Source organism: Plecotus auritus (assembly GCF_963455305.1).
Source record: "Plecotus auritus genome assembly, chromosome: 4".
NCBI classification, from domain to species: Eukaryota; Metazoa; Chordata; class Mammalia; order Chiroptera; family Vespertilionidae; genus Plecotus; species Plecotus auritus.
Window position 1 is genome coordinate 63158712 of NC_137775.1, and position 134562 is coordinate 63293273.

At 39.7% G+C, this 134562-nt stretch overlaps 1 protein-coding gene across 1 annotated transcript; it reads right to left on the reverse strand.

Annotated features, from left to right (window-relative positions):
• Positions 1–47899: 47899 nt before the first annotated feature.
• On the reverse strand, positions 47900–119445 carry SH3BGRL2 (SH3 domain binding glutamate rich protein like 2). The gene is made up of 4 exons (XM_080664069.1): positions 119199–119445; positions 72067–72252; positions 54644–54724; positions 47900–50928 (listed from the first exon to the last, which is right to left on the reverse strand). Exons 1-4 carry the CDS (start codon positions 119241–119243, stop codon positions 50917–50919), a joined length of 324 nt encoding a protein of 107 aa, XP_080520195.1. The 5' UTR covers positions 119244–119445; the 3' UTR covers positions 47900–50916.
• Between the last annotated feature and the right edge of the window lie 15117 nt (positions 119446–134562).

Sequence of the window (134562 nt, forward strand, 5' to 3'; positions counted from 1 at the left end):
ACGAGCTTGCCTGTACAGAGCCTGCTGCTGCCTGAGGACCAAGATAAGAACAAGTTAGGATTTATTATTATTTTTTTTTGAAGTTAGGAGGTCTATTTTTTTATTTATTTTGCAGTTAGTAGGGCCTTTTTTTTTTGTGGTTAAGGGGGGCCTTTTTTTTCTGAAGTTAGGAGGTCTTTTTTTTGCAGATAGGGGGCGCCTTTTTTGAAGTTAGGAGAGCCTTTTTTTTTAAAGTTGGTTAGTTGGTTGGGGGTGGTTTCTAGGGGGGCTGCATCACAGTGATAAAGCAAATAGCGCTCAGTGCTAATGCAAATTGTCAGTGCTCAGAGGTAATGCAAATGGTCAGCTCTCAGAGGTAATGCAAATAGTCAGTGCTCAGTGGTAATGATAATTGTAAGTGCTCAGTGTTAATGCAAATGGTCAGCGCTCAGTATTAATGCAAATTGTCAGCAGTCAGTGTTATCACAAATGGTCAGCGGTCAGTGTTAATGCAAGTGGTCAGTGCTCAGTGTTATCGCATGGGGACCCCAAACTGGTAATCTGCCTAGGGCCCCATGGGAACTTAATCCGGCTCTGCAGACAGCCGAGGAGTAGGAAACCCAATTTAATTGACAGTAAGTGCATTTATATTTTGATTGCTATTCAGTTGTGTATGATGTTGTATGTTGTGTGCTGTGTAAGCCCCGGTTCACACTGTTACGATCTCTGAGCAGTGCGAGTTCATCCATATGCTTGTATGGCTGAACTCGCATTAGATTCGGAAGAAAAAAGGCATACGTGCCTTCTTTTTTCCTGTAGTGAAATCTGATTGCATGGGTCTTCTCACCCATGCGATCAGATTCCTGTGTGAATTCACAGATTGCAGTGCGGTTCGCACAGGGTAGTGTGAACTGGAAAGGTGGTGGAGGAACCGGCTCTGTAATCGTGCTGGTTCCCGCACCACACCAGTGTGAGCCTGAGGTAAAAGCGGAGTTCCACCAATATGGGCACTGGTGAGGCTGAAATGATGTGGACTGGCAAGGCTGCATTGATGGGCACTGATCAGACTGCATTGATGGGCAGTGCAGTCTATATGTCTCTGTGTGGGCAAAGTTATTGCTGGTATATTGTTTTTGTAGTGATATATATATATATATATATATATATATATATATATATATATATATATTGGTATAAGGAAAGAGCTGTGTGTTTGATATGCCAGAATATAGTGTCTGTATTCAAAGAAGCAATTTGCGTCAACACTATCAAACTCAACATAAAGATAAATATGATTGTTTGGTCAGAGAAGTGAGAAAAGATAAAATATTAAAACTGAAAAATACATTGACAACTCAGCAAAATACTTTTGTAAAGCAGAAGCAGCTAAATATTTCATCACTGCGAGCAAGTTTTCAAGTTGCCAAGCTAATAGCATGCACTGGCAGACCATTCGTGGAGAGAGAATTTGTTAAAGAATGCCTTCTTTCTGTTGCCAAAGAGATGTGTCCAGAGAAGGCCGATTTATTTAGTACGTGAGTCTTTCAGGACCTACAATTACACGAAGGATTGAAGAAATGGGAGACAATTTGCATCAGCATTTGCAAAACTCCGCAAAAAAACTTTCCTATTTTTCCTTGGCACTCGATGAAAGTAATGATGTTCGTGATTCTGCACAACTTCTAATTTTTATTCGCGGGATGAATGACTATTTCAAAGTCACAGAAGAGCTTGCTGCACTGCAAAGCATCAAAGGAACAACTACAGAAGAGGATATCTATGAAAAAGTTTGCCAAACTGTGAATGGTTTGGAGCTGGACTGGGCTAAACTAGCCAGTGTGACAACTGATGGTGCTCCTAGCATGGTGGGGTCTAAGAAAGGAGTAATTGCTCGCATTAACCAAGAGATGGACAAACATAACCATTCTCATCCAATAGCCATACACTGCCTCATCCACCAACAAGCGCTGTGTAGTAAATCACTGAAGTGGGACTCTGTTATGAAAATTGTGGTATCTTGTGTTAACTTTGTTAGAGCTAATGCACTAAACCACAGACAATTTCAGGAATTTCTGTCTGAGCTAAATGTTGCCTGTGAAGATGTTCTGTACCACACAGAAGTCTGTTGGCTGATTCGAGGGAGAGTTTTGAAACATTTCTATGACTTACTTCCACAGATTACAGCTTTTCTGCTTTCAAAAAACAAAGAAGTACCAGAGCTCAATGATGCAGAATGGAAATGGCACCTTGCCTTTCTGACAGATGTAACAGAGCTACTCAACAGTTTCAATGTGCAACTTCAAGGAAGGGGAAGCTCATCTCTGATATGCAATCACATGTGAAAGCATTTGAAGTAAAATTAGGCCTCCTCATCAAACAAGTGAAGGAGGAAAATTTTTGCCATCTCCCCACAACTCAAAATCTGTTAGCGGAAAAACCATTGGTTGCATTCCCAAACAAAACATGTGTGGATTCACTGGAAAAGTTGCAAAAGGAGTTCCAGTTTAGATTTAAAGAGCTTCATCTCCATGAAAGGACATACAGCTTTTCCGTAACCCATTTTCTGTTGACATTGAAAATGTGGATACAATTTACCAAATGGAACTGGCTGAACTGCAGAATTGTGACTCTCTGAAAGACGCATTCAAGTCAAGCAGCCTTCCTAATTTCTATGCATTTCTCCCCTCTGAGACATATCCTAATCTCAGGAACCATGCACTCAAAATGGCAACCATCTTTGGCAGCACTTATGTCTGTGAACAGACTTTTTCAAGAATGAAACATCTGAAATCTCCAACCAGATCTAGACTAACTGATGCACACTTGCATCACTTGTTATGACTAGCAGTGACAAATATGGAACCGGACATTGACCATCTCATTAGCCAAAAGCAGGCCCATAGTTCCCATTGAAATACTGGTAACTTTGTTGATTTAACTTTACTTGTTCTTCATTTTAAATATTGTATTTGTTCCCGTTTTGTTTTTTTACTTCAAAATAAGATATGTGTAGTGTGCATAGGAATTTGTTCATAGTTTTTTTTAAAAAACTATAGTCCGGCCCTCCAACGGTCTGAGGGACAGTGAACTGGCCCCCTGTTTAAACAGTTTGAGGACCCCTGTTGTACATAAACTACCCTAAAGACTCCATCAAAAAACTAATAGACTTAATAAATGAATTCCGCAATGTAGCAGCATACAAAATTAACGCCAAGAAATCTATGGCATTTCTATACACCAATAGTGAACTTACAGAAAGAGAGACTAAAAACACAATCCCATTCACCATCACACCAAAAAAATTAATATACCTAGGAATAAACTTAACTAAGGAGGTAAAAGACCTATACGCAGAAAACTACAGGACACTGAAAAAAGAGATAGAGGAAGACGTAAACACATGGAAGAACATACCATGTTCATGGATTGGGAGAATCAACATCATTAAAATGTCCATACTACCCAAAGCAATCTGTAGATTCAAAGCACTCCCCATTAAAATACCAACGGCATATTTCACAGACCTAGAAAGAACTCTCCAAAAATTCATCTGGAATTAAAAAAGACCCCGAATAGCCACAGCAATCCTGAGAAAGAAGAACAAAGTAGGAGGGATCTCAATACCAGATTTCAAGCTGTATTACAAAGCCACTATTCTCAAAACTGCCTGGTACTGGCACAAGAACAGACATATAGATCAATGGAATAGAATAGAGAACCCAGAAATTGATCCAAGCCACTATGCTCAATTAATATTTGACAAAGGAGGCATGAACATACAATGGAGTCAAGACAGTCTCTTCAATAAATGGTGTTGGGAAAATTGGACAGATACATGCAAAAAAATGAAACTAGACCACCAACTTACACCATACACAAAAATAAACTCAAAATGGATCAAGGACTTAAACATATGATGAGAAACCATAAAAATACTAGAGGAATCCACAGCCAGAAAAATCTCTGACATATGCCGAAGCAATTTCTTCATTGATACTGTTCCTAGGGCAATGGAAACTAAAGAGAAAATAAACAAATGGGACTACATCAAAATAAAAAGCTTTTGCACAGCAAAGGAAACCATCAATAAAACAACAAGAAAGCCCACTGCATGGGAGAACATATTTGCCAATGATATCAACGATAAGGGTTTAATCTCCAACATTTACAGGGAACTCATGCAGCTTAACAAAAAGAAGATAAACAACCCAATCAAAAAATGGGCAACTGATCTAAATAGACACTTTTCAAAAGAAGACAGAAGGAAGGCCAAGAGACATATGAAAACCTGCTCAAAGTCACTAATCATCCGAGAGATGCAAATCAAAACAACAATGCGGTACCATCTCACACCTGTCAGAATGGCTATTATCAACAAATCAACAAATGACAAGTGTTGGCGAGGATGCAGAGAAAAAGGAACCCTCGTGCACTGCTTGTGGGAAAGCAGACTGGTGCAGCCACTGTGGAGAAGAGTATGGAGTTTCCTCAAAAAAATAAAAATGGAACTCCCATTTGACCCAGTGATCCCACTTCTAGGAATATATCCCAAGAAACTAGAAACACCAGTCAGAAAGGATATATGCACACCTATGTTCATAGCAGCACAATTCACCATAGCTAAGATTTGGAAACAGCCTAAGTGCCCATCAGCAGATGAGTGGATTAAAAAACTGTGGTACATCTACACAATGGAATACTACGCTGTGGTAAAAAAGAAGTTCTTATCATTTGTAACAACATAGATGGAGATGGAGAGCATTATGCTAAGTGAAATAAGCCAGGCAGAGAAAGATAAATATCACATGATCTCACTCATTTGTGGAATATAATGAACAACATAAACTGATGAACAAAAATAGATCCAGAGACAGAGAAACATCAATCAGAACGTCAAACCTCAGGGAAGGTAGGGGAGGGTGGGGGAAGGGGGATTGATTAACCAAAGGACTTATATGCATGCATATAAGCCTAATCAATGGACACAGACAACAGGGGGGTGGGCTCATGAATGGGAGGTGGGGGGTAATGGAGGAATAAGGACACATATGTAATACCTTAATCAATAAAGAAATTAAAAAAAAATTGGTGCTTGAAGATCACACAGAAATTCTGAAGAAGGCTGTAATTATGCCGCGTAACAATGAAAGGACCAAAAACCCACCCAAACTGTATCAATGTGAAAATAGCTGAGCTACAGGACATGCAGAAAGAAATCTTACCTGAAGTTCCCTGTCTGACTAATGCAGAGCCTTATGAGAATCAGCTGTCACTGAGGCAACTGTCCTTGGGCACTGGGATATTCCAAAAAATGGCGTAACAGTTTTATCAGAACCTTCCACCCTTTGAAGCTCTAACTCAGTGCCCTCTCCCTTACTAAGTTGGTGTATAAACCTTTATTCCTGTATATCTCTATAGAATACTCCGAGATGCATAACCCATTCTTATCCTGCTGTATGTCATTGTCAAGTAACTTATAGGTCCCTGACCATTTTGACTTAAGTTGGTAGATTAAAATTTTTCCCTTCCAACAACATAAAGAAAATTAGCATTGCCAGGCTGTGGTGGCTCAGGGGTTGAGCGTCGACCTATGAATCAGGAGTCACAGTTTGATTCCTGGTAGGAGCGCATGCCTGAGTTGTGGGCTCGATCCCCAGTAGGGGCCATGCAGGAGGCAGCCGATCAATGATTCTCTCTCTCCTTCTCCCTTCCTCTCTGAAATCAATAAAAATATATATATATATATAAAAAACGTAAATGAGTATTTAAATGGAAAAAATAATCAAATATTAAAGAATGGCAGGAGAAATAACCAGAGATGCTGGTCTCACACTGCCAGCAGATATAAAAACAGTGAGGACTAAAAAAAAAAAAAGGCAGCTAGGACTGAACTCCTCAATGTTATTACCAAGAAATGGAACTTTGTTTGAAGCAATGGGTCAAATAATGTCTGGTTTTTTTGCAGAAGAAAAACTTTGAACATTTTTACGGAAAATGATAGAAATTTATGTTGAATTTACTAGTAGAGACATTTTAGTAAAATTTTTCTGATTGGAGGCATTTGAAAGCTGCTAGAATAAATCCCAAAGAAACCATGCTCAGTACTGCAATTTCTGGAATTCATTGTGAAACTGGATTTTTACGTGTCTCTTCTGAACTTATACTTAAGACTTTTTTTAAAAAATGCATTTTATTGACTTTTTACAGAGAGGAAGGGAGAGGGATAGAGAGTTAGAAACATCGATCGGCTGCCTCTTGCACACCTCCTACTGGGGAGGTGCCCACAACCAAGGTACGTGCCCTTGACTGGAATCGAACCTGGGACCTTTCAGTCTGTAGATCGACACTCTATCCACTGAGCCAAACCAGTTAGGGCTATACTTAAGACTTTTTACTACTATAAGTATAGCTTCATGTGATAAAAGCTTTTGAAATTAAAATTAAGTAGTTTTCAACCAACCATGAGGGAGGATAGATTGACCAATTCAGCAAAACATGGATATGTGAAGAAGATCTGTTTTGTCATTAATGTTTGAAAACAGAATGTAATGTTATTCACTACTGTGCCAAACCAATATGAAGAAATAAGTATTTCCTTCCCTCCCCCCAAAAAATGCATTAACCTCATTAAAATATATTAACCCATTCCTTTTTCTATTTTCTTCAGTATTTTGTTGATTTTTTATTATTTTTTACTGACCTGATTATATACAAAAAATAAATACTGTTTGCATTTCTTTTCTGTTTATTATTACTTGTTTCAGTTTGTGATCATTACTGCAATAATTTTGTTATGGAGAGGAAGGTGTACAGGAAAACTATTCTGGGTGTCACACACCTTAGGTGAGCCTCTAAATTCACCAGGGCTTCAGCCCCTCTGCTCCCAAACTTGCCTTCCACCCTCCCAGCTTCTCCCTCTTCCCTCTGGGCCACCTCATTTCAACCAGGGAGGCTGAGGTTGAAATGGAGGCTTTGTACCTATAATGTCAATTTACAGACCCTTAGACACACTTCTAATTATTATTTGAACTAGAATACCAGGGGGATGGGAGTGCTTGGTACCATTTGTTCTCAGAATTGGCCTTTGTCTTCAGTTCTGGAAAACCAGAAAGATTTTGATCAGCCCCTCATACCACCATACAATTTAGAACAAGTAAGAGATCAGTTCTTGAATCACTTCTATTGGGCTTGATCGTACTAAATTGGCATTGCATGATATGAATATAAATTATTTTAGGTTAATGGGATAATTTTGAGACTTTCCCTAAAAATTTTTTACAATCCTCAGCTTTAACTTAACTATTGTCTATCTTTTAAACATGTAGTTTTAAATTAGAAACATAGAGAAATTTAAAATAAGTAATAAAACTTTAATGCACAAGAGAAAAAATAGGATGAATTAACTTCTTTGCAGCTGCTGCAAGATTGACAGGATATTCCAGTAATGGGAAACTTTGCTTCCATTTCCAGCTGAAAAAGATAAAAATTGGTCTGATATGCACAGTGTTGTTTTGCAAAGATTTATACTTATTAAATTAGGTTTAAAAACTTAAGACTGCTGACATAAATCCTCTCTGAAATCGTTCAGTGTTGCTCTCAGGCAAGTCATATTCTGGTTTCTTCATCTGTCTGTGCTTCCCCAGGCTAGAAGTACGAGAGTTCCACGGTGAATGATTCTCTTTGTGGTTCCCTTCTGGGAAGAAGTAAGTCATCGATGCAGGACTGCAAATGAGCAGCTGAGGCTGTTTCTTGGTCGATGAGCCAGAAGGCTGGACAAATGAAAGGCAGCTTTTGTTTTTCGTTTTATCCTGTTACTGGTTGGTAATGCATGGACTTGACATCAGTGTGTATTTGATTTTCTCTGTGTAAGCTAACCCCTTCAGGTGGAGTCCAGGAAATAACATCGCAGAAACAGAAAGAGAAAAACAAGATAATGAAGCTTATATGTCTTTGGCTTTGGAAAAGGCTTTATACGTTGTTTAACAATTTCTTTATAACTTACACTGCATGGGAAGAGAAAATTAGGGCCTTTGTATGTCTGTTCTCCATTTAAAGACAATATTGGTTTTAGTTCACTGACACAGAGGCAGGAAAATGAGGAAGCTGAGTTCAATTATGATTGATGGCTTCCTGAGAAAATCTTTAAAATTATGCATCTTTTTTCTTATAACAAAAAACAGTATCTAAATTTGATTTTTTTAAAAGAATTCCAAAATGTTTAAAGACTGATTTTTGAAAGGAAAAAGCTTAACTAAAAGATGATAAACCCAGTATGGTCTTTTTAAAAATTTTTTTACATATTTTTATTGATTTCAGAGAGGAAGAGAGAGATAGAAATATCAATGATGAGAGAGAATCATTGATTGGCTGCCTTCTGCACGCCCCACACTGGGGATCGAGTCCACAACCCAGGCATGTGCCCTTGACTGGAATCGAACCCAGGACCCTTCAGTCTGCAAGTTGACGCTTTATCCACTGAGCCAAACCGGCCAAGGCCAGTACGGTCTTAATACAGTTGTAAATGAAGTTTTTTAATTTGGGCTGCACCACCAGCATTGGGCCATTTCCTTTTTTATCACCTTTTGGAATATAAATGGTTGAGTGAAATACACTGGGACCTGAAATAAATATTTTCACACTTATTTAAGATTATTTCGCAGTCATACAAGTCACAAACCTCTTGGGTTGAGTGCCTCAAAACTGTTTTGTTTTGTTTTTTAATGCCTTTAACCTGTCTTCCAAATCAGTGTTTTCCAAAACTGTGAAACTACAAATAGATGTTGAGTAGAAATAAAATACAAGTTGTAATACTTTTATTAATGTACTAGTGGCCCGGTGCACGAAATTCATGCACGGGGGGCCGGAGGGGGGGTGGGTGTCTGTCAGCCCAGCCTGGACCCTCTCCAATCAGACATCCCTCTCACAATCTGGGACCATTGGTTCCTAACCGCTTACCTGCCTGATTTCCCCTAACCTCTCTGCCTGCCTGCCTGCCCCTAACCATTCTGCCTGCCTGCCTGATCACCCCTAACCTCTCTGCCTGCTTGCCTGATTGCCCCTAACTGCCTCTGCCTGCCTGCCTGATCGCCCTTAACTGCCCTCTCCTGCCAGCCTGGATGCCCCCGACTGCCCTCCCCTGCCAGCCTGATCTCACCCAGTCTCTGTCTCTCTTTGCTTTTCTCAGCAGTCCTCCAGGCCTCCCTGCCTCCCTCTTCCTCTTTCCCGGCTGGGAGGGGGCGGGGCCAGTGGGGGCCACTCCACCCTCTGCCCGCCCTCCCTTCCATCCAGGCCTCTTCAGGCCCAGTCTGTTTCGTTTCCTCATTCTGAGAGAGGCTCCGAGCGAGCTGGGAGGGAGGGAAAGAAAGGGAGAAAAGGCTGTGAACTGGTGGGTGCTGCGTGTGTCTGTGCGTGTTTGCAGTTGTGAGTGAGTGTGAGTGCCAGCCCCGCCTCCCCCGTCCCTGTCTCTGCGGCCACAGGCCCCACCCACCAGAGCCTGCTGCGTGTGCAGCCTGGGCGTTAGGTCGAGCCTCCAGTCATTATGGATGTGAGGGATCCAGGGTTTTTATATATTAGGATGGCTGATGGAGTCAGCTGAGCCTGTGACTGGATTTTGTCTGCCCAAAAAGTTTTTCAATTTCACTCTTCTCAAACAGACCCTAATCCTCTGGCCACAGGGCTGTGATTAGCCAATCCTACTGCTTTTTCCTCCTGGCAACAGTGATTGATCAAGGTGTGAGTCTGTAACAATGCAGGTCATCATCTTCCCCCTGGAGTTGATGAATAAACAGAAAGGGGAAAGTTCTCTCTTTCTAGCAGGATTAAGGGGACAGGTTTTCTGATACAAGAAGATCACTAGGAGAGCGAGACCATGAATATAAGACTTGAGAGCTGGGAGGAGGTTGGGGGAGGGGGAGTAAAGAATCCTGGCCTCAGTGATCTCTATGGCTCACTTCTTAGCCCTCACTGCCTTCAGGTTTGTCATCCACCCAATTAGTTCTTCCAGCTAGCTGAGCAATAATCACCTCTTTTTTTCTCTGTGTTTAATAATCATTTGAGTGACTTTAACTTGCAAGCAAGAAGTCCAGATAATTATATGCACCATTTTACAGCACTTATTTTTGACTTGTTTTTAAATTTACTTTTAATTGACATGCAGGAAGATTCACTTTTTTTTTTTTTTGGATCAGCTGTTATATCATTATGTTAGCTTTAGCAAGTGCATAGAGTCATGTACAATCACCATAGCAAGATGTGGAACTATTCCATCGCACCCCAAAATACTGACCTTTTATTAGTCAATCCCTGTGCCTGAGCCCAACCCTTAGGAACCTGTGATCTGTTCTTCATTCCAATAGTTCTGCCTTTTCCAGAATGTTATATAAATGAAACCATATGACACTTCATCTTTTGTGTCAGCTTCCTTCACTCAACACACGTGTTAACCTAAAATTAAAAAGGCCTTTCAAAGTGAGAGGCAATAAGTATTTATTTGAGATCAAAGAACAGCTCACCGGAACACACAGGGATTGACAAACGTTTTCTGTAAAGGCCGAAGCAGTAAATTTTTTTAGCTTCGTGGGCCATATGGTCTTTGTTGTAACTACTCAACCCTGCCATGGTAGAGTGAAAGCAGACACAGACAATACAGAAATGAATAGGTGTGGCAGGATTTGGCCTGCAGATTAGTTTGCTGACCCCTGACTTAGAGTGATGAATTTGAGGCTCTTCCTTCTTGTTGCCTGTATTATTAATAGTTTGTTTCTTTTAGTTGCTGAGTAGTATTACCAAACAAATTGTTTGGACAAAATTGTTTGGATGTACCAAAGTGTATTTGTCCATTCAACAGTTTGAGTAGCAGCTGGGTTGTTGGCAATTATAAATAAAACTGTTACCAACATTTGTGTACAGTTTTTTTGTATGAACTTAAGTTTCGTTCTTTTGGATAAGATATCAAGGAGTGGAATTGCTGGGCTGAATGGCTGTTGCATGTGTGGTTTTATAAAAAACTGCCCAACTATTTTCCAGAGTGGCATACCATTTTTGCATGCCCGCCAGCAATATATGACAATTGTACGCTCCTCATCTTTACTAGCGCTTGGTAGTGTTAGTATTTTTATTTCCATTCCAATAGGGGTGTGATAGTATCTTGCTATTTTAATTTTAATTTCCCTAATGAATAATGATGCTGAATATCTTCCCAGGTGCCTGCCTATCTATCTATCTATCTATCTATCTATCTATCTACCTATCATCTATCTATCTTCTTTGGTGAAGTGTTTTTCAAATCTTTTGCTTATTTTACAGGAAGTTAATTGCTTTCTTTTTTGTCAAGTTTTAAGATTCTTTAGGAATTTTGGTGCAAGTTGTTTGTCATTCGTGGAATTTATAAGTATTTTCTCTGTGGCTTGTCTTTTCAGTCTATTCACATTGTTTTTTCGCAGAGCAAAAGCTTTACATTTTTATGAAGTCTGGTTGAACATTTTTTTCTTTTATAGTCATGCATTTAGAATCATAACAAAGACATCTTTCCCTCATTCAAGGTCATAAAAATTTTCTCCTATGTTTTCTTCGGAAAGTATTATAGTGTCACTAGAGGCCTGGTGCATGAAATTTATGCATGGGGGTGGGGGTCCCTCAGCCCGGCCTGCACCCTCTACAATCCAGGACCCCTTGGGGATGTTCGACATGCCACTTGCAATCCGGGACTGCTGGCTCCTAACCTATCGCATGTCTGCCTGCCTGATTGCCCCTACCCGCCTCTGCCTTGGCCCCACACCTGGGACCCAGGATTCCCTCCTCCGGCAGGCTGCAGGCACCTGGGACCTGGGCCGGCTTCACCCCTGCTGACCACAGCCACAGGGGACCGTGGGGTGGGCAGCTTCTCCCGGGCCTGGCTTTGTCAGGAAGGACGTCCAGAAGGTCATCAGGAAAACGTCTGGTCTAATTAGCATATTACCCTTTTATTAGTATAGGTATTTTACATTTGTAATCTATTTTGGGTAAAACTTTGTACGAAGTGTATCATTTCAAGGTTTTTTCTTTGCATATGCTATGTGATTGTTCTTTCTCTGTTGAATTGCCTTTGCGTCATTTCCAAAATTCAATTGACTATATTTCAATGGGTCTACATCTGGGCTCTCTATTTTGTTTCCTGGATCTACATGTCTATCCTTTGCTAATATCTCACTATCTTGATTACTGTAGTTTAATGGGAAATCTTAAAATTAGGCAGTATGTATCCCCCAACTTTTTTTTTTTTTTTTGGACAAACTTCTTTTGGCTATTCAGGTATTTTGCCTTTCTATATAAATTTGAGAATCATTGTTTTGCTATCTAAAAAAAAATCCTGTCAAAGTTTTGTTTAGGATTTTGTTAAACCTATAGATCATTTTGGGGAGAATGAACTTCTTAACAGTATTGAGTCTTCCATTAACATGGCACATCTCTGTTTATTTAGGTCTGCTTTGATTTTCTTCAGCAGTGTTTCATAGTTTTCCACATAGAGAGCCTGCATCTATTTTGTTAGATTTATACTTAAGTTTAGTTTTTTTAGAAAGGATAATTTTAATTTTTCATTTTTCATTACTTGTATATAGATATACAATTGATTTTTATATATTAACTTTGCATCCCGTAACATTGTACACTCACTTATTATTTCTAAGAGCTCTTTTGTAGCTTTCCTAGGATGTTCCCTAAAACTGTCATGTTATCACTGAATAAAGACAGTTTTATTCTAGTCTTTATGCCTTTTATTTGCTTTCTTGCACTGTTTAAAACTTACAATATTATACCAAATAGGGTAAATGTAGTTAAAAATAAATGTAGTGAGGAAGAATCTCTTTGCATTGCTCCCAATATTTGGGGAAAAGTGTCCAGTTTCTCACCATTGAGCATAACATTAGCTGTAGGGTTTTTTGTAGATGCTCTTTACCAGGTTGAGGAAGTTTCCTCTATTCCTAGTTTGATGGGAGTTTTATTATGAATTATCTGTTATTGTAGTTAATTACATTGATTGATTTTCTGATGTTGAACCAACTTTGTGTCATAGTGCATTATCCTTTTTATGTATTGTTGGATCCTATTTGCTAAGTATTTGTTGAAGATTTTTGCATCATTGGTCATGAAACAATAATTTTGTAGTTTGATTTGCTTGTATTATCTTTGTCTGGTTTTGGCATAATATTGGCCTCATAAAATGAGTTGGGAAGTGCAGCCTTTTTTGTTTTCTGAAAGAGAATGCATAGAAAAGGTATAATTTCTTCTTTAATGAAACTTCTCCAATGAAACCTTTGGGGCCTGGGATTGTTTTTGTTGGAAAGTATGCAACACAAATTCATCTTCCAAAAGATATGCAACTATTTTTTAATGAATTTTTATAGCTTGTACCTTTCAAGCAATTTGCTCCATTTCATCTAAGTTACAGAATTTATGGGAATAAAGTAGTCATATTCCATTGTTATCTTTTTAATATCTCTTAGGGTCTGTAGTAATAAACCTTTTTCATCATTATACTGGCAATCTTTTTTTCTTGGCCAATCTGGCTAGAGGTTTATTCATTTTATTCATTTTTTCAAAACTCTGGCTTTTCACTGTATTGATGTCTTCTCACTGTTTTTCTTCTTTCTGATGTCACTGATATCAACCCTTTATTATTTCCATCCTTATTCTTGGCTTTGCATTTAATTTGATACTAGTGTTTGTGTGTGTTTGTGTGTGTGTGTGTGTGTGTGTAAGTTTCTTCAACAGGAAGTATAGAGCATTGACTTGAGACTTCTTTTCTAACATACTGCTTTCGTTGCAGTAAAAAAAATTTTTGACATGTGGTATTTTTCTTTTCATTCAGTTCAAAATATTATCTAACTTCCTTTCAAACTTCTTCTTTGACCAATGTATTATTTAGAAGTATTTTTTAAATTTCTAAATATTTGAGAATTATCAGGTGTTTTCTTCTTATTGATTCCATTATTGTCAGAGAACATATTTTGTATGATTTCAATTCTTTTCAATTTGTTTTATTGATTGATTTTTTTTTTTTTGGCCAAGGACATGCTCTATCTTGGTGAAGGTTTCACATGCACTTAAGAAGAAGGTGTATTCTGTTATTATTGACTATTCTTTAAATAATAAAGAAAAATTTCATAGGATATAGAATTATGGGTTGACAGTTATATTTTTGGCATTTTTATGAGACATTCACTGTTATTTGGATCCTTATCCTATATAATAAAAGCCTAATATGCTACGTGTCTGGTCGCCTGGTGACCGGTCAACTGTTCAATCAAAGCATAATATGCTAATGATATGCTAAGGCTATTACTGCTCGCTATGACATGTACTGACCACCACGGGGCAGATAGTTGACTGGTCAACCTTTTACTATGATGTGCACTGACCACCATGGAGTAGATGCTCCGACTGGTAGGTTAGCTTGCTGATGGGGTCCGGCAGATTAGGACTGAGCGAGATGCGCCAGACATGTCCTGGAGCCCTCCCCTGGTCCTCCTCTGGCCCTGATCATGCACCGGTGGGGTCCCTTGGCCTGGCCTGCACCCTCTCGCAATCTGGGACCCCTCAGGGGATGTCAGAGAGCCAGTTTCAGCCTGATCCCGCAGGCCACTACCCTTGGGAGGGCGCCAGATGCAGGTCTCACAGCTGGTGAGCGCTGCTGTGACGGCACAAGCGTCTCCCGATCAGGACTCATTGGCTGTGAGCCCGCAGCAGGCACAGTGGGGCCAGGATGAGCGGGAGCAGCAGTTAGGAGCTACAGGCGGTGTTGGACTGTGGGTTTTGGCCCGATCCCCACAGGCCACCCTGAGGGACCCTACCCATGCACAAATTTGTGCACCAGGCCTCTAGTTCCTCTACAAAAACACTGTCATTTTTTTCTGGCTCCTTTCAAGAATTTTTTCTTTATCTTTGGGTTTTCAGTATTTTGATTATGACATGTTTGGGTGTGGTTTTCTGTGGGTTTATTTGGTTAGGAATTCACTGACCTTTTTGAATCTGTAAATTTATGTCTTTCACCCAAATCTGGAACATTTCCAGTCATTATTTTTTCAAATATATTTTTTGCACACATTTGTTTTTTCACTCCTTCAGGTACTCCATTGGCAAAAGTTAGACTATTGATGTTGTCCTACACATCCGTGAGGGTCTGTTTTAAAATCTCTTTCTTTCTCAGTTCTGATTGTTCTGCTACTGAGCCCATCTAGTAAATTTTTAATTTCAGATATTGTAGTTTTCAGTTCTAAAATTTCCATTTGTTTCTTTTTTATTGTTTCTAGTTCTTTGCTGATAATTCATACTTTTTTATTTCAAAAATGTTCATCTTTACCTCACAGTACACAATGATTATAATAGCTGCTTTTAACTCTGATAATTCCTACATATGTGTCATTTTGGAGTTGCTGTCTATTGATTATTACTTCCCTTGATATTATTCAGGTTTTCTTATCTTTTAATATATTGAATAATTTTCTATAGTATCCTTAATATTTTAAATATTATATTGTGTTCTGTTAAAAATCCTCCAAATTATATTGAATTTGCTTGTTTGTTTTAGAAGACAGACAACCAAGAGAGGATCAGTTGGCAAATTCTGTCTTATCATTTGTGGGCAGTAGTTCCAACTGTAGGTTTTCAAAGTTCATGAACAACTGAGGGGTCAGCCTGAAACTTGGGCGGTAAGGATAGATCATGGTTTTATTCTAAAATCTTTTACTAAGCTTCTTTGAGTCTGTTCTGCACATACAAAGCTTGGGAGTCAGCCTGAGTCTTGTACAAACAGAAAATTAAGGGACCCCCTTCTCTCAGGGTGTAACTCCTGATACTATCAGGCAATCCTGTGCATCTGAGGTTGCCCTTAGGGTGAATTGCTAAGAGAGAGAGAGAGATGGAGAATGCGATAGAGAGAGGGAGAGGAAGAGAGAGAGGAGAGAGAGAATTCTGGCCAGGTAGCTCAGTTGAGTAGAACATTGTCCAATATACTAAGGTTGCAGCACATATAAGAAGCACATGTAATGCCCTGACAGGTTTGGCTCAGTGGATAGAGTGTCGGCCTGCGGACTGAAGGGTCCCAGGTTCGATTTCGGTCAAGGGCATGTACCTTGGTTGTAGGCACATCCCCAGTGAGGGGTGTGCAGGAGGCAGCTGATCGATGTCTCTCTCTCATCGATGTTTCTAACTCTCTATTCTTCTCCCTTCCTCTCTGTAAAAAAATCAATAAAATATATTTTTAAAAAAATTAAAAGAAGCACATGTAAGAAGCAACCAATGAATGCACAGTCAAAGCACATATAAGAAGCAACCAATGAATGCATAAATAAGTGGAACAAGAAATTAATGTTTCTCTCTCTCTCAAATCAATAAATAAAAAATTTAAGGAGAGAGAGAGAGAGAGCGCTCAAGTATGTCAAACTTACAGCCAGCGGGCCACATGCCTCATATGTGGCTGACCGGCCACGAGTTTGACATGCTGATGCTTATGCCATGCCTGCCACAGGTGCTACAGCAAGCAGCTTCACAGAGGGAGCTAGTGCAAGACAGAGGGAAAAAGGGGAGAGAGCCCCCCCACAAAGCATGTCAAACTCAAGCTAACACGGGCCAAATAAACAAGGCATGTGGCCTACGGGCCGCGAGTTTGACATGCTTGCCCTAACCCAGTGGTCGGCAAACTCATTAGTCAACAGAGACAAATATCAACAGTACAACGATTGAAATTTCTTTTGAGAGCCAAATTTTTTAAACTTAAACTTCTTCTAATGCCACTTCTTCAAAATAGACTCGCCCAGGCCATGGTATTTTGTGGAAGAGCCACACTCAAGGGGCCAAAGAGCTGCATGTGGCTCGCGAGGCTCGGTTTGCTGACCACTGCCCTAACCTATCCAGCTGGATTCTTTCCCCAGTCCTCTGGCTAGACAAAGGTGGTTACTCTGAGAGTTTTCCCTGTCCACATCCATTGCACAGTTTTCAGGCGTGGCTCATCGTTAGGTCAAAGCTGGCAGGTAAAAAAAGGAAAGAAATACAGGAGAGTCATCATCGGGCTGGTGGTCTATGCTGCAGGTTTTTATTTCCTTCCCCATTCAGCCTGTTATGTGTACCTTTCAAAGTCCTCAAGCAGGTACCTTTTATATTCTCTCCAGAGTTTTAATTATAGTCAGGGAGAGACAGACTGTAGTGAGTTTATGCAATTTTGGCAACATTGGAAGTTCACATTGCTTATTTTTAAGGCTAGTCCTCATACCTCTTAAATTATTATAGAAATTGCTATGTAATCGTTCCCACTCTCACTTGGAAACTCTCATTTTTATGTCTTCTTTCCCTAATTCTTTTGCATATGATATCCCATTAAGTCTGTTCCTATGCTCTACTCAAATTTGGGTCTCATACTAACCCTTAGTAATTGCACATATAACCTGAGAAATATTTATTTTCTTTTTATGTTTGCTTTGAATGTTAGAAGTTTTCAGAAGAAAATGCTAGTTATGCTGTATGGATTTTTAATAACTTCAGGAAATAATTTAAAACTACTAAATATTCAGTATTTAACTGATTTTCAAACTGGATAAGTTTTCTTCTGAATATGAAAGCTATGAAAGAACACACCAGAAAAAAAGGCAGGAGAACCTAATTGCGTTTGCACACCCTGCTTTACCATCATCTATGTTCCTGCAGAATCTTAAAACTACACCATGGATTACACTCTAAATTTTCAATATGTACATCAAGAGAGCTGAACTTTAGTCCTAATGCTCCCATTGACTGGTTGTGTGACCTTCGATAATTTACTTAACTTCTTGAACTTAATTTCCTCATTTGTTTAATGGGCCTAGTGAACATCAGGGCTCTAAAATCTTTCTTTTCCAAGGTCTGACATTCTATGAATTTATGAGGTATTTAAAACAGACTGTGCTAAATATGAGACCCAAAAGGAAGTTAGGGAATTTCTATCAGTCATAACATTGAACCTACTAAAAAAATAGATAATCAGTACCATTTCATTTCTGAAAGAGGCAACAATCACTGAGTAATTAATCCGATATTTTTTTAAGACTTAGTGACCATTCAAATTAGGTGATAATTTGAAAAATGCACAATCTACAGTTAAGTTAAAAGCAAAACCAGTATCATTCTGAGTTTATGATTGCATTGGCATATCAGTATTGGATTTGTAGTGAGGCTGTAAGTTGTTGACAGATTTCAGAAGATTGAATAAGGACAGGATTCCTTGGAAAGCAGAGGTAGTCATCATATGTTAAATGCAGCCATTCCCACTCCCCAAACCCCAAATTCCCTTGCTCAAGAGCTCTGGGAAAAGAGAAATTGAAAACTTTTCAATGTACAAAGTGGAGCTGGCATATCTGGCTAAAAAGGATTTGAAATTTTAAAAACATATATAGAGGGGACATCTGTAATACTCTCAACAAAGATTAAATAAATAAATATATGAAAAACAAAAGAATATCATATAGACACATGAGATGTTACAAAACTAAGCTTTCCTAAAAGAATTATAAAATACTGAGAAATTGTGACAAAATTATTAATACATGAAAATATTAACATCACATTAACTTGTTGGATTTTAGTCCTACTCTCCCCTTTCCTCCCATGTTTTTATGCCTTAGTAATGTAGATAAATGTTATCATACTTGGTATAGACTTTGCAGCTTGCCTTTTCCTTCAGTTTGGCTTGTTGATACCTACAGTTCCAGTTCATTCATGATGACCTACTTTATTGTTAACCATTGGACAATGATGAAAACATTTATTTGCACATTCTCTTGGTAATCTTGTTTTTCTGACTTATGCTATTACAAGTAATGATGTCTTGTTCCTACTCACTTTTTTCATTTTTTTTGTTTACCCGTATTTTTATTTTCTGTAATTTTTCCACTGCCAATTTGAGCTATATTTTATGTTTTATGCATGGCAAATTACCTTTATTTTTAAAGTAAATATTTATGTGTTTTCTAATAATGCTTAAAATTTTTCAGCATTTCAATCTTATTCCTATATAGGGCACAGTTCTTTTTTTTTAAATTTCTTTATTGATTAAGGTATTACATATGTGTCCTTATTCCCCCATTACCCCCCAGTCCCCACTCATGCCCCCACCCCCTGTTGTCTGTGTCCATTGATTAGGCTTATATGCATGCATATAAGTTGTTAGCTATTTGTTGCACACCTCCTTCCTACTTAATTTCAATTAAAATTTTTTTCAATATAAAACAGTAGTAGCATATACAATAGTTAATTGAAACTTATTTTAATCCCTTGTATGATAAATTTTGTGTTTTTTTTTAATTCGGGTTTTATAAATTCATTTCTTTCTGCATGGTACATGCTTTAATAATTTTTTAGTGAGGGTTTAGAAGTTGTATACTTTCTTAGTTTGGTTTGAAATTATCTCTGTTTTTTGTCTCAGTCTTAAATAATACATTATCCAGGCTTAATATAATTCCATGTTGATAGTTATTGCGGCTCTTTGGCCCCTTGCGTGTGGCTCTTCCACAAAATACCACGGCCTGGCCAAGTCTATTTTGAAGAAGTGGCGTTAGAAGAAGTTTAAGTTTAAAAAATTTGGCTCTCAAAAGAAATTTCAATTGTTGTACTGTTGATATTTGGCTCTGTTGACTTAATGAGTTTGCCGACCACTGTGTATTGTCCTCTGTCACTTATTGTTGCCAGTGATAAATATGCTGTTGGTCTAATTTTCATTTCTTTGTAATAATAGCTAACATTTTTTGAGTGCCTGCTCTGTACCAATATGCTAAGCACAAATATTAACTGACTTATGCTACACAATAATGCTATGAGGTATATTTTCTTGGTATAGATAAAGAGAGCTTAGATTTTTGAAGTATCTTGATCTTTATCCAAAGGCAATTAGTGGTGGAGCTGGAAGTTGTATTTACCTTTATCGTGTTCAGTACTCTGAGTGTGCATTTGGGTCCAAATCATGTCCTTCAACTCGGCAAAATTCTCACTCAAATCTCTTCAAACACTGCTTTTCCACTATTCCCTCCTTTCCCCTCATCAAATCCTATTTTGGCAAAGGCAGTGTATGTGTGTGGTTGTGTAGGTGATGTACTACACAACTCTAGGGGGCCATTCACACCCTTATTTTCAACCAATTCACCTAGAGACATTTTTTGGTCAAATCTCAATCAAAGAATTGATGTTTAAATAAAGACATTTTTACTATATATTTGTAAATTAGCCATTACATAGCTGGTGCTCGGGAAAGAAGACTGTTTCTCAGGACCAATTGCCAAGTGATTCAGGTTAATCTCAGCTTCCTGAATAATGATACCCTTTCTCATGGGTTGTGCTCTACTGTGTTAAAAGCGGTTCATGTACATTATTTAACCAGTTCTCACCACCATCCTGTGAGACAGTTTGGGAGGATGGTATTGTAACTCCCCATTTGATAAATAAGCAGACCAGATCTCAGAAAAAACAGTGGCTTACTCAAGGTTACAAAGCTATTGCGTGACAATTGGACCAACGTCCTCTGAATCTGAAAGTGCTCATGACACTCTCAAAGAACTAGTAATGTGCACAGTAAACTGCAAAACCAAGGAAGACCTTCGGGCCTCAGTAAGGTCTGTTATACCACCTCTAATTTGTCATTGTGATGATTAACTTTACCATAAAATAAGCTGCATTAAGTAACACAATAAACGTTGGTAAGGAGTGGAAAGTTTTGAGTTGACATGCAATTATTTAACACAAATATAACTGGTAGTTTCCCATGACTGAAGGATAAAGTCTAGGCACCATAACCTTTCACATCTTGGCTCTTCTTTACATATCTCTAGCCACTTTCCTTAGTATCCCTGTTCCAGGCACTATAATTTTTAAACATTCTTAACCCCCTCAAGCCACTTTAGAGCTGATATTTCTCCTCTCTCTGGTTTTTGCCTCCTCTGCCCCAGTGTGGAGCCCATGGAGCAGGAACACCTATGAGGTTACTATGGGTGACATGACCTCATCTATGACTTCATTACCAATTCTCTCCTTTCTGTGCCTGCTTCTTTCCTGCGAAACTATTAGCGCCTAGAGACTGGGTGTAGTTTTTTCTTGTGTGTGAATCCACAGTTCTTAGCACGGGATATGGGCCATACACAATGAGTGTCTACCATTTTGTGAATGAATGAATGAATTGAAACACAAAAAGTATTTTTAGAAATGACATTTTTATGAAGTATTACAGTTTGAAAACATTTTTATATATCAAGATTTAACCTTTTATTTTCAAGCTCTCAAAAATACTAAATGCTGCATTAACTTATATCAAATAAATAATGAACAAGTTAACTCATGAATGAGCTAGTGCAGTGGTCGGCAAACGCATTAGTCAACAGAGCCAAATATCAACAGTACAACGATTGAAATTTCTTTTGAGAGCCAAATTTTTTAAACTTAAACTTCTTCTAACGCCACTTCTTCAAAATAGACTTGCCCAGGCCGTGATATTCTGTGGAAGAGCCACACGCAAGGGGCCAAAGAGCCGCATGTGGCTCGCGAGCCGCAGTTTGTTGGACACTGAGCTAGTGGATCATAACAATAAAAATATGGAATACTTCCATGTGTGTTTAATAACTACTCTCACTTTAAAATTCAATGAGGTTGCAATTAACTCTTAACCTTCACTGACATTTAAATCTATAAGCTCACAAACTTAATCCTTAAAGTAAATGCAATGTGAAATGTTTAAAGGTGTCAGGGAATCTGAATGAAAAGATATGAGCAAATGTAACTTGCCCTGTTAGATATTGATTTCATCGTTTCTGACCTGGGAAAATAAAATCAATGTTTAATATGGCTGTGATGACAAACGGTGGGGGCTCAATAAGCTTCCTGTGTGCATTCATTCTGATGATAAGTGAAACAAAAGGGATCCACTGTGAGGCACATCTGCAGTGAGGTGGATTAAATCCGCACGCGCAGCCACAGTGTGACGGGAATAGCATGGCATCCACGATGAGTTGCTCCTCTGGATGCCGTTGGCCCTGCGGGAGCAGCAGGCAGGCAGATCTTCCTCAGTTCAGTGATTTTACTGCATCTATGCAATTTCAGTCAAGTGCAAGAGAAAATACTCAGAATAAGGGCAGCACTGAAAGATAGCCAAGCCATAAATAACAGGATGGCTGCTCCAGGGGGAAGCAAGGAACAGGGCAGCTTGAGGAGCATTAAGAAAGGAGCAACGGGAGCCGGGCATTCCATTACGTGGTCAGAGCCAGACTAGAGAAAATCACGTCTCCGCTGGCTTCACAAGCAGGCAAGCAAGGAAAAATACCAGCAAATATTCAAGGAGAGGAAAACATAAAAGCACTGTTTTTACATCTGGCTCAAGTACACCACGCCAGCTTAGAAGAGGAATTTAAGAACTGCAAGGGAAGGCACTGTGACCGAGACAGAAAATTCAGTCATGTGCTTGTTTGTGGTAGTTTTCTTCCCTTCCCCATTCAACAGATACTAATAAGGATCTTGCTAGGCTATATAGAGAACACAAAGGGAACAGGTCACACCTGAGCTCCCGTGTCCTTATTTGGTTAAAAATTCACTTTGCCATAGTGGGGAAGGCCTGGGGAGGGGGTAGGAGCAGGGTGGAGAGGTTCGGAGGGGCGGGGGGGGCGGGGGAGGGCTGACATCTGTAATACTTTCAACAATAAAGATAAATTAATTTTTTTTCACTTTGCCATTATCGATTTGATTGTAGTTGGAGGTTATAATGAAGAGCATCTGGTTCTTGCAGGAACACATTTCCCCACAGAATCCAGAGAATTCTATATCGCACTGGATTCCATTATTACTATGTTATTATGGAGATATTTACTTTGGGAGGCATTTAGCATCTTTTGAGCTGGAGAAATGTTGTTTAGGAAATTATTTCTTCAAGTGGCTGAGCATTAGTATCTATTTCAGCAGACAGTAAGAGTTAGGGTGTTTTATTTATATATTCAAATTCAGCAATTTACTTATTTCCTAAGGCTTTTTATTAATCTGGTATTCTCCCAGGCCATTTTAGAAATCTCTTTGAGACATGTCCGTTAAAACTGAATTCTAAAAAATAAAATAAAATAAATAAAAACTGAATTCTACTTCATTATCAGGAAGAAAAGATATCAACATTAGTTATCAGTTACTTATAAAGTCTTTTCAACTTTTATTCTAACATAACCATGAAAATAGACGTGAATCCATAAGCTCCTAGGCCAGTGGTCGGCAAACTCATTAGTCAACAGAGCGGCATGTGGCTCGCAAACCGCAGTTTGCCGACCACTGTACTAGGCTAAATGGAAATGGGGGAGGGAGGCAATTTACCTTTTGTGGGATTCTGCATTTGTGAGCTTTCAGAGCAACTGTATGCAAACAGGTTAACATATTCACTTTACAGGTCAAATGTGAGAACCGGAGAGGATGGAGGAAACATTAGCAACTATAAGTACAATGCTTGAGGAAACATACCTAAAAAGTTATTATTCAGGCTGATGTCAAAGAGTTTGCTACTTATGTTTTCCTCTAGGAGTTTTATGGTTTCAGGTCTTACATTTAGGTCTTTAATCTATTTTGAGTTTATTTTTGTATATGGTGTAAAAGAATGGTCTGTTTTCTTTTTTGCATGTATCTGTCCAGTTTCCCCAATACCACTTGTTGAGGAGACTGTCATTATTCTATTGTATATTCTTGCCTCCTTTGTAATAGGTTAATTGACCATTTAGACTTGAATATATTTCTCAGCTCTCTCTTCTGACGCATTGATCTATTTGCCTGTAACATAGTGTTTGATGATTAAAGCTTTGCAGCGTAGCTCTGGCCGGTGTGGCTCAGTTGGTTGAGCCTCAGCCTGTGCTCTGAAAGGTCACTGGTTGGACTTCCGGACAGGACACATACCCAGGTGGCGGGTCCCATTCCAAGTCGGGGTGTGTATGGGAGGCAATGGATTGATGTTTCACTCTCACATTGATGTTTCTCTCTCTCTCTCCCTTCCTCTCTCTCTGCAATCAATAAAAACATATTTAAAAAAATAAAAGTTTTGCAGTATAGTTTGAAATCAAGGAACATGATACCTCCAATGTTGTTTTTCTTTCTCAAGATTGCTTTGACTAGTTGGGAATTTGGAGTCTTTTGTGGTTCCATATAAATTTTAGCATTATTTGTTCTAGTTTGGAGAAGAATGTCATTGGTATTTTGATAGGGATTGCAATGAATCTGTAGATTGTTTTGGGTAGTATGGGAAACAAAAGCAAAAATAAACAAATGGGAGTTCATCAAACTAAAAAGCTTCTGCACAGTGAAGGAAACCATCAATGAAACAAAAAGACAACCCACTGAATGGAAGAATATATTCACAAATGTATATTCGATAAGGGGTTGATATTCAAAATGTGTAAGGAATTCATAAAACCCCCACCAATAAAAAATAAATGATCCAATAAAAAAAATGGGCAGAGAACCTGAAAGACTTTTCTGCAAGGAGAACATGCAGATGGCCAACAGACATATGAAAAGACACTCAACATCACTAATCATCAGGGAAATGTAAATCAAAACCATGGTGAGATACCATCTCACATCAGTCAGAGGGGCTAAAAGGTCACAAATAGATCTGGAAACAACCCAAGTGCCCATCAGTAGATGAATGGATTTAAAAACTGTGGTACATTTACACAATGGAATACTATGCAGCTGTAAAAAAAGAAGGGTCTCTTACCCTATTATATGATCCAGCAATTCCACTTCCGGGTATTTATCCAAAGAAAATGAAAACACTAATTTGAAAAGATATATGTACCCCTATGTACACTACAGCATTATTTATAATAGCCAATATATGGAAGCAACTAAGTAAGTCAGAGAAAGACAAATACCATATAACATGTGAAATCTGAAACACAAACAAACAAAACAAAAACAGAGTAATAGAAACAAAGATCAAAGGGATGGTTACCAGAGTGGAGAGGTTGAGGGGATGGGTGAAAAAGGTGAAGGGGGATATAGTCAATAATAGTATGATAATTTTGCTCGGTGACAGATTATTATATAATTAGTAGGGTGATCACATTGTAAGGTATAAAAATGTTGAATCGCTATATTGTGCACCTAAAACTAGTATAACCGACATAATATTGTATACCAACAATACTTAAATTTAAAAAATATAAGTACAATGCATTTTGGAAGCCTCATGATATTTCAAATAAGTATCTAAAACGTTCTCTAGCTTCTTAATGACAAGTGGCCTTTATCTTGACTATATTTTCTTACAATTTATACTTCACTTTAATATTACATTACAATTGTTTAATTTTATTTAACAAACATTTTTTAAAATATATTTTTTATTGATTTCAGAGAGGAAGGAAGAGGAAGAGAGAGAGAAACATCAATGATGAGAGAGAATCATTATTTGGCTGCCTCCTGCACACCCCACTGAGGATGGAGCCTGCAGCCCTGGCATATGCCCTGACTGGGAACCGAACCATGACCTCCTGGTTCATAGGTCGATGCTCAACCATTGAGCAATGGAGCTGGGTTCAAGAAACATTTTAAAGCTTCTTCTGATATTCTTTTCAACTGAGAAGCATGTATCCCAAGGCCTATATGCTGGAAAGTCTAACTAGCTGAAGTATGGGGGCAGTTTCTGCCGTCTAAATTTTGCACAAAAGTCAATTTAAACATGTTTATATTAAACTTACTAATATCTGTAAGTTTCCTTTTCTTCCTCTATAAAATGTAGTTCATAATAATATTCACTACAGCCCTGGTCGATGTGGCTTAGTTGGTTGAGCCTTGTCCTGTGTCCTGAGAGGTTACAGATTCAAATTCCCTGTCAGGTGTGAGAGGCAACTGATCGATGTTTCTCTTTCACATCAATGTGTGTTTTTCTCTCTTTCTCCCTCTCCTTTCCCTCTCTCTAAAAATAAATAAAAACATATATTTTAAAAAAATACTACATAAGGTTGTTATAAATGAGATAGTACACATTACTCAGCACAGCATCTGGTACATCATAAATGCTTGATGATTATAATCACTATCACAAGTCTCCCAACTTTGCTCTTCTTGCATTTTAAATAGTTTTTGTAAATTATTGGTATCATTTATTATGTTGAGTTTAACACTCAAATGTAACTTTATTTTTTAAGTGTCACCACCAAGTACCAACTACTGGACCTAGAATGCAGAGATCCTGGAATCTTTCTTAGGTGTCATCCGATTGGAAGTTTTATAAATTCCTGTACATCATGACAGAGTGGATAGGGCTGCAGAGTGGTTAGGGCCGCATTATGACTTGTGGGTCCTTTCCTCCATAAAAATAATGTTAAAATTGTAATTTATAAGTGAGTTGGTAAAAAGCCAAATGTGGTCAAGGTTGCATTTGCTATATTTTCATCACTAGTGTGTTCATTTTTCTTCTGATTTTAAAAGGAATAAAACATTTTCCTGGCCTCCTAAAAGTATCATGGACCCTACGGTAGATAAAGGCTAAGTCAGCCCTAAGGGTAGACTCAGGCCACAGCGAGAGTCAAGGAACCCCAGTGAGAGCTTTTCTGAGAACACAGCTAAAGATACTGCTACAGCTGTTTTGTTAACAGGGACAGTAAAGCTATTACAAAAATCATTCTTAGAGTAATATAGTACAGAACAACAAAGGTGTCAACCCCCCTTGAGACCACCTAGTTCAAGACCCAGGCTCAGTGTCCAAGTGCTCAGTGCCTGAGTGAACTCATAGAGAGCCCCAGCTAGAAGCCAGTTCTCCTGATATCCCAGGCTGTGTTTTTTTTCACCATTCTATCCATTATTCTTTCAAGCCTGATTTGAGCTCATGCCAAAATGTTGTTTAAAATCATCTCTTTTATTTTCCCAGCAAAGCAGCACTCCTTATCCTATGCTTCCACAGTTACTTACAGGCCCTTGGGGAATTGGACATGAACTATTACTTGTGGGGTGGGATTAGATTTGGAAATAGCCTAAGTGCCCATCAGCAGATGACTGGATCAGAAAACTATGGTACATCTACACAATGGAATACTAGGCTGCTATAAAAAAGAAGGAATTCTTACCATTTGCAACAGAATGGATGGAACTGGAGAGCATTATGCTAAGTTAAATAAGCCAGTCAATGAAAGAAAAATACCACATGATCTCACTCATTTATGGATAATAAAGAACATTATAACCTGATGAACAAAAAGATAGATACAGAGGCAGTAAAGCATCAAACAGACTGTCAAGTTACAGCGGGAAGGTTGGGGAGCGGGTGGAGATAAGAGGTCAACCGAAGGACTTGTATGCATGCATATAAACATAACCAATGGGCGCAAGACACTGGGGGGTGAGGGCATGTATGAGAGTGGGGTGGGGGGACAATGGGAAGATATGTACACATGTAATACCTTAATCAATAAAAAAAAAAAAGGAAAAAAAAAGAAATCTCTCCCTTCACCACTGCATTACCAGCAACTATATTCCATTGTAAACTGACACAAGGTTATAATGCAGTAGTCCCTTGTTCGCAGGGGACACCTTCCAAGACCTCCAGTGAATTCCTGAAACTGTGGGTAGCACCAACCCCTATTAAACTATGTTTTTTCCTATACATACATACCTATGATAAAGTTTAATTTGTAAATTAGGTACAGTAAGAGATTAACATCAGTACTGCTTTTAAAATAAAATGTTTCCAATATCTAACCTCAATTTCTGCAGTTTGTCATTTTTGCTAACTCTTAGTTATGGTGGTTTACTTCCTCTTGCATTTAGTGGTTTTTAATCTGAATTCATGTTTTCTGGAACATTTCCCAAAACATGTTTCCTCAAGCATTCTCTGGAACATTTTTTGTCTGTGTTATAGTAGCAAGGAATTCCATTTCCTACTGCTTGTGACCTTGTTTGGAGCAGCTTGGTCTGAGCTAGTCCCCACCTCTGTCCTGTCTCACAATCCCTCCAGGCACCGTCCATAGAGGTAGATCATCTGGTCACAGCATCCCTGAAGGAGGGCTCCTTTAGATGTGGCACTTCCCTAGGGACTGCAGTCAAAGGCCAGGGAGCAAAGTCGGAAAAAGGGAACTGACTTTGGTCAGGTGATTATTATATGACAAGTCCAACCTGGGTGTTTTATACCTGATCTATCTTCCAATCTGCAAGCTAGTTATCAAGATCTCATATCTTGAATCCTACACTCCCACCATTTGGTAAATGACTCAAACAACTAGGAAAGACTAGAGTCAACTGGCCTTCTGAATATGCTGACCCTTTTAGATACCAACTTGTTTTAAACCATTATTTTGAAGTGAATTTCAACACTAATTTAGCCTCTGAGGTTGCAAGATCCAAGCTTCTCAAAGATCCACTTGTATTTGAATATTACATTATCTGGCAGAATGTTTCAAGTGGCCTGTAGCCATGATTTCAGCTTTGCTACACAGGTTAATTATATTCTTTGAAAATGCCAAAAGTTTGCTTTCATTGCCCAAGGAACTATGTTGATCTGCAGACATATCCAGAGACATTTCTGAGAAATGCCCTAGCACTATTTTAAAACCTTCCTAATCTGGCTAGACCAGCCTTGGGCAAACTACGGCCCGCGGGCCGGATCCGGCTGTTCTATCCGGTTCTCTTGCTCTCCCCTCTGCTCCTTTACTTTGAATGTATATTAGTTCACACAAACACTCCATCCATGCTTTTGTTCCGGCCCTCCGGTCCAGTTTAAGAACCCATTGTGGCCCTCGAGTCAAAAAGTTTGCCCACCCCTGGGCTAGACCAATCTCCTCGTGTACAAACCATCAATATTTCCACAGGATAGTTTCCATATGGATCATCCTCATGTTAACATATTAAAACAGTATTTAAGATGAAATATTTAGCCTAAGTGGAGAGGCGTTAAAAACAAAGACCAGCTGTGGTATCCATAGACTTGGTAAAGAAACAGCTGGAATCTATATACTATTTGGAGGCATGGTTGAAGATGTGCTTTTTGTGAGGAATTTGCCTGTGGAAGAAAAAAAAAAAAAGCCTTCTCAGGTCTGCTCCAACCACGAAGACAAGAGGAGAAACAGTCCAGAGATGGAAGACGCTGACGACGCCTTGCCACGCTAGCAGTCAGCAGCTGTGCGTAACAGCAGGTTGCCTAGGACCAAACCAGAGAGGGTCAGACCTGCATTACCACCATATGCCCACCACCCAGATATCATTGCTGACATGTACACATAAGGAACTGTTTGACATTGAAACGGGGACTCAGCACTGTTGGACATTGAAATTGGGACTCAAACATTTTTTGTTATTATTTGTTTATTTCTAAAATAAATAAATAAATAAATAAAAGCCTTCTCATTTGTGTACAACTGAAGTGGAAAATAGGGGAGATCCTTGAAAGTCGGGGAACATCTTCAGTTACATGGGAGAGGTGAACAGTGAAAGTTTTGAACATTGTGATTACAGGGAGCCATGATAAACCGTGGGGTTTTAATTAAATCCTGCACATTGGCAGTGGGGCCCAGTCCCAACTTTGTACAAATTTTAGAAATTGAGTATTAATAGAGCCACTTAGGATATCTAAGTGGCCTGCACCTACTAGTATTAGATCTGTGCTGTCCACGGTGATAGCACCAGCCATTTGTGGCTACTTAAATTTAAATTAAATGGTTTGAAATTCAGTTTCTTGGTTTCCATGGGCGCATTTTAAGTGCTTAGTAGTCACATATGTCTAGTGGCCACTGTATGGGACAGCACAGACATAGAATATTTGCATCATTTCAGAAAGTTTTTTTGGATAACACTGTATTAGATAGTCAATAAACAGATATTAAATGAATGCATGACTGCCCAACATTTAAAAAGCGGGGGGGGGGGGGAATGTACTGCTTTTGTAAAACATTGAACTAGTCCTTTTAAAGAAGATGATATTTGGAAAAAACACCCCCCATGGTGAAGTAATAAAACGATCTTTTAGGAAGTGTAATGTCATGATTCCATTGGGCATGGTTTAGATTTCTGTGATAAACTCTTCCTCTGAGATCTTAAGTAAAGTCTATTTTCTTCAAAAGGACTTTTGTGAGTGGTGATTTTTTTGAGGAGCTCTGTGAAATGGTTGTGCCATGTAACATTTCTGTCAATGACAAACCCCACATACAACAGTAATCCCATATTATTATAATGGAGCTGAAAAATTCTTACCACCTAGTGATGTCATAACGTTGGTCACACAATGACAAAAAATCACCTGATGATGCCTTTCTCAGAAGCTATGCCCATATTAAGCAGTACTGACTGTATTTCATCGGAGGCCATAGAGAGGCCTGACATAGATAGGGAAGGAGGAATCAAGAACTGAGAAGCTCATGATAACATATATCCACCAAGAACAGATAGGAACCTTAGGGACAGCTTTGAAATTCCACACGTCAGAGAACCAGGCTCAAGCCAATTTTAGCTCTAATTAAAGTACCTTGACTGTTCTCTAAGCTGCACTTTACTGTCCTGTATCAGGGGACTGCAGGCCAAATCTGGCACACCACCTGTACTTATAAATTTTGTATGTTAAAGATGGGTTTTAGACTTTTCAAAAGAAATCAAAAGAGTATTTCATGACACATGAAAATAATATGCAGTTCAAATCTCAGTGTTCATAAAAAGTTTTATTGGAATGACCACCTTGCTTGTTTATGTATTGTCTATTGCTGATTCCATGCTACAATGGCAGAGTTTAGTGGTTGTGACAGAGATCACAAGGCCTGAAACGCTTTAAATATTTACATTCTGGCCCTTGATAGGAAAAGTTTGCCAACCCCCGTGTTATATCATCAAGAGTGAGAAAAGGGGTCTGCATACCAGATATCACAAAACATAGAGGCCAGGAATGGGTTGCACTAAAGCACAGCCGCTTCCTGGGGAACCAGAACAAAACAGGCTTTAGAAGATTAGAGATGATGGGAGGAGTAGAGATTTTCTTAATAGGATAAAAACCCTCTACGTCAAATGTAAACTGCTAAACTTTTTATTGATGATGATGGCAGGAAACTGGGCAGATAAACTGAAAACTGTATGACTTAAGGCAATACATCATCTAACCTTTCTGAAGATCACTTGTTTTTTATAACTCATAGGGTTATTTTGAGTCTCAAATGCAATATATATGCAGGCCTGGGTCCCCCCACAACTGCCCTTCCCTGCAGGCCCGGTCACCCCCAACTTCCCTCCTCTGCCAGCCTGATCCCTCCCAACTGCCCTCCCCTGCTGGCCATCTTGTGGTGGCCATCTTGTGTCCACATGGGGGCAGGATCTTTGACCACATGAGGGCAGTCATCTTGTGTGTTGGAGTGATGGTCAATCTGCATATATATATATGCACTTTGTAACATGTAACATCATACAAGTGTAAAATATAATTCCTACTGATAAGTATGATTAAGAAATTGATTCTGAATATTTACTGGAGACAGAAATGATGGTGATCAATACTTCACAGAGGAGCTGGTAGACAAAGTGTTCCCAAATATCTACTAAGAATATCATTGAGTTTTAGCCTGTGAGAAAACTTGTGCTGTTTTAGCCATGCAATCTGTAATATTTTGTTATGAAAGTTCTGACAAACTAATACACGGGAACTTTAGAAATGAAATACACTGAATTAAAAATGTCAGGGAGCTCTGTACATTGAAAGAGTAAATAATATAATTCTATTATAATTATACTAGAGGCCCAATGCATGAAATTCATGCTTTTGCGGGGGGGGGGGGGGGGTCCCCTCAGCCCAGCCTGCACCCTCTCCAATTTGGGACCCCTCGGACATCTCTCTCACAATTTGGGACCACTAGCTCCTAATATTGCTCACCTGCCTGCCTGCCTGATCGCCCCTAACTGCCCCCCCCCGGCCTGGTCACCCCCAACTGCCCCCCCTGCCGGCCTGGTCACCCCACTCAGCCTGCTGCTCGGTCATTTGGTTGCCCCTCACTAACTCTCCTGCCGGCCGAGTTGCCCCACACAGCCCGTCCGGTCGTCCGTTCTGTTGCGATGGTCACTTAGGCTTTTATATATATAGACTAGAGGCCCGGTGCACGAAATTCATGCACGGGGGGTGGGTGTCCCTCAGCCCAGCCTGCACCTTCTCCAATCTGGGACCCCTCAAGGGATGTCCGACTGCCCATTTAGGCCTGATCCTACCTGGACATATGCATCATCCTATTTAATAAAAGAGTAATATGGACATCCCTCTCACAATCCAGGACTGTTGGCTCCCAACTGCTCGCCTGCCTGCCTTCCTGATTGCCCCTAACCGCTTCTGCCTGCCAGCCTGATCACCCCCTAACCACTCCCCTGCCAGTCTGATTGATGCCTAACTGCTCCCCTGCCAGCCCGTTTGCCCCTAACTGCCCTCCCCTGCAGGCCTGGTCACCCCTAACTGCCCTCCCCTGCAGGCCTGGTTCCCCCAACTGCTCTCCCTTGCAGGCCTGGGTCCCCCCACAACTGCCCTTCCCTGCAGGCCCAGTCACCCCCAACTTCCCTCCTCTGCCAGCCTGATCCCTCCCAACTGCCCTCCCCTGCTGGCCATCTTGTGGTGGCCATCTTGTGTCCACATGGGGGCAGGATCTTTGACCACATGAGGGCAGTCATCTTGTGTGTTGGAGTGATGGTCAATCTGCATATTACTCTTTTATTAGACAGGAGGATAGAGGCCTGGTGCACGGATGGGGGCCATCTGCTTTGCCCTGAAAGGTGTCCCGGATCAGGGTGGGGGTTCCCTTGGGGTGTGGGGCGGCCTGGGCAAGGGGCCTGTGGTGGTTTGCAGGCCAGTCACGCCCCCTGGCAACCCAAGTGGAGGCCCTGGTATCTGGGATTTATTTATCTTCTATAATTGCAACTTTGTAGCCTTAAGCAGAGGCCAAGGCAGGCCAGGGCTGCAGAAGCTTGGCTTCCTCCATCGCCGGGGGCAACCCTAGCCTCCTGCTCTCTCCAGCTTCGTTGCTGCCGCCATTTTTGTTGGGATTTATTTATCTTCTATAATTGAAACTTTGTAGCCTGGAGTGGAGGCCTGGGCCGGTCAGGGTGTGCAGAAAGCTTGGCTTTCTCCATCGCCGGGGAAACCCAAGCCTCCCTCCTGCTCTCTCCGTGGCCGCAGCCATCTTGATTGGGTTAATTTGCATGCTTGCTCCTGATTGGCTGGTGGTCATGACTGGTGGGTGTGGCTTTGTGGGTGTAACGAAGTGATGGTTACTTTGCATATTACTCTTTTATTAAATAGGATGATGCATATGTGTGTTTGTGGGTGTATTGGTTCTTGATATGTATTTCTCAATGTGGCTCAATGCCAAAAAGTTGGAAAGCCACTGGTTTAGAACATAGTAGGTGCTCAATGTGTTTGCTAAGCCCCATCATCTGTTGGGGCTCTATGAGGACTTCTCTTCTTTTCACATTATTTCTGATATCATATTGTGATCAGTTAGGCTATGATTTTCTTTTACACTGTATGCCCCTGACTCTGCCTTAAATCAAGTTCTGCTTTTCACAAGGTCTTATTGCTTCTTGGTTTGTGTGGCTTCTGATCATTTTCAGAACACCTACATATGGATAATTCACTCATTATTTCACTCATTTATTATTTTCATCTGGTCAGCATCACTCCTGTCATCTGGCAGTAGCCCCCCGACTTTGGTGGGGAGACTACTTCTTCCTACTTCAGGAGGTTCTTGTGGACTTTATTTTAGGATGGGCATGTGATCTAGACTGGCCAAAGTCTTCCTGGTATCTGACACAGGGTCCATGAGAACCTGGGGCTGTTTTTCCTTCAGCATGAAAGACCCTCTGGTGGAATAGACAAGCCTCAAGCAGAAAGTTGGAAAGACCCCTGGCAATGTGGCTGGAGACCCAAGATGCAGCCATGCCTAAGGTGTTAACTTCAGTTCCCAGATCAGTATTCTGTTATCATTGCTTGAATTTAACAAATCAGGTTGGTCCCACTTGCCTTCCATCCAAAGTTATCCTTGGGCTATAGTAGGCCAGAAGTTCAGGTTATGTGAGCTGATAATGGACACTAGGTTCCTCAGTGAGGAGCACTGATATGGTAAATGAGGCAGGTTTAAGAAAAGACAATGGAAGTTGGATTCAGTACTGGAAAAAAGATACATAAACTGGGGAAAATGACAGTAAACAAATAGTGTTACATGAGGGAAAACCATCTATGGGAGGTCTCCCTGTAGGACCAACAACTGAATTAAACCAATTAGCAGGCAATTTAAAAATCTTTCAGGTTTATGATGTTTTGTTTAAAGAGTAAATTATTATATATAATGATTGAGTAAGAATAAAGACTACTACAAATATAGTAGTCTCACATTTTTAGTTTTAATTGCTTCTTATAAAAGACACAAAATTATGGGAACAAAAGGATAGCTTCAAATCAAGTTTCAGTGAGTTATTTTACAATAGGAGACAAAATCAGACAAAGCCAGTCACCAAGCGTCTGTGAGGTTTTGCCATTCACCTGCATGGAAGTCTTCCTGTGGCCTTTGCTTCCTGAGTAGAACAGATCCCTGGAAGCATACATTTTTTTGAAGTCACTATAAAACATCTCTCTGTAGCTCACAGACTGTGAGGGATTAAGAAAGTACAAGAACTTGATGAAACCCACCCAGTTTCTAGTGCATCTAGGAGTGAAATGTGGAGAGGTGACAGGAGGCCTCGTGCTTGGAGAGCTTCCAACCCATTGTGCAGTATGAATAGCCAACTGAGAAACGATTAGTCATGTAAGACAATAGGCAGGATGAACTCCATATACCTGCTCTTAATGAGATAGCACAAAATTGAAGGCTCTTTTAATGACCACAGTTAAAAAAAAGAGGGAGTCATTCTTGTCTCAATCACTTATGTCCAACTTCTTCTGTTTTCCTTCTGTAAAAACCTTCACAGAGCCTCTAACACCTCTGCTCTCCATTTCTCATATTTTTCCTCTCATTTCTGAGCTCCCCTTACTCCAGTTGGCTGTTATAAGATTTCTGCTGAAGCATTCTCCTTTTCAAGTGGCTTGCCTGCTCCCATAAGAGTCCTTAAAACCACACCTGCTACTACAACTCCACTTGCCCCAACTTAGTTCTTTTTTCTTTAGTAACTTTCTACATGCATTTTCTGGTCCTATTTCATTTCTATTCATGATCTCCCAATTTCAGCAATTCTTTCTCATATATTTTTTTGGCATGTAAATAATTAAGAAGCTCACCCCAAACTTCCAGAACATCAAGTCTAAAGGATGCATTCTAGTGTTTGTTGGATCAGACCTTTCTTTGAGACGCTTCTCTCTCTCATCTTTCCATACAATGCTTTTCCTACTTCTCAGGGTAATCCTTCATTTTCTGTTCTCTGGGACTTCCTGAACTATCTTATCACAGCTACTGTGCTGTTCAGTGGTAAATTTAACTACCTGGGTATTTCATCTGCACCTCAAACTTATAGTATACACTGGCAGCCTCATTGTCTTCCCCATTTTTGTCACCTACACCCATCAATCAAGCCAGAAAATGTGGGTGTCACCCTTTACTCCTCCCTTTTCCCACCAGCTAAAAAGACATCTCCATGGCCATGACCCTAGTTCAGGCTCTCTCATCTCTGAATTAACTTCTAATTGGTCTCTCAGCCTCAATTCTTTCCCACATCATCCTTCCCTACACCCCATCTTCTTCTCTCACTGCCAACTCTGTGATTTTCTAAACAGGCAAATATTATTCTTTGATACCCTTGCTTTACATCCTTTGACACCTTCTAATTTCTACAGCAGTGCTTCTCAAACCTCAACCTGACACTGAATCACTTGGGAGGTTATTAAACATGATTTTGCTGCTACTCCTTGAGTATCAGGAGTTCCAATTTTATGTCCAAATGTTAAACAGGGACCCCCTTACAGTCTGCTTCCTGCTTAACATTACAGCTGCATTTCCTGTCATTGCCCAAAGAACTCCTGTGATACCTGTCACTCCAAACCTTCACTTGCCTTCATCTAGAGACCCTCACAGTTTTCTAGCCACATGTCTCATAGCTTTTGTTAGTCAGTAAAATGAGCACCAGCTGGGGATTAGTCCATATTCAAAAGATAAAAATCAAATAAAATTTCCATAATAGCAGGGAAATACATGTGTTACAATATCTTTGTGCGAAATGGTTCAATAATATCACATTTGTTTCACATTTCTTAACAATTCACCTTTGAGTCTTTACCATGGTAATCTTTTTTGCTTAATGAAAATCTCACTAAAATTTTTATGAGGCCAGTGGTGAGAGAGCAGAGCTATATTAAGAGCCTTATGAAAAATATATGTATCTTTCTCTAGATATTGTCTTTTAATATCTTCGTTCTAGCTTTATAGCTCGTTTTTCTTTTATCATTAGGAGTGACTAATAAAGAGATAGATTAAAATGCATTTGGCTGTTTGACCAGGGTTGAACATAATTTCCTACACCTCTGGGAAGCAGTGTTTATGTGAGAGATCAACCCCCTCTTTTTTTTTAGCCCAGAATAGATAATATCATAGGAAGAACAATCCTCATAATGTAGTTGAGCCATTAGGTTCAGGCTCATCTCCTACTACTTCCAGCAAGACAATCCAACATCTTATTAATCATGGGAACTGCTGAGCTATTTTGCATATTTCTGTTCTTTCGCATATTCTATGTGCTCTGCTTACAACTCCTTTTCTCCCGTAGCTAACACCTCCTCCTCGTTCAGATTCAGGTCAAATGTTAACCTAAATTGATTGCCTCAGCTGAGCTGGCTCCTTACTGTTCCCTGCAATTACCACCATTTGTATTGCTTGAAAATCTTATTTATGTCCATGGCCCCATCCCCACCCACTCAGAGGCAGGAACCTTCTATCTCCTGTGCCTGGCTGACACAGTGTTGACTTATAAGGTGCTTCTGGCAGCAGAAGAATGCCCTCCTCCTCCCAAAGATGACCATGTCCTAAGCCCCTGAACCTGTGACTGTGTAGTTTTACATTGGCAAAAGGGACTTTGCAGATAGAATTAATGATGTTTACATTGGGAGTCTATCCTAGATCATTATCCGGGTGGGCCCAATGTAACCACAAGAATCCTTTTAAGAGGAAGGTAGAAGTGTCAGAGTCAGAGGAGATGTGAGGTGAAACCAGAGGCTGAGTGATGCAGCCTTGAGCTAAGGCATGCAGGCAGCCTCAGATGGAAAAGGCAAGGAAATGGATTTTTCTCCTAAAATCAACGGAAAGGACTGCATCCCTGCCAACAACTTGATTTTAGCCTAAGACCCATTTTGGACTTCGTTTTTTTAAAAAAAAAAAATTGTTAAGAGAAACATTGAGTTGTCGTTCTGCTTATGTATGCATTCGTTGGTTGATTCTTGTAGGTGCTCTGACAGGAGACATATCAGGATGATGTTCTAACCAGCTGTGCTACCCAGCCAGGGCCCCAATTTGGACTTCTGGCCTCCTGAATTCTAAGATATATTCATGTCATTTTAAGCCATTGAGTTCAGATAATTCATTACAGCAGCAAAAGGAAACTGATACAGCGCTCAATTAATGTTCTTTTACAGAATCCATGAACAGAAAATGCCTCTGGGCTCATTTTCTCTGTCCATGTATTTTTTCATTCTCCTCTTTCTCCTTGACCTGCATGGGAAGCTGCAGACGATGCTCTAAGACCTGGTCGAGGTACCTTTTATACCCACAGGTGTTTTGCCCCCTGCGTTCTGCTGGCCCAGCTGGGTCAGGCCTGGGAAGGGCTACCTACTATATCACTCCAGCAAAATGCAAAGGCATGCTCAATTAAATATTTTCTGTCACCTATTGGTGCAAGTCTCTGTGGTTGATACTGTGGGAAATTTTGTTTGGTCTATAGTTTACTATAAAATTCTCCAGAACTCCTTGAGAATGAGTACTGCAGAAAGGTACATTCAAACATAACACCTCTTGCCATCAGCTCCTGCTCTCTACCAGGTCTCCCCACTGTTCTTGGCTCCCCCTGGAAGACAGGACCACCTATCTCCATTGAGAACCCAGGTTTCCTGACCCACTTAAGTAACTTTTTAAAAATTATTTATTTTTTAATTTTTTGAAGTATTACAAATAGTAGTACATATGTCTCCTTTTTTTTTACCCCCATTGACCTCCCCCCGGCCTCCCCTTCCCCCTTAAGTAACTTGTTAAGAAATGCTTCAAAGATTCCCCTTCCATAGGCCTTCATTTCCAATTTAACCTGTGTAAATACACACTGAAAAAGACTTTTTTTAAAGAGGTAGATTTCCTTTACACAATTTTACAGGTTTCTAACTGCGATGCTTTAGTTAAAATGCAACACGAAGTCCTCTCTGTAATTTGTACTCAACTGTCAGGCCTCTAGATGTCGCCACCACCCAAGTCCTGATTTCAAAGGGTTCCTGGCTCTAGAAACACCTGCTAAGCATTTAGTGTTTGTTTGTATTTTTAAGACTATCTAGAAAATCTATCTATATATATAATATAGATTATATATAAATATATATTTTCACCCATGTTATATATACAATATATATTTTTTCATTCATATGTGCGTGTATAATCATCACAGAACATTGACATTTTCCTCTGCTCCATTCTAACTCTAGTTTTCTGTGCAAAATTCAAACTAAATGATGTAAATGATGATGTACCTAAATACTTTAAAATTTCATTTTTGTTGCATTTTCATAAAAGCACTGGACCATCCTAGATTTTGTTTGACTATCAGAATATTCATTAAGATGCACCCAGTTCCATTGACACACAAGCAAATGGTTTTCCTTGTACAACACTGTTCCAGTGTTTTCCCTTCCTCTAGATTTGTATATTTTTTGGAGGCTACTTGTGAGTTTATTTGGATTTCAAAGCAGGAGGAAGGCAGCAAACATCGAAGAGTGCCTGTAGAGTTCTGGAAACATTCTCAAGTTTACCAGTCAATAACGTTAGATTCTCCCCCATTCGGAAACTTGACAACTTATAAATGCAAACATATGGTATGTTGAATCTGAAATAAGAATGCCAAATGGGAATATTTAGAAGGGTTCAGAAAGGTTGAAACCCTGCTCTCCAGTACTGCTCTTTTCTGATTTTATAAAGTTCTCTATACTGTTAAATTGCCTTGATTTTAAAACATATGACAAACTTTTACAAAAAACATCAGTTCAGCTCTGGCCAGTGTGGCTCAGTTGACTGGGCATCACCCCATGCACTGAGAGGTGGCTGGTTAGGTTCCCTGTTAGGGCACCCCTTATGGGGCGTGCAGGAGGCAACCAATCCATGTTTCTCTTTCTCTCCCTCTCCCGCCCTCTCTCAAATCAATAAAAACATATTTTAAAAAATCACCAGTTCAGTTGTTCTTTTTCTTTATGCTAGAATCACCCCCTTTGTTCACGTGTCCTTATTTACACTGTGGCAACCACTTCTGCGGTTCTACGTGTCACCCTTTCCTGAGATTCTTGTTGTTGCTGACTTTGTAATTATTACATTTTATTTCTGATGGCAGCATTAGGTCTACTTAAATGGCATAACTGGAAAGAACATTCTCTTTAAGGACACCCTTTGCCTCTTTTCTAAAACCAAGATTTAGTAGAATTAAAAATTGAGGCAAGTCTCCATTAAGATGTATGTATATATGTGTACACACACAAGCAAAAACGAAAGCTTTCTGAATCTTACATTTAATATGTATACAGTCATTTTCCGACAGCTCTGAATAGAACCAAAGCTATTGTTAGGCAAGGAACTTTGACTACAATCAAGGTTATTGTGAGACATGAGAACATGCTGTGTTTCTATCCACCCACTTGCTCTACCCAAGAAAAATACCGAACAGCAGTTAGCTCATATTAAAGGCTCTATCTACTTACTGCTAAACTGGCAGAATTCTGTCAAGCTTCTAAAAGCAATTTGTATTGATTTCTGACTTTGGAGCTAAAATTAATTAGGGAAACCAGGAAGACCAGGATTTTCCTTTGAACAGAGAAGCAATCCCAGAGTTATATTAGTGACTAAATTGGATGTGCTAGTTAAGGTATTTGTTGTTTGTTTTTTAAATTGTGTACATAAAAGAATAAGAATCAAATTGAAAAAGTGAGTGGTTACATAATAAAAGTGAGTATCACATTTTGGTCTGCTTTCATTATATACCAACAGTGACGCTTCCACTGGGCTCTTGAAGAAATTAGAATGTTTAGTGAACTAATTAATACTTTTGTAAAATAGTAAATGACCCAAACCTCCCTGGCATATCTACTCACAGGTGAAAAAGCGTGGGCTTGTGGGGTAAGGGTAATTAATTCCAGGAACTAACACCAAGGTGACTACTGATTTACAGACACTGTGAAATCCACACCTTGGGACCTAAGAGTGAAAGGGGTGCAGAGGCTGCCTAGCCTAGGTCCTCACCACCACAGAAATCTCTGCACGTCGCTGTGGTGCCACCAACACTGCAAACTCCCATGGCAGAGCCACACTGGAAGTTCCTCTTACATTCCCAGCGCAGTTCAGAATGATGCGGGTGCTCTGAGTCTCTATGTGTTACTCTTGATTTTGTAAACATGTCTTAAGGGCACACAAAACCCTCAAATACTGATGAGAACATGGAAAAAAAATGGGCAAACCCAGCAGCAATAAGCCGAGAGGGCACTGCCGTGTCCTGGACTAGCCATCTTTCGAAGCTAATTACTTTCTCAGTAAAATTAATTTTTCTTTCACTTCAGGCTCACTAAAAAGTTAGTAAAGGAAGGATATCCGGCAGGACCATCTATCTCTCCATCTACTCCCCGCCCTCTCCCCGCTTAGTCACTAGCCACTGCGGAACGAGAGTCTGGGAGGCAGAGAATCGTTGAATCTAATTGGATCTGGCACCTACCATCTCCTAATAACCTTCTGCCTTGTCTTCCATTACAGGTAAGATCTTTTAGGGTGAGTGAATAGATCGGACTTTATAGAGATTATCTTTTCAAGTTTCTATTTGTTAAAAAAAAGATAAAGAACCAATAGTTAAGTCCTTTATAAAAGTATTGGGTTCTTGGTATTTATTGTTTTGGAATTAAACAGAAATTCTACTGCTAGGATAAGACCGATGCTCTAAAAATAGCTTGGTGCATAGCCTCTGAATAACTGATTACATGGAGTCATTTCTGGGAGCTTTAAATATATATTTTAACATCATGCTTTATCCTTTAAATAACATCTCAACAGCTTCATAAAACTGAGAACCACAAAGATGACTAGAACGAGCTTTGCATCTTCCTGCGACATTTACATTTGTGACAAGACACTTCACCAGCTTAGTTAACAACTGAGTTGCCAGCTCCCATAATGAAGTTTTGGATACTTGAAAGCAAGGCAATCAGCATTGTTTGCAAAGCCAATTTTCATTTAAATTACCTATACTCCACAGAACACTGATAATCCTTTTGCTCTTAATGAGCATGGCTAATTCCAGATGAGAAGTCACTAAGTCCTTGACCGCAGAGGGTGCTGGAGGAACAGTGTAGGAGGAAGAGGGCTCTGCTGTGGGGCTGCTGCACACTGGGCTTCCTGGTGGGTCTGATGGTGCTAAACCAGCCCCGCCCAGGACCCCAGCGAATGTCTCTGCCATACAGTGGACAGCAACTACCACTTCTCCACGGAGCCTGGCCTCCCTTCCAAGGCTGTCCTTCCTTGGGAATTCTTCCTCCATTCCAGGGGAAAATACAGTTTTCGTCTATCTCACAGTCTTTTACCGGAGCTTAATAAGTCTTTATATTTTTTTTTAAATATATTTCACTGATTTTTTACAGAGAGGAAGGGAGAGGGATAGAGAGTTAGAAACATTGATGACAGAGAAACATCTATCAGCTGCCTCCTGCACACCCCCTACTGAGGATGTGCCTGCAACGAAGTTACATGTCCTTGACCGGAATCAAACCTGGGACCCTTCAGTCCGCAGGCCGACGCTCTATCCACTGAGCCAAACCGGTCAGGGCAATAAGTCTTTATATATATTTAACTTCCTGTTTGTGTGTTCCTCTCCCTGTTGGTCACCGACTAATGCAACACATTTCACACTTAGCAACTGGTAACTGCTAGCAGAAAAGACAGAAAGATTCCAAGTTACTAGTAATACAATAAAAAAATATACTTTTCAATACATGGCCATGTAGTTAATTATCAAATAGACTATTGAACACATACCCAGGGGTGGGCAAACTTTTTGACTCGAGGGCCACAATGGGTTCTTAAATTGGACCGGAGGGCCGGAACAAAAGCATGGATGGAGTGTTTGTGTGAACTAATATAAATTCAAAGTAAAGGAGCAGAGGGGAGAGCAAGAGAATCGGATAGAACAGCCGTATCCGGCCCGCGGGCCGTAGTTTGCCCAAGGCTGTAATAGACCATGTATATCATTTGTGACATTTATATTTGTGATAAGACACTTCACCAGCTTAGTTAGGGTCTGCTTTTATATAACAAATCTGTTGTTGAAGTTAAAAGAGAAGATATAAGTAATTCCTCTTTCTTAATACAAAGCTGACCCAGACAAAATAGTATAAAATAAAAAGCACACACACACAAAAAAAAGCTTCTGAGATACTGAATAGTAAACATTTAGGCTCACAAAGAGCACTACTCTTTCATCAACATCATGCAAATGTAAATATCAACACCTGGTATCAACAAACAGAATTGTCTGAATACCAGCCCAGGTAAGACAGGGCTTATTGTTCACCAGGTAAAAGATACAAGCTGGGGTACAGGAAAAAGGACTTAATGGCACAGAATTCTTGGGCTTTGGTTGGACAGCTTATCTGGTGACTTCTGTGTCTACCACAGCCACACACAGGATGCTGTTCTGATCAGCAAAAAATCAGAATGTAAATTAACACAATATGTGTATTGAAAATACTACCCAATAAAAGGCCATCTTCAACAAGAATAACTAAAACAGGTTCGGTAATGATGAAAACAAATCTCCAACACTTCAAATCCATTCTCTACTAAAATGGCCCATTTTCAGGAAATGCTCTCTTTTGGTAGAAACCACTGCCACCCAAATTCCCCTATCATTTTGCCTGCTTATCTGTGTGATTCCAGTAGTACCTCTGCCCATCCTCACTGTGGATGAAACCGTTTAGTTTTGGGTTCCTGTAAAGCTGTCCCTAGAGAACTGGGTCACACTTCGAGGCCCCCTTGTCCCTAAATGAGTCCATGGCAAGGAAGTGGTTTCCTGCTGTTGCTCAGAAACTGTCCACAACCCAGAATGCTGTGGTCATTTTACCTGCGGAAGTAACTGCTAAAATTCTGCTTGCCCGGTCACCTTGTGACTAGGACGGAGAACCTGTCAGCACCCAGTTTCTCACCTATGACAGGGATACAGTATAATAATAAGTGTCTTTTAGGCATGGAAAACAGTACAGTAAGGGAGCTGCAGTCAGTGATTCCTTCTGGTTGCCAGTCTGGGGAGGAAAAATATCGCTGTTGTCAACACTTTTGCTACCCGCTGTACTAGTTGGTTAGGATGTGGCTAGCAGCAGATTACTTAAGAGTGGTTTACCACTAAAGACGGGAAGAGAGAAAGAAAAGGCTCAAGTCTGGTCTAGGATAACACAATCAGTGCCAAATTGCTGTGTGTTGTCCCCCCCCCCCCTCCCCGCCACCAGCTATCGATTTCAAAGTCATCTTTGAGCCTACCCGTGGGCTGAGAACCCAGAATCTGTATTTCAACCTAGTGATGTTATTAGTACATGACATGAAGTGGATTGGCAGGGAGAAAAATAAGATACAAGTATTATCCCAACTTAACAGATGGGATAATAACATCACTAAACTAAATCAAATTAATGTGGAAAATGTCTGTCTATAATTTATCTCAGACAAGTTGTTCCACCCATCCCCAAAGGCAAAATCCTACATAGGTGTGGTAGCTCATTAGAATGACAAATAATGAGCCCCAAAGCAACATGCAAAGTAGCTACGGAACAGATGGCTGGCTTCTCTGGGCTTGCAAGGGCTGTAGCACAATCACTCCCTTATTTCAGGGAAGGGTCTCAACAAAACAATCCCCCCAAATATTCTTTCACTTAACCCAGTAGTTACCATCAATTATTTTAATGATAAAACAAACACAGGTTTTCTCCAAAACCTGTTTTGCTAAGAAGAGTTGCAAAAAAGAAAATGGTTAAACACCCTGGCAGGGAAAGGAAGGCATTTTCCCTTAATACTCACATTCTGTTTCCATCTGTGGTGGTGAGATCAGAAAGAAACTTTTAAAAAGCAGATTATCCATATATTCTTATGAGCTCAAATGGGTTTTACAGACACAGAGAATTAGCATCTTAGGAAATCTAGGACAAAATCCCATTAATATTCATCACTGTTCTGCAGATTATAGATGGTATCTGTGTGGTTCATTAAATTCCCTCTTGAACGAAAGGAAAAACACAAAAATGCCACCATGACTTAGTTCACAGATGTGGGTCAATTCAACAGGGGACATCAACTTCATAAGACAATAAAGGAATAAGAAGCTGGTTGCATAGAGAGATGTCCCATATTACATACAAATGTAATATGGGGGACATCTCTCTATGCAACCAGCTTCTTATTCAATACACAAACATTATTCTTTATTCCAGGGAAAAAAGAACCCTCCCCCACTACAAAAATGCTTTAATATAGAGGGATGAAAAAGCAAAATGAGAAAAGCACTTAACTTGGCAAACAGTACTAGAAAATTATATTCTGAAAGATGTTCACATTTCCTTTGGTAATTACAAATGAAGGAAGGATATTTTGCCCAAACCCTACAAACCTTTAGAAGGTATTAATTCCTCCGTTGTAAACTTAGGTAAAGAGGCTGGTCCAGACCAGTACTGTCTAGTAGTACTATAATGCAAGCCATAGATGTAATTAAAACATTTTTCTAGTGGCCACATTAAAAGTTTAATATTTAACTTAACCCAATATATCCCTAAAACTATCATTAAAAATGTAATCAATATAAAAATTATTAGTGAGCTATTTTACATTCTTTTTTTCATACTAACTCTTCAAAATCTGGAATATATCTTTACACTCATAGCACATCCCAAATTTAACTAGGCAATTTCAAGGGCTTAATAGTTCTACGTGGCTTGTTGGGACCATTGCTGCGTAGCACTGTGCTATACTATAGCTTTCATTTCTATAACAATCATAAATATTTGCACTAGAGTTTTTTTCAGTGGGAAGTTCGGTTACAGTGAATCTCATTATAGGACCAAAAATGATGTATATTTTGAGTGTGGAGTACATTTTATAGTACCTATAAAAAGGTCTATATATTTGTGTAATTCATTATAAGCATTTTTAGTTGATATACTTTCAAATGCCAGGGTCTTTGGTCTATTAAAAATGCTGTCCTCTGTTTAGCAAGGAGCCTCAGAAGATAAGACTGCATTGTATTTTCTTGTTCTTTTACTAACCAATCCGTTTACATGCAGGAAAACCTGCTACTGCCACAACTCACTGGCTTATATTCACATGATGCTGGTCCTTCTTATTCTGCTTAACGATTATTTAATGATGAGTATAGGTCTAGTACAATTTCCTATGACTTAAATAAGTGGTTTTTAAAATGTTCTTTTACCTATAATATCATTTTGGCCTACTGATGTAAGCCTGTTATGTGTTGACATACTAAGAAAATGTGCATATGTAAACAGGCAGTCTATATAAAGATTTCCTTCTGGTGAAATTCTGTAGCAGAAAACCAAATTATGACATTCATTTCCTTCTGAATAACTGGAATTGATGAGCCTTAAAATGGCTTCAAAGAAGAAAAACTTCTGGAGTGTACAGGTTTCCAAAGTACATCTCCTGGCTGATAATGCTGACAAGCTGAAAATTAGCACACAATAAACACACAATATATGCATTTAACTTTATTTTCCCCAAATAGAATAAAGTTTCATATGCTTTTCATACTTCTGGAAATGGCTTCAGAAAATTTTTCTACTCTGAATATAGGTTCTCTTTAATAGTTAAGTAAGTATTAACTGATAAGAGATTTAAGTGTAAAGCATTTTTAAAAATTAATACTTAACATAAGATAATAGGAAAAAGGTGAAAGACTTGGAAGAGGGATTTCCAAAATGAAATAAGAATTCCCATAATAAAAATGTTCAACTTACTAGTAATCAAATATATGCAAATTAAATCACAATGAGTTATCATTTTGTACTCAGGTTGGCAAAAATTTGAGTCTGATGATCCCACAAGTTGGTGAGGATCTAGATAACTGGAAATTCTAGTATACCAGTGGGAATGTAAGTTCATACCACTGCTTTGAAAAACAATTTGGCCTTATCTATTAAAGTTTATGATGTGCTGTATTATATGACACAGCAATCCTATTCAAGGTATACATCCACTCTTGTGTGTGTGGACCAGAAATCACATAAAAATGTTCATAACAACATTTCCTTTTTCTGTTTAAAAGAAAGATGCAGTTCAAATCCAGCAACAGAAGAGAAAAACTGTGATACAGTCATACAATGAAATGAAACGTAAACAGTGAAAAGCAGCAAACTAGGGTACTTGTTTCAAGATGATAATGCCCAAATGAGCAAAAAAGGAAGTGAGAAAAGAGGAATTTCATTTCTTTTATTATTACTTAAGGACACATACATGGAGGTAAAATGATAAAGGACAGAAAGACTATGATAACACAGAGTTCAGAAGGGCTCCACCATCAAATTGGGACGGGATAGGGGCAGAGAAGATCTCACGGTGCTTGAAAGGAAAGGCAATAGCTGCTGGCAGGCATATAGGGGTTTCTTTGTTACTCTTTACATTTTAGTGAGTACTTACATATTTTCTATGTGTGTGTAGGCATATATGTTCCACTGCATGTATGAAATAATTTTAAATCAGAGTGGCTGTAACAAACATAGGCAAAGATTACACATCATGTTTCAGATGATGTCCATCACCTGGAGTGCAACTCCCTCACCTCAACTCTGTCATTCACCACTGGGCTGTAGCTGCAGCTTCTGTTCCTCTGTTTCTCTCATCCTTGAGGGTGGAGACTGCCCTGCTTACACAGTACCATAACATTCTGAGGCCTCCACGCCTGCTGATCGAAAGGATGACTAAACTAACCTGACCTGCATTTCTAGAAGAACTAGGAAAACTTTAAAAGTCAGGGTTACAAGAGGGTGGCTTATTTGGCTTCATGATTTAGCACATTCTGCAAACGTACAGCCTGTTCTCTTTTATCTCCTCCTTCCCCCTCCCTCTGTCTTGGTGTTTAAGGTTTGAAATAGTTTGGTGATGAGATCAGCTTTAAACACTGCCTTCAGAAATGCTTTCTTCTGCTTTCAGAGGTGGCTGCATGGGGGCGGGGGGGGGGGGGGGGGGCGGGCCTCTATTAAAGGTGGCAGCTACACTGTACTTGTTTTCTATCTCCAATTAGAGGAACAAATCCACCTGTCAGGGGCTTCAGTGTACTCAGGAAACCAATCCTCTGTTAAACCAACCAAGGGACCAAGTGGGTTTAATGCCATCCTTGGTCCCTGTTGCTGTCTGAGATGATTCTGTGGTCACCTCCCATCTCTCTCTCTCTTTCTCTTTCTCTCTCTCTCTCTCTCTCTCTCTCTCTCTCTCTTTCTCTTTCTCTCTCTCTCTCTCTCTCTCTCTCTCTCTCTCTCTCTCTCTCTCTCTCTCTCACACACACACACACACACACACACACACACCAGCATGTGCATCTCCTCAAATGGTCAAATGGTATGTCTACATTTTTATAACTAATCTGCAGATATGGGGCTCATGGATGAGAGTGGAAACCCAGCATCCTAACTAAACAGGAAGGTTTCAACCAAACACTGAACTAACATTAGAAAAGGTGTAAGAAGGGGAACAAACACTCCATTTTCAGAATATGTGTTTTCTGGAATTTATTCCTTTTTAATGTTGAATATAAAATCTGAGATTTCACCAATGCCTTTAGAGACAAATGCATACAAATTGAAATCTAAAAATAACAATTATGCAGATCAAAGTGGCCCTGACACTTAAGAAAAGCTGCTAAATGAAAAGCATTTCTAGGAAAAACAAATCTCTCTGTAGCAAAATCAAATTTTAAAAAACCAAAACAAACAAACAAAAAAGAGACTTTGGTACCTTTCAATAACAGGAAAAAATAGATTTAGTTATATAAATCCATGTAATACAAAAACATCTACGTGGGAATGTTGAATAAATCTATAAAACAGAAACAAATCTAAAATATATTAAAGTCTGAGAAAAAAAAAATCTTCCTTTTCTGCTCTTTGATTTTTAAGAGAACACCAGAATTTGGAGAAAAAAACACAAATTTTTCCCCAACAAAATTTCCTTGTGGTCTGCATATACCGCATATACCTAGCAGGATGGCACTGTGTATTTTATCTAATTTTAAAATGGCATACTTGGATTTCTGGCAGCATATTTCCTTTGTCCCAATAAGCCTCCTACAGGAAATAAAAATTCTGTCTTGAAATGCCCTTGATATTACCTCTATGCCTGCAGTCCCACCCACTTCTTTCCTAGGCTTTTAAGACTGTGATTATCTAAATTGAAAGTCAGCTAGTTAAAGAAGGGAACATGAAAACCATTCCATGTTTGAAATTCAGCTGGTAAAATAGTACAAGTAAGGACCCAGTATTCTCTGAAGACAGTGTGGTTCCACAGGGCAATCCCTCAGTACTCTGCAGAGCCTGGGTACTGCGGTACTGCGTTAACACCACACAGTGTGCTTCTAGCTCAAACATAACAAGTACAGCCGAGGCTGGTCTCTCTTATTTCTTTGCTGACCAAAAAAGAAGAAGAGAAAAGATAGGGTGAGGAGTAGATGATGTGTAACTGTGATAGTAATTTAGCACTACTATTCATCCAGTCTGTTTAGAAGAATTGCACTGGGCCTACAATAGCCATAATAATTCAAAATTTTTAAGACAAATCTGAGTACCTTTCCCTGTCTAGCAAGTACTGTATTGACCCTATAACCCCAGAATTTAACTTACAAAGTCTGAATCTTAACAAGTTGGTTTTTGGTGCTCACTGGCAAGAGTAGACAACATAAATTAGATCACTGCAACATTAAAAAAATTTTAATTGCTGTAGCTTAAAAATAAATTCTAAGTCTTATCAGAAGACTCGCATACTCAAACACAATATCCAGTTTAAAAAAAAAAAAATCCTGGATAGTCTCTGGGATTTATCATATGGATTTGACCTGGACCTTCTTTAATGCCAACTAAGCAGTAATACCTATGATTTCACAACAGCTTTCCTTGGAGAGAAAAGTCGTGTTTGTGTTCCAGTCTAGCAGAAATCTGTGGCATGCTTTTCTTCTGATTGCAGTCCTGGGCTACAAATCTGTCTAGGATTTTAGTTTTTGAATTCAACGAGTCCACATTTAGCAAGTTGGAGGGTGAGAGAACATATGTAATAGGGCTTTAATTCTTCTGTTCTTTCAATTTCTTATAAATACCCTGCTCAGAATCCAAATGGAAGGTCCAGCATCAGGATGCTGAGAATAGCAGAATATTCTAGGTAGCCTGCTGGTAATATGTCCTATTCAAGACTCTTCCCATGTTTGGCAACTAAAAACTCTAAAAAATGTAAGCAGGGACAAGGATGTAAGAAAGTAGCCTCTGCCCTAATAAAATAGACATGTTTAGTGTTTATCAGCATCCTCTCCAAAGGGAGTAAAGATTTTGCATGCCAAGTACAATTCAGATTTATCCCCAACAGCCCCTTTTTCTCATATATGCTGCTCTGGAAACTCACTGAGCTCGTATCTGGAATGAGAACATGTATTTACATTACTCTGAAAAATCTGAGACTGTGCATTGGCCAGAAATATGAACTAGCAAAGTTAACCAAGGGAAAGTAAGGCAGAAAAAAATTGTGCAGCAATATTAGCATCTTTTAATATGCCTTATCAAGGGTTCACAAAATATATCCAACCAAGATCTTCCTTTCTCAAAAAAATATAATCCCTTCACAAAATAGAATAAGCAGCTGTTAGTCAGGGTAGCTCCATTTAAAAATATATGTGCACTTATGTATAAGTTGCTAGAGCTGAAAATGCCTTCAAATATGAGTCAAGTACTTTTCCTATAAATTTACTATCTAATTAGTGCACCTCTTAAAATATACTTTTAAACAGTTTTATGCATTTAGGTGAAAATTTCCTCTTGCAAGAGATAAAGAAGCATCTATTTTCCAAAATAGCAATTATTTTCATCCATGTAATTTGATTCTGATCACACATAGTTGCAACAGTGATTTTTGGAAACATCTGTGGGTGCTTAGAGGATTTATGGGGGTAAGAGTTTACATTACCAAAAGGAGCCTAGAACATCCAACTTTTTCGGTAGGTGTTATTACAATGCTCTGAAAGTGACTTTTGTGATTTTGCAGCGAAAATCTTAATTCCTTTGTCAACCAACATTTCTTTTTTTTCTTTCTTTCTGATCCGAAGACTCTAATATCCTGGCAGACTAATTTAAGGATACAACCCAGGCAGCTTAAAGAGAAGAAGGTCTGAGCAATAGTGGCATCAACTACAACCTAGGACAGATCCAACATTTTCTCTCTGATGGTGCCACTCACTTATCTTTTAGTCTTTAAGGAAGCACACCTGTAACAGGTTATAGTACCTCCAGGTGAGTGAGGCAACTGCAGGCAATTCTGAAAATAAGAAAAAACCCACCACAGTTCTGATTTGGTTTAAAGTGATCATGCAATCCCATTATACCCATGTCTTCCAAGAACACCTTTTCCAAATGCAAGCAGGGTTACTGATGATGCATGTGGCTTTTGTCACAGTGATGCATTAGGTAAGCAGGTGTGCGCTGAGTACCAGGGGGGCGCTCCAAAATGCATCTCCATCATCTTCCACTTGTCTTCTCTACGGTTCTGCCTATTTATTAATAATAATTAAAAACAGCCAGTTATTACACTGTGTTGACAACAAAATTCATCCAGACAGTAATATTTTAAATACCAGGAACAGAGATGTTGGGAATCACAATAAATCACCCCCACATGATTGATAAGAACAAATCCTGAGTTTCAGGATAAGAGGCCAGATTTAAATCTCACACACCTGACCTGCCAAATATAAAAGTGACAAGAAAGCCATGTTTCAACAACTGCCAAGACTCCTCTCAGAGGTACTGTTCCATTCACACCTGGGTGAACAGGGTGTGTGTGGCTCACGTCCCTTGGGGGGCTGTGGAGAGTGGCCCATGGTGAAGAACAGCACTGCATGGCCATGCCTCTTGGTAAATAGCTGCTGCCCCAATGCCCCGGAGGGCTCCATGCTTCAACCACCAGATACTTGGCATGGAGAGCCTCCGCCCTGCTCCAGCTCTGGTTGGTCAGTGCCCGGGGTCTACCATTTGTTATCACCCTGGAAAGGCATCGATCTCTGAAAACAGAAACGTCTTCAGTCCCTGCTGTGAGTCTACTAAAATAACAAACTTGATGGGCCAAACACTGCTGGCTCCAGCCAGTCAGAGAAGAAAGTGGGTTTCCCCAGGGTTTCCATGACTTTCAACTTCTCCAGAAGAGTGGGAATCTGTTATTTTAAATATTAACAACTCATTTAAATTCTTTTAAGTCTTATGCAGACAAACACATCCTAAAGGCCACCACTGTGGACCTCCACCTTCCTCTGCCTCCCACCTCGCCTACTTTTGAGAGCTGCCAGAGTCCACACTGCACCTGTGCCTTTTGAGCCATAAATGTTCTTTTCCTACCATCCCTCTTCTGTCTCCTCACTGTGTAAGAGCAATTACAGATGCTAATGGTGCCAGTCTATACTCCCTGGCAGGCTTTCTAGGCCTGTAGAGAGGGTAGGGAAGGAGATGAGAAAAGGGGATACCAGCTTTTACTGCATTACACCTGTGAATGCTCTCAGGCCTTGGAGTATAGACCAGGGGTGGGCAAACATTTTGACTCGAGGGCCACAATGGGTTCTTAAACTGGACCGGAGGGCCGGAACAAAAGCATGGATGGAGTGTTTGTGTGAACTAATATAAATTCAAAGTAAAGGAGCGGAGGGGAGAGCAAGAGAACCGGATAGAACAGCCGGATCTGGCCCGCGGGCCGTAGTTTGCCCACGGCTGGTATAGACAGTATAATGAATTACCACCAAGGTAAAATATAAGTAAGTAGAAAGGAGGGAAATGCTGAACTGCTCTTAAAGATACTCCTATTTCTCTCCAATGAAGATGAATGGAGTATGAATTGTTAATAACCCTTCTGGCCCCAAATGGTTCACGTCACCCTGGCCAGTGTGGCTTAGTTCGTTGGAACAGCATCCCATACAACAAAAAAGATGTGGGTTCAATTCTCTGTCAGGGCACAGATCCAGGTTGCAGATTCAATCCCTGGTCAGGGCTTGTATGGGAGGCAACGGATTGATGTTTCTCTCTTATATCAGTGTTTCCCTCTCTCTCTCTCTCCCTCTCTCTAAATACCAAACTCTGGACCATGGGCTTCCACTCTGGTCCCATGTGCTCCTGCTCAGGCACCTGAAAATGGTGGGCTGAATGGGTGGGGATGCCCCGAGCCCTCACTCCTTTGGAATGGTCTGCTGAAATCAAGTAAACGTCAATGGTATCAAGACCAACTTTAATACTATGACCACAAGTCATGTGAGAATGCTTCTTTTATCACAGGTTTCTTGAGAAATTTTTGAGAGAATAAATATTTTTGAAGAGTAGAACAGTCAGGCTAAAGAGTGCCTAACGAATCCAAATCTTCAGGGAAAATAAGAGCAAGGAAGGCAAGCACACATTATTTTTTTAAAATAAATATATCATTTAAAAATATATTTTATTGATTTTTTACAGAGAGGAAGGGAGGAGGATAGAGAGTTAGAAACATCGATGAGAGAGAAACATCAATCAGGTGCCTCCTGCACACTCCCTACTGGGTATGTGCCCCCAACCAAGGTACATGCCCTTGACAACCGGAATCGAACCTGGGACCCTTGTGTCCGCAGGCCGACGCTCTATCCACTGAGCCAAACCAGTTAGGGCCAGTATTTTTTTAAAAAAGGCTTTTGCATGGACAGTGATGTCCATTGGATTTATGCATCCATTAGATTATTCCTACCCTAGTTTTTTCCAGTTCTTTGAAGATACATCTGGATTGTTCAACATCCTTGGATGAAACAGGTTATAAAATACTAGTTTTTCTAACAAGTATTCCAATGTTCCACTTTTATAAAAATAGTCTTAAAAACCTTTTAATATTATATGTGTGGGTTTTGCCTCTGTTTAAAATATGTGCAGGGAAACCACCCACAACCATCTGTGGACTTACTGATGCAAAAACAAAGAAAGATTTCCCATCAGCTATAAACTACAAGTGCTGGTGTATAATTTATATTATTGATAGTCGCTGCCTTCCTCCCACAGGTGTTCCAGAAATGGTGCAAATCCTAGGAAGCCTCAAAAGACCTATTACTTACAGACATCAAAGTCGCCAATAATGTATTTCTATTTCAATTCAGTGTTAAAAATGACACTTTAGAACTCAGTCTCATTGAAATACACTAAAAACCTAAATTGCTAGGTATATAAAAATTACAAGGAAATACACCAAAAATGTTAATTTGGTAATCTCTAGATGGTGGGATAATAGTGGATTTTTATTTTCTATCCAACACATTTTTGTACGTTCCCAATTTTTCTAAATGAGTCTAAGCTACTTTCATAATCAGAATAAAACCAGTGTCACCCTGGCAGTGTGGCTCAGTTTGTTGGAACAGCATCCCATACACCAAAAAGGTTGTGGGTTCAATTCTCAGTCAGGGCATATATCCAGGTTGCAGGTTCAATCCCTGGTCAGGGTTTGTATGGGAGGCAACGGATTGATGTTTCTCTCTTATATGATGTTTCCCTCTCTTCTCTTTCTCCTCTCTCTAAATATCAATAAAATAATATTTAAAAAAACCATTGTCTTTAAAAGGGGAAATAACAATCAAATTATTACCTTATTTAATAAGGAAATGCTATTTTTTATTTTGAAAGTGAACCCATGTGTTTCACAAAGTTGTGATAATATACATCATTTCTACACCTAAATATTTAAAAACTTGAGCCTTTTGTTCTCTAAAAGACATATGACACAATAAAGCAGCTTTAAAAACATTTTGATTAGTTTAAGAATTGTAGGGTTTTTTCAAGGTTGACTACTTGTTAATGCAGACCATCTCTCTTTTAAATTAAATGAATTAAATGTGTAAAAGACCTTGAAAATATGGCTTTGATGCTGCAATTTAAAAAAATAAAGTATTGTAAGCTTGCACTTTAAAATAGAAAGTACCTACTACTTTTTGCTATCTTAAATTCTTCTTGGAAGAAGGGGAAATAAATTATAAATAAATTAAATTATAAATAAAAAACAAACTAATATATAGAAATAATTGAAAACTGAAAAGAAAAAAAATACTAGGCTTCTTTTTGTGTTTTTACACTGGGCAGTCTCTAATTATGCATTTGAACAAGTGAAAGCTAAATATTTAGGGTATATATGTATTCCTCTAACACTTTCAATTTCAATTGAGAACAATTAAGAACAATTGAAGAAAAATGAATTTTAAAATGCAAAGATTTACCTACCTTTGATGCCAACCGTGATTTCAGGCCTAAGAATGAAAAGACTGTGTTGCTTTCCTTTGATTCAAAGAAACTGTCATAATCCTAGAAAAAAAAGGGGGGGGGAATAAACAAAAGCAAACAATTATCTTTGTATTTGGTGCTTTTGGCATTTTTTTTTTTTTTTTTTTTTTTTTAGAGAGACTGCTTTCTTCCTTTTTTTTTTTTTTTTTTAAAAATGTTTTTATTGATTTTAGAGAGAAAGAAAGGGAGAGATAGAAAAACATCAATTAGCTGCTAACTGGGGATTGAGCCCACAACCTGGACATGTGCCCTGACTGGCACTGAACTGGTGACCTTTCAGTGCACAGGGAAATGCTCAATTGATCAACTAAGCCACACTGACCGGGGCTTGACAAATTCTTTGTAATTAAAAAAAACTTCTTCCCTTTATTGATTTTTAGAGAGAGAGGAATGGGAAGGGATAGAGGGATCAAAACATAGATGAGAGAAAAACATCATTCATCAGCTGCCAGCCTGCACTCCATCTGCTGGGGACCACGTCTACAACCCGGGCATGTGCCCTGACTGGGGATCGGGAATCTAACCAGTGACCTCTGGAGTCCTGGATCAATGCTCAACTGCTGAGCCACACCAGCCCACCCAGGCCCACAAACTCTTCATAAAAATAAAAAATGTACCATTGCTCCATCCAGGTCAGGGAAGGGCTATATAAATCTACTAATTTGCCCTGCTTTAGCCTAAAAATTTATTTGAGTATGATGATAAATGTAACAAGTTTTAATCCCTTTCCTTTGTGGGCCAAACTAACATTTATTTGTGTGAAGCCACTGTGACCTAAGACTTAATTCTAGCACTTCAATATGGAAGGCTGCCTCCCAATTCTACTCTCGATAGGCTGTTATCTAGGGCTTTTAAAAAACATATCACTGGGTGAACAGAAACCTGTAAAGGTCTCCATGTGTCAATGTGAGTGCTTCTATTCTGCCTTTGAAGTTGCCCACATTCTTAAAGAATGTGTCTTCAGAGAGAATAAAAAGATCAAGTAAAAACTAGAGAAAACTATATTCTCTATGACATTTACCTTTGCCTCAGAAGCTGAATCATTTTTCTCTTCCTACTTTCACGAAAGAAACCATTAAGGAATTTTGGTCAATAAATTCTTCCATTGTTTCTTTTCAAAAGTTTGCTTATGTAATACTTTACAGTTTCTAAGTTGATATAAAGCAGTTTTAAAATTTGGTAGAAGTCCCTTTTGATAACTTTAAGCAGACAAGGATCAGAATCATTTTTAGGCATTCCCTTTGTGGGAGGCGCCTTATGATCAGTCCACATTTAATCTCTACCACCGCCCACCAGGTAGGAGACTGGCTCAGAGAAGGAAAAAAAAATGTTGCCCAAGTTTGACAGCTAATACAAGAGAGAGCTGAGATTTGGGCCCAATCCCACTGATGTTGTAACTGATGTGTTTTGTACTCTATGAAGCTTCTTACCCAAGAAGGAACCAAGTGTGGGGCACTCTGTATATGAGTCACTGAACCCTAATGATCCACTGCTAAGCGGAACCAGTGGCATCACAGATACTTTTGAAACCTATCTAAGCATCTAAATGAGAGTCGATGACTTGTGGAGATCTGCTTCTTGCAAAGCATACCTCAGTTGATGAAAAATCTGAATTATTTGACTCCATGTAGAGACTCTCTTGTACAAATGTTTCAGCAGGGTGAGGTTAGAGTTGAGTTTCAAAATGTTAAGTTTGAGAAATTATACTAGATACCCAAGTGAAGACTATTAACGAAGCAGTGACTCTACAGTATTACAGATTCTGTAGAATTTTATGAAAAATTTTACAATTTTTATAAGAAAACTATGTCACAAATAATGCAGATCTACATTTGATGTGGAATTTAGGCAAAATACCATGAACTGAAAATGTTACAAATATTCTTTAAGATATTTCCAAACAGTTGAGTGACACTTCACTGGGTTCAAGAAATAATCCTGTTCGATTTATATAGTGTGTCCCCCCAAAATATATACACACTTCTGCAGAAATGAATAACGTTTTTTGTCAATGCTTGTTTTCAAACTGATGACCTTCTGGTCCAGGCACTGCTGATAATTCGAAGCAATGGAATCACAAACATCAAGAATCATTTCATCCAGTATTTGTGTGCCCTCAATCTGTCAACTGTTGCTGGTTTTGTACCATAAACTTTATCTGTTATGTATCCCCATAAAAACGTCTAGTGGATAAATTTTCTTTGTTCAAAGCTTAGCCTGGCTTCACCCATTATTTCAAATCAGTTAAACGTGAAAAGGAGTGAAAATTAAGTGAGTTATCAGCTGTTGAAGTGAGTATACTTTTTTGGGGAGACACCCTTTGAGTAATTATAAAGGCAGTGTTCGTGTTTGAACTGCATTTTCAAACTTCCAGTAGCATTTTAGGATGAATTTCCTTTGTTCAAAGCCTAGTCTGGCTGAAAAGAAAGAAACATCAATTGAGCTATCAGTTGTTAAAGTGTGTATACATGTTTTTGGGACACCTTGTATATTCTCTAGCTGATCATTTGTTGCTTATATTTAATGTGGTAACAAGAGGGAGACGGCTAAACTACAGCCAGATTTATCTCATCCTTTTAGATATCCACCATACGAAAACTGGTGTATTTGTTCCTCCTCCTACCATATTTGGCCACTATTCAGTCTAAATTCTTCCCTAGAGAATATCATTTAGTCATAGCCCTAATTAAAGTCACATCTTTAGCTCTGATTTCTCCTCTCAATTCTGGTTCTATATAATCACTAATTCTTCACAGACTCTTAAAACATAAGGGATTTACATCACAATTCATGATCTTCCTGCCACACCACAAGATGGGCCTCTAAGAAAATGGCACCACCATCTAATGGGCTCTACCACATCTGAAATCAAGGTACCACAAGACTCCTCCCTTTCCTCCGCTAACAACTATCTTATATCTTCCTTCAACCTCTCCATTTTGACATCCATCTCATCACCCTAATCTAAGCTAGATTTCTGCAGTAGCACCTCAATTTATCAACCCTTCTCCAATATAACCTATTTCTACCCCATCATTCTCAGGTGAAGACAAGACTGCTCTTTTTAAAATGAGACAATAACCATGTTGCCCTCTTCTTAAATTCTTTCCTTCAAAGCTTCTCATTGCTCTGACAATTCGGATTAAAATTCTTAACATGGCTTAGAAGGCACTATGTGGCCCGGCTCTGACTTAGTCAAGACTGAGGAGAAGGGAGGTCTTGTATATTTCCATGTCCAACAACTACCTAGTTCACAGATTTTGTATGGTACATATGCTCTGTGAACTGTATATGTGGTGTCCTGCGGTCTCCTCAGTTATATGATCTTGATCAACTCATTTAACCTCCTCACACTATTACTTCCTTTCTGCATCAGAACTAGCAAAGTCCCTTGAAGCCTCATAATTCTATGAAATGATGGAGCATTCAGCGGAGTTGCTTTTAAATGGGCTGTTAGTTGTGTCTAGGTGTAAAGTCACCCAAATATTCTGGTTACTAAAGGTATCTATTTGAAAATTTTACCTCTCTCTGATTTAACTGAACAGGAAAAGGAAGAGACAATAGTGGGAGAGAAAACATTAGGATTAGTGACTCAGTCATCAAAATGCTATCCCTGTTTTGAATTTTGAAAGGCCTTTTTACCTTTCTACTTGATTAATAATCTGATGGTCAGTGTGAAATGCAGGAATGAAAAAACTAATAAGGTAAGAAATAAAAAATGAGAGAGAATGCCTGACTCAATCTCTATAAATGTAGCGTGAATTTTACTTTAAAAGACTGAAATGCTAACATGAAAATATCTTGCATGCAACAGATCAAAAGGCAAGTTACCATGAAAATGTGTATAATTCAGGTTTCATTGTTTATGTTAAAAATCTTAATTTAAAAATAGTTACAGTTCTTCAAATCATAAAACTGGAAATAAGGTCAACTCTCACAAATACGCTTCAGGAAATAAGGTCAACTCTCACAAATACGCTTCATACATAAAACAGGACATGTAAAATCTATACATGTAGAGAAAATATGTAACTTTATAAAGAATCCATTTAACATTCAATCAAAACTGTTCTCTACAAAACTATAAATTTTAGTTACCAACAAAAGTATTTAGAAATTTCAGATATTTAGAAATCTCAGAAGGGCAACATTTCTCATTTAGATTTTTAAAAAATCCTCTTTAACTGTATCTCTGTCATAAATATTATGAGCATTATTTTTATTTTAAGAACCTTTAACTCACTACCACATAACTATAGCTAGGGGGCAGGCTTCTTACCTGAATACTGAATTGAATCCTCCCAAGAGTTTAGAAATTGTCACTTAAGGTAATTAACTCCTTCCAAATGACAAATGTAAAATTTGGTAATTAACTTTAAAAGCAGAATAATTTAATAAAATAATATTTAAAAGTCAGTGTTAGAAAAGTACCTAACACACCAGGTTACCAATAATACTTGTCAAGTGGATGAATTAGCTGTCTGCTAATAATGGCTGATGTGCCATATTTTAGATAATCTCATGCTGGTAACATAATTTGAATAAATACTATTTCTACTCTATTAATTACAGGTTTTAAAGAATTATGTACACAATTTACTTTCTGACATTCAAAAGCTTTTGAGTGGTCTGATGAATCTCAAAGTGTAAAAGGTTAAATTACTTTCCTTGTCATGTTTAGGCAAAGAGTGTGTGATTGATAATTTAAAATCTAGGATTCTGAATAGTTAATACCTCCTTCCAGATATAACAAACAGCATGATGTGAAATAATTTCAGAGTTAAATAGCATTAGAAAATTTTAAATCACATCTTACTGATTATTAGTGTAAGTTATTATGGCCTTAGGCATTCCCCAATAAAAGAGAAAGATCTACTTTCTTATCAAATTCATTTCACTTATCAGGTTTATATTTTTAAAAATATATTACGGTTTATACTGCAGACGTTAAAATCACCATTTGTAAAAACTCACTCTTCAAGTTACTAAATAGGCTTGCTGAATTCCTTATAGTCAGACACTCAGAAGTGTTTGTAAATACACGTCCGCAAATGACACATTTCAGGACAATCAACCTTCTGTTAATGATCAGTTAACAACCTTTGACGAAGAGTACAAGCACAGAGAGCATATTCAGGATAAAACTGCCTAGTTTCAGAAGCTGGTACATTTTTATTACATTAAAGAAAAAGGATGAGAAATTCCCTTTGTCTGCAGTGTCAACTGCTTATGAAAAGAAATATTTCTGGACTATATAGATATCAGCCTAACTGAGCACAATTATTAATGGAATATTTATCTGAATGTTGCAATTTTAAGAAGAATGGAACAAGCTAAAAAGCTGTTAAAAAGAAAAAAAATAATTTTAATCACCTATACTTCTGTTTGTGTTTGAGTGAAAACCAACGTTAGAGACATTTATAAGTGCATGATAAAATCTAAACAGGTAGAGTTCACAATGGTCTCATTCTTCCAAAGAGCTTCCTTAAGGACATAAGCCGCACACTACGATTGACTATTGTGGACTAGACAAGCATTTGAGACAAAGACCTTAAAGTTCTTTGCCCTTTTAGTGTTCCCTAAGAGAGCATCGGGGGAAACCCACAACAGCCACTCTGAAAAGTGGTGCTGCTTCCCACGCTAAGCCAATGACAATTAATTGACAGACCCACATTATTTCTACATGCTGAGGCCATATCCAAGGTGGAGGCTGCAGGGGACAAAACAACACGTGGCCTACAAGGAAATGGTGGCAGCAATCAATTCTAAATGAGCCCAAGCAAATTTAGTTTCTCCAAAAGATGAGAATCTTTTTAAAATAGTCATCTTAAGATGGTAAGAGTTACTGCTGCTGCTTAAATTGGGCCAAGCTCCTACTCCTTTAAGTTTCAAGCCTGAGGGTATCCTCTGAGCAGAATTCTTGACTTAGTGGTTGAAGACAGTACTGTATTCTATTTTATGAAATCTTGGTAGAGAAGGAAAAAATAGTTGGCAGTTCCAATCCTGGTAGGATATATAAGATGCAGTTGTCTAAAACAGCTTCATTCAGCAATTTATATGCCAAATACTAAAAATATGAGTAAGCCCAAAACTGAGGATTTTAAATTCCTAATTCATGTTAAACGTTTCCAACCATACTAGTACAAGATGGCAAGGCAAGCAAAAACATGTACCCAAGCACCAGTTGAAATTGGATGGAAAATATTTTTGTGATAAACATAGGAAAAGGAACCAGCAATAAAATTTTAATAACTACCCCGAGGAGTAAGTGAAAAGGCTAAAATTAGTTAAGAGACTCTCTTGGATATTGACACTTGTCATTCCCTTTTAGCCACAGGGGTTAGTAAAACAGGATTATATATTGCCCTCTGTGACTGCCCACAGAACTAAACAGTTCTGTAGAGAATAGTATTTCTATGTTTAAAACAATATAAATATAATATATGTTTACATATTATAATAGTTACTATAGTTACAGAAGAGAATTTGACTGTTATAAATTTTAGCAATGCTAAAGTGTGCGTGTGTGTGTGTGTGTGTGTGTGTGTGTGTGTGTTTAAATCAAAACAGAGGAGAAATAAGAGAAGTTATAAGAATGCAAATCTCCCTTCATCTTTCAAAAAAAAGTAAACACTGTCTACAGTTAAAGTCAAGGAATATATATATTAGTATATGAAACAAAGTGGTAATAACTTAAGAACCTTGTAAAAGAGGCTACATCTTGGGAATCTGGGGGACGGCATGCATAAAGAACAGAGGAAAACTGACTCCTTGCTTTGACCCTCCTGTCAACAGGATTTATTGTCTTAACATTGATATTAACATGGCCTTAAAGGTTTTGTTTTCTTTTCATTAATTTTATTTACATAGGCTCAGAAAGAGAAAAAAATTTTAACAAAAATAAAACTGCCAGTTTGTCCGGCCAGTGTTGAGCTTCGACCCATGAACCAGGAGATCACGGTTCAATTCTTGGTCAGGGCACATGCTGGGGTTTGGGGCTTGATCCCCAGTAGGAGGCAGCCAATCAATGATGTTTTTATTTCTCTCTCCCTCTCCCTTCCTCTCTCTGAAATCAATAAAAAAGAAAGGAAGGAAGGAAGGAAGGAAGGAAGGAAGGAAGGAAGGAAGGGAGGGAGGGAGGGAGGGAGGGAGGGAGGGAGGGAGGGAGGGAGGGGAAGGAAGGAAGGAAAAGAAAGAGAACAGTTTAGATATAAGTTAAAATAGAGTGCTAAACATGCAATTGGGGTGGCCTGAAACTGTCTGGTTGAAGGTTTTCAATATTCACAGCACAAGTCGTTTTTATGAAAGATATGTCCCAGGGACTGACTCATCACTGTAGAATATTGAAGCAAACATCTCAATAAGGTGAAAATGGGAGATTAAACAGAAGAATAAAAACTGGGGTTATATAGAAGAGATAAAACTGCAGAGAATTGTCTAATTAAAATGTTATGCTTTGGGGCATACACCTGATCAGCAATCAGTGATAAAGAAGACTTTTATATCACTCCTTCCCCAACACCCAACGTTTCCTTTCCTAGTAGCTGGGAGGATGCCAGATACGATTATTTACAGTAAAATATCTAAAGGAGAAGATTCTCCTTGATAAGTGATTTTTTTAGACAGGAGGCCTTCGAATACAGATTTTCAAATTCAGATAAAAAGTTTCCTAAGGAAATTCTATATGTGAGCTTCTAATAGAGATGATTTCTGAAATAGATTTCACAGCAAAATTTAGAAGTTTTAATAAGCTTGTTTTTGAGACATTTGGCTTTGATTTTTATTAATAAAATGAGAATACAAATGCTCAGAACCTTGACAAGGTAAGACCCAACAGAATGGGGTAGCTCCCTGCTAAGCTGAAAACATCTGTGGAACTATTCACCCGTTCACAGTACCAATTTTTTAAAATGTGATCTATATTCCTAGTGTTCTGATAGGAACCAGATACTAAGATGAACATGCCACGGAGCCTACAGAGAGTGAGCACAAGGAACTCAGGAACCAATTAAAGGCAAAGACGTGAAAAGAAAAAAAAATTCTATGAGATGAATGTCATAATAGCAATAATGAGGCACAGGTTTGCTGGGAATGGGGAGGGGCGTAATAAGCAGAGTCCTAGTTAATTAGAGAAAGAGCAATGACATCTTTAAGGACTCAATTATATAATTCTTAGATATAAGGATTTACTGAGCACTTACCCCAGTGAATGAATACTAGTTTATCCTATATAATAAAAGGCTAATATGCAAATTGTCCCCTTGGGAATTCAACCGACCCAGAGTTTGACCACTCACTATGATGTGCACTGACCACCAGGGGGTGGTGCAGAATGAAGGAAGGCCCCATCCCGCAGCTGGGGGAAGGAAGGCCCCAATTGGCCCTGATCGCCAGCCAGGCTTAGGGACCATACCTGTGCACGAATTTTGTGCACTGGGCCACTAGTATTATAATAATTCACCAAAAAAAATTTAGGATCTCATATATATAAGAAAGAGATCTTAAAAACTTGCATAGAAGAGAGGAGGGAATAATGGCGGCGGAATAGACAGACGTGTTCCGAGCCTTGTCCCGGAGCAGAAAGAAAGAACAGCTGAGGGTCGCACAAGGAGTGTTTGTTGGCTGGTTGGGAGACAGCTGAATTCCAGAAGGAGGTGGGGGACTGCTGAACGGGGTTCCCCTGACCTGGCAGCACCAACTGTGGCTGGGTCCCCTCCCGGAGCTGCGGGGTTGGACGCGGAGTCTGCGCCATCTTGATCCGGAAAGTGGAGCTTATCTGAAGCCTGAGAATCCACAACGGCGGCACCCCAGGAACAGCTGCAAGCCCCAGAACAACGCTCCCCAACTGGCGCAAGCACACGGGTTCAGAGGAGCTCTACACTCCACCACGGAAAGGTCAGATTTCGCCTGGGATAAGGTGAGGTCTCTGGTCCTGGCGGGAGAGAGGAATGCGCGTTTTGCGGGAGCTGGAGGACCAGGGAAGTCTGTGCCTAGAAAAATCCGTGGCTGTAGGGGCTGGCGTGATCTGTGATTGTGGAAAGGGGTCCTCAGAGCTGCTAAGAGAAGGGCACTCTAAAAAGCAACCCATTTTGATCTGAAGTGCAGGGACACCCTAAGAATTTCAGGCAGTCCAGACTTACGCGCAGCCCCTGCGTTCCCTGGGTGCCTGGGCTTACGCGGAGTCCCGGAGTACGCACAACTGGGCTTTTTCCTCTTGAAATTCTTGCTTCTGATTACTAAGCCCAATACATAGGATCACCCAGTTGGGGACACCCTGGGAGACTGCAGGGGAAGGTTGTTTTTCTGGAACCTGGGGATCGGAGCGGGGAGTGACCATCAGAGAGTCAGCTCTGAGGCAGACCACTCCCACAGGCCGGTGACGAGTGCCACAGGGAAAGAAGGCTCTAACAATGCCTAGAGAGGCCATAGATAGACCCGGAAGTTAATCCAGAAACACTGCCACCCAGGGGCTGAATCACAAATCGACTCTTCTGTAATCAAAAATAAAGGAATATAAGAAATTAAGACACACCGCCTGCTTAAAATCAGGACTGGCTTACAACACCGAAGAGCAGTGGATCGCAGGGAACTGCAATACTGTCTGGACTGAGAAACAGGCGTGCCAAACAGAAAAACAGAGGAAGTGAATGACCTTCACTACTTCACATTTTATTTTTACCTTTTATTTTTTTATTTTTTTTATTTTTTTTTTATTTTCATTTTTTGCATCTTTTAATCAAGAGACTTTTTTTTTCTTTTTTCATCACTTGATTTTACCTTTTTAATGATTACATTTTTATTTTCAATCCGTATTATTACTACTGCTATTTTATCTTTTTTTTTTTTTTTAAAGTGTCATTTTATTTTCTCTTCATTTTATTTTGGGATTAGGGTTCTACATTCTATTTATATCTTTCCTTTAGCATCGTTTTACTCTATCTCAACTCTACCTTTAGGCCATCACTCTCTTCCTAACCTCCCCCTTTTCAGTGTCCTGTTTATATTACCCTTTTACTGCTTTAGATTTTCCCTATTCTTTCTGTTTACCCCTTGTTAAAATTTCACCCTACTTACATATCTAATCTCCAATACTCTGCTCCAAGTCCACATACACCTCTCCCTTCGCTGTCTGAGCTACCCATAAACTTGTCCTTCTCTCTGTCCTTTTGTTGTTGTTTGCTTGAATGTAGATTATATCCAATTTTTATGCTTTTTTGTGAGATTGTTTTGCTTATTCTTCTTATGTTTATTTTTTTGTTTGTTTTGTGCTTCAGCTTTTCCTTGCCTCACTCCATATTAGTTGGTGTGGTAGTTTGTACTAATCCCCAGGCACTTGTTGCTGGCATTTGCTGGGATTAGTGATTGTTCTATTGGAGTTTTATCCCCAATATATATAGTCTGTTCCCCTTTCTCTCTTAGTCACTTTCTTATCTCTCTTACTTTTTTTTTTTCTTTCTTTCTCTTTACTTTCCCTTTTCCCAATTTCATTTTCTCACTCCTTTTTTCTTTTTTTCTTTCTTTCTTTCTTTCCTTTTTCCTATTCTTCTTTCTCTCCTATCACCTAATTTGCCTTTCTCTGGTGGTCACCTTTATTGGAGGTTATTAATATCGTGAATACATTCCTGTTCAGTGCCTTGTGAGTTGTACCTGGTAGTGCTGTATTTTGTGCCTTTAAATCAACCCAGGAGAGAGAGAACTACATAACCAGACACCCAGAGAAGAGAGACCATGGGGAGACAAAGAAGCAGTCCGCATATGAAAGAAAAGCAGGCATCACCAGAAAAAAAAGTAAACGAAATGGAGGCAAGCAACCTTCCAGAAAAAGAATTCAGAGAAATGGTCATAAGGTGGCTGAAAAGAATGGAAGACAAATTCGACAATATGAGCAAGAACCAAGAGGAAATGAAGAAGAACCAAGAAGAAATGAAAAATGACATCGCTGCTGTAAAGAACTCAATAGAAAGCATCAAGAGTAGACTAGAAGAAGCAGAGGACCGCATCAGTGAGCTAGAAGACAAGATGGAAAAAAATACCCAAGAAAAGCAACTTCTAGAAAAAAAAATTAAAAGGCAGGAGGAGAGTCTAAGGGAACTTTGGGACAACACGAAACAAAACAACATCCGCATAATAGGGGTCCCAGAAGGAAAGGAAGCTGAGCAAGGAATAGAAAACCTCTTTGAAGAAATAATGACAGAAAATTTCCCAGATATAGGGAAGAAAAAACACACACAAATCCAAGAAGCTCACAGAGTCCCAAGCAAAATGAACCCCAAAAGACCGACACCAAGGCACATTATAATTAAATTGGCAAACACCAATGACAAAGTAAGAATCTTAAAAGCAGCAAGAGAGAGACAGAAAGTTACATACAAAGGAACCCCAATCAGACTAGCAACTGATTTCTCAACAGAAACTCATCAGGCCAGAAGGGAATGGAATGAAATATACAAAGTCATGCAAAGGAAGGGTCTGAATCCAAGAATACTGTACCCAGCAAGGCTGTCAATCAAAATTGAAGGTGAAATCAGGAGCTTCACAGACAAAAAAGGACTAAGGGAATTTATTACCACCAAACCAGCAATGCAAGAAATGCTAAAGGGTCTGCTGTAAAAAAAAAAAAAAGAAAGAAAGAAAGAAACAGGAAGCGAAGAAGTAACACAGGGGTAAAGAATAGGAATGGCGACAAATAAGTACCTATCAATAATAACTTTAAATGTAAATGGATTAAATGCCCCAATCAAAAGACATAGGGTAACGGATTGGATAAGAAAACACGACCCATATATCTGCTGTCTACAAGAAACCCACCTCAGAAAAAAAGACGCACACAGACTGAGGGTGAAGGGATGGAAAAAGGTTTTCCAGGCAAATGGAACTGAAAAAAAAAGCTGGGGTAGCAATACTTATTTCTGACAAATTAGATCTCAAACTGAAGGACATAACAAGAGATAAGGAAGGCCATTTCATAATACTAAAGGGAGCAATCCAACAAGAAGAAATAACTCTGGTAAACATATATGCACCCAATACAGGAGCACCCAAATACATAAAAAAACTCCTGGAGGATATCAAGGGAGAGATTGACAGCAATACAATCATAGTAGGGGACTTTAATACCCCACTATCACCATTGGACAAATCCTCTAAACAAAACATCAGCAAAGAAACATCAATCCTAAATGACTCACTAGACCAGATGGAATTAATTGACATCTTCAGAACATTTCATCCCAAAGCCACAGAATATACATTCTTCTCAAGTGCACATGGGTCATTTTCAAAGATAGACCATATGTTGGGACATAGGCAAAGTCTCTTCAAATTCAAGAAGATAGAAATCATATCAAGCATCTTCTCAGACCACAGTGGCATAAAACTGGAAATCAACTACAATAAAAACAACCCAAAGAAATCAAACACATGGAGACTAAACAGCATGCTATTAAACCATGACTGGGTTACCAGAGAGATCAAAGAAGAAATAAAAAACATCATGACAACAAATGACAATGAAAACACTACAATCCAAAATCTATGGGACACAGCGAAAGCAGTCCTGAGAGGGAAGTTCATAGCTCTACAAGCCTACTGCAAAAAACAAGAAACAGGGGTAATAAATTACCTAACCCAACAACTCAAAGAGTTAGAAAAAGAGCAACAAGAAAAGCCCAGTGTAAGCAGAAGGAAGGAAATAATAAAGATCAGAGCACAGATAAACGACATAGAGACCAAAGAAACAATACAAAAGATCAACAAAACCAAGAGCTGGTTCTTTGAAAGGATAAACAAGATTGATGAACCTCTAGCCAGGCTCACCAAGAAGCAAAGAGAGAGGACCCAAATAAACAAGATCAGAAATGAAAGAGGTGAAATAACAACAGATCCCGCCGAAATACAAAGGATTGTTAAAAAATACTACGAACAACTCTATTCCAACAAACTGGACAACCTGGAGGAAATGGACATATTCCTAGAAAAATATAACCTTCCAAAACTCAATCAGGAAGAATCTAAACAGCTCAACATGCCAGTAACTATGGAAGAAATTGAAGCAGTCATCAAAGAGCTTCCAGCAAACAAAAGCCCGGGGCCAGACGGCTTCACAGGAGAGTTCTACCAAACATTCAAGGAAGAACTAAAACCTATCCTCCTCAGACTATTCCAAAAAATTCAAGAGGAAGGAACACTTCCAAGCTCCTTCTATGAAGCCAGCATCACCCTAATACCAAAACCAGATAAAGACAACACAATGAAGAATTACAGGCCAATATCCCTCATGAATGTAGATGCCAAAATCCTCAATAAAATTCTAGCAAATAGGATCCAGCAGTACATCAGAAAGATCATACACCATGACCAAGTAGGATTTATCCCAGGAATGCAAGGATGGTTCAATATCCGCAAATCAATAAATGTGATACATCACATAAACAAATTGAGAGATAAAAATCACATAGTCATATCAATTGATGCAGAAAAAGCATTTGACAAAATCCAACACCCTTTCTTGATAAAAACTCTCAACAAGGTGGGAATAGAAGGATCATACCTCAACATCATAAAAGCTATATATGATAAACCCACAGCTAACATCATACTCAATGGGCAAAAACTAAAACCATTTCCCCTAAAAACAGGAACAAGACAGGGATGCCCACTCTCACCACTCCTGTTTGACATAGTACTGGAAGTATTAGCCACTGCAATTAGACAAGAAGAAATAAAAGGCATCCAAATTGGAAAAGAAGAAGTAAAGCTGTCCTTATTTGCAGATGACATGATATTGTACATAAAAAACCCGAAAGACTCCATCAAAAAACTAACAGACTTAATAAATGAATTCGGCAATGTAGCAGGATACAAAATTAACACCAAGAAATCTATGGCATTTCTATACACCAACAATGAACTTACAGAAAGAGAGACTAAAAAAGCAATCCCATTTTCCATCGCACCAAAAAAATTAAGATACTTAGGAATAAACGTAACCAAGGAGGTAAAAGACCTATATGCGGAAAACTACAGGACACTGAAAAAAGAGATAGAGGAAGATGTAAACAGATGGAAGAACATACCATGTTCATGGATTGGTAGAATCAACATCATTAAAATGTCCATACTACCCAAAGCAATCTATAGATTCAATGCACTCCCCATTAAAATACCAACGGCGTATTTCACAGACCTAGAAAGAACTCTCCAAAAATTCATCTGGAATAAAAAAAGACCCCGAATAGCCACAGCAATCCTGAGAAAGAAGAATAAAGTAGGAGGGATCTCAATACCAGATTTCAAGCTGTATTACAAAGCCACTGTCCTCAAAACAGCCTGGTACTGGCACAAGAACAGACATATAGATCAATGGAACAGAATAGAGAATCCAGATATTGACCCAAACCAATATGCGCATTTAATATTTGACAAAGGAGGCATGAGCATACAATGGAGTCAAGACAGTCTCTTTAATAAATGGTGTTGGGAAAATTGGACAGATACATGCAAAAAAATGAAACTAGATCACCAACTTACACCATACACAAAAATAAACTCAAAATGGGTACAGGACTTAAATATAAGACGGGAAACCATAAAAATACTAGAGGAATCCACAGGCAGCAAAATCTCAGACATATGCCAAAAGAACTTTTTCAGTGATACTGCCCCTAGGGCAATGGAAGCCAAACAGAAAATAAACAAATGGGACTACATCAAAATAAAAAGCTTTTGCACAGCAAAAGAAACCATCAACAAAACAACAAGAAACCCCACTGTATGGGAGAACATATTTGCAAATGGTATCACTGATAAAGGTTTAATTTCCAACATCCACAGGCAGCTTATACAACTTAATAAAAGGAAGATAAAGGATCCAATAAACAAATGGGCAACGGACCTAAATAGAATCTTTTCGAAAGAAGACAGAAGGAAGGCCAAGAGACACATGAAAACATGCTCAAAGTCACTAATTATCCAAGAGATGCAAATCAAAACAACAATGCGATACCATCTCACACCTGTCAGAATGGCTATCATCAACAAATCAACAAACGACAAGTGTTGGCGAGGATGCGGAGAAAAAGGAACCCTCGTGCACTGCTGGTGGGAATGCAGACTGGTGCAGCCACTGTGGAGAACAGTATGGAGTTTCCTCAAAAAACTGAAAATGGAACTCCCATTTGACCCAGTAATCCCACTCCTAGGAATATATCCTAAGAAACCAGAAACACCAATCAGAAAGGATATATGCACCCCTATGTTCATAGCAGCACAATTTACAATAGCTAAGATTTGGAAACAGCCTAGGTGCCCGTCAGCAGATGACTGGATCAGAAAACTATGGTACATCTACACAATGGAATACTATGCTGCCGTAAAAAAGAAGGAATTCATACCATTTGTAGGCACTTGGATGGAATTAGAGAACATTATGCTAAGTGAAATAAGCCAGTCAATGAAAGAAAAATACCACATGATCCCACTCATTTGGGGATAATGAAAAACATTATAAACTGATGAACAAAAAGATAGTTACAGAGGCAGTAAAGCATCAAACAGACTGTCAAATTACAGGGGTAAGGTTAGGGAGAGGTGGGGGAAATAAGAGATCAACTGAAGGACTTATATGCATGTATATAAGAGTAACCAACGGATGCAAAACATTGGGGGGTGAGGGCATGTATGGGAGTGGGGTGGGGGTGGGGGGCAATGGTAAGATATGTACACATATAATACCTTAATAAAAATTTGAAAAGAAAAAAAAAAAACTTGCATAGAAGAAATTGACAAAAACATACAATAGTTAAAGGAAAATGGCATTAGACTTCTCAATGCAGAACTGGAGACAATGATATTGAAGCAAAACCATCAAAATTCTTCCCAACCTAGAATTCTATACCCAGCCAAACTACCACTCAACTATAAGCCCAAAATAATGGCATTTTCATACCTGCAAAGTCTGAGAAACAGAAAATCACTAGATCTTTGTTTTAAGACTTCTAGCACTATTTGACTAATAGCTTTACTTTATTTTGAAACTATAGTTCCCACACATTTTCAACTGTTACCTTATTTTGGGCTGCAGGCATAAGAGTACATTTTCTAGACTCAGAAATTGTGAATGGGATGTACCCTTGGTTACCACATTCTTCCCCTAGTAAAATATGAGATCATGATATAAAAAAAATCCCACAAAACAATAACCTTTATTCTTATTAAGTATTTTAGAAACAGTCATAAATATCCTATGAAGGTATATATCATCCCTTGCTTAAAGATGAGGAAATTTAGGCTTAAAGAGGTGACTTTCCAAAGGTATCACAGCCAACATAAAGTAGTAGAACTCAAATCTATCTCTAGTGCTATGTTCAGTAGTCTCCTCTTGACATGTATGTAAGAACTCTGTGCACAATATTTATGGCTTAATGTTTTAATATCTCATTCTTCCTTATGCACACAGGAAACTGTTTCCTTTCAAACCATCAAAAGCACTCTGTTATCCCTTTTCTCCACCCTAATGACAACCTAGCTATTCATTTCACCTCAAGCACCTGAGCACTGTAGCTTAGCCCCTTGCTCTTCTCCAGGCAATCCTAAAGCACTGGAATATAGGTTCAAAAATAAACACTGACTTATATACTTAGAGCTTTGGCAAAAGGCAAATTCTAATTACTCATGAGAAAGAAACTTGTTGAGCCCAGCCTGTGTGGCTCAGTGGTTGAGCATCAACCCATGCACCAAGAGATCAACAGTTGGATTCCCTGGTCAGGGCACATGCCTGGGTTTGATGTTTCTATCTCTTTCTCCCTTTCTCGTCCTCTCTCTTTAAAATCAATAAAAAAAGAAACTTCTTGATTTTTTTTCTTAACCTAAGAGTAAGAAGGAAAACAGATAATTAGACAAAAGGGACTTCATATGCTACATACAGCAGGAAGGCACCTAATGTATTTCACATGTTCATAAGGATCCATCTTGCTTTTTTTTTTTATATATATACTGTAAAGGGGAAAAAAAGGCTCAAGAATAATTACTGCTCCTAGTCTGCCCCCCAAAATCTATCAATAAAAAATATGCTTTAAAATTTAGAACACAATGAAATCATGCACACAGTTTCCCTTCCATCCCCTTTTCTAAAGCAAACAGAGACAAGAAAATTCCCAGACACACATGCACTCAGACTCACACACACTGTCTGTGACCTTGGACTCATAGCCCCTCCTCAACTTCACCCTCCACTAGACTTGTGGACCTGAATAGGCACCGTATGAAGAGGTTACAGTCCTAACTGAAAAAAACCACTGTACTCTAGGTGACTCTGTGATTTGAGTATTGCAAAGAAATAGTGTAATGACAATCTAGCTACTTACTCCACAGTATCGATCACCATTAAATATCTGAGGCGGCAGAGGGTTGCCCTGAGCGGGCTTCTTTTCTGGGGGCACGTTTTTGTACATCCACTGCCTCTGTTCTTCTGACATTGTGATATCCACCTCCTCAAACTCTATCTTGTTGGCTTCCAGAAATCTAACCACATCTTGCTGCTTCTTCTTTATCTAAAAAGAGAAGACAATAAGGAGAAATGCTCATCTGAAATAATATATATATATTTCCAAATTGAACTAGATTTCACTTCCCATTGTCAGAGGTCACGAATACAAAAAAAAAAAAAAGGTGATTTACATAGGCGCCATGCACTGTCCACTCTGTGGATATCCAGCAGAGGTCTAAGGAAGTCCTGACACAGTGATTTCATCACCTACACTCCCCAGAAATCTGGGGCACAACTCAGATTGCCTGGAAAAGACTAGGTATGAGGTGAGATTCACACAGTTCTTAGGGGGCCAACACCACTCCCCCTTCCCACCCACAGGAGTTGACATTTATAGTCATGAGCGCTCTCTCTGCTCAAAACCATTTGAAAACCATATATAGCCCATCTGAGATGTCGACATTTCATTGATTCCCGGGAGCAGCAACATTTTCATTCCCCTGAGAAGCCTCCTTCAGATAGTCCTCAGCTGCAGCCATGGGCATGAAAGCATCCTTTCATCAGTTCACGAGAGAAAAGTATTCTCCACTCTGAAGTAAGAGTAAACAGCAAGCACCATTTTATTATGAACTCTATTTCTTAACCCTTTTCATTCTTCTGATCTTTCATGTTTCCTTCCTCAGTCACTAGGGGTCAGATGTGTTCTTGAAGAGCTGCAAACACATTTGTAGTCCTCGAAATGTTACCAATTTTTTTAATTTAAGGATCTATATTAACTATTTTAGGTTAATATGTGATTACCTAAACACTCATACATTCTCAATACTAGGACACATCTAAGACACTCATACAGCTTCTTTCCATCCGTACCTCCCTGCCCTGCACATATAGATACCATACACACACACACACAAACACACACACACACACACACACACACACACACACACACACACAGCATTTATTGCTGGATTATAATCCTCTACAGCTTAATTGGTCTTTTCTTTCACAGGGTCACACTAGGTAAAATAGCTGGACATTGCCCGGCCGATGTGGCTCAGTGGTTGAGCATCGACCCATAAACCAGGAGATCAGGATTCGACTCGCAGTCAGGGTACATGCCTGGGTTTTGGGCACAATACCCATTAGGGGGCGTGCAGAAGGTAGTCAACTGATGATTCTCTCTCATCATTGATGTTTCGATCTCTCCCTCTCCCTTCCTCACTCTGATATCAGTAAAAACAAACAATAAAATAGCTGCATCTTGTTCCTTTCACTAAACAATATATCATGAATATGATCCCATCATTAAAAGTTTCCAAGAGGAGAAACCAAGATGGCAGCATAGGTAAACACCCTAAACTGCTGCCTCGCACAACAATTTCAAAACTACAACTAAAAGACAAAACAGACATCATCCAGAACCACAGGAAGGCTGGCTGAGTGGAAATTCTACAACTAGAAGGAAAGAGAAAAGCACACTGAGACTCAGAGGAGCTGCAGGAGGCAGAGATACTGAGACGTGCACACGGAGAGGGCGGGCAACTGAGAGCGCAGCTGGCTTTCTCAAGTAGGAGGGAGACAAAAGCTCCCAACTGTGCTGAACTCCAGTTCCGGGCGAGACTCTGGGGACCCAGACACATACGGGTGAAACTGGACTTTCAGGAAAGAGAAAAGCACACTGAGACTCAGGGGAGTTGCAGGAGGCAGAGGTACCCAGGCCCACGCGTGGAGAGGCCGGGCAACTGAGTGCGCAGCTGGCTTTCTCAAGCAGGAGGGAGACAAAAGCTCCCGACTGCACTGAAGCTCCCGGGCGAGACTATGGGGACCCAGACTCACTTGGGGAGAAACTGGACAGTCTGGCAGCAGGCAGAACTCAAGGGCAGCTTTCTCTCAGAGGTGCCTGCAGTGATTACCATAGGACACTGAGACACAGGGGCCTATTAGGGCAGGGCTGACGGGAAACCAATGCTGTCTGCTCCGCCCTGAGACTCCGCCCCATCCAAGCTGAGCACAGAGGCTTTTGCAAGTCTTGTCTCATAAGGGTGTCTCCAGCACAGAAGGTCTCCCAGCGTAGACACAGCTGATCCTCACAGCCAATTGGCCTGGAGGTCAATTCCTCCCAGTGATACCAACAACAATCAAGGCTTAACTACAACAAGACTGTGCACACAGCCCATAAAGGGGTGCACCAAGAGTGTCCACCTCAGGTAACTGGGGAGGCTCAGCCACTGGGCCCTATAGGACACCTAGCACACAAAGCCACTCTATCAACTCAGGGAAGCAGGAAAAATGCAGAGACAAAGAAACAGATCACAAATGAAAGAAATGGAGGAAAGCAAACGACTGGATAGAGTTCAAAACCACAGTTATAAGGTTTTTCAAGAATTTTCTAGAAAAGACCGATAAATTTAGCGAGACCCTCGAGGATATGAAAAAGGACAAACTAGAAATTAAGCATACACTGACTGAAATAAAAAATATTATACAGAGATCTAACAGCAGACTGGAGGATCACAAGAATCAAGTCAAAGATTTGAAATACAAAGAAGCAAAAAACAATCAACCAGAAAAGCAAAAAGAAAAAAGAATCCAAAAAGTTGAAGATAGTATAAGGAGCCTCTGGGACAACTTCAAGTGTACCAACATCCGAATTATGGGGGTGCCAGAAGAAGAGAGAGAGCAAGGTACTGAAAACCTATTTGAAGAAATAATGACCGAAAACTTCCCCCACCTGGTGAAAGAAATAGACTTACAAGTCCAGGAAGCCCACAGAACCCCAATCAAAAGGAATCCAAAGAGGACCACACCAAGACACATCATAATTAAAATGCCAAGAGCAAAAGACAAAGAGAGAATACTGAAAGCAGCAAGAGAAAAACAGTTAGTTACCTACAAGGGAGCACCTATTCAAATGTCATCTGATTTCTCAACAGAAACTATGCAGGCCATTTGGAGTGGCAAGAAATATTCAAAGTGATGAATAGCAAGAACCTACAACCAAGATTACTCTACCCAGCAAAGCTATCATTCAGAATTAAAGGTCAGATAAAGAGCTTCACAGATAAGAAAAAGCTAAAGGAGTTCATCACCGCCAAACCAGTATTATATGAAATGCTAAAAGGTATTCTTTAAGAAGAGGACAAAGAAGAAAAAGGTAAAGATAAAAATTATGAACAACAAATACATATCTATCAACAAGTGAATCTAAAAATCAAATGAATAAAAAAATCTGATGAACAGAATAAACTGGTGAATATAATAGAATCAGGGCATAGAAAGGGAGTGCACTGACGATTCTTGGGGGGAAAGGGGTGTGGGAGGTGCGGGAAGAGACTGGACAAAAATCGTACACCTATGGATGAGGACAGTGGAGCGGGGAATAAGGGCAGAGGGTGGAGTGGAAACCGGATGGAGGGGAGCTATGGGGGAAAAAAGAGGAACAACTGTAATAATCTGAACAATAAAGATTTATTAAATTAAAAAAATAATAATAAATAAATAAATAAAAGTTTCTAAGAGTATGGCCTGGCCGGCATAACTCAGTGGTTGAGCCTCTACCCATGAACCAGGAGGTCACAGTTCGATTCCCAGTCAGGGCACATGCCTGGGTTTCAGGCTCAATCCCCAGTGTGGGGCATGCAGGAGGCAGCCAATCAATGATTCTCTCATCATTGATGTTTCTATCTTTCCTTCTCCTTTCCTCTCTAAAATCAATTTTTTAAAAAATATATATTTTATGGATTTTTTTTACAGAGAGGAAGGGAGAGGGATAGAAAGTTAGAAACATCGATGCGAGAGAAACATCGATCAGCTGCCTCCTGCACACCTTCTACTGGGGATGTGCCCGCAACCAAGGTACATGCCCTTGACCGAAATCAAACCTGGGACCCTTGAGTCCGCAGGCTGACGCTCTATCCACTGAGCCAAACCGGTTAGGGCTCTAAAATCAATTTTTAAAAAGACTTTTCAAGAGTATGAATTTTAATGTCTCCCTGGCAATTCCATCATGTAGATGTACAGTTATCTGTTGTTGGATATTTAGCATACTTGTAACTTTCACCACTAGGAGTAATATCATAGTGAAGATCTTTATTTACAAATCTCTTACTATTTCTCACAATACCACTTTACTTTGGGACAAAGTCCGATGAATGAAAGGGCAGACCCAGCAAAAATTTCTTTGTAACAAGGCTACATCAGTCAAGAAGTACAACCTTCCAGTTATAAAATAAATAAGTACTAGGGATATAAACAGCATGGTAACTATAGTTAAAAATACTGTATTGTATTTGGAATTTGCTAAAAGAGTAGATATTCAGTTTTCATCATAAGAAAAAAAATTGTAACAGATGTGGTGATGGATGTTAACTAGACTCATTGTGGTGATATTTTGCAATATACACATATATAGAATAATTATGTTGTACACCTGAAACTAATATAATGTTGTATGTCAATTATACCTCAATAAAAATACAAGGCCACATCTACTTACATTCCCACTAGCAATATTTGAAAGTATCCATGTCTTAGCATCTCTCTCTCCTTATAGGCAATATTTGAAAGTTGTACTGTAGAAGATTAAAGTTCAAACAATGTGAGGAACTGGATGTTAACTTATTATACTCATCGTATCACAATATATTCATACCTCAAATCATTACATTGTACACCTTAAACTTACACAACATTATGTCGATTATCTATAATAATAAAAGCATAATATGCTAATTAGATTGGACGTCCTTCCAGGCGAAGCCGGGGCTGCGAGGGAAGCCAGTGCCAGCAGCGGGGGGAAGGAAGGCCTACTCTTGCACAAGTTTTGTGCATTGGGCCTCTAGTATCTCCATAAAACTAAAGAAAAAAGAGAAATGGTTTTTGTTCTAAAAAAATTTCAAATGTATCATGACACAATGACAATGCTCAAGAAGCAAAAGATAGTTCCTCACTGACAATGATAATGACTGACAGTCATGTAAGGAGTGAAATGTATTTTTAAAGGGGGAAGCAAGGGGAGGCATGGCCAGGCTTGTGTTTCAAAGAGATCACTTAAATACAATGCAACTTAAAAAGAAAAAAGGAGAAATTGTTTTACCATCAACACTGTTATGACAAGATTTCCAAGATATATATTATATGAAGTGAAAAAACAAGAGCAGAATTGTAAGTAGACTGAGCACATTCTTCTGAAAAGAAAAGGGGAGAAAAATAGGAACATATTTGTATTTGCTTATATTTACATTTTTAAGAACTCTTGAAGGTTATCAAAGAAATTAACAAAAGTGGTTGCTTAGGGGGTCAGGGTAATGGGGACAAAGTGGAACCAAGACTTTTCACTCTCTACCTGTATAAACTTCAAACTTTTTTGAAGAGTGAATGTGTCACGAGTCAGAAGATTAAGTAGAAGAAACCTATTTTGAGAGAGAACTTCATGTGTGCCTCACAGAGGGGAGCAGTGGTACAGGACAGAGAGATGCGGTGTTTTACGTAAGTCAGGGTTCCCAACAGGGCATGAAGCAGGACTCACAGCATTTTTTTTTTAAATATATTTTATTGATTTTTTACAGAGAGGAAGGGATAGGGATAGAGAGTTAGAAACATCGATGAGAGAGAAACATCGATCAGCTGCCTCCTGCACACCCCCTACTGGGGACATGCCCGCAACCAAGGTACATGCCCTTGACAGGAATCGAACCTGGGACCTTTCAGTCCGCAGGCTGACGCTCTATCCACTGAGCCAAACCGGTTTCGGCAGGACTCACAGCATTTTGTTATTCATTGGCTTCCATGTTTCTTTACACTTAAAAGAAAGGCCAAATGATTCAAATAAAATTTTAGAAAAGGGTTAAGGCCAGAAAATTAATTAATACTACAGCAGATCACTCCAATAACCAAAAAGGAGACATTCAACCCAGAGGAGGAGGTTTTCAAGTGGATGTTTGTGACATTAACATCAGGAAGGAAGATGAGTCATATCGCCAAACACTGTTTTAAGATTTGCCTTAAGGTGACTGTGGCCTGAAACTGGGGGAGCCCAGGCTTGAGTGGCAGGGGACCGCCCGCCTCAGGAGGCAGGCACTTTGGGAGACGCCAGGCCCTGGGTAATGGAAAGGCTTCCCATGTGGCAACAGGAAGCCATCAAGGGCACTTCATGTGCTGGGCACAAATCCAGAATTCAAATAACAGTAACTTATATAGTCATTTCCTTAACACAAAGAGCTCTGTTCTCATATGTGACTGTTCTGAAACTAAGTGTACCTTACAGTCAGTATCAAAATAAATTTGAGAAGCAAATGGAAGAGAAGAATTGTTGGATAATAGTCACTGCCTTCACCCAGGTCAATTTAGCCATGAGTAGAAGGAAGGTACTTATAACTCCTGGTTGGTTTGTTTCTATTAAACACACTTAGAAGCCATGGCACATAATGCTATTTACCCAGTAGCCATCTGTCTTTCTTTCTTAATACAGAAGTCTGGTTTTGTTTGGAAAAGTAATGTGCTCAGCTACAGAATGTGTTTATCCACACTCCTCTGCAGCTTGGGGTGATCACATGACACAGGTCTGGCCAATCTGATGTAAGGCAGATGTTCCTGGGGATGGCTCCACTATGAATGGAAAGACAAAGTCCATTTTGCCCTTATCCTTTTCCTGGGAGGTGTAGAAACCATTTTGAAAATGTGAAAACAAACACCGTATGCTAAGGATGGTCAAAGAGAAGGACAGGAGGCTGTGTCCTTGATGACATTTTGCAGGTGTCATACCAGTCTTCTGCAGCCTACTCTAAACCCCTGTGCACTAGACAAACAAACCCCTAATCAGTTAAGCCACTCTATATCAGGTTTTCTATAATTTGAATCTAAATGCAATGCTACTTAAATTCTTAATTGCTACTTACAGTGTCTTCGGAAATAAAAGCTCTTACTGCACAGCAGAGCCTAGAAATAAAAGCTGTAAAATATGAATTTAACGTAAGTGAAGTGAGTATCTGTCACTGGATAAACAGATGAATTTTCATTTTCTTTGAAAAACAACAACAAAGTTGTTGAACCTACAACAGGGAGATATCTACAAAAGCACGGAAGGTGCCTTCCATCTTACCATTCAAACATGTGCCCTTACACATCATCCAAAGCTGTTAAAGTGAACAGACTGCTACATCCTCAGGCTAGTTCACAGGTAGGCAAGCTATGGCCCATAGGCCAAGTCTAGTCTTTATATTTTTTAAATTATTGAAAAAAGTCAAAACAATTATTTCATGACAAAATGAGATTTCATGTAATACATGAAATACAAATTTCAGTGTCCATAAATAAAAGTTGCATTGGTAGACACCACAACCATTCATTTACATAACGTCTAAGGCTGCTTTTGCCGCACAATGGCAGAGTTGAGTATAGTTGCAACAGAGGCAGTATCATTTCCAAAGCCTAAAGTATTTACCAGCTGCCCTTTACAAAAAAAGTTTGCCAACCTTGGGCTAGATCCCAGATCTTCATTTCCAGCTCAAAGTTCATGTTCTCAGTGAGTAAGTACTTCCCTAATCACCTGATTTTGCATTTTTTACCAGCAACCCTACAACTTCCCTCTTGCCTTCAATGCTTCATTCTTCACCTTAGCACTTAGCATCTGACATACTGTGTGTTTTATGTTCACTATTTGCTTGTCCACCTCCCCTACTAGAGCATAAATTCCAAAGGGCTAGGGATTTTGTCTGCTGGTTTGTTCACTGCTGGATCCCAAGACTAGAATGGGTGACTGACACATAGCAGACACTCAATAAACATTTGTTAATGAATAGACAGGATTCTCACAAGCAGAAGGATGAATGTAACAGAGGTGCTGACTTTCTTATGATTTTAAATGAGATACCTTCAGTATCACCTCCTTGGAGAGCCCTCTCTAGCCACCTTAGCTGAAGTTTTGTCTAAATTTATTAAAATTTTATTTATCGGTTTACTCATTTTTATGATCATCTCTGTCTCCACACAGTGTCAGTTCTGTAAGCAAGGGACTGACAAGAAGGAGGCCCTCTGTAAATATTAACTGAATGGATGATTAAAGAATTATCACTCCAGTGCTGAACATCAAAGATTTCCAGGTGATGTTCAAGAGATCACACTCATTGCTAATTTGAATTAGGAACAAATGTAACTGAAGTCTAGTCAAACATAAATGTACATCAAATGCTAATATTTCTCAATTTATGCTAAAACTTTATGAGTTTAAAATCAGTGTGTCTAACATGTTACATCTAACTGGAAATACCAGTAGCCTAAATAATCAGAAGAATCTCTAGGCTCTGAATGCAAAAAAAGGCTTCACTTCTAACATTGACACTGATATAGAAGAAGATTGTATGTGATTGTATGTTTAAATAAAAATGCGATTGTCAGTTAATTTTAAGAATTGCAAGTGCATACTATAGTATTTTGTTTTGTCCAAATGTATTTTTACTAGTATTAAATTGTTGGTATATTTGCACATTGATGGCAATTAAAAATTAAGTAAATATTTCCCTGACTCTGCTTTCGATTGCTACCACAGAATTCTATCACTCGTAACCACTTCCCCCAATTATCTCTGGGAGCTCTGAAGCAAGCGCCTTTGATGTGCTTTGAAGTGGCCTTCTTAGCCACTGCATCAAGTGCTACGGTCTGAATGTATCTCCCCCAAATTCATTTGCTGAAACCTAATCCCCAAAGTGATGGTGTTAGAAGGTGGGGTGAAAAGGCAGTGCTTAGGTTATGAGGGTGGAGCCATCATGAATGGGATTAATGTCCCTATAAAAGAGTCCCAAGAAATCCCTTGCCCCTTCCACCATAGCAAGAAGTCAGCAGTCTGCAACCTGGAAGAGGGCCTTCGCCAGAATCCAACCATGCTGGTACCATGATTTTGGACTTCCAGCCTCCAGAACTGTGAGAAGGGAATTTCTGTTGTTTATAAGCCACCCAGTTTGTTAGAGCTGCCTGACTGGACCAAGACAATATATCTTCACCCTTTCAACTTCAAACCCCTGCAAGACCCACATCTGCTGAAGACCCCAATGCCTGCACCAAGCCCTGGTGACCCACCCACACAGGCGCCTGGGTGATGAGCTGCCCGGGCTGCTGTTGCAGAATCTGCTGATGTGGCAGGAACATTCAACGACCCATGGAAATCTGTGAAGATGCTTGAATCTGGCAATCTCCTGGCTCCACGAGTCCCTAGGGATTAGATCAGCAGGCGGGCTAAGTAAATTACATTGCACTTGACTTAGACTTACCTCCTACTCTGTGACACTGACTTCTAAGCAAATTTGCACCCCTCCATTCTCTTGTAGGATGACTTCTTTCCAGTTAACATGTAATTAAGCAGCCCCTGACAGATTCCTTCCATAGGCTTCCCAATATGTCTAGTCATGTTTGAATTCTGGGGTGTACACAGATGCCTCAGCACCCTGGGACCTTGGGAGTCACCAGTAAATAAAGAGACATAATCAATTTGAATTAAGACAGAATTTTAAAAATTGACATTTTATGTGTGAGCAATTGTGGGAAAGCAAGTTTAAAGGCAAAACAAGGCACAGATGGAGGGCAGTGGGAAAAATTAAAAACAAAAATGGATTTTAGAGTTAGAGTGTCCTACTTTGAATTCTGGCCTTGTTGCTTGAGTAGCCTTGGAGAAATTACTTAGCTTCTCTCTCATTTTCAGGTTCCAAATCTGTTAAATGGACCCAATATCTTTTTTCATTGGTTCATTGGGAGGATTAAATAAGAAAAGAACTAAGCAATAAGAGGCACTTGCTCAACTGTTTCATCCAAACGTATTAGCTTTACTTTCTTGCCTTAGATGTAGCCTTCTGAAAAAAATATAGTGACTTCTGGGTACTTTCAAAGGCTTTAGGTATTCTATGCGACAGCTCTTTATTTCACCTACTTGCACACTTTAAATACAAAGTTTTTTTTTCTGACTTGAGGTAAGGCTGACTAAGGTCTTTCATGTATTTCATGAAAGTCAAAGACAGGCAGAAGAAAGAGAAAAAGAAGATTTTCTTATAACTTGACAAAACTTACAGAAGAGTTGAACTAGACTAAGAGAGGTAGAGGGCCCTAAAATAATTCCTTCTTTCAACTAAAAAGAGAGGAAAGGACTGATAACCTTTCCCTGGTCAAAGACCCCAGAAACTTTCCAGCAATTGAGTAGGGTACCTCAAAAATATATAATTTCGTGGCAAATTCTTCAAGTCTTCACTGTCGGGCTCATTAGGCATTCTATTGTAATAAAGAAGACGCAGATGGCAAAAAGTATTGTGACTATGTACTACCTCTCCTGTGAAGGCTGGGAAACTCAAGCTCCAGTTTTCCCATCCACCCTTGCAGCTAGGGCAGCCATGTGACCCAGATCGGGCCTTTGAGGTGTGAGCCCGTCTGCTGGGTGGAGCTTCTGGACTAGGCTTTGCTCTCCTGTTGCAGCAGATGGATTAAGATGCTAGGGCCCTGTCTCTGCCCTTCCTCCCCCTTCCTGCTAGAAACCCAAGTATAAGGTGCAGAGGCAGCCATCTTAAGGCAATGAGCATCAGGAAAAGGCCACCCAAGAGAAGCCTAGAAACATAAGCCCTGAACACATCGGCCTCCAGACTTACCAGCAGAGACCAAACACATCAGCCAGGTTCTCTCTTACTTGCAGATGAACACATTCTTAACTAAAACACTTTCTGATATGTCTCACTGTTGGGGAGTAAGGCCGTGGTGTAGAACAAGAACCAACAAGCCATCTGCTAACTGCCAACATTCTAATGCTGTTTAACTAAACATGAGATTACACAGAAAGTACTGTATCTCTAGTGTCTATTTCAGTTTATCTTACTTGAAAGCAAATACCAGGTTACCAAGCCAAAGATAACAATGAGAGATGCTGTCATGAAAGAGATTGAAACGAGTTTTAGGGAATCAGAATGTCAGAAAGATGGATTATGAAATACAGAGCAATTTTGAAAGAACCATTATGATATTTTGTAAATTAAGCAATACAGTTTTTTAAATACACTTTTTATTGTTGATAGTATTACAGATATCTCCCAATTTCCCCTCCCTTACCCCTCTACTCCCAGGCCCTATCCCTCCCACCAGTTCTTCACTATCCTATTGCCCATTTCCATGGGCTATGCCTATAAGTATGTAAGTTCTTTGGTTATCTCTTCTCGTTCTCCAAACCCCAACCGAGGTATGTCAGTCTGTTCCATGCCTCCAGGCTTTGGGTCTTATTTTGATGGTCAATTCATTCTGTTCATTAGATTCCACGAGTAAGTGAGATAATGTTATATTTGTCTTTCTCAGATTGGCTTATTTTACTAAACATATTTTGCAGAAACCATAAAAATCTTAGAGGAGAACATAGGCATAAAATCTCAGACATCTCATGTAGCAATATGTTTACAGATACATCTCTTAGGGCAAAGAAAACTAAAAAACTGACTACATCAAAATAAAAAGCTTCTGCACAGCAAAAGAAACCACCATCAAAATGAAAAGGGAACCCACTGTATGGGAGAACATATTTGCCAATGATACATCTAATAAGCAAATGTATCCAAAATATATAAAGTACTCATACAACTCAACAAAAGAAAAACAAACAATCCAATTAAAAAATGGGCAGAAGACCTGAATAGACATTTATCCAAAGAGGACAATGGCAAATGAAAAAATGCTCGAAGTCACTAATCATTACAGAAATTCAAATTAAAACCATAATGAGATATCACCTCACACTTGTCAGAATGGCTATCATCAAAAAATCAATAGGCAATACAGTTTTAATGACGGAAAAGTTTGTCCCTGGTACTTATTAGACACTCAATATGTTTGTATTAAACAAATAAACATTATTGAGCTTTAATAAATACTTTAAACATATTTTCATTTTAACCAGGCAACATTTTTGGTCCTGTTTTCTTAATCACCTTACACTGATTTCTTTTTTCCATGTTTATAATGTTAAGTCATCTTTTTAATTTAAAATTGCTTTTTATTAAAAAACACATAATCTCATCATGCTGAAGTAATTTTCATATTATCTTCCAAGAATTCATCATTTAGAAACATACTTTTACTAGTATATAATTGCTATAAAACATAAATGTTTTAGGGTAGAATGTTGTGGTGTTATTAGAAATGTTTTATAATCTTCAGAGTTATCTTATTGAATGTGCAAATTCTATTGAGTATTTATTCTAATTTGAGTGCCTTCTACAGACTTTTTTCTTTTATGAAAAGGATAACTGCTCTGAGTTTGCTTTTTGTGATGACAAATGATATCAGTTGTATGCCCCCCAACAGATACTAAAATATACAGACTCTCACACAGATATCACGCCTTCTTCCTTCTTGATTTGTCCCTTCAAGGCAAAGATGATACTTTATCAAGTAACATTCTTTCTTTTCTTCTTCTTCTTTTTTCTTTTTTAATAAGAATCAAGTAACTTTCTTGTTCAACTTTTACAAAATGAATTTTAGGGAATGTTTGGTATTATTATTTTGTTAATGAAAACAATACTTGTCTATAAAAATTGTCACCGTGAAAACCTAGTAAGATAATTTTCTAATCTCCTAAAAGTCTTTCACATAAAAATCTTTAGTGAGTTATTTTTAAAAATTTTAAAGCTTTATTGTTGAAGTATTACATATGTCCTTCTTTTTCCCTCATTGACCCCTTCTATCTCGCCCCGCCTCCCCCGTCCTAAACCCTCCCCCCCTTCCCGCCCCATCCCCTTGCCCAGGCCTTCATTAGTGAGTTGTTTTTTTTAATGTAAAAATATAACATCTTTCAATTGGTTATCAGGAACAACTAATTGACATCAGGGAAGACAGTATGATTTTAACTATGAAAATGTTTACCACTGTTACATATTGATAAATGGGGTTGAAAATTGAGTACCACTGTTCTTCAATTATAATGATGCTCATTCTCCATATGCATCTACGTATTTTAGGAAGGTACCTTTTCAACAATTTAAAAACTGTTAAAAGCAGACTTTCAAACTGTAGTATTGATCATTAGCTTACATTGTTCTAAGAAAAATTTTTGGAAGACAGAAAAAAGAATTTTTTATCATTAAAAAACAAAATTAAGAATATTGTTTCAACAGCATCCCATCATTTTAATTGCTATTTTTTGGACACTTTATTATGCACATGTTTTATTAGTACAATAATATATGCATATAATTTATTTATAATATACAGATATTGGAAATATATCCACAAATAATATCTTTATTATTGGGGTATGTGATCAAAAGACACTGTAGACCATTGCATGAGAGAAGTGTAGGGGCCAGGAGAAATGTAGGTGTGCAAACAGACAAGATTATGTATTTTTTTCTTTTATAATGTTTGTCTAAGTAACTTTCAAGCCAGAAGGCAAATCTCTGTTCCAAACATTTGAGAAATCTTGAAGTCTGTTATTCTCATTTTTCAGTGTGTGTGTGTGTGTTTTTTGTATCAGGTTTTAAAAGTCAATTTATAAATTCTTACTTTGCAAAAAATCAGCAAAAATAAGGGCCAAAAAATAACACCCCACCATATTTTTTTAAATAATATGTGTAGTGGTGTTTTTTCATAACAATGTTAGGCTTTGGCTCTGTATGGCTGATATTTTGATATTCTTTACCTGAAAGCATTCTAGCATACCTCTGACTGGGAAACTTACTCGGTTCATAAAGAAATCCTAGAAAACTAACCTGGGTTTTGCTGTAAACATAGAAGTATACTATACAGCTAATATATTTTCTATTTATTAACATAAATGAGACAAGGTAATAAACCTAGAGGCAGAAAAGATAGGAATATTAGCACATATTAATGTTGTGCTTGAATCAGGCAAACTGAAGACATCATAACATCTTGCAATATACTTTCTAATCTGTTTTCTCTTCATATTAATACTTTTGCCCTTGACGATATCACATACTTCCAGAACTTCAGCTATTAACCTTTATAAAATAGAACAAAAATTTGCATTTGAAAATTGATCTCTTTCACAAGAGTCAATCCCATAGTTCCAAAGCCTTTCTGAAAATTTATGCTTAAATGTGTCACCATCACCTCAAACTTGACTGGTAAAGCAAAACAACAGAAATAACAAAAACCTTGTTTTCAAAAGGTCAACCCATCAATTCACAATTCACCTCCTTCTCCTAACTTTCATGCTTCTATTAACAATATACCACCTTGTTGGTGACTCAGCTTGACAACAGAGCTGCCTATAAATCCAAAGCTAATTGTTACAAAAATAACCTACCCAAATGAAAACCTCCCCCCCACACACACACACGCGCACACATGTACACACACAATGCACACACTCATGTTATTGTACTTGGTTTGGTGGTACTAACACAGGGATGATGTGAAAGTAGGTGAGGAGGCACGCGTGGCCACTGCAAGCTTTGCAAGCTTGACACACGTCTGTGGGGGGCCTGGTCTCTGCAACGTGCTCATGATGGTTAGAGCATGTTGATAATGATGCCAAGGGCAGTGGACTGAGCCTCATCTGGGCCACTTAGTTTTGATTTATGTTCTAGTCCTGACAGTCAGAAAGGCTCATCTAGTGCAAGTTACTTATCCTATCAAAGTTTCAATTTCCTCATAGGTGAAATGCCCATCATAATTCAACTCAGAGCGTGGTGATGAAATTTAAATGATGTAATACAGAGCTCTTAGTGGCTGGCACACCGAAAGAGCTCCACACACACGAGTTACTATTATTACTATAGTAATTTTTATTCTAAGGACATAAACCTCGTCAGCTACTGTTCTTTAGCAGGCATACTGCTAGTCACTCGGACACCTGGTCCCACTACTCCATGGGAATTTGGCTTCTCTTTCTCCATTCCTTCACTGGTTCACTCTTATTCATTCCACAAGCACATTCTGAGGACCTAGCAAATGCCAGGCACTGTGCTAGGCATAGGGGGTACATACCTGCCTCTGCCTTACTTCAGCTCACCCCCAAGAAAGCTGTGAATTACAGGCATCAATAGTTCAAGTGCTGACAGTGCCCAAACTAAAAAACGTGACTTAAACAGAGAGATAATTCACTCTAGGAACATATCCTTTGGTAAGAATGAGTTTCCCTATAGATATGAGTATAATGCTGTCACACCAGCACAACATGTTCTATAAGGATTTATTTCCCACCCAGGCTCCTGCTAACCCAGCCATACCCCCATCCCAGCCAGACTGAAGCAGAGTGAGAGTGATGAGGAAAGAAAAGGGTCTCCCTGCACACACCCTGCAGTCTTGTCATCAGCAGAATGAAGTCCAACTGCTCCATGTAGATTACTACTGAGTGTGCACAAGAGTGACCTTTTGACTTTCTCAGTTCTGCTGCATACAGGGCTAGGAAGGAATGCTAAAGATAAAACCAGGAAGTGGAACAAGGAGAACCAGAAATTTCAGCCACATAAAGAGTAATTACAGGGGCATGAGGGCATGAGTGGGGGGTGGGGGTGGGCAAAGGGGGGATAAGGACACATATGTAATACCTTAATCAACAAAGAAAAAAACAAGAGTAATTAACAAATGTCCCCATAGCAGTCCCCAAGGATTTAAGAGTCTGTCCTGGTGTATCTTTAAACTGATACACAACATCAATTTAATACCTGTTTATTTTTAGTAGACTCACTTGTCTCGCTTTTAGAATTATAGATTAAGATCAAGAAGTTAACATGTAATTAAAACCAATCCACTTAGTTTCCAAACTGAAACTGGGGCAGTTTCAGAGTTTATGGTCTACTGTTCTTGAGTTCAAAAAATATTTCAGAGCAGATCAAAGAGAGCTTACTACTGCCCTGCCGCTGGCAGAATGAAATGATGAAAACGTTACCTATATGTATTTTCTGATTGGGAACCAATACTTTCAGAATAGTTTAGGCTATTCCCTTCACATTCCAGATCACAGGTAACTGAAACAATATTTACTTCTAATTTGTGATAGAACATTAATCGATAGCTAAGTAAGACAATATTATAACTGAATCAAAAAAGATAAAGGAGTTTGTAAAATCTGCTACCTCAAATTTAATATTATTTTTCAAAGCTACACTTAAATGTTTAAGTCCATATACAGCTGATCCTTGAACAATGCAGGGGTTAGGGGTGCCAACCAACCCCCCACTAAGTAAAATAAATTCATTTATAATTTTGACTCCCCCAAAACTTAACTACTAATAACATACTGTTGATTGAAAGCTTTACAAATAACATAAACAGTCAATTAACATGTTTTCTGTTATATATATTATATACTGTATTCTTACAATAAAGTAAGCTAGAGAAAAGAAAATAATATTAAGAAAATCAGAAGGATTTGGAGAACTTCTGGGTCAGTGCACACACACAGTTGTCAGGCCAGAAGGGATTGCCACCAAATATTCAAAGTGATGAAAAGCAAGGAAGGACCTACAGTCAAGATTACTCTACCCAGCAAAGCAATCATTTAGAATTGAAGGACAGATAAAGAGCTTTCCAGACCAAAATAAAAAAGAAAAAGCTAAAGGAGTTCATCACCACCAAAACCATTATAAGAAACTAGAGGCCCGGTGCATGAAATTTGTGCATGGGGTAGAGTCCTTAGGCCTGGCCAGTGATCTGGGCTGATCAGGGCCTTCCCGCTGCCGGCCAGGGCCTTCCTTTGTTCCACGCCGCCCCCTGGTGGTCAGCGCATATCATAGCAAGCGGTCGAACTCCTGAGGGGATACTTTGCATATTAGCCTTTTAGATATATAGATGTTACAGGGGCTTTTTAAGAAGGAAAAAAAGATAAAAAATATGAATAATAAAATAGCGGTAACTACATCTTTATCAATAACTACTTTAAATATAAATGCATTAAATGCTCCAATCAAAAGACATAAGATGGCTGAATGGATAAGAAAACAAACCCTTACATATGTGGCCTACAAGATACTTACTTCAAATCGAAAGACACAGACTGAAAGTAAAGGGTTGGAAAAATATATTTCATGAAAATGAAAATAAACAAAAAAACGGGGTAGCAATACTTATATTAGACAAAATAGACTTTAAAATGAAGGCTGTAACAAGAAACAAAGAAGGACCCAGCAATTTCCACTTCTCAGAATTTATCCAAAGAAACCCAAAACACTAATTTGAAAAAGACATATGCATCTCTATGTTCATTGCAGCATTACCTACAGTAGCCAAGATAAGGAAGCAACCTAAGTGTCCTTCAATAGATGAATGGATAAAGAACTAGTGGTACATATACACAATGGAATATTACTCAGCCATAAAAAAATAAAATCTTGCCATGTGCAACAATATGAAATAGCCTAGAGGGTATTATGCTAAGTGAAATAAGTCAGACAGAGAAAGTCAAATATCATATGACTAGGGGCCCAGTGCACGAAGATTCAAGCATGGGGGGTGGGTCCCTCAGCCCGACCTGCACCCTCTCCAATCTGGGACCCCTCAGGGGAGCCCTCTCCAATCCAGGAGTTTCTGTCTGTCTTTGCAATCATATGAGCGAATTGTCTGAGACCCCAACCCAGTTTGGTTTGTTGCTCACAGAATAATAGAGGCATTTTTTTTTTCTTTGCTCCATTGGTGGAGATTTCCTGGAAGTTTTAAGGTATCTTCCCTTTAAATTTTCCTAGACACTCTGATTTTACTTATGTCTCTCACCTTTGCTTTCTCTCCATCCCCCACCGCAACAGTAACTTGCTCCAGGCTCACTTTGCTCTAGTGTCTAGGACCGTGGTCGGCAAACTGTGGCTCGTGAGCCACATGTGGCTCTTTGGCCCCTTGAGTGTGGCTCTTCCACAAAATACCACGGCCTGGGCGAGTCTATTTTGAAGAAGTGGCGTTAGAAGAAGTTTAAGTTTAAAAAATTGAGCTCTCAAAGAAATTTCAATCGTTGTACTGTTGATATTTGGCTCTGTTGACTAATGAGTTTGCCGACCACTGGTCTAGGAGATCCATCTGCCACCAGAACTATGATTTCCAGCATTCCTGGTGCTCCCTGCGCTCTTGGTTTTCTCTTCCTGCTCTGTCTCCATCCCACGGCCTCCTGCTCTGCCAAGTCCTCCAAGCCGCCGGCTCTCCCGCTCTGCTCTCTGCCCGGTGCCTGTGTATGCAAATTAACCCACCACCTTTGGTGGTGGGTTAATTTGCATACTCACTCCTGATTGGCTGGTGGGCGTCGTGGCGGTATGGTCAATTTACATGTTTCTCTTTTATTATATAGGATTTCACTTACATGTAGAATCTGAAAAACAAAATAAGTGAACAAACAAATCAGAAGCAAACTCATATATACAGAGAACATTTTGATGGAGAGAGTTGGGGGGATGGGTGAAAAAGGAAGGATTTAAGAACTACAAATTGGTAGTTACAAGTCATGGGGATGTACAGTATAGAATAGGGACTATCTCTCTATATATAGAAGCCTAAGCGACCATTACGGTGGAACAACCGGAACAAGCAGTCACTATGATGCTCAGTGATGACCAGGGGGCAGACACTCAACACAGGAGCTGCCCCTGCTGGTCAGTGCGTTCCCACGGGGGGAGTGCTGCTCAGCCAGAAGCTAGGTTCACAGATGGTGAGTGTAGCTGCGGCGGCAGGAGCCTCTCCCGACTCCACGGCAGCACTACCGAGCAGCGGCAGCAGGCGCAGCGGGCCGGATGAGCGCGAGTGGCTTGGTGCCCAGCCCCAGTTTGGGCTCTACTCTGGGTGCCTGCTGCTTGGCACACTGTTACATCCCTCGAGGGCTGCCGGACATCCCCCGAGGGGTCCCGGACTGCAAGAAGAAAGAAAATTAATACCTGAGTGCATTAGAGGGAAACTACAAAAAAAAAAAAAAAAAAAAAAAACAAAGGCAGAGAACATCTTAAAAGTAGTCAGAAGAAAACTGGCAGGCGGACATCCCCCGAGGGGTCCCAGACTGTGAGAGGGCGCAGGCTGGGCTGAAGGACCCCTCCCCCATGCCCCCCAGTGCAAGAATTTCATGCACTGGGCCTCTGGTAGTCAATAATATAGTAACTCTGTATGCTGTCAGCTGACAGTCTTGTGAAAGTTCCCTTGTAGGCCACTAACTGCTTCTCTCTTGTGGCTTTTAAGATTTTTTTTTTTGTCTTAACTTTTGGCATTTTAATTATGATGAGTCTTATTGTAGGCCTTTTTGGGTTTATCTTGTTTAGAATTCTGTGCTTCCCGGGCTTGTATGTCTGTTTCCTTTACCAGGTTAGAGAAGTTTTCTGATATTACTTCTTCTAATGGGTTTTCAATTCCTTGCTCTCTCTCTTCTCGTTCCGGTACTTCTATGATATACACGTTGGTATATCAGATATTTTTCCAGAAGCCCATAAACTATCCTCATTTTTTGGGATTCTTGTTTGTTTTTGCTGTTCTGATTAGGTGTTTTCTACTATCTTCCAAATCACTGATTCAATCCTCTACTTCATCTAATCTACTGCTGATTCCCACTAATGTAGTCTTCATTTCAGTTACTGTATTTTTCATTTCTGACTGGTTCTTTTTTATGTTTCTTTCTCCATTTTTATGTTTCCTATCTCTTTGTTGAAGTTCTTACCAAGCATCCTTATGACCAATGTTTTGAACTCTATCTGGTAGACTGCTTGTCTCCATTTTATTTAAATGGAATCTTTGTTTTCTTTTCTTTCATTTGGGACTTACTTCTTTGTCTCCTTGTGTTGACTGCCTCCCTGTGTTTGTTTCTCTGCATTAAGTAGTTTCTATGTCTTCCAGTCTTGGTAGAGTGCCATTATGTAGTAGGTGCCCTGGGGGACACAGTAGTGCAGGCTTCCTGGTCCCCTGAGCCAGGTACTCTAGGTGTGTCCTTTGTGTGGTTTGGTGTGCCCTCCTGTCGTAGATGAGTCAATATATTTGTTTGACAAAATGATAAAACTGAGGTATGGAGGTTAGTTAAGTAACTTACCTCAAATAATTCACTATGTAAGTAGCAGGAGTTGGGACTGGAATTCACATCTCCTATCAAGCAGCCCAACATCCACATACTTTACATTTAGGAGATGAGGAACTCTTGTACCATAATATCATTCCAAATGAAAAACACAATGCTTTAAGCTCCATATATTATTTCAAGCAATTTGTTTCAAGGTATTAGCAAGGAAGCAGTTAAGATTTAAGATTCAAAAATTAAACATTTCAGGAAACACACAATGCATTATGACCCGGAGCTCTAAAAACAGAAGGGTGGAAAATAAAGCCACACCCAGATATGGCCCTAGCCGGTCTGGCTTAGTGGATAGAGTATCAGTTTGTGGACCAAAGGGTCCTGGGTTCGATTCTAGCCAAGGGCAGGCTCCTACCCAGCCCAGGCCTTGGTCAGGGCTCGTGCAGGAGGCAACCAATCAATGTGTTTCTCTCACATCGATCTTTCTCTCTGTCTTTCCCTCTGTCTCTAAAAATCAATGGGAAAATATCCTCGGGTGAGGATTAAAAAAAAATGAAAAAGATGAAATTTAACATAGATTTGTTTGCTATGTTCAAAGGAAAGAAGGGTGACTAAAAAGTAAGTAGCAGGTGGAATTTCAGCAAACTACAGTTTTTCAAAGCTTTCAGATAAGACATGAGCACAAGTCTATGGCTATCGGCTAAGCAGTTAACCTCCATATCCTCACACCAATGCTCTCCAAACAGGAATCCCAATTATGAGTAGACAGGCACAGATTACCAACATCACTCTAAAGACAGTGCCCAGGGCACAGATCTTTTTCCACTCACAGAAAATACAAATGAAACGATATGCACTCTCCTTTATTTCTTAAGGGACAGCTATAAGCATCACCAAATAATAACAAAAGTTACTTTGTGCCAAAGACATTGACATGTTTACAAATCCCAAATAATTCACACATAATTTGAACAAGTTCTAAAATATACAAATGAAAGTTTTAACTTGGCAATTTCAGTTCAAAATTATAGTCCAAGGGCAAGCAATGAGAAAAGGCTTGTAACTGGGGATACGCAGATAATGTAAAGACTAAAGCCACAGAAATACAGTGTGTCCCCCCAAAAAATGAATACACACTTTAACAACTGATTCTATTACATTTTGAAAATGAAATGTATTTTGCCCGGCTGGTGTGGCTCACTGGATTGAGTGTCGTCCCAGGCACCAAGAGTTCACCAGTTCAATTCCCAGTCAGGGCACATGCCTGTTTGCAGTCTCGATTCCCCAATAGAGGGCGTGCAGGAGGCAGCCCATCGATGTTTCTCTCTCATCGATATTTCTATCTCTCTCCCTTTCTCTTTCTCTCTCTCTTAAAAAAATAAACAAATAAATAAAAACATATTTTTAAAAAGAAAAATTTTAATAAACACCGCCTTTATAAGTGTTGTGAACATTTTTTGGGGATACTCTGTAGACCAAATGACATTAACATACCCTTGTAAAAGTCACTCCCATCTCTAAAATATCCACTGGATTCCCTCTAGGTGCACCTGCTCTTCTTGGAGGCTTTCAAAACATTCATTCATCTTAAAAATATTTGAGCACCAAGCCTAAGATGTGTCAGGTACTCTGAGATCTCAGGAACCAGTCTGAGTTCATGGTCTATCTTGGCCATACCTAGCCAATCTTATCCCTTGACCCCTTCTATGCACCCTAAATCCAATCTGGTCACAGCCTCTATATTTCTCAAAGTATCAGTGGTAATGAATCAGACTGTTCTAATTCTTTGTTGTTTTAATGTTCCAACTTGTCACAAACTTACACTTGCAGAAATTGAATGCCCATATAAATGACATACAAAATAGAAGCCTAAAGTTTTCATTTATAATAAAAAAAAAAATACACACGTTAAATTGCTCTGTAAACTTGCTATAAAAATGTTTGCGGGGTGGTGGGGGAGGGGCATGGGGAGAGGTCAATGAGGGAAAAAAGAGACATATGTAATACTTTAAACAATAACGAATTAAAAAAAATGTTTACCCTCAATTACAGCACTTATATCAGTAACAAAGTTTGGTGCATGGATCACACTTTGAATAGCTCTGCTCGTTTCTAATGTAGAAACTGACTGGGCCTTTACAGAATGGTTTATTTCCATTAAACCACCCCAATATTACTCACACTTCCTATCTAAGTTCTATTTATTCTTCACAGCTCAGACCCAAGCTCACACTGTGCTCAATTATGTCTATACAGTGGTTCTCAGTTGGGAGTGATTTTGTCCCGTTCCCCCCACCACCAGGGGACATTTGTCAATGTCTGGAGACATTTCTGGTTGTCACAACTTGGGGATACTACTAGCATCTATTAGGCAGGGCCAAGGATGCTGCTAACTATCCCATGATATTCAGGAAAATGACCCACAAAAAAGAATGGCCTAGCCCCAAAAGTTAACAGTGCCAATGTGGAAAAACCCCAGCTTACACCAACCACTTCCCTCCAAGATCATCTCCTTCACCAAACTCACCTGTGCCTCTTCCCCAACTCAACTGTAAATTCCTCTGGAGGATGAAGACCAAGGGTGCATCACACCTGCATCCCACAAGGGGCCCAGTAGGATAGCTTCAGAGGAGCGGCTCATCACATACATCCCTGTGGGCTGATCTATCTCCTTTCCCACATACTTGGTGGAATATAAATGCCTATAACCAATTTCTCCATCAACACGTGTATGAAACTACTCTTGGTCACCATTAAACACACACACACACACACACACAAACTTGTATTACTTAGCAATGTGAAGCCGTAATAAAACATTAGCAAGATGTGGATGGTTTGATTTTATGGTTTTTACATTCCCTGTCAAGATTACATGTTTACTTCCTTAACGAAAAAAAGTCAGCCAAGTGCAAAATATGTTTAGAATGCCACCATAAAAATTATGTACGACTGTTCACACACATGCTTCCTGTTAATTAGAGGGTTCTTTGCAGAAAAGCTGCTCTGGCAAAACTTGCTATCATAGTCAAATTCTCTACAGTAAAGAGGAAATCCTGCTGAGCATAGTATTTTCCACAGGCAAGAATACAGGACTTCAGCCAAAAGCTGTGCCTTTATCCACAGCCAGAGATGCTGCTCTGTAACACAGCAGGTTCTGGAATATGTTATTCCCATTTCTACATCAGTCCATCCTCGAATGTGTGAAAATGATCCTTTAAGATGATCTAGAAACTACTTCTACTTACCTTTGAAAAATAACTGGGGGGACGACAGGTCATTTTCACAATTACATTTTACAGGGGATCGCATAATTAGTTCATAATTCCATAGCAGGCACAAATGATACCTCTAAGAGAAAGTCTGGATGCTCTTATCTGCATTCTATGGGCCCGCCCCCTCTTGGGTTGGCCATGTCACCAGCTTTCTCTGCCCTCTTTGGGCTACTTAGTAGGCCTTGTCTGCTGAAATTCAACCATCTAACTTCAGCTGGACACAATTCTGTTTCACTCCTGCACAAACACCACTAGGAGCTTTTATAGCTTCCTCAAATCTCCATAGGAAATCACCCTTTCCACAGATGAGCCTAATTCCTGCATTCCTGATAAGATAACGTGTGTTGAAGAGTGCCTCCAAATTCTGGTGCCTGCATCTCAAATTTCTCTATATCTTCAGTCATATGATTCTGCATTCCATATTGACTCAAAAGAGTAAGCAGAGAAATTAAGAAAGGAAAATGAGAGAGAGAGAGAGAGAGAGAGAAAGGGAGGGAGAGAGAAAGAAAGAACATGCACAGAGGGTCAACACAAAGAAAAATCAGCCCTAGCCAGTTTGGCTTAGTGGATAGATCATCAGCCTGTGGACCGAAGGGACGCGGGTTCAATTCCAGTCAAGGGCACGTACCTCGGTTGCAGGCTCCTCCCTAGCCCAGGCCCTGGTTGGGGTGCATGCAGGAGGCAACCAATCGATGTGTTTCTCTAACATCAATATTTCTCTCTGTCTTTCCCTCTCCATCCTCCAGTGAGAATTTTAAAAAAGAAGAAAGAAAAATCAGACTTAAAGGTGAAGGAGCCTTTGTTCACTCAACAAGTTTTTACAAGACCTTGTGAAGACCTTTCCATGTGCTAGACATTGCCCTAAGAACTAGGGTAACACAGGTGACAAGCAAGGCCTTTACACTGATGCAATGCATAGTCTAATGGAGGGGTGTGGATGCGTGTGTGTGTGGAGGGCGGGTGGAGACAGGGCTTGCCAACAAGTAACTTCCATATGAAACTACCAGTAACATGGACCCGGGCTGTCAAAAGGTGGTACTCTGTGGGGAAGGTGCACAGAGAGGGCTACAAAGCTACAGTGATGTGTAAAAAAAGAACATGAGTACAGCATCAGAAATATAAAAAGAAGGAATATAAATAAACAGCTCATATGGTGAGGAGGAAAAAGAGTCTATAAGGGAAGGTAGAGAGAAAGGGAAATGGCAGGCAAAAGAGGAGTTGCAACATGGAGACAATTAGGAGCAAGTAAGTTACTTTCTCCTGGAAGTGGAGATTGAGGTTTTCTGCATAATTGAAGCTCACCCCTTTAGGCACAAACTTAATATTTTATTTTAAACTACTTTTAGTTTAGGAATCTTTCTAAAATGCACCCCTTGTTCCTGCATTGTTCAGCAGAGTACATCAAACCAAAATATGCCAAACTTGATTTCATCTGTTCTGGATGAAGAATCACCATTATGATCCATTTTTGTACTTTGATGCGGTGCACCGACATTCTCTGAGTCCATTTCTGTGTAAAAGCCTGCTGTTACTTTATACCAAACGGTGCTTTTGGAAGTCCCCACTCCTGCCTTCCGAAGGCAGTTGTCATGTCTCAGAGCTTCCTCTCAGTGGGGCCCACGGCCATGTGGCCTCTCTGATTTACAGTTTTCTGGGTGAGGCTGGGAAGGGCAGCCCGCGAGCCTGCAGAACGTAGAACAGCCCATCGCCTCTTAATGGCCTGTCTGCTTCCTTCTAGGTCTCCAGCCTCTTTTCACATGGGCGTTCTAGAATTCTGATATCTGGATAAGAGAAGTAATACTCAAACAAAATGATCTCTGATAACACAGATTCTTCATGCCACTTCTTTAAAAAGCAGTAAAACAAATCGTGTCCCTCGGAGCCTCTCCATTTGCCAAAGCACACGTCTATCTGCATGCCCTACTCCAGCCCTACTGTTGTGGTCAGCTTTGATATAGCTTTATATTCTAGATATAGTAGAAGCTACAGAAACAATGTGTGTGTGTTTTTTTCCGCTTTAGTTCAATAAATACTATATGTGCCACGTTTTCTAATAGGAAACTTGGAGGAATAAAAAGATGAGTGGAGTAGTCCCTGACCTCAAAGAACTTAGAGCTTATAGTTCAAACAATCTGGGTACAAAATGATTATAACCAAGGGCGACTGTATTGAGGCCACAGAGAGAAGTTCACAGGCTGAGCTACGAAGATCTAGGAAGCAGGGTCCTCCCAGGCTGGAGGGCAAGGGAGGAAGGGGGCGGTGTGGGTACACTTCATTGGGGGTTGTTATAGGCATCAGCTTCTAATAAAAGAGGGGACTCTGACTCGTCCCAATGGAGGGTGAGCAACGTCAAGGCAAAGAAAATGGCATGAGAAGAGGCACAGAAGGCAGGGAGAAAAAAGCCTGGTGTATTTGCAGAGCAGTCCAAAGAACAGTGAGAGAAAATGCTGCAAAGGGAGGTCAGAATCGGATCACAGAGGGCCCAAAATGTTAGACTAAATATTTGGCCTTGAAGCTATCAGCTCTCAGGGACCAAGGAGGTTTTTCTGAGCTTTCTGAACCTAACACACAAATTTACTCTTTTAAAAGGATAAGGATTCCCTCCCCCTTTAATGGAAAAGGAATTCAAAAGGTGAATTATTAATCATCTTGTTCCTGTTAAGTATCTCTTGAACCCAGCTCACTAAAATATCACTGTGGAACCAACTATAGAGCATCCATTTGTCTTCCTCTCACACTACAGGAAACAGCCATGGACAGGGAGTCATCTCCTCTAAAACAAAGGGCAGCATGGATATACAAATCAAATCCATGTCTGCCAAAAAAGGAGGGGGAGAATGACATCTGCTCCAGTTCACAAGCTAATACAAAATATTTTGGCACAAAAGAAGTCTTTTAACTTTCCAGGGGAACCTATTACTTAAGGGACATGTTCTAAAATCTTAAAATCAGCCACCTTCCCAAATCAAGAGATGCTCTTTTCTGTCTAGCTCTGAATATGACTTTCTTTGCCCTTATCCAAATAAACACACCTGCCCTTGAGATACTTTTAGCACTGTATTCCACCTGACTCTGTGTTGTCCTCTGCTTTCTGTGTTCGTGTTCATTCCCCCCCGCCCCCCGCAGTCAGATTATGAGTTAGTTGGGGCGAGAGGGGCAGAGGTAGAAAGAGTAAAGCTATTTATTCATTCTACATGACTGAACACTGGACAATAGAAGGGCCTCATAAAAATATGAGAACTGATTAACTCAATTAATTTCCAAAATATATATCCTTAAAGACTGGATTCTGTGTTACTTATATTGGCTTAGGTATGGAATAAAAGAAAAAACAACCTCAGAGCTAGAAGATCTCTTAAAAAAAAAACAACAAAAACTAAACCACTAAAATGGCTATAATCTAAAAGACAGACAATAACAAGTATTGGTAAGGATGTAGATAATCTGGAACCTTCATAATTACTAGTGAAAATATAAATTAAAATTGCTTTGGAAAACAATGTGGCAGTTCCTCACATAGTTAAATACAGAGTTACCATATGAACCACCAATTCTACCCACGCAAACTGAAAACATATGGTCACACAAAAACTTGTACACAGCTATTCACAGAAGCACTATTTATAATGGCCAAAAAGTGGAAACAACCCAAATATCCATCAACTTATGAATGAATATGGTATAGTCATACAACGGAATACTATTCAGCCATATAAGGAAATAAAGTGCTGATACATTCTACATGCATGAACTTCGACACATTATGCTAAGTGAAAAAAGCTGGACCCAAAGGGCACATACTGTATGATTCCATTTAAATGAAATGTCCAGAATATGCAAATCTATAGAGACAGAAAGTAGTTGCCAGGGCTAGAGACAGGAAGGAATGGAGAGTGACAGCCAATGGGCTTGGGCTTGGGGTTTCTTTTTGGGGTGATGAAAGATTTTGGAATTAGATTGTGGTGATGGATGCACAACACAGTGAATCTAAAAGCCACTGAAATATACAATTGAAAAGGGTGAGTATCATGGTATATGACATGTCAACCAGACAACAACAAAAACAACATGAAGAAAAACCTGAAGCCCAGAGAAGCTAAGTTTCTTGTCCAAAGACAGAAAGCTAATTAAATGGCATCGCCAGAACCAGACTCCAAGTCTCCCAACTCCCAATGCAGCACTTTAAGCTCACAGTGTGCTGCTCTAGAAGTATCGGGACAAGCAGTGTGAACTTGAACTAGTCATTTAATGGCTCACACCTCATCATAAGAGGAAGATGAATTAAATGATCTCTTCAGTCTCTTCCAGTTCTGAAGCCATCTGAGTCTCATCATATTGTGCGTACTTTCTCTCTGCTACTACAGATCTGAGTAGGGGTTCTCAACCAGGGGTGATTTTGCTTCCCAGGGGACATTTGAGAATATCTGGAGAAGTTTTGGGTTGTTTTGGGAGGCAGGGGTCCTACTAGCACCCAGCAGGTAGAGACCAGCATGCTGCTCTGTGACTACAACACACAGGACAAACTCGACAAAGAATTGTCAACAGTGACCATGGTGATAAACTGTGGTAGGGTGTGATCAACTTCCCCTCCAAACTTTTCAAGGAAGTTCTGCCCTAGAGTATAATGACCTCCAATAGCAATTCTGAGATGACAGAGTGGCTGGGAGGCTAGCACCAAGCACACACAGGAAATAGAGACACTTTGTACCCTCCCCCACCCCCCCATGATAATAAACTTCCACAGAGAGTGGAATATTCAAATGCCCAAAGCAGTCAGGCAATTAACATTGAAGGAATGAAGCCAACAAACACCTAATTATCATTTAGGACTATTATTTCCTTCCTTCAAAAAAAAAACAAAAAACTTTCACTGGCTCGCATTTTTCATGAAATATACATAACCCTCTCAATATAATCTTGTGGTTTCTCACTTTTGATAAGACATAAATGCCAAGAAGTAGTTTTTATAATAAGAAAAAATTTGACAAGCCCTGAAACAAATGGCTCAAACTAGGAAAGATGGTGGGAATGGCGGAGAACTGTGGACACCCCAAAGGTACATGCTTGGATGAAGGGGTCACCACTAATTAGCTCCAACAGATCCCTTCCCTGATGGAGGGAGGCACTGGGGTTAAGAGATCTTTGGATGATTAAAAAGAATAGAAAATACTGTGGAGTGTGTGTGTGTGTGTGTGTGTGTGTGTGCGCGCGCGCACGCGCGCGCGTGTGACAGAGACAGAGAGAGAAAGAGAGATCTCCTAGTAGTTAGAATCTTGGCTAAAAAAAAATAAAAATTAAAACACAGTATTAAGTTAAAAACAAAGGAGTTCCAGCCAGGAACCTCCACTAACCCTAATAAACAATGTCAGTTTCATATCTTCTTATAAATGCATTTAAATAAAACTCAGGTCCCACTGTCTGATTACAAGAACAACTTTTTTCTTTAATTAAATCTTTTTTTTTTTTTTTTTGGTTAATCCTCACTTGTGGATATTTTTTCCATTGATTTTTAGAGAGAGTGGAAGGGAGGGAGGGAGGGGAAGAGAGAGAGAGAGAGAGAGAGAAAGAGAGAGAGAGAGACATCAATGTGAGAGAGACACATGGATTGGTTGCCTCCCGCAAGCCCGCAGGGCCAGGGATTGAACCTGCAATCCTTCAGGGACATGGCCATTTGGAAATAGGATGGCATGGGTCTAAGTGTCTGGACCTTCTGGAATCTATGACAAGGCAGCTTATTTAAAGTTTCTGAACTTCAGCAGTTTCCTATGAGAGAGCAAGAGAGAGAGAGAGAGAGAGACAGAGACAGAGAGAGAGAGAAAGGGAGGATATGAATATGAATGGCTACCATGCCAAATTACTTTTGAGAAATAAAAATAACAAACAAAAAAGCCCTGAGTACTTCCTGCACATGGTGTGAATGGTAGTTGTTATGAGAGCTGATGCTCTAACCACTAAGCACCACCTACCAGGGCTCTTTAATTAAATTTTTTTTAATGTTTTTACTGATTCTTAAAAAGGGAGAGGGAGAGAGAGATAGAAACATCAGTTGGCTGCCTTCTGCACACTCCCCACCAGGGATCGAGCCCACAACCCAGGCATTTGCCATGACCAGGAATCGAACCAGCCTCTTGGTGCATGAATCCACACGCAACCAGTGAGCCACACCAGCAGGGCTAATTAAATCTTAATAGCTCATTTAAAATGGAGAATTCACAAAAGACAAGAGAATTATTGCTGGCTTAAATTTAAATGAAACTCATGGTATTATTAATGGCTGGCATTTCATTAAACTCTAACAACTTTACAAATGAGGATGCTGAGATCCAGTGAAGTTAAAAGACTTCTAAGCTACCCTGCTGGTTAGGGTACCAGTTACAATTTGTACCCAGGTCTTTGTGCTCCTAAAATCCGCATTCTTTTTTTTTTTTAATATATTTTATTGATTTTTTTACAGAGGAAGGAAGAGGGGTAGTCAGAAACATTGATGAGAGAGAAACATCGATCAGCTGCCTCCTGCACACCTCCCACTGGGGATGTGCCCGCAACCAAGTTACATGCCCTTGACCGGAATCGAACCTGGGACCTTTCAGTCCGCAGGCTGACGCTCTATCCACTGAGCCAAACCGGTTTTGGCTAAAATCCGCATTCTTTCCACTTACTACCTTGCTTGTATCATAAAAATTTATTCTGTTTACTAAGTTTATGAGGCTCTCTCTGTAAATTACATGTAAAGAAGCTGATCTTCGTGATGTGTATGAACAGTGGCTTTGCATACCCACTCCTGCCTTCCTGTGGGTGTTGATTACATTATTCCTTTTACACACAGCAGCCGCCTGCACTCCAACAGGCCCTCCTTCCCTACCCTTCAACCACGGATAGCCCTGACTCTGGCCTCCCACTTTCTACTCGTTCTTGTACTGAACTCCCACAGTAGGCTGCAATATACTGATAAAGTTTATCTGCAGGGTAGAAAACGAACTCATCAGCCCATGGAGAACATGTCACCCAGGGGCACAGGATCCAAGATGAATAGAATGAGGGCACACACTCCCACCACTACAGTTTGTCCCAAGAGATTAAATATCTCTACCCTTGACCCCATCCCCGGGTTCCAACCACAGGGCTAACCTTTCCTTCTCCCATATCACCCTATTACACTCCCATTCCTTCCTCTACTCCCTCCAGTTCAACACATCAATTCAACTTTATCACACAAAGCAAGAGATTCATATTTGAAGCAAATCTGGATCAGGACACCCAACAAAATATTCTGCAGTCGCTTCAGAGCACTGCTTATTCTAATTTCTCTTTAATCTCCGATTCCTTCATCTGGGACATGGCCATCTGGAAATAGGATGGCATGGATCTGAGTGTCTGGACCTTCTGGAATCTATGACAAGGCAGCTTATTTAAAGTTTCTGAACTTCAGCAGTTTCCTATGAGAGAGAGAGAGAGAGAGAGAGAGAGAGAGAGAGAGAGAGAGAGAGAGAGAGAGAGAGAGAATGAATGAATATGAATGGCTACCGTGCCAAATTACTTTTGAGAAATAAAAATAACAAACAAAAAAGCCCTGAGTACTTCCTGCGCATGGTGTGAATGGTAGTTGTTATGATGATGATGATGATGATGATGATGACGACGACGACACATTTGCTTTCCATTTCAATCCATATTCTTTATAGCTTTTACCAGTCTCTGCAGAGCGAAGCCATTGCTTTCACATGCCCTGGGGACACTGTGCCTAGAATTACTTGCTCAACAGCTGAGTGGGAACCCCTGGAACTATTCCAGAGGGGTCCTGTCCCTCCCCTTTCTTTAGCTTGAGCTCACACACTGTTATCCTAGCCAGCTTTCTGGGTCAGCACGACCCAGGTTCTCATTGGTCTCTGATTGTAGGCTCATCTGGTGGGCAAGGTGGGGTAATAAGAAAAGTACTGAACACAAAAAAGTACTGAACACAGAAGACAGGGGTTCGAATATGGATTCACTGAGCTGAATGATCCTAGGCACGTTAGTTACTTAATCACTCTGTACACCTCAATATTCTCATCTGTAAAACAGGTATACTAATCTACAGTTTATAGGGTCATTACAAGTTTAAATAACCTGCAGGAAAAGTCCTATCACATTGCTGGGCACAGGTAAACACTCATTGTTCACCTGAACCTCACCTTTCAGTGCCCCAAGGCTCAGCATGGTAGAGAGTCACGTTCTAGAGTCCACCTATTGCAGTGTCTTTCTCCCTCTCCTGTCTCCACCACCTTTTCCCATGAAGCCCCCTTTACCTCATTTACCACCATCCACCTGCCCATCTGCCAGCTTTGAAAGCACCCCACCTACAAGTCACAAGCATCGAGATGCAGCGTTCAGTTTCACAGTCAAGATAACCACTGTCCTTTCTGCAAAGTTTCACTCATCTTCATTAAACACAGAAATCCTGGCCCTTCTCCACCATCCTTACCCCCAAATTTGGGGTGAGGATATTACCCATCAATTTAATTTGGTGTCTCATATTTTTCTCAGACTCCGAATAGTCTGCATTCAGTTACAGAAACCTGAAAGATAGAGTTCAACTACACAGCGTCTAAGACAGGGCTGACATAAGCCCCGGTCCTCCCTCCTCTGGTGCCGGAGAAGACGACAACAGTCAATCACACCACTTGTTTCCCAGACAAGGCTCCAAAACCCCTCTCCTAGCTCTCCAGGCAACCACCATCCATCAGTCAGAGCTGTCATCTGGATTGAAATCTACTTGACAAGTTTAGGAAGCTTTAAATCAAGCCAGAAGTCTAAAATCATGTCCTATGTACAGCAAAGAATGGTGTCCATTTGCATAGTAGTAAGCAAGTAAGCACTTTGTAGGCAGTGGATACATATGGTTTAGTGACTCATGCACAACATGCTATATACCTATAAAATGTTCAAAAATTACAGAACTCTAAGTGGTTTGTGTGGGGAATGACCTCAAATTGTAATGTTATTCAAATTACAGTTGAAAACTTTTTATATTTAAATTTACTAAAAACTCTCCAAAAATTATACCAGCATGCACTCTCAGCTTAGTAAGTACTATGTACTGTACACAATATTTTGATAAATTAAATATCTTACATGATCCAAGGTTATAATTTTTTTTATTCCAGCTATTACTACTATTGCTGATGACATAATAGAAATAATAGATAACATACACTTAAGTACTTTAGCACTCTGCTAAATACCTTATGTGGAATACTTCATTCATTCAAAGCTCATGGCAATCCTACACAGAAGGTGCCACACCTATCCCACTTTTAGAAATGAAGAGGCTAAGATTACTTGCCTAATGCCATATCCCTCATCAATGGCAGAGCTAAGATTTGAGCTCAGTCCCTGCCTTACCCATGAGGGAACCCTGCCCTCCAATGATCAAAAGTCCATAGATGGGGCAGAAGTAGGCACTTGGGTTGAATATAAACTGACTCCAGATTAAGTAACAGCAGATATTCAATCCAAACACCTACTTTGGCTAGGAAGTAGTTTATTATACAAGGACAGTGCAGCCCTGGCCAATGTGGCTTAGCAGTTCGAATGTCGGCCCATACAAGGAAGGGTCACAGGTTCCGTTCTGGTCTAGGGCATGTACTTAGGTTGCAGGTTAGCTCCCCACCCTGGTTAGGGCTCATGCAGGAGGCAACCAATTGATGTGTCACTCACACATCGATGTTCTTCTCTCCCCACTTCCCTTCCTCCCTTCCACTCTCTAAAAAGCAATAGAAAAAAATATCCTCAGATGAGGATTTTAAAACAAAATTATAAAAAGACAGTGCAACCCAAAACTCTTATCAATGGGGGATCCAGGCTTAGAGAAATGGCCAATTCCCATTCAAAGGAACTGTCCTAATGACTACAATTACCAAAGCAGAAAACCAGTCAACTTCAATCCACACAGGAATGTCATGAATGAAGAACGCTACACTTCCACTCCTTATGCAACTCACAGAAGGAAAACCAATTACTCAAGAGTAATTGAGTTACTGTGTTTGTTGTTACTTTGGGGTTTTTGCTTTGCTTTCTTTTGATTATAATAGTGGATTGGTGTACATCAACAGCCGCTTACTTTAAGTCTATTTGCATTTACGAAATATCTCAACTGACTTGTCAAGCAAGTCACCTAATTGGGTCTCTCTTACACTCAACCCTCCACTCCCAAAGCCACTAGATTGAAGACGTCAAAAAGCTACTTCCTGACCTGGGCCATTACCAGTATGAAATGGAAAACGCATCCTGAAATACTTAGAACCCTCTGCCCTCAGTCCCAGGCAGCGTTCCATTTCCAGCTTCTGGAGCTCTGAAGCAATGTTGGCAGAGAGCCCACAGAGGTCCCACAGCAAGGGAGACACGCCTCGATGTGCAAACACCCTACTTTTCCACTTCCTGGTGTCAGTTCCAGGAAACCCCCTTTGGGATTCTGCCAGATATTGAGCCAGCCCAAAGGATTCAGGTCCCCTCGGGAATAAATAAGCTGCCAACGGCAACCAAGGGACAGATCCAAGGAACCAACCATATTGTTCTGGTGTTTGCCAAGGGCTGCACCAGCCTAAAAGTACCTGGGTTTGTAGGTAGAGGGGGACCCAGTCTGCCAGCATCTAATTCAGCTTTTGATCTTACAGCAAAGCTGTCATGAGTCCAAAAGGGAAACATCTAATTAAGTGCTTTTCCTAGGTTGATTTCTTTTCTAGAGTTTAGGGAAGAAACAATCAAACATAAAAGAAATAACAACACTAACTTTAAATTACCACAATCCAGTTCCGGAGTAATTAGCCAGTAATTAGCAGATATACACAGATAAGCCCAAGAAGAAGACAGACGGGAAATAGCACTGCCTTAAATTAGACTGGCAAGTTGTATGTGACTGGTATAGGCTACCAATCTCCCACTCTTCTTCCCAACCTCACTTCTCCCCGCCACCCCAACCACCCCCCAAAACTAGGCAATAGTACATACTTATCACTACTGGGCTAAAAAACCACTCAACAGCAAGGTTCAAGGACATGTTTCTAAGCCACATCTATAAAGAGGACCACAAAAGATAATTGTACATAATCAGAAGTGAAAAATTTCCCTCAAATATTAATAAGCATTTGCCATTTCACAGAAAAATATTCACTAAATTTCTAATTTGGAAAGCTAAGGTCCTTTTTTGCATAATGGGTAAGTAGTATAACAAAAATTAATCAGAAAAATAATGAATACAGGAATGGAATTCAATTCAGAACAACTTAACTTCTATTAACTCTACATCTACAATCACAGATTAGAGCAATTCCTGATGAAAAATTGCTGAAATCTGGAAGGGTCTTTGAGTTTAGAGTTCAGAGAGTAACTATTTAATAAATGGGCATTTAACAGCTTAACTAATAATTTTTTATTCTATTTTTAAAATTTGCATTCCAAAATAAAGTATTTTAAACTTTTATATATAATGAACAGTATATCATGCTATTTTTTTTATTTTTAAAACTGAATATTTGTAAGTATTTCTCTCTTTCCGCGTCCAGCGCGGCTAGAGAGCAGGTCCAGTTCCTGAGTAGGGGCGGCTGGGGATTGAGAAATAAAAGAGACAAGACACAGAGATAGAAGGAAAAAGCTGGGACCGGGTGGGACCACCATCCTCTTCTGATGGAGAGACAGGGACAGGGACCCAGAGCCAATCCAGCAAGTTTATTTTATATCCCAAATACCAGAAAGTTTCACTAAAAGGTCAAGACAAAAAGAGATTATTTGCATTCTTGAGTAGGCCCTGAGCATTCCTGGTGCTAGGCTGGATTTAGATATCAAAACCACTTCCCCACACCACTGGCAGAAATGAAGGTCAAGCTGACAACACCCTTGCCCTTTTGGCAAGGCGTGTTCCCAGGGCATGGCTTTGCCAACGGCACTGGGTTCAGCTGACAATAATTAAATAATGCCCATGTGCCTTCCCAGGCACTGTCTACAAATATTCACTAAGACTAGACTTTTTCTAATCCATCACACAATTCTAACTTTGCTGGGGGAAAAAAAAACAACCACACAATTTATTTCTGAATTTTTTATAAATTAAACATGAAAAAAATCTAATTGAGTTAGTATCTTACACTGCTTTCTACTGCACTGTTGAGGTTCGCCCCCCCCCCCAAACTATCCATTTGTACACCATTTGTACATCTATAGATGCAAGTGGCAGACCTTTTATAATCAAATTAAAAATATTGTGGCAGTTAACTGGCTATAGTTGTTTTCATTTTCTATTTGTGATTAAAAAGTTTTGAAAAACAGAAAAACACAAGACTCAAGTAGTCTTACATTTCTGAAATGTGGAAACTACCTTATACTTCATATTATAAATATTTGCCAAATTTTCATTTCCTCAAATAGATAGAAATGTTCATTGCCAAGTATCCTAAAACAAATGGGTAAAAAGCCCCTAATTTCTTAAAGGAGTCCATGACCTTGATTATATTCATATTTACAAGTTTGAAATATTATAGAATGAAAATTATCAAATTGGGGGAATATTAAAATGAACTAGAATGACTGAGGTGAGGTGTTCCCTTGGAATATGGAGAAATCTCCCTTCCCAGCAACAGACCTTATACATTGACTACAATTCCATATAATATATATCCAACCGCTGCCTGTAAGATTCAAGAAATCTGCTAAAAAATCTTTCCAATTAAAGGGGGGAAATTCCACCAATTAGTCTTTCTATTTCAACCCTCATATTACATGCTGTTATGGGTCTGACTGTGTCCCCAAACAATGTTGAGGTCCTAGCCATGATGAATGTGGCTTTATTGGAAATGGGGTCTTTGCAGATACCAAGTTAAGATGAGGTTATTAGAGTGGGCTCTACTTATATGACTGTGTCCTTATAGTAAAAAGGGGAAATTTGGACACAGAGACAGGCAGGCACACAAGTACACCATGTGAACATGAAAACAGATAGCATGCTGATATATCTACATGCTGAGGAAACCCAAAGATTGCCAGCAAACCATCAAAAGATAGGAACAAGAGTCTCTCATGACAACTGCGGTGCTCACCGAACAGCTGTGAGCCCCAGAACACCGGTCCCCAATAGGCGCAATCACGCGGATTCAGAGGAGCTCTACACTCCACCACTGAAACGTCAGATTTCACCTGGGATAAGGAGAGAGAGAACTACATAATCAGAAATCCGGAGAAGAGAGACCATGGGGAGACAAAGAAACAGCCCGCATATGAAAGAAAAGCAGGAATCACCAGAAAAGGAAGTAAACGAAATGGAGGCAAGCAACCTTCCAGAGAAAGAATTCAGAGAAATGGTCATAAGGTGGCTGAAAAGAATGGGAGACAAATTCGACAATATGAGTAAGAACCAAGAGAAAATGAAGAAGAACGAAGAAGAAATGAGAAATGGCATCGCTGCTATAAAGAACTCAATAGAAAGCATCAACAGTAGACTAGAAGAAGCAGAGGACCGCATCAGTGAGCTAAAAGACAAGGTAGGAATAAATACCCAAGTAGAGCAGCTTCTAGAAAAAAAATTAAAAAGCAGGAGGAGAGCCTAAGGGAACTTTGGGACAACACGAAACAAAACAACATCCGCATAATAGGGGTTCCAGAAGGAGAGGAAACTGAGCAAGGAATAGAAAACCTGTTTGAAGAAATAATGACAGAAAACTTCCCTGATATAGGGAAGAAAAAACCCACACAAATCCAAGAAGCTCACAGAGTCCCAAGCAAAATGAACCCCAAAAGACCAATGCCAAGGCACATTAAAATTAAATTGGCAAACACCAACAACAAAGTAAGAATCTGAAAAGTGGCAAGAGAGAAACAGTAAGTTACCCACAAAGGAACCCCAATCAGACTAGTGACTGATTTCTCAACAGAAACTCATCAGGCCAGAAGGGAATGGAATGAAATATACAAAGTCATGCAAAGGAAGTGGCTGAATCCAAGAATACTGTACCCAGTAAGGCTATCAATCAAAATTGAAGCTGAAATCAGGAGCTTCACAGACGAAAAAGGACTAAGGGAATTTATTACCACCAAACCAGCAATGCAAGAAATGCTAAAGGGTCTGCTGTAAAAAAAAAAAAAAAAGAAATAGGAAGTGAAGAAGGAACACAGGGGTAAAGAATAAAAATGGCAACAAATAAGTACCTATCAATAATAACCTTAAATGTAAATGGATTAAGTGCCCCAATCAAAAGACATAGGGTAACGGATTGGATAAGAAAACAAGACCCATATATCTGCTGCCTACAAGAAACCCACCTCAGAAAAAAAGACGCACACAGACTAAGGGTGAAGGGATGGAAAAAGGTTTCCCAGGCGAATGGAAATGGAAAAAAAAAAGCTGGGGTAGCAATATTTATATCTGACAAATTAGATCTCAAAGTGAAGGACATAACAAGAGATAAGGAAGGCCACTTCATAATACTAAAGGGAGCAATCCAACAAGAAGAAATAACTCTGGTAAACATATACGCACCCAGTACAGGAGCACCCAAATACATAAAAAATCTCCTGGAGGATATCAAGGGAGAGATTGACAACAATACAATCATAGTAGGAGCCTTTCATACCCCACTATCACCATTGGACAAATCCTCTAAACAAAATGTCAGCAAAGAAACATCAATCCTAAATGAATCACTAGACCAGATGGAATAAATTGACATCTTCAGAACATTTCACCCCAAAGCCACAGAATATACATTCTTCTCAAGTGCACATGGGTCATTTTCAAATCAAGAAGATAGAAATCATATCAAGCATCTTCTCAGACCACAGAGGCATAAAACTGGAAATCAACTACAATAAAAACAACCCAAAGAAATCAAACACATGGAGACTAAACAGCATGCTATTAAACAATGACTGGGTTACCAGAGAGATCAAGGAAGAAATAAAAAACATCATGGCAACAAATGACAATGAAAACACAACAATCCAAAATCTATGGGAAACAGCGAAAGCAGTCTTGAGAGGGAAGTTCATAGCTCTACAAGCCTACTGCAAAAAACAAGAAACAATGGTAATAAATTACCTAACCCTGCAACTCAAAGAGTTAGAAAAAGAGCAACAAGAAAAGCCCAGTGTAAGCAGAAGGAAGGACATAATAAAGATCAGAGCAGAGATAAACGACATAGAGACCAAAGAAACAATACAAAAGGTCAACAAAACCAAGAGCTGGTTCTTTGAAAGGATAAACAAGATTGATGAACCTCTAGCCAGGCTCACCAAGAAGCAAAGAGAGAGGACCCAAATAAACAAAATCAGAAATGAAAGCGGTGAAATAACAACAGATCCCGCCGAAATACAAAGGATTGTAAAAAATGCAACAACAACTCTATTCCAACAAACTGGACAACCTGGAGGAAATGGACATATTCCTAGAAAAATATAACCTTCCAAAACTCAATCAGGAAGAATCTAAACAGCTCAATATGCCAGTAACTATGGAAGAAATTGAAGCAGCCATCAAAACCTTCCGGCAAACAAAAGCCCGGGGCCAGACGGCTTCACAGGAGAGTTTTACCAAACATTCAAGGAAGAACTAAAACCTATCCTCCTCAGACTATTCCAAAAAATTCAAGAGGAAGGAACACTTCCAAGCTCCTTCTATGAAGCCAGCATCACCCTAATACCAAAACCAGATAAAGACAACACAATGAAAGAGAATTACAGGCCAATATCCCTCATGAACATAGATGCCAAAATCCTCAACAAAATTCTAGCAAATCGGATCCAGCAGTACATCAGAAAGATCATACACCATGACCAAGTAGGATTTATCCCGGGAATGCAAGGACGGTACAATATCCGCAAATCAATTAACATAATACATCACATAAACAAATTGAGAGATAAAAATCACATAGTCATATCAATTGATGCAGAAAAAGCATTTGACAAAATCCAACACCCTTTCTTGATAAAAACTCTCAACAAGGTCGGAATAGAAGGATCATACCTCAACATAATAAAAGCTATATATGATAAACCCACAGCTAACATCATACTCAATGGGCAAAAACTAAAACCATTTCCCCTAAGAACAGGAACAAGACAGGGATGCCCACTCTCACCACTCCTGTTTGACATAGTACTGGAAGTATTAGCCATTGCAATTAGACAAGAAGAAGAAATAAAAGGCATCCAAATTGGAAAAGAAGAAGTAAAGCTGTCCTTATTTGCAGATGACATGATATTGTACATAAAAAACCCGAAAGACTCCATCAAAAAACTAACAGACTTAATAAATGAATTCGGCAATGTAGCAGGATACAAAATTAATGCCAAGAAATCTATGGCATTTCCATACACCAATAGTGAACTTACAGAAAGAGAGACTAAAAAAGCAATCCCATTTACCATCGCACCAAAAAAATTAAGATACCTAGGAATAAACCTAACCAAGGAGGTAAAAGACCTATATGCGGGAAACTACGGGACACTGAAAAAAGAGATAGAGGAAGACGTAAACAGATGGAAGAACATACCATGTTCATGGATTGGTAGAATCAACATCATTAAAATATCCATACTACCCAAAGCAATCTATAGATTCAATGCACTCCCCAAAAGATACCAATGGCATATTTCACAGACCTAGAAAGAACTCTCCAAAAATTCATCTGGAATAAAAAAAGACCCTGAATAGCTACAGCAATCCTGAGAAAGAAGAATAAAGTAGGAGGGATCTCAATACCAGATTTCAGGCTGTATTACAAAGCCACTGTTCTCAAAACAGGCTGGTACTGGCACAAGAACAGACATATAGATCAATCGAATAGAATAGAGAATCCAGATATCGACCCAAACCACTATGCGCAATTAATATTTGACAAAGGAGGTATGAACATACAATGGAGTCAAGACAGTCTCTTCAATAAATGGTGTTGGGAAAATTGGACAGATACGTGCAAAAAAATGAAACTAGACCACCAACTTACACCATACACAAAAGTAAACTCAAAATGGATACAGGACTTAAACATAAGACAGGAAACCATAAAAATACTAGAGGAATCCACAGGCAGCAAAATCTCAGAAATATGCCGAAAGAACTTTTTCACTGATACTGCCCCTAGGGCAATGGAAGCCAAAGAGAAAATAAACAAATGGGACTACATCAAAATAAAAAGCTTTTGCACAGCAAAAGAAACCATCAACAAAACAACAAGAAACCCCAGTGTATGGGAGAACATATTTGCAAATGTTATCACTGGTAAAGGTTTAATCTCCAACATCTATAGGCAGCTTATACAACTTAATAAAAGGAAGATAAATGATCCAATAAAAAAATGGGCAACGGACCTAAATAGAATATTTTCAAAAGAAGACAGAAGGAAGTTCCAAGAGACACATGAAAACATGCTCAAAGTCACTAATTATCCGAGAGATGCAAATCAAAACAACAATGCGATACCATCTCACACCTGTCAGAATGGCTATCATCAACAAATCAACAAATGACAAGTGCTGGCGAGGATGCGGAGAAAAAGGAACCCTCGTGCACTGCTGGTGGGAATGCAGATTGGTGCAGCCCCTGTGGAGAACAGTATGGAGTTTCCTCAAAAAACTGAAAATGGAACTCCCATTTGACCCAGTAATCCCACTCCTAGGAATATATCCTAAGAAACCAGAAACACCAATCAGAAAGGATATATGCACCCCTATGTTCATAGCAGCACAATTTACAATAGCTAAGATTTGGAAACAGCCTAGGTGCCCGTCAGCAGATGACTGGATCAGAAAACTATGGTACATCTATACAATGGAATACTATGTTGCCACAAAAAAGAAGAAATTCTTACCATTTGTAGCAACCTGGATGGAATTGGAGAACATTATGCTAAGTGAAATAAGCCAGTCAATGAAAGAAAAATACCACATGATCTCACTTATTTGTGGATAATAAAAAACATTATAAACTGATGAACAAAAAGATAGACACAGAGGCTGTAAAGCATCAAACAGACTGTCAAATTACAGCGGGAAGGTTAGGGAGATGTGGGGGAAATAAGAGATCAACCGAAGGACTTAAATGCATGCATATAAGAATAATCAACGGATGCAAAACATTGGGGGGTGAGGGCATGTATGGGAGTGGGGTGGGGGGGGGGCCAATGGTAAGATATGTACACATATAATACCTTAATAAAAAAAAAGTGAAGAAAAAAAAAGAGAGTCTCTCGTACAGCTCTCAGGAAGAGGCAACCCTGCTGACACTGTGACCTTGACTTCTAGCTTCCAGAACTGTGAGACAAGTTTCTGTTGTTTAAGTCCCCTATCTATTTTGTTAATTTACCACAGGAAACTGAAGTAGCCCTAAGAAACTAATACATATGTTTTCCCAGCCTGACCTTCTCTTATAATCCCATCCTTTTCCTTGAGTCTCAACATATTTCTGCTTCTGATGCCCAAATGTCTATCCTTGTGAAATTCTATGCCCAAATGTCCATCCTTGTGAAATTAGGTGGGTGGACTTCACTCCTTTCAATTCCAACTACCACTGTACTGCAGGATATCAAGTATCCCTAGGACTTTCATTCGCCCTGGGCACCACAGTGTCCACAGCAGAGAACTTCTGCTCTAGAAGCTTTGGAGCCACCTGCCCACCAGAGTTTGACTCAGGGTCCCACCTTCTACTGTATATGATCTTATCAGGTCAGTTAATTTTCAGTTTCTTCAACTGTATAATGGGAATAAATAACTACCTTGCCATATGACTCTGAAGATCAATGAGTTAAAGATGCGAATGAGCCCAGGCTTACCCTTACGAACTCCTTCCGGCATTAGAATCACCGAGGAATTCAAGCCCAATCTGTTTTACACAGTCACATCCTGACTTTCACTGCCTTGGAACTCCTGTCAATGGCTTCCTCACAAGAATGAAGCTTATTGAATACGTTCTGTGGAGATGCTTTACTGATCACTGATGTTTAAAATAGTTACAAGTCATGCGAAGCAGCTGGGTATGCCTTCCACAGTTGCAAAGAGCAAGACAACTCTGAGTATAGTTTCTATGTGTTCTCCCACCACTCTCACCTCTCCTTGAAAACATAGATGCAGCCCTGGGCAAAGCTCCATGTTTTCTGACATTGCTTTCAATTTCTCTGTAACTTTTGCTCTCAATAAAGGTTCCTTTCCAACATCCAGGGACATACTGTAGTCTAGCTCCTTTCACCCTGCCCATGGGAACATCCCCCAAGGCAAGTGAATGCCTCTTTCTCCTTGATTAAATGGTTTGCATCCCAAGTCAGCGTTGATTTGTGCCACTAGGGCACAGTTTAAACCTGTTCTCCTGACCATCACATACACACCTAGTGCCTAACACAGAGCCTGGCATTTAGTAGGTTTTCAGTGATTGATGAATGCAAGACTCAATGCATGCATGCATGAATGCATCGCTGAATGAACATACGTATGAATATATTCAGGAGTCAGGAGACCTGGCTTCCATTTACCGTTCAGCTCTGCATTAACTGACATAAATGACCTCAGGGCAAGCCACTAAATCTCTATGCCCAAATGTCCTTGTGAAATTAGGTGGGTGGACTTCACTAAAAATCTCTTTATGTTTTCTTCCAACTCTAACTGAGTCCATGAACCACACCCCCCCCCCCTTTTTTTTCCCTTAGAGAGAAAGGGAGAGGGAGAGGAAGAGAAACATCAAAATAAGAGGCTGCCTTCTGTGTGCCCCCTACCGGGAATGAACCCAAAATTCAGGCATGTGCCATGACCCTGCTAGGGAATCAAACCCACAATCTTTTGGTATGGGGGACAACACGCTCACTCAGTTGAGCCACACTGACCAGGGCGAGCCCATGAACTTTACCGAGGATTACAAGACTTTATTTCTTTTTTGAGAAATTTTAGTCAATGCAAGGGGGGCAGGGGTGTTTTTCTGAAATCACATACCAGGGGTCTCTCCCTGTCAGAGAGTACCTCATTCCCTGGTGACATAAGGCTCCAGAGAGCATGCAAGCTGCAGATACTGAAGACATCTCTGAGACACTGAGTCTATGGAGTTTGTGTGTTATTATGGGCTTCTTTCAAAAACTTAGAGTCTATTGTCTCCTCAAAAGGGGTCCAAGAGGACCTCTGCTGACTGCTGTCTCTCACCCAAAGCTCCTCCCTTTCCAGTCTGAACAAGGTGGGCTTCTGCGCTGTCTCCCAGGCTCCAAATCTAACTCAATCCCTCTCCCTGCCATCTGCCTAAGGCTCCCACATGCATATTTCATGATTTCTGGCACATTTCCTCCTTATCTGACATCCTGCAATGCATCCCTCTGCTGCCTATATTATTTCTATCTCTGGTAAGAATGTTCCTGAAAGAGGCATGTGTCCTTGGGCTGTACTTTATTATGGACAGTTTTACCTTTCCTATCTTATCTCCCCACCTGGTCCCCACATGAATTCCTTGAGGACAGAGACCACACCCTCTATTCTCCTCTAGTTCCCCACAAGACCAAAGCAGCACTTAGAAAATACTTATTGAATGAATGAAATGAATTAATGAAATAATTAACTGATTTCAATGCTTTTAAATTAGAAATTCATATTAATATATTTCCTGCATAAAGTTACTAAGACCTCCCCTTTTAAGTATACAACCAGGATAAGCCTAGGAAAATATAGTATTTTCCTAAGACTAAAATAAAATGTCCTTCACTACAATATGAATGACAGCAACCTTATCAGCTACACAAGAAATCTGGTTTTTCAGGTATCCATACCATAATAATGTGTCATCATTTTTATTTCCTAGTAAAAGCAGATCTTACCTGGAGCTGGGGAGGATAAAAGAGCTATCGCTCTTTTGCATTAATTATTCCAACTACCACTGTTAAGTGTTGAAAGCCAGAGAGTTCAGGGAAATCAGAATAAGGTGAGTATTTACTCTAAAGAGAAAGTTTGAATCTACTGTTGATTGGGGCAGAGCATCTTTTTCGAAATTCCAGGGACTTACTTAGCTAAGTCTAATTCTAGTCACATTCCCTCGAGGTTTAATAAACTTCAGCTAAATTCAAACTGACTTGGGAATCAAATTATCTGTTCTTCCATGCACTTGCTGCTCACCAATGGTCATCAAATAAAAAAGCGCCAATGGTCAACACACCACTGCTGGAGGGAAAACATTACAGCAATGCCTTCAAAGCTTAATATAGGCTCAATGCTATAAGCCCCATTCGCCTCCCCAGCCCAACTAACTGATTTCAATACTTTTAAATTAGAAATTCCTGCATAAAGTTGTTTAAGTTGACTTAAACAACTTCATTATCTCTTGGACATCATCATTCTTGTACATAAAGTTATCATTGCCAAAAGCATCAATATCATATATTACAGAAAAACTGTGTATTGATATAGGACAGTGGTCGGCAAACTCATTAGTCAACAGAGCCAAATATCAACAGTACAACGACTGAAATTTCTTTGATTGCCAAATTTTCTAAACTTAAACTTCTTCTAATGCCACTTCTTCAAAATAGACTCACCCAGGTATTTTGTGGAAGAGCCACACTCAAGGGGCCAAAGAGCCACATGTGGCTCGCGAGCCGCAGTTTGCCGACCAAGGATATAGGAGATATTACAATTGGAGAGACTGGATGACTGAGGATTAACTGAGACTTGAAAAGATGGGGTCCATCAAGTGGATAATTAATGTTTATGGGCTGTACATATGTGATAACAGAGCATGTCTTCCAGTGCAAATCAAACCGTGTCAAGACACATACTACCAGGTGGGTGGTGAGAGGACCTGAGACATCACAGTAAAACACCAAAGGAAAAATAAATTCACTTTGAGGCTAACATGTATATTGCTAAAGTAAAAGAAGCTGTTACTAGGGTTTATCCACATTTACCCAACTGTGAAGTCAAAGCATTATAATGCTAGAGTGTAATTCTGAGCTATCCATCACACAATTCTTCATTCTACAGAAGGCCAACTCAGGCAGAGATGGAACACCTTATCCAAGCTTATACTGCTAGTCAGAGACAGCATTAAAACTTAGGTCTCTTGCTCTGGCCAGTTTAGCTGAGTTGGTTGGACCACTGTCCCGTATACCAAAAGGTTGCAGGTTGGATTCCAGATCAGAGCACATACCTAGGTTGTGATTGTATGGGAGGCAACCCATCCATGTTTCTCTCCCCGCCCTCCCCGCCCCATCCCCTCTCTCTAAAATCAATAAGCATGTCTTTGAGTGAGAATTTAAAAACAAAAATAAAACACTTGGGTCTCTCAAGTCTAGCGTCATGAGCAAAGCACAGAACATTAAATTTAAAAATTAAAAAGGCACATAGCAGGCAGGAAATAAATATTTGTTAATGGAATTGATATGGGGTTCCAGAACTATCTTGGCAAACTATCTACTGACAGGATAAGCCAAGTAATTGCCTCAAGTTTTGCCTTTGACTTGTTCAATATAGCCTAGACCTCTTAATACTAAAAGCATCCCTGGTGCAATAAAAAAAAAAAAAATGGTATTGAACAATTATTGAAGCATGCAAGTTGGTGGCGAAACCAAAGGCTTTGTTGCATTCTTACAAAGGAGTGCATTTGAAAAAAAAAATCTATCCACAAACCAGTATGGGTTTCCAAACACATGAAGTGTAGCTTCAGTGGAGAAGTCTATAAAAAGGCAGGTATGACTAAGCAGCCACAAATAATTAGAAACCCCAAAACTATCAGGAGTCTGGGGACCAGAGCATGCCTGCATATAAAGATAAGTTGGCATTTCCCATCTATTGTTCCTACAGCAAAAGGGAGTTCTTTTTATACTACAGTGTTGATGTCCTCTTAATAAAAAGCCTCAGTTGCTTTATAAGGATTTGCAAACAATATTCTATGCCGTCCTCCATCCCACCTGTTTCAGAAACAAATTTTGGGACAATTGAGCTGAGTTGCTGGGAAGTCAACTGGCCAGATCAAAGTTTAAGCTATCAATACTACACTTTTTCATGTTTTTATGTATGTATTATATATCTCACCAAAAAGCCTCTTAAACCTGTAGCTTAATCTTAGCTAAGAAAACTAAGTCTTAATCATGTAAAACATATCGCCACTTGTCTTACTCAGGGAGCTATCAAGTATACTACTGAATTTTCCTTAAAATCTGACATCTGGCTATTTTACTTCTCTTCCTAAAATTTTTTTTCCTTAAAATATTCAAGAATATCGACCAAACAAAATAGCTTACAGTAACTAAAGAGACCACCACTTATACATCCCCAAGATGAAACTGACGACAGCATTACGGGGGGGGGGGGGGAGAATCCAAACACACATTTACATAAAGCTGTAAAAATATTTACAATACAAAAATTCCTGGTACAACAGGAAAAACCTGGTTTACCATTCTCTTTGCGCAGGTATAAAACTAAAGAAATGTACAGTACTTGGTAGGGAAGGGTGGGTAGAGCGCAATTCCCTCTTAAACTTGTTTCATTCATGAGCTAGGTTAGCAAACTAAACAGCCGAGAAAGCTCCCGTACAAAACTTAACCAGGCTGAAACTCCAAAATCGGGAGTAAATGACACCAAAGGAAGTAGGACCCCAGGGTCCCCCACCCTACCTTTGCTCCCGCCCTTTTCATTGTCCAAGTGTGAGGGGATCACCTGGCGGGGGGCGGCTGGCGCGTCCGGACGTGCTGCGCGCCGAGACCCGCAAGGGCAAGCGCCGCGTTCCTCCCGCAGGACGCGCACCCGGTGCCCCTACCCCGGCTAACCGGACCCCGGCCCGCTCCGGGTCCCCGCCGTGCTCACCGCCACGAAGCCAGAGGAGGAGGCGATGAATACACGGATGACCATCCTCTCGCCGCGCCGGGACGCACCCGTCTGCCCCCTTGGACTCTGGGCTGGTGCGGACGCGGAGGCAAAACTCTGCGGAGAACCTCGGCTACCACCGGTCAGACGGCTTCCTTCGGGCAAGACCGCAGGGATCTAGATCCCTCCCTCCTAGTCTGCAGATAAAAAAGCTCAGCGCCTCTCCGCCTCCTGCCCTGGCTTGGAGGGGGAGGAGGGGAGAGAGGGAGGCCGGTGCGGGGCATGATGGGAGTTGTAGTTCCGGTCTTTCCCTGGATGGCTGGTGGACGGAGTTCCTTCAGGTTGCCTCCTTACTGCGCGTCAATCCCTTAGGCGTGCCGGTGGCTTGAAGAGAGCCCGTGGCAGGGAAAAGACTATGACAAGGGGTGGCGAGGATGCCAGGGAGACGAGGAAAAATAAAACTAGGCAAAAGGGCTTGGTTCAAAGTCCAAGCTTAGGTTCTGTGTTCTGGTTTACTGGTTTGGAGCAAACCTACCCAGGTTCATCTGCGTAGGGGTGGGGTGGGCCGGGCTCTCCCGAGGCAGCGGCGGGAGGGGGGACTCGGGGCTGGGCGCGCCTCTGTTTTCCCAGTGACTCTGGAGATTGCAGAAAGATGATTCCTTTAGATAAGTGGGAGGTTTTCTTTTTATGCAGACACTGAAAATTAGAAACCCAGATGAGAGCACAACCGATATTTTATTTTTCTTAGCAAAACTGTAATTGTAGTAGAAAAAATAAATACCAAGCGAAATTAGAATCCTCCTATCAACATTGGGAATCTGGACCCCACCCGCCCCACCCCCTACCCTACACAATGGCTTTGCCTCTGTTCACCTAATATTTACAGTTGAGCCAAATCTGTGCCTTTTTCAGACCTGCACATTCCAGCGCAGGCTCCCTGGAGGATGCCCTTAAATAAAAAGCCTTTATGTAGTTGCTAATGGTTTAGGAATAGTTCGTTAGCAAGTGCTTCTGGTTAACAAAAGCGCAAGCCTCTCTCAGTTTAGTGGAAATGAACCAGTTTCCCCTGCAGTACTGTACTTACTTTCTTCCTTTCATCAGGGGAGCCTAGCAGAGTGCTGGGAACGATGTTAATTAATAATTCTAGAAACAAAGAAAATGAGGTCTCTCGGAAAATTCCTTACACAAATACTAATCGGTTTGGGCCATTTGTTTTTTTAGAGTGATTTTGAATATTTTAAGTTTATAATCTTTCCTATTATATCATTTCTGTAGGATTCCTTTTTTTTATAATATATATTTTTATTGATTTCAGAGAGGAAGGGGGAGGAAGAGAGAGAAACATCAGTGAAGAGAAGGAATCGTTGATTGGCTGCCTTCTGCACGTTGGATTGAGCCCATGACCCAGGCATGTGCCCTTGACCAGAATTGAACCCGGGACCCTTCGGTCTGCAGGCCAACGCTCTATCCACTGAGCCAAACCGGCCAGGGCTGTAGGATTCCTTTTTAATTTAGTATTATAACGAGATACAATCTTAATGGGAATTTATTTCTTCTTAGTATTCAACAATTTTAAATAAATTTTGTTGTGATTAATAGCTCTGTTCAAATATACTTTAATTTGGCTACCATAAATGTGGAAATAAATGTTTATAAAAATTTAAAACATTCAACATTGGGAATGTATCTTAAAGGTAGATACTAATTTCCTGTATAAATGCAACTTTATAATAGTCAGCATTTTCTTCAGTTTGAAGTTATATAGTTTTGAATATATGGTTAAACTCAACAATAGGAACTCAGAGTCTATTCTTTGAAAGGTACAAGAATGGATGAAAAAATGAAAAAGTCATTTTCTCATTCAGCAGAGCACCTATTGTCTGCAAAAGAAAAAGGTACAGAAATAGTGACAGAACAAGAAATGCCATACCAATAGGGTGTTGTATGGATATAAAAGAAAAAGAGGGAAACTTTAGAAGAGACTTTAAGGGTGAGTAGAATTGCCCAGCTGGTGTGGCTCAGAGAGCATCAACCTATGAACCAGGAGGTCATGGTTTGATTCCTGGTCAGGGCACATGCCCAAGTGTGGGCTCCATCCCCAGTGGGGAGCAGGCAGCAGGCAACCAATCAGTGATTCTCTCATCACTGATGTTTCTCTCTCTCCCTCTTCCATGTCTCTGAAATCAGTAAATATATATATATATACACACATAAATCTTACATATTTTATATATAGATTAAAAATCAGTAGAATTTCTGCTGGCAGATAGGGGAGAATGCAGGGTGAGAGTTTGCAGAGTTATGTGAGAATTGCAAAGAGTCAATATTGCTTCAGAAAGGGAAATGAGGGGACTTATAGAGAACAGGGCTAAAAAAAAGGTTTGACTGAATACAGCAAGGGACTCTCCTAGTTCCTTGCCCTTTTCTGGAATCTGTTTCTCCATTCTGATCCAAGAGATTATAATGATGATGGTGCCCCAAAACCCTGTTCATACAGCAAGAACCAGACCCTTGGCCACAATAGATTGGTCTAGGAGTGAGCATCTGACCCAAGCAAGGCCAGGCAACATTCCTACCCTAAGGATTTAAGACAGACACAGAATTTGAACTTGAATGTGTGGCATGGAAGATCAGAGCTTTCAGAAGCCATGCTCCAACCTAGAACCAGAAAAGCTACTGAAGGTAGTCAGTAGGAAGAGAACAGCAAAGCAGACATGTGGTGCATGGCAGAGATGAGTTTCAGCGTGTCCTGACAAGCCTTTAGTCCAGGGGTCCTAAAACCTGTGTGTCAGATCCAGCTGGTTGTCTGTTTTGTAAATAAAGTTTTATTGGAACACATTCCTTTTCATATTGTCTATGGCAGAATGATAGAAACTATATGGCCTGAAAAGCCTAAAACATTTACTGTGTCTTTACCAAAAAAGTTTGCCACTCTCTGTTTATGGTTCAACCTATTTCTTTATCCCTACCATGGAGGCCTGTGTAATATCCTTGTATATATATCATGAATTCCTCATCTTACTGGTACTTAAGCCACTTTCTGCAACCAAAATTGCCCTAACTGAGAAGTCTCTACTTAATTTGTAAGCATTTTGACAAAGAAAAAAATATAATCAGAGCTATCCTTTAAGAATTGCTCTGGTAATAATTGGCTATGTTTTCTCCACCCTGGGTTGACTAGAACTTGTGTGCAGGATAGAGTGTTAGCAGTCCAGGAAACCTCAAAGGCCAGTGTGGAGTTGAGACTCAGAGTTAGTAAAGTGGAAGAGTGATCAAGAATAGAAAACAATCTGGGATACAAGCTAGAGGTCCAAGATTAACACCAGGGTATCATAGTACAGAGAGGATTAGATGCCCATCTGACAAGTAGAGGCTGCAGATAAAGCAGGCAGTTGAAACTTAAAGACAGAATGCAGAAAATTGAGTAGGTCATTAGGTTTTAGGGAAGTTGCTCCTGCATTGCCTAAGACTTGATCTCCTTTACAAGTCATGGTAGACCATCCAGCTAGAGTGGCTTTCCCCCTTAGCTTTATTGAGATATAATGGATAAACAACATTGTATCAATTTGAGGTGTGCAGCATGATGATTTGATATACATATATATTGGGAAATAATCACCATAATAAGGTTAGCTAACGAGCAAAGTGTTTTAAAGCAGGGGTTCTCAACCTTTAGCAGTCTGGTGAAGTCTGTGGTCCCTTTCTCAAAAAAAAAAAAACGTTTCTAAATATGGCCAATAGCTCTGGCAGGGTAACTCAGTTTGTTAGAGCATCGTCTGGATCCGCCAAGGTTGTGGGTTCCATCCCTGGTCAGGGCACATACAAAAAGAACCAAGGAATGCATAAATAAGTGGAACAACAAATCAATATTTCTCTCTCTCTCTCTCTCCCCCCAAAAATCAATCAATCAATAAAAATAAATACAGAAAATAAAAAAGACAAGATTACAAAGGAAACTACTTGTATTGCAAAATAGTTATCAAACTATTAAACAATTTTTGATATGGTAATATACATATTTATTAAGTATAAGTGTTTAAGTACCACGATTTAGTAGTGGATCAAATTACCATGAAAATCTTAAAATACTGTGATTTTTATTGGTAACAAAGTCAAAGATATTTGCTGCTATTACAGTGGTTTGTTGCCTACATTCATAATTGAAAGATTGGTAAATTTCAGTTAGAGTTTAGTGAAAATATAAAGATGTTATTTTTGTCTTATTTAAGTTTATGAACTCCCTAAATTCTGTCCACAAGTTCCTTGTGGGATGGGGACTTTGTGTGTGTTAAAGAACCCCAGGTTAAGAATGGTGGTGTCTGCAGGTGACAGACAGTGACTTGGCCCAGCTCAGATTGGGACCCAGGTAACAGACAGAGACTTGGCCGTCAGCAGCTGCCCTATATCTAAATCCAGCCTAGCACCAGGAATGCTCAGGGCCTACTCAAGAATGCAAATAATCCTTTCCACTAATATTTACAGGGTAAACTAAGATTGTTGGTAGAATATTAAATTTGACAGTAAAATAATAATCAAGTTTTCAGATTAATTTAAATAGGCTAATTGAAATAAGTGAATATTCAAGAAAATTTAATTGTACTGGACACAAAGCTGTTCCTAAAGTGGTAACTAAAATTTCTATTGGTAGTTCATTTCATGGTAAAATTCCTGAACATGCAATGAAACTAAAGCAGTCATATTTTTGTGCAAAAAATTAAAATGTAAACTTATCAAGACTGCATTATAAAATTTACAAAAGCCTCCATTAATCAAAAAAAAGGGGGAATAGTAGGGTAATATCATGTAAGGAAAAATATCCTATAAGTAAATTACATCTAGAAAATTTTTACTTTACAAATTAATTTTCATTTGTAATGCTAACAGCAAGACACCCATGAAAAATACACATGGCGTCTAAATAAGACAAAGGAAAATCGTTTGGGCAAAAATAAAAAGGATCCCAAATCAATTATATAGAAAAGATTCCTTTATTAACTTTTGGTCGAGAATGTTTGTATATTTTCAGAAAACAACTCCAAGACCATGTGGATTCCTGCAATAGAGAGGAATTGACAGGTCTGCTCCAACCACGAAGACAAGAGGAGAAACAGTCCAGAGATGGAAGACGCTGACGACGCCTTGCCACGCTAGCAGTCAGCAGCTGTGTGTCGCAGCAGGTTGCCTAGGACCAAACCAGAGAGGGTCGGACCTGCATTGCCACCATGTGCCCACCATCCAGATATCATTGCTGACATGTACACATAGGAACTGTTTGACATTGAAACGGGGACTCAGAACTGTTGCACATTGAAATTGGGACTCAAACATTTTTTTGTTATTATATGTTTATTTCTAGTCTGCAGAGGCAAGATTTTTTAAAGGAAAGAAATGGGGAAAAAATAGATACAAAGAAGCATTATAGATGCAAAGAAGCATTGAACAGACTGTCAAACTACAGCGGGAAGGCAGGGGAGGTTGGAAGGGGGTTCTGTAAGAGATAAACCGAAGGACTTGTATGCATGCATATAAGCATAACCAATGGATATGAGACACTGCGGGGGGGGGGGGGGGGCAGGTAAAGGCATGTACTGGGGGGTAGGGGAGGCCGGGGGGAGGTCAATGGGGAAAAAAAGGAGACATATGTACTACTATTTGTAATACTTCAAACAATTAAAAAAATAATAATTAAAAAAATAATAAAACCAAAAACAAAAGAAAACTAAAAAAAAAAAAAAAAGAATGGTGGTGTCTGACTATATCCAAATCTGTAACAGCCAATGAATTTGCCTAAGAAGAAAGTACAGAAAGAAACAAGAAGGAGCCATGAAGATTTGTTCCGGTTATTTATGCATTCCCTTGGAAAACTCCTACATTTAAGAATTGGGAGAACAAGGAATTTAAATGAGTGGAGGAGCAATCGGAAAAGTACAGAATCAAGAGTCAAGAAGTAGAGAATAGCAAAAATGTTACTCAGCCTGGAAGTTAAAAAAGATGATAATGAAAATGGTGGCTTTGAGTTTGTTACTTAGGCAGCCTGAGGTCACATTCCAGCTTTTCCACTTAATATCTTGGGCAAATTTTGTCACCTATCTAAGCCTCAGTTTTCATTCTATAAAATGAATAAAAATAATGACTATCGCTCAATATTGTTATGAGGATTAATTATGCTTAGGATATTCTCTAAGTTAGGCCTTATAGTATCTATCAACCCACAGCCCTTATGAAGACTCCCAGATCACCTGGTTGCAGATGTTTGCACGCATCTGTGTACGTCCTCCAGTGTGACCTACTACAGCTTGAAAGTAGTTTGTGACATAGATGACCAAGCTTGAAAATACATATTTGCCCTCTTTCAGGAATTCACAGTTGGAAAATTGAAAGACTGAGGCAATTAGCCGTGGGAATATAAAGAGAGATATTGTGAGGGGCCTGAGGGTGGGGATGAGAAGCATTGAGCAAGTATGAGACAATGAGGGAACGGAAATGAAGAATAAGAAGAGCAAATTGGTCTGTGTCAAGGGGAGAATGGAGCCACTAGGGGGTGAAAAGCAGAGACACTAACCAGGAGCCTGGTGGCTGTCTTATTTCCAGCCTCAGTTTCCATGAACCCAGGTCTGCCACAATTCCTGCCCTTGGTTGCTGTGTAATAACCCCAGTGTTTAATCTTGAGCTAGTTTAAGCAGGTCTCTTTAAGCAGGCCACTATCCACTCCTGACCAGAATATCTATGTAAAGCATGGGTAGTAAATCATATTCCTATAGGGGCCGGGCAAGAGACATTAATGAGAGAGGTGAGGTATTCAACTGTGGGGATAGCAAAGGGGACAGCACATCACAAAAATTTGGATATTTGTCTGAAATATTTTTATTTTTCAATGTAGACTTAATTTTTTAAAAACAGCCAATTAAGCCAAAACCATCTGCAAGTCCTGGACAGCCCTATGGTTCTCCAGGTTCTCTCTGCACTGTAAACAAAGCACTGAGCCCAATGTTTGACGCCCAGTAAATCCACAAGAAGTACTAGGTGTTATTATAATGACTAGAGGACTGGTGCATGAAATTCTTGCACGGGGTGGCGGGGTGGTCCCTCAGCCCGCCTGCGCCCTCTTGCAGTCTGGGACCCCTTGGAGGATGTCCACCATCCCCCCGGCATTGGGCCTAAGCCGGCAGTCGGACATCCTTCTCGCAGTCCAGGACCCCTCGCTCCTTACCACCCGCCTGCTCACTGCTCCTTAGCACTGCTGCGGAGGCAGGAGAGGCTCCTGCCACCGCCACTGCACTCATCAGCCGTGAGCCTGGCTTCTGACTGAACGGCACTCCCCCTGTGGGAGCGCACTGACCACCAGGGGGCAGCTCCTGCATTGAGCGTCTGCCCCATGGTGGTCAGTGCGTATCATAGTGACTGGTTGTTCTGGTCGTTCCACCGTAATGGTTGCTTAGGCTTTTATTATATAGACTAGGGGCCCAGTGCACGAATTTGTGCACCTTGGAAGGAACTGTGGGCCACGAGGCTGTGGTGGGCACAGGGGCAGGTCTCAGCCCATCCTCTGTGCCCCTGCCCAGCCCCTCCTGCCATGGGCCCCGGTCCACTGTCTGCCGGTGATTGGGGCCAGCACCAGCAGCAGGTGTGAGTGGCGGCTGCTGCCCTGATCATCCCTTAGGAGCAGGGGGAGGTGGAGAAGCCCTCAGGGGCGATCGGGGCCAGAAGCCACCACTCACACTCACTGACAGCACCGAGCAGGACTAGTGCTGGGTGCTACCAGTGGGTGCGAGCAGTGGCTTCAACACCAGCTGTGGGTGTGAGCAGGGCTGTTGTCAGCAGTGGGTGTGAGAGGCGGCTGCTGGCCCCAATCACCCCTCAGGAGCAGGGGAAGATGGAGAAGCCCTGAGGGGCGAGCAGGGCCAGCACTGGCAGCAGGTGCAAGCGCCAGGCGAGAACGTGGCATGCGGGAACAAAGAATATTCAGTAATCACCAGAGGCTCGCCCTGATGCCCCAGTGCTCTGCCTTGGTCTGGCACCGCCACTCACCTGCTCCACCATCCTAACGTGACAAATGCCCACTATGTTCTGCGCATGCTCTCTGGTGGTCAGAGCATGTCAAACGACCAGTTGTTCGGTTGTTCTGCCGTTTGGTCTATTTGCATATTAGCCTTTTATTATATAGGATTGCTTATTATCATTGCTGAGCTTTGCAAGAGCACTCCCAGCAGAGGGGTGGGGGCAGAAGCCAGATTGGAGTGGCTGGAAGACTAGTAGCTAATGAGGCTGTAGATGCAATGATAGAGCCTTTTCTAATTAGATCTTGAGGGGTAATGTGAGGGGACAAGCAAGGACAGAAGTTTGAAGGGGGATCAGAGAACATGAACATTGTTCATTAAGGTTTAGCTACAGATTAAATAAAGAGCTCTTTCAAGCACTCTGAAGTATCCACTGTCCAGATTTTATTTATGGAATGGAATTGAATCTGATTGGTAATTCTGTTCTGTCAGAGCTGCCCTGTTCTTAACAGCATTTAATCCAATACTATCTGGCTCCCCAAGGATTTAAGGAACTTCAGCCACCACACCATGCCTGTCACAATCCCTGTCTTGCTCCAGGCAGTAGATCCTCCAAAAGCTGACTCGGCACATTTGGCTGTTAGTTGGTGACAGATTTGTGGGAGAGGAGGTTAGAAGCCAAAGGGCAGAGGTAGGTCAGAGTCGTTAAGGAAGGAGGATTCCTAGCTGGACTTGTATTAATGTCACAGCTGTATGACCTTCTTTAGGCAGTTTACTTCACTTGCCGATAATTCACCTTCCTCATTGTTGGGGGGCTTATTGGAGAAGATGCATATAAAATGCCTTCTCACACAGTGCCTGGGACATAGTTAGGACTCAGTAAGCATGAACTATTATTAATCATGCAAAGTAAAACAGGGGTGGCCTTCATTTGCATAAACATATAGTAAATCCTATAAACATTTCTGTTTCATGTCTGTGATTTTTACATTCTAAATAACAAGGATCTGGTTGTATAAACCTCTTTGTACAGTGTCATGGGCAGTTAAAATACTTAACAAAAACTCTTTGATGTTATGAAGTTTGGAGGCCATTTTTAAGATAAAAGGGGCAGTAGTGAAATGAAGCAGCAATAAAGTCAAATAATGTAGCTTGAATTTCCTAAGAGAATTCATCCACTGCTTTTATGTTGCTGCTTCAGCACCCTTCTGTTTATTCTTAATCAAATAAAATATTAATTAACTGAAACCATACTAAGTAATTCCTGCATTGGATGGACTTTTAACATTTATGTTAAAGACCTGGAGGCAAATTGTAAAGCAAGGAGTTAGCCATGAAACCAACATTCACACTTAAGTCTTGAATCAGTTCACATTCACCCCAACCAGTAGGGTTCCCCATCCTCTCAGACGGGGTAAAACACTCTTATTTCCCCAATGCCTTATTCCCACTAGATAAAAGGTATGAGAAGAGAGAATGGCACAAGCCACCATCTTAGAACTCATAACAAGGAGGCTTTGAGATTTGCTGGTAACCACAGGATAAACTGAAAACCTTGTGTGCTGTTCATTTCTTGGAGTTATATTCATTCACGGTGTGCCAGATGCTATGCGAGATGCTAGGGATCCAGCAGTAAATCAAACACAGTCCCTACCCTCATGAAGTTATGGCTAATTGGGAAGATGAAAATTGAACAAGCATATGCTAAGTGCTTGAAGGAAAAGTCTAGATTTTATTGTTTTGCTTTTTTTTTTATTAAGGTATTATATGTGTACATATCTTACCATTGCCCCCTCCACCCCACTCCCATACATGCCCTCACCCCCCAATGTTTTGCATCCGTTGGTTACTCTTATATGCATGCATATAAGTCCTTCAGTTGATCTCTTATTTCCCCCACCTCTCCCTAACCTTACTGCTGTAATTTGACAGTCTGTTTGATGCTTTACTGCCTCTGTATCTATCTTTTTGTTCATCAGTTTTTAATGTTTTTCATTATCCCCAAATGAGTGAGATCATGTGGTATTTTTCTTTCATTGACTGGCTTATTTCACTTAGCATAATGTTCTCTAATTCCATCCAGGTGCCTACAAATGGTAGTAATTCCTTCTTTTTATGGCAGCATAGTATTCCATTGTATAGATGTACCATAGTTTTCTGATCCAGTCATCTGCTGACGGGCACCTAGGCTGTTTCCAAATCTTAGCTATTGTAAATTGTGCTGCTATGAACATAGGAGTGCATATATCCTTTCTGATTGGTGTTTCTAGTTTCTTAGGATATATTCCTAGGAGTGAGATTACTGGGTCAAATAGGAGTTCCATTTTCAGTTTTTTGAGGAAACTCCATACTGTTCTCCACAGTGGCTGCACCAGTCTGCATTCCCACAAGCAGTGAACGAGGGTTCCACGCCAACACTTGTCATTGTTGATTTGTTGATGATAGCCATTCTGACAGGTGTGAGATGGTATCACATTGTCGTTTTGATTTGCAACTGTCTGATAATTAGTGACTTTGAGCATGTTTTCATATGTCTCTTGGCCTTCCTTCTGTCTTCTTTCGAAAATATTCTATTTAGGTCTGTTGCCCATTTTTTTATTGGATCATTTATCTTCCTTTTATTAAGTTGTATAAGCTGCCTGTAGATGTTGGAGATTAAACCTTTATTAGTGATAACATTTGCAAATATGTTCTCCCATACAGTGGGGTTTCTTGTTGTTTTGTTGATGGTTTCTTTTGCTGTGCAAAAGCTTTTTATTTTGATGTAGTCCCATTTGTTTATTTTCTCTTTGGCTTCCATTGCCCTAGGGGCAGTATCAGTGAAAAAGTTCTTTCGGCATATGTCTGAGATTTTGCTGCCTATGGATTACTCTAGTATTTTTATGGTTTCCCGTCTTGTGTTTAAGTCCTGTATCCATTTTGAGATTATTTTTGTGTATGGTGTAAGTTGGTGATCTAGTTTCATTTTTTTTGCATGTATCTGTCCAATTTTCCCAACACCATTTATTGAAGAGACTGTCTTGACTCCATTGTATGTTCATACCTTCTTTGTCAAATACTAATTGCGCATAGTGGTTTGGGTCGATATCTGGATTCTCTATTCTATTCAATGGATCCATATGTCTGTTCTTGTGCCAGTACCAGGCTGTTTTGAGAACAGTGGCTTTGTAATACAGCCTGAAATCTGGTATTGAGATCCCTCCTACTTTATTCTTCTTTCTCAGGATTGCTGTGGCTATTTAGGGTCTTTTTTTATTCCAGATGAATTTTTGGAGAGTTCTTTCTAGGTGTGAAATATGCCATTGGTATTTTAATGGGGAGTGCATTGAATCTATAGATTGCTTTGGGTAGTATGAACATTTTAATGATGTTGATTCTCCCAATCCATGAACATGGTATGTTCTTCCATCTGTTTACATCTTCCTCTATCTCTTTTTTCAGTGTCCTGTAATTTTCCGCGTATAGGTCTTTTACCTCCTTGGTTAGGTTTATTCCTAGGTATCTTAATTTTTTTGGTGCGATGGTAAATGGGATTGCTTTTTTAGTCTCTCTTTCTGTAAGTTCACTATTGGTGTATAGAAATGCCATAGATTTCTTGGCGTTAATTTTGTATCCTGCTACATTGCCGAATTCATTTATTAAGTCTGTTAGTTTTTTGATGGAGTCTTTCGGGTTTTTTATGTACAATACCATGTCATCTGCAAATAAGGACAGCTTTACTTCTTCTTTTCCAATTTGGATGCCTTTTATTTCTTCTTCTTGTCTAATTGCAATGGCTAATACTTCCAGTACTATGTCAAACAGGAGTGGTGAGAGTGGGCATCCCTGTCTTGTTCCTGTTCTTAAGGGAAATGGTTTTAGTTTTTGCCCATTGAGTATGATGTTAGCTGTGGGTTTATCATATATAGCTTTTATTATGTTGAGGTATGATCCTTCTATTCCCACCTTGTTGAGAGTTTTTATCAAGAAAAAGTGTTGGATTTTGTCAAATGCTTTTTCTGCATCAATTGATATGATTATGTGATTTTTTATCTCTCAATTTGTTTATGTGATGTATCACGTTAATTGATTTGAGGATATTGTACCATCCTTGCAATCCCGGGATAAATCCTACTTGGTCATGGTGTATGATCTTTCTGATGTACTGCTGGATCTGATTTGCTAGAATTTTGTTGAGGATTTTGGCATCTACGTTCATGAGGGATATTGGCCTGTAATTTTCCTTCATTGTGTTGTCTTTATCTGATTTTGGTATTAGGGTGATGCTGGCTTCATAAAAGGAGCTTGGAAGTGTTCCTTCCTCTTGAATTTTTTGGAATAGTCCTAGGAGGATAGGTTTTAGTTCTTCCTTGAATGTTTGGTAAAACTCTCCTGTGAAGCCGTCTGGCCCCAGGCTTTTGTTTGCCGGAAGCTCTTTGATGACTGCTTCAATTTCTTCCATAGTAACTGGCATATTGAGCTGTTTAGATTCTTCCTGATTGAGTTTTGGAAGGTTATATTTTTCTAGGAATATGTCCATTTCCTCCAGGTTGTCCCGTTTGTTGGAATAGAGTAGTTCATAGTATTTTTTAACAACCCTTTGTATTTCGGCGGGATCTGTTGTTATTTCACCTCTTTCATTTCTGATTTTGTTTATTTGGGTCCTCTCTCTTTGCTTCTTGGTGAGCCTGGCTAGAGGTTCATCAATCTTGTTTATCCTTTCAAAGAACCAGCTCTTGGTTTTGTTGATCTTTAGTATTGTTTCTTTGGTCTCTATGTCGTTTATCTCCACTCTGATCTTTATTATTTCCTTCCTTCTGCTTACACTGGGCTTTTCTTGTTGCTCTTTTTCTAACTCTTTGAGTTGTTGGGTTAGGTAATTTATTACCATTGTTTCTTGTTTTTTGCAGTAGGCTTGTAGAGCTATGAACTTCCCTCTCAAGACTGCTTTCGCTGTTTCCCATAGATTTTTGGATTGTAGTGTTTTCATTGTCATTTGTTGCCATGATGTTTTTTATTTCTTCTTTGATCTCTCTGGTAACCCAGTCATGGTTTAATAGCATGCTGTTTAGTCTCCATGTGTTTGATTTCTTTGGGTTGTTTTTATTGTAGTTGATTTCCAGTTTTTTGCCACTGTGCTCTGAGAAGATGCTTGATATGATTTCTGTCTTCTTGAATTTGAAGAGACTTTGTCTATGACCCAACATATGGTCTATCTTTGAAAATGACCCGTGTGCACTTGAGAAGAATGTATATTCTGTGGCTTTGGGGTGAATCTTCTGAAGATGTCAATTTATTCCATCTGGTCTAGTGAGTCATTTAGGATTGATGTTTCTTTGCTGATTTTTTGTTTAGAGGATTTGTCCAATGGTGATAGTGGGGTATTAAAGTCTCCTACTATGATTGTATTGCTGTCAATCTCTCCCTTGATATCCTCCAAGAGTTTTTTTTTATATATTTGGGTGCTCCTGTATTGGGTGCGTATATGTTTACCAGAGTTATTTCTTCTTGTTGGATTGCTCCCTTTAGTATTATGAAGTGGCCTTCCTTATCTCTTGTTATGTCCTTCACTTTGAGATCTAATTTTTCAGATATAAGTATTGCTACCCCAGCTATTTTTTCATTTCCATTCGCCTTGAAGACCTTTTCCCATCCCTTCACCCTCAGTCTGTGTGCGTCTTTTTTTCTGAGGTGGGTTTCTTGCAGACAGCAGATATATGGGTCTTGTTTTCTTATCCAATCCGTTACCCTATGTCTTTTGATTGGGGCATTTAATCCATTTACACTGAAAGTTATTATTGATAGGTACTTATTTGTTGCCATTTTTATTCTTTACCCCTGTGTTCCTTCTTCGCTTCCTATTTCTTTTTTTTTTACAGCAGACCCTTTAGCATTTCTTGCATTGCTGGTTTGGTGGTAATAAATTCCCTTAGTCTTTTTTTGCCTGTGAAGCTCCTGATTTCACCTTCAATTTTGATTGATAGCCTTGCTGGGTACAGTATTCTTGGATTCAGACCCTTCCTTTGCATGACTTTGTATATTTCATTCCGTTCCCTTCTGGCCTGATGAGTTTCTGTTGAGAAATCAGTAGCTAGTCTGATGGGGGTTCCTTTGTAGGTATTTTTCTGTCTCTCTCTTGCCGCTTTTAATATTCTTACTTTGTCGTTGGTTTTTGCCAATTTAATTATAATGTGCCTTGGAATCGGTCTTTTGGGGTTCATTTTGCTTGGGACTCTGTGAGCTTCTTGGATTTGTGTGGGTTTTTTTCTTCCCTATATCAGGGAAATTTTCTGTCATTATTTCTTCAAACAGGTTTTCTATTCCTTGCTCATCTTCCTTTCCTTCTGGAACCCCTATTATGCGGATGTTGTTTTGTTTCGTGTTGTCCCAAAGTTCCCTTAGGCTCTCCTCCTGCCTTTTAATATTTTTTTCTACAAGTTGCTCTATTTGGGTATTTTTTCCCATCTTGTCTTCTAGCTCACTGATGCAGTCCTCTGCTTCTTCTAGTCAACTCTTGATGCTTTCTATTGAGTTCTTTACAGCAGCGATGTCATTTTTCATTTCTTCTTGGTTCTTCTTCATTTCCTCTTGGTTCTTGCTCATATTGTCGAATTTGTCTTCCATTCTTTTCAGCCACCTTATGACCATTTCTCTGAAGTCTTTCTCTGACAAGTTGCTTTCCTCCATTTTGTTTACTTCCTTTTCTAGTGATGCCTGCTTTTCTTTCATATGCAGGCTGTTTCTTTGTCTCCCCATGGTCTCTCTTCTCTGGGTGTCTGGTTATGTAGTTCTCTCTCTCCTGCATTGATTTAAAGGCACAAAATACAGCACTACCAGGTACAACACACAAGGCACTGAACAGAAATGTATTCATGATATTAATAACCTCCAATTAAGGTGACCACCAGAGAAAGGCAAATTAGGGGATAGGAGAGAAAGAAGAAGAGGAAAAAGAAAGAAAGGAAAAAAAAAAGGAGTGTCAAAATGAAATTGGGAAAAGGAAAAAAAAAAGTAAGAGACAAGAAAGAGACTAAGAGAGAAAGGGGAACAAACTATATATATTGGGGATAAAACTCCAATAGAACAATCACTAATCCCAGCAAATGCCAGCAACAAGTACCTGGGGATTAATACAAACTACAACACCAACTAATATTGAGTGAGGCAAGGGAAAACAGAAGCACAAAACAAACAAAAAAATAAACAAACAAAAGAATAAGCAAAACAATCTCACAAAAAAAGCATAAAAAATCGATATAATCAACATTCAAGTGAACAACAACAAAAGGACAGAGAGAAAAACAATTTTTTGGATAGCTAAGACAGCAAATAGAGAGGTGTGTATGGACTTGGAGCAGGGGATTGGAGATTAGATATGTAAGTAGGGT

Coding starts and splice junctions, on each gene's coding strand:
- SH3BGRL2 (XM_080664069.1), bottom strand. CDS start 119,243: ATGGTCATCCGTGTATTCATCGCCTCCTCCTCTGGCTTCGTGGCG. Junction 72,253..119,198: donor CCTCCTCTGGCTTCGTGGCG/GTGAGCACGGCG, acceptor TTCTCTTTTTAG/ATAAAGAAGAAGCAGCAAGA. Junction 54,725..72,066: donor ATGGTGATCGATACTGTGGA/GTAAGTAGCTAG, acceptor TTTTTTTTCTAG/GATTATGACAGTTTCTTTGA.